Below are 144,179 nucleotides of genomic sequence, written 5' to 3' on the forward strand. Positions count from 1 at the left end.
CCTGGGCTAGATAGTGAAAACCTGTCTCAAAAATAGTAACAGCAACAAGCAAGGATGAGGCATGGACACCTCCCCATATGAGGGGGAAAAAACCATTTGAGGACAGGTTTGTTTTTTTTTTAAAGCTGACATGCTTTTGGAAAACCAATTCTAGCCTACACTTTTGGACTTGGTGACTCCTCAAGCATTCCCAAACTTACTAACATTAGTTCATTACTTTGACAACAACTTTTCCCATTGCTGCAGCAAAATATCTGATTGAAGCGACTCATGGGGGATATATTTTGGCTCACAATTTCAGAGGGGGCCGTCCATCATGGTAGAGGCTGGAGTAGCTTGGTCTGTGGTGGTGAGAGCTTTCATTGTGGCTTGTTCACACCTTGGAAGATCGGGAAAAAGAGGACCAAAATCAGAGGCAGATATGACCTTTAAGGTGTTCCTCCAGTGACCCCCACCTCCACTATCTAGGACACAGTCCCAAAGGTTCCACAGCTTCTCCAAACAGCAGGACCATCTGGGTGCTAAATATTTAAATACGCAATCCTGTGGGAGATGTTTGATGTTCATATCATAACAAACAACACTACTATGTACGTGTGTGTGTGTGTGTGTGTGTGTGTGTGTGTGTCTTTCTCTGATTTTAACATCATTTAAAATCTTTGTAGGAGGTTCTTTGCATTGGCATGGGCCTACAAAATGAATACTATCGAGATTCCGTTCTTAGCCACCTCCAAGGACAAGGATTTCATACAATGTAACTAGAACTACAGATTGATAGGTTCAATATATGCTGTCAGAGTACCTAAAGATACAATTACCAGAGAGAAGAAAACAACTGTTAACTCTATATCCCTGAATGATTGCTGGGAACATACATGCTGATAACTTACCTGCTGGTAACTTAGGTCAAAACTGAATTGCTACTTCGTAAGTTTTGTATATCATAGTCCCGTTATTGTTTGTCTCCTGCTATTATTTCCCTTTTGGTTTTTTTCTGTGATCCACTGTTCAGGATTATGTTCCTTGATTTGCACATACTTGTGGATTTTCCAAATTTCCTCCTGTCAATGACTATCAGTTTGATATGACTGTGGGAAAATAAAGAGACGAACATGATTTCAATTTTCTTAAATTTGATGAGATTTGTTCTGTGACTTATCTATTCTGAGGAATGTTCCTTGAGATTTGAGATGATTTTTGTCTTGTGCTGGCTAGGGTTTTGTAAATTTGACACAAGCTAGAGTCACATGAGAAGAGGGAACTTCAATTGAAAAAAATTAACTCCATAAAATTGGCCAATAAGAAAGTCTGTCATGCATTTTCCTGGTTAATGATTGATTGATGTTCATGATTCCAGTTTACTGTGGACAATGTCATCCCTGGGCATATGGTCCTGGGCAGTATAAGAAAGCCATCTGAGCAGGCCAGAGGGAGCAAGTCAGTAAGCAGCACTCCTCCATGGCCTATGTTTCACTTTCTGCCTCCAGGTTCCTGCCCTAACTTCCTTTGGTGATAGACTATAATGTGAACTGTAGGCTGAAATAAACATTTTCCTCTGTAAGTTGTTTTGGCCATTGTTTTTATCACAGCAACAGAAACCCCAACTAAGACATACTCTGCTGCTGATAGACTGCTTTGTATAATTCTGCTTGGTGCATTTGGGCTATTGTGTCCTTAAAGACTGCAGTTTTCTTAATGACTCTTCTGTCTGAATGGCCTGTCCATTGTTAAAAGCAGGGTACTAAGGCCCCTACTATGACTGTACCTTATTATTGGTGTTGTCCATTTCTCCCTTTAGTTCTGTGAATACTTAAGTAATTAAGTACCTCAGTGCTGGGTAAAATATACATTTTTCTATTATTATATTACTGGATGATCTGTTCCCTTTATCACTCCACATTGACTCTGTCACCTATCATATTTCGAGTGACAGTGGTTTTTTTCCTGATAAAACAGTCACCCTGTTCTGGTTTGGTTATCACTATCATCCTCAATGATTTGTTAATTTTTGTAGCTGTATGCTTTAACTCTGTTATCTTTTTTGCAGTTTCTTGAGACCTTTGGTTTTCTTTTTTCAAGACAGGGTTTCTCTGTGTAGCCTTATCTGTCCTGGAACTCACTCTGTAGATCAGGCTGTCCTCGAATTCACAGATATCCACCTGCCTCTGACTCCCAAGTGCTGGGATTAAGGCATGTACCACCACCTCCTCATGCTTCTTCAGATTTTTAATTTGTGGTTATCAAGGGTTTATATGTAAAATTTTATGAACATAATAGGCTACTTTACCCCAATAACTTCAACCATATAAAGTTTTCAATTTGCTTCTCACTATTGCGGATTCTCAATACTACCCTTTCCATCTTTCTGTGTGGTGTCGCCATTAAGAAATTGCTGTTGTATTGTTTGCTATGGTTATCTGTAGTGTCTATGCCGCTAAACGTTATTCTAAAATTAAAGGTGATTTATATGCCACCATTATAACAGCAGCATCAGCCTGGCATTTTGACAAACGCCTTCAATTTCAGCACTCAGGAGGCAGAGGCAGGCAGATCTGTGAGTTTGAGGCCAGCCTGGTTTCCATAGTGAGTTCAAGGACAGCCAGAGCTACAGAGAGAGATCCTGTCTCAAAAAATAAATACGCAAATAATCAATAACAGCAGAATCTTCTACATTTGCATATTTACTTTTAGCAATGGAGCTACCAGATTTGGTGTTTTTGAGACGGTGTCTACTATGTAGTCGCAGCTTTCCTGGGCATCACTAAGGATGCCCTTGTGTTTACTAGGATCCACCTGCCTCCGTGTATGTGGGATCCACTAGTCTGTGAGTGCTGGGATTGTGGCACCGCATCACACCATCCCCCCACCCCTCACCTGTCCCCCTCTGTCCACAGCATCTTGAAGCTTGCATTTCCCACGCGCTATCTCAAAATGAGTTTCTTTGGTTTGAGAGCCTAGCCTTTAACGGCTGGCCGAGAGCTTGGCAGCTAGTTCTTTGTTCTCGGGCAAAATATCTGAGCTACAGGACTAGACACAAAGGGTGGAGCTTCCCCTTTACTTTAGGGACAGGATATGGTGAGGCAGCGGCAGCGGTGGCAGCAGAGGACAGCCTCAGCAGCAGCAGCTTCTGGCCTTCTTTGCTTTCACAGTCCCAGATGGAACTTTTGCCTAATGAACCTACGGGGCAAGAATGACCAGGGCCCCGGTGGTCTTACCATGCTTGGGGTAGTCTTTAGGAAGAAGGGAGAGGAGAGCATAGTGGCGCATCTGCCAGGTTTAACTGTCTTTAAGTCAAAGCTGGGGTGTGGGCTGAGAAATGCTGGTTGCTTTCTTCTCATACGGGGTCTCCTGACTGGGAGCAGAGGAGCAGCCCCATCTTGGCCACATCCATCCAAGAGCGGAGGCCTTGTCTTAGACACTAGGGAAAGAGAGACGGTAGGAAGCATGTCATGGCTCATGTACCATAATCCCTTGATCTCATTCCCTGAATTTTGTTAAAAAAAAAAAAGCAAAAAAACAATTAGTAGGTTTTCATAAATAGATGTTTCTTTACTTTCCAGTGTTCTTAGTATAACTTCCAGATACTTAACGACAGCTGATTTTAAAAATAATACTCAGCAGTTATGGGAACCCCTGGAGAGTAGGACATGAACCAATTCATATCAATGGGCAGGAAGTGAGACACTAGATTTTGTCTTCTTTCTTTTTTTTTTTTTTTATAAAAAAGATTTATTTATTTATTATATATGAGTACACTATAGCTGTCTTCAGGCACACCAGGAGAGGGCATAAGATCCCATTACAGATGGTTGTGAGCCACCATGTGGTTGCTGGGAATTGAACTCGGGACCTCTGGAAGAGCAGTCAGTGCTCTTAACCACTGAGCCATCTTTCCAGCCAGAAAGTTTAGTTTTTAAAAGTAATTTGGGCAGATGATTGGCAAAGTTTGTTATATGTCAGATAGTAAACATTTTTTCTTTATGAGAAAAATGGCCGTTTGCACCCATTCAAATATGCCATTGTACCACAAAAGTAGCCACAGATAATAAATAAATAAAGGTCTGTGGCTGTGTCCTAATAAAATTTCCATTGTAAAACAGATTTGGTCCATAGGCCATAAGTTGCCAGCCCCTGCTATAAATCAAAGCATAACATAGGTGATTTGACCATGACAACATAATAATGATAAATTTTTCTTATAGAAAATGTGATGAGTCGCTCCTGAGAGACACAGCCAGAATACAGCAAATACAGAGGCGAATGCCAGCAGCAAACCACTGAACTGAGAATAGGACCCCCGTTGAAGGAATCAGAGAAAGAACTGGAAGAGCTTGAAGGGGCTCGAGACCCCATATGTACAACAATGCCAAGCAACCAGAGCTTCCAGGGACTAAGCCACTACCTAAAGACTATACATGGACTGACCCTGGACTCTGACCTCATAGGTAGCAATGAATATCCTAGTAAGAGCACCAGTGGAAGGGAAGCCTTGGGTCCTGCTAAGACTGAACCCCCAGTGAACTAGACTGTCGGGGGGAGGGCGGCAATGGGGGGAGGGTGGGGAGGGGAACACCCATAAGGAAAGGGGGGAGGGAAGGGGATGTTTGCCCGGAAACCGGGAAAGGGAATAACACTCGAAATGTATATAAGAAATATTCAAGTTAATAATAAAAAAAAAATCAGAAAAAAAAAGAAAATGTGATGAGGATATATATATATATATATATATATATATATATATGTCATACATATATGTGTGTGTGATCACAAAAACATCAGTGGTCCATGAACAGACATTTATACTAATTAAAATCAGTCATCTTGCTATTGTTTGCCAACTAAACAGAACTCACAGTTTCACCTGCTTTTCATTGTCCTGACAAAGGTATATTTATAAAGGTCAAAAGCCAGAACACATTATCTTTAATAGTATGAAGCATCTGCTCTTTGGTTGACCGTCTTCTTGAGCTCCGTGGTCTGTGGATTGTATTGGGTAATTCGAGCTTCTGTGCTAATATCCACTTATCAGTGAGTGCATATCTTGTGTGTGTGGTTTTTTTTTTTTTTTTTTTTTTGTTATTGGGTTAACTCACTCAGGATGATATTTTCTAGTTCCATCCACTTGCCTATGAATTTCATGAAGTCATTGTTTTTGATAGCTGAGTAGTACTCCATTGTGTAGATGTACCACATGTTCTGTATCCATTCCTCTGTTGAAGGACATCTGGGTTCTTTCCAGCTTCTGGCTATTATAAATAAGGCTGTTATAAACACTTGGAACATGTGTCTTTGTTGTATGTTGGTGCATCATTTGGGTATATGCCCAGGAGTGATATAGCTGGGTCCTCAGGTAGTGGAATGTCCAATTTTCTGAGGAACCTCCAGACTGATTTCCAGATTGGTTGTACCAGTCTGCAATCCCACCAACAATGGAGGAGTGTTCCTCTTTCTCCACATCCTCACCAGCATCTGCCGTCACCTGAGTTGTTGATCTCAGCCATTCTGAGTGGTGTGAGGTGGAATCTCAGAGTTGTTTTGATTTGCATTTCCCTGATGACTAAGGATGTTGGACATTTCTTTAGGTGCTTCTCAGCCATTCTATATTCCTCAGCTGAGAATTCTTTGTTTAGCTCTGTACCACATTTTTTAATAGGGTTATTTGGCTCTCTGGACTCTAACTTCCTGAGATCTTTGTATATTTTGGATATTAGCCCTCTATCAGATGAAGGATTGGTAAAGATCTTTTCCCAATCTGTTGGTTGCCGTTTTGTCCTAATGACAGTGTCCTTTGCCTTACAGAAGCTTGGCAGTTTTATGAGATCCCATTTGTCGATTCTTGATCTTAGAGCATAAGCCATTGGTGTTTTGTTCAGGAAATTTTCCCCAGTGCCCATGTGTTCAAGATTCTTCCCCACTTTTTCTTCTATTAGTTTGAGTGTATCTGGTTTTATGTGGCGGTCCTTAATCCACTTGGACTTAAGAGGGTGATAAGATCGATTTGCATTCTTCTACATGCTGACCTCCAGTTGAACCAGCACCATTTATTGGAAATGCTGGGTTCCCCCCCCCCCACTGGATGGTTTTAGATCCTTTGTCAAAGATCAAGTGACCAAAGATCAAGGGTTCATTTCTGGGTCTTCAATGCTATTCCATTGATCTACCTGTCTGTCTCAGTATCAATACCATACAGTTTTTAACACAATTGCTCTGTAATACTGCTTGAAGTCGGGGATGGTGATTCCCTCAGAAGTTCTTTTAATGTTCAGGATAGTTTTAGCAACCCTTGGTTTTTTGTTATTCCAAATGAATTTGCAAATTGCTCTTTCTAAGTCTATGAAGAATTGAGTTGGAATTTTGATGGGGATTGCATTGAATCTGTAGATTGCTTTTGGCAAAATGGCTGTCTTTACTATATTAATCCTGCCAATCCATGATCAAGGGAGGTCTTTCTATCTTCTGAGATCTTCTTAAATTTCTTTCTCCAGAGACTTGAAGCTCTTGTCAAACAGATCTTTCACTTGTTCAGTTAGAGTCACACCAAGGTATTTTATGTTATCTGTGACTATTGTGAAGGGTGTCCTTTCCCTAATTTCTTCCTCGGTCTGTTTATTCTTTGAGTAGAGGAAGGCTACTGATTTGTTTGAGTTAATTTTATACCCATTCACTTTGCTGAAGTTGTTTATCAGGCTTAGTAGTTCTCTGGTGGAACTTTTGGGGTTACTTAAGTACACTATCATATCATCTGCAAATGGTGATATTTTGACTTCTTTCTTTCCAGTTTGTATTCCTTTGACCTTCTTTTGTTGTCTGATTGCTCTGGTTAGGACTTTGAGCACTATATTAAATAAGTAGGGGGAGAGTGGGCAGCCTTGTCTAGTCCCTGATTTCAGTGGGATTGCTTCAATTCAGGATATTTTTAAAATAGAAGAGTAATACATCAGATTATCACACCAGAAATTAAAACTTTAACACTCTCAATGGTTTTATTTCAGAACTAAATCATCAGCAGAACAAGTAAAAAAATTAAGAGACATATATGTACATGAATTTAGCATATTTAATCATATGATAGTGACAGTTTTTAAAAAAAGGGTAAATTAATAGTTGAATGACATATTGTGTTATTCAACTATCAGAAGAGTAAATTATATGTAAAAACATTACTTTATAAGTATCTTTCACATCATACACACATGTGCAAACACACCCCTATAGTTTCTAAATGTAAAAGACAGAATAGTTAAAACAGAAGAAAATACACTGAACATTTAAACAATCTTTTGTATTGCCGTGGCTTTTCTAAACATAGCTCTTAAAGGAGAAACAGCAAAGGAGAGAATAAATTTTCCTCAGGAAATTGATAGAAAATGAAAAACTTACCCCCAACTTTCTAGCTACCTACTGTCTCTAAACAACATGACAAAACGTTTGTTAAAGGTGTGTTCTCAGGTGTATAATAGACACGCCAACACGTTGCTGCCTAAGACGTTTTATGAGGTGGGAGGGTTTGCTTTCCTTTTGGTGAATGAATGATCAAAGCTTCCCAGGAAGATGAGCCATAGCCTTGGAGTGCTCCTCTTTTCGTGACCAACGAACCTCTCACGATTCTCTATCTGCAATAATCTGTTCTGAACACACGTTTACTCACTGGCTCAAGGCTTACTCAGTAGCTACTGAGAGAGAGGTGTGTGCTAGGACATACGGTATAGGAGGATCCACACTCTGAAGTCACAGTAAGTGTCTCGTCACCTCCATTCTTAACCATAACAAAGCAGTCAAGGATATCTCGAAAGACACTAAGGTCTGGGAAGGAGAGAAAAAGAAATATATAGGTGTTCCATATTTGACAGATATGATATAGGATATTCTGGATATTTGAGGCATTTGTTATAACTTATTCTAGCTTAAGCTTCCAAGTTCAGGGACTTGAGAGATGGCTCAGCACTTGCTGTCCTTGAACAGGGCTAGGATTCAGTTCCGAAAACCCACATGGCAGCTCACAACTGTAACTACAGTTCTGGGGAATTGGATAACTTTTCCTGGCCTCCTTTGCATGTATGTAGTACACAGATATACCTGTAGGCAAAATACCCAAACACATAAACATAAATGTTCTAAAAATTCCAAGTTTCACCTGAGACGATTCTTGCTATTTCTTAAAAAATATTTTTAGATTTATTCTTTTTAATGTGTATGAGTGTCTTGCACACATTTATGTATGTGTACCACATGCACGCTTGTTACCTGTGGAAGTCAGAAGACCTTCCTTCATGCTTGTTGCCTGTTGGATCCCCTGGAAGTGGAGTTACAGTGACTGTGAGTCACCATGTGGCTGCTAGGGGCAGAATTCAGGTCCCCTGCAAGAAAAATAAATGTTCTTAACCGCCGAGCCATTGTCTATCTTTGAGATGGGGTCTTTGCAACATCACCCAGGGTGACCTTGAACTTGCAATCTTCCTCCCTCAGCTTCCTGAATGCTGGGATTACAGGCAGGTCACATTGCACTCAGCTAAATTTACAAATCTAGCTAGTGGTGGTGCACACCATTAATCCCATAGGAGAGAGACAGAGGTGGGCGGAGGCAGGCTATATAGCCCATTTCTGTATATCAAATCTCAGGACAGCCAAGCTACATAGAGAGGGAGCCTGCTTAAATAAGTAAGGAAGCAAGGGAATAAATACATAATGCACACATACAGATATACATACATAAATACATAAATAATATATAAGTCTAGCAATTCATTTTATTTATTTTTTTAAGCTGACTCACTTTTTATTTGGTTCATAGTCCTACTGTGATATGTTCTTTTGTGTTCTATGGCTAGATTTCCCAACAGTGTTGTTACTCTCATGCAACATTAGTTATAGATCAATTATTCTTTTGTATCTTTACAACTTATCTGTTGAAATAATAAGTCATTATTTCCTTGCTATACTTCCGCGGTCTTATGACACTAATTTCCTCAGGGAATGATTGCTTCTTATGTAAAGATGCTGGTTCCCTGAACACTTGACAGCCCTCACCAATTAGCATAGTTCCTTGCATATAATATGTGCTTAAAATAATTTACGAGGGCCGGGCAGACAGTTGAGTGAGTAAAGGCACTTGTTGCCAACCTGATGACCTGAGTTCAGTACTTGGGACCCAGAGAGTGGATGGAAAGAAAAGACTCCCTGCAGGTTATCTGCTCATCTCCTCACAAGTGCCCATACACACACCCATACATACCACTCACCAAATACATAAATAAATGCAGTAAAAATTGTTGATGAGTGAGTCTATGAGTGAACGATGATACCTTACTGGATAGAAGGCTTGTGTACTATACCTATGTAATTTTGGGAAGATCACTAATTTTGCTAGGCAATAAAATGTGAGACATTTTAGGGGAATATTACTCAAGGAAAGGTTAGATTGTCGTCTGCTTTCCCATCTGCCCCAAGGAAACAGTGATCCAATTATTTTATTTATTTCAGCCGATATGTCAGAATCTACCTACCTGAATTCTTCGGTGCACATAAAAGGTGCAGCATCTTTTACGTGAGATGGCTCATGGTCCAAAACCTGAGGAGTTGACCATGTGAGAGAGGCCATCATGCCCACAAAGTTGAATAACGAAAAAACAAACAAACAAACAAACAAACAAACAAACAACAGCAGGTTCCCTTGCTTCATTTCTGGTGTTTGCCAATGTGAAGCTTTAGCTTTCTCGTCTGCACCTGCAGAGTTTCCTTCATGCTAACGCCACTGCAGCCACAGCTGTCTTTCAGCGGTAATTATCTACTTTCATCATGCTGAATATGCTCTGCTAAAAAGTTCTTCCTGGTCCATTGATGCAAAGCAGTTCCTTCAGGAGGATCAAAAGATAGTGTAAGAAGCCACACCTATACATTAGTTCTCAGAGACAACAAACCCCTTGTGTAACACTGATGCAATGCCCTTTTCCTTCCATACGTCCAGAATTTCTGCACGATCTGGTTTGAGCTGATATGCAATTCCATCCCAAGAAGAATATTTGCCACATTCATGCCACGCTCCCTCAGCATGCCTGTGCTCGGGCCTGTGGGACACTTTATACACATCGCTATCCAGGCAAGAACACTGAAAGCCTGCATTTAACAGAAATGCAGGAATAGTTACTTTGAAAGGATTTTTAGAAGAAATGATTAGGTTTTTATTTCAGTGATTACCTTGAGTAAGGCATAAAGATAATTAAGGCATGGCACATAAACCATGATCTCAGGAAGACTATGGTCTGATAGGTAGACATGAGTCAAACAATTATTATTGTGTTGTTTTTTTTTTTTAAGTAAAGCACTGTTCAACAGCCTTGAGGGGAGGAAAATCTGAGAAATGATTTCAGACGTTATGCTGTAGGTGGTGAGCTCCGAGAGCTTGAGCATAGTGGTGAGACCCTCCATTAGTTAGGATAAAAATAGCATCCTGGCAACAATACTTAGATTTTTCCAAAGGAAAGTTTAGGAAAAAAAAAAACAAAAATCAACAGAGCCATGTCAGTCAAGGATTTGTGATTGTCCTTCTTAGCATCATCAGCATCTGAGGAAAAGTATGTTTTTATTAAACACAGGACATTTTCATCATGGCTACATGGCATGTGAAGGGAACAGTGATTACAATGGAGTTTCTCCTTCCCATGATGATTCGTGATCATAGTTTATATTCAAGTATGTGTCTGGGCTTGTTTTATTTACATTTAGATTTAAACTAACGATGGTGAAAAAATGATGAGATAGAATTTACAGAGAAATGTGATTGTTTAGACTGGAGAGGTGGTTCTTGATTAAAGTGACTCAGAAGACCTCATTCAATTCCCAGCATCCCGTCGGGCAGCTTGCAACGGCCTGTCCCTCTAACTAGAGGAGGATCATAAGATCTCTAACCTCTACAGGCACCTGCACACACACACACACACACACACACACACACACACACACACACACACACACACACACACGCATGCATACAAACACACTTAAAAGTTAAAGAAATAAAAGTAATTGCTAAAACGTTTCAAACTTTTAAAAATCATGATTGAGTCACATCGTGATTTGGGGAGGGTAAATTTTCCTGGATCTTGATAAGGAAAACCATCTGTAGTCACTTACGAAATGTACAGAGAAAGTATGAGGAAAGACACACAGCGGACTGAAAGCAAAACATTCTTTTTGGATGATGTGTAGCCTTATTAAGATGGTTGCTAAAGCCAAACGACCTGGGTTTAAAATTCAGTATCACACTTCCTAGCTAACTTTGGGTAAGATACTTAAGCATTCAATGCCTGTTGTGCTCATCATATATTATGTAGAACTGAGGTGTGGCCAAGTGTTTCAGATAAACCAAATTCTAAATAAAACTTGGCACTTAAAAGCTTCTTATTGGGGCTGGAGAGATGGCTCAGCGCTTAAGAGCACTGACTGATCTTCCAGAGGTCCTGAGTTCAATTCCCAGCAACCACATGGTGGCTCACAACCTCTGTAATGGGATCTGACACATCTTCTGGTGTGTCTGAAGACAGTGACAGTGTACTCATACACATCAAATAAATAATATTTTTTAAAGCTTTTTATTATTAGCATGGCAGAGATTGCTATATATTTCCCAACACCTGGTCTCTCCTCCTTATTTAAACAGAATCACCCACTTGTAACTAGGTATTTAACAGTCTGGCATGGACACTGTATATTCTAGTTTTTATTACAATCACATGTAACCGTGTGGCTAGGGCCTGATCAGTGACATGTACCATTAGTGCCATGGCGTAGCTGTTGAGAACCTTCCTCAAAAGACAACTGGACATCTACCAACCTCTCAAAAATTGTAAGAATGAAATTATTAAAATTTAGTGCAGATATAGGGTAACAAGAACTGACACTTTCTCAAAACATGTTGACATTTATAAGCAAGCTCAGAAAATTCTCTAAATGTAGTCTAGAGAAATGTACAAGCGTAATAGGGTATGCATACCAGGATATCAGTGGGAAGGAGCATAATCTGTAATAGCCCTGGGTTACACTAAATGTAGATGGCTGAGGCAGGAGAATCATGGGTTAAGGCCAGCCTGGGCTACATAGAAAAGCTTTATCCTAAAGGCAAGGGTAGTAGCAGAAAGAAAGAGGGAAAGGGGAAAAAGGAGAAAGAAGGGAGGGATAGGGGAGAGGACAAGAAGAAGGTGGGTTGGTTGGTCAGTTCTGGCTTTTGTCTTGAATGTTTCTGTCCAAGGCCAGTTGTCTTAGGCCTGTAATAAGCTGCATTTCACAGCAGGGAGTGTGTGACTAACGTTTTCCCTTTCACTGCTGGAAGAGGAAGGGCCTGGACTAGGTTCCAACATCCCTCCTGAGGTCATGACTCGGATTATCTAAGTCTTTCATCAGTGCCCATGTCTAAGAGATTGTGTCTATCACCTTCTAGTACTGCCAAGTGCTTGGGGGATCAAGCCTTTAACACATGGGCTTTCGAAGGACATTTTGGATCCCAACTATGGCATCAGCAGAAAAATGAATTGAGGCATATTTATAAAAAATATTCAGCAGTGAAAATTAAATCAACATTAAGCAATTCAATAATATCCACTGCACAGAAGAATTAGGACTAAAGGAACACAAAACGTAAAGATTTAAAAATAGGCAAACCATCATGACTTGGGCAGAACACTTTTGAAGAAACGCAAGACAATGATCAGTATAAGTCAGGATTATAGTAATTCCTAGGGAGAGAGAGAAGCATGCCCCGGGGAAGAGTTGTAATTTCAAGAGGAAATGCAGGGCTTCTGAACTTCCTACAAGGTTATGTTCCCTAAGTAGAGCAGAGGTTTCATGGATGTTTCTTAATACATTTTTAAAATTACACATTGTCTTGTATACGTTTACATATCAGTATCATATTTCACAATTTAAACTGCACACACACAAACACGGATCCTGTAGGCCATAGTTCATTCTTTCCTCCACCATGCTACCTTCTAAATACTGGTTCTCTAAGCCCATAAGAATAAAGGCCACAGTAGACCTATCAGGGTAATGAGACAGAGGAAAAGTAAGTCACCGGAGGACTTGATGGGAGAGCTGGGGGGACGGACTGACAGACAGGCAGACAGAATTTTCTATCAAATCTGAACCCCTTACCTTTTGGACTTATATTATTTTGAAATGTCCTGTTATTTCTACAGCTAGATTTTACTTTAACTAATATAGCTATCTAGGGATGCCCTTAGTAGAAATGGTAGGGCTCCAGTCCAATCCCTTCCTCTCCCAATGGTGGAATGAAGAACTTTGTCCTAATCACATGCTTCCTGATATGATATTCTGAGATTTTAAAAAAGACAGACAACCTGCCCAACAGAAACATGGATCTGATCTAATACAGACAAACATGCAAATATAATAGCCAGTTCGTGTAAGGAAAAAGCCCAAGGGTCTATAAATACCTAAAAAGTGTTTAATTATCAAATAAATATAAAGTACTTGATATGTTATATTGGCTAAATTTTCTAAAGAGCAATTTATTCAGTACTGCTGTGTAGTGTACTGCTGGGTATTCAGAAAAATTATCCCTCTTGACATTGTTAAGATAAATTGCTATAATTTTTAAAAGGTAAACAAGACATATCCATCAGTTTAAGTGCTCTCATGACTTGAGATAGCAAATCAAAAAAAATCCCATAGAAATTATTCAAGAGCAAATATCTAAGATTCTTTGTGTGACCTTCGTCGGATGAAATCCTGGAAGCAAACATTAGCTGTGGCATACTGAATAAATTATGGCAAACAGTTACCATGAGATACCCTATTATTCAGCTGGAGTTTTGGGTTTGTTTATTTATTTTTCCAAGACAAGGTTCCTTTGTGTAGCCCTGGCTGTCCTGGAACTCACTCTGTAGATCAGACTGGTCTTGAACTCACGAAGATTGGTCTGCCTCCGCCTCCTGAGTTGGGACTAAATGCATGTGCCACCATTGCCTCAACTGTTTTTGTATTAAAGATGTGTTAGATGGATGGATGCTGGCCTGAAAGGTTGCTCATTATTGCTTAGTAATGAAAGTGAAGTGCCATTTTATATTTCTGACCAACCAACTTTGTATTTATCTAGCTGAGAGGTTTGTAATGACATACAAAGTATCAAAAGACAGAATCTAGATTTTTTTAAAGTTATTTTGGGCATATGGGGAGGGGCATGCATGCCCCAGCCAGTATGTAGGGGACAAAGGACAACTTGTGGGAGTCAGGTCTCTCCTTCCACCTTGTGGGTGCCAGGGTTTGAACTTGGGTCGTCAGCCTTAGTGGCAAGCTCCTTAATTTGCTAACCATCCCACTGGCCCTGAAATAGAGGTTACCTTATCTGGGAGTCAGGACTGAAGTGAAGGTTACTTCTAAACATATCTTTGGATGATTTTACTGTTCCTAGTGAGTCTGTATTGTTTTTCTAATTAGCAAAATTCTATAATTTTAGTTTTAATAAAATGTGTGGAAGAATGCAAAATAATGTACTCCATTGGCAGGTGGGTCACAAAACCGTTGCTAAATGATAATCCATATTGCATAAACCTGTGCAAAATAGAATGAAGAAAGGGACTTAAGGCAATGAAGTGGCTTGTCCCACTGACGTTTCACAATATGCTTTTCAATATTAGCTAGAAAGAGATATGAATTATATAAAATAAATTAATACACATTACTTCCTGCAATCTCATGGGAAGAAGCTCAGTGCCAAGCTGTACCTTGAAAAAGAAAACAGAAGTTAGAAACACAAAGGAATGAGCTGTTCTTTATCAGGGGTGGCGTAGTTATTCTAAGTGAGAACGTGTGCGGGAGAGGCCATCAATCAAGATCTAAAATCCACACATTCCCATTCAAAGCCCTGCCTCAAATTTCCTTTCCGCCACACCTCAAATGTTCTTTCTCCAGTACTGTACGCCACCTGGCCACACACTTATATCTGTCTCCTCCCTTTTGCCCTCAGGATCTCTGAAGCCACTTGATTCCTGAACTCTTTCAAAATTACCCGTGAAGAGCTACCCGCCATGCATTGCTTCTGGGGACATCAGCTAATTAACATGGTAGCCAGATAAAAATAAGACCAGACTCGACTTTTACTGACTTCCGGTTGACAACGCCTCCGTCATACCTCACCCAGCCACACCTCACCCTCAGCGTCATACCTCACACCCAGCGCCACACCTCACCCAGCCTACCAAGGTGGGAACGAGGCAGGGGCAGGGACTCTGAGCCCGAACGGGCTGACTGCCCTAGACTGTCACATCCTGGCAACTGATCAATCAACCCAGAGGGCGGAGTCTGGCCTGGCCAATGGGAGTGTTGAGTTCAGCAGCCATCTGAGGTCACGTGTTCAGGGGGCGGGGAAATTGCCTCCTACTAAAGCCAAAGCCGCGGATTTTCTTTTTTACCTCAACGAGTGAGAAGCCGGCCAGAGGGAAAGGAAGGCCTCTCTAGCTGAGGGTAAGGAAAGATTTGAGGAGGCCAAAGTATAGCCGCTCAGAATTCTCTAGAAGGCAGATTTCTGAGGCGTGGTTTATGTAGCCGAGGAGGGATGAGCTCTCGAACCCACCTTCGGCCCACTTCGGCTAAGTCCGTAGGAGCAGGGAATTCGAACGGCCTGACAGGGGCCAGTGCGATTGCCAGCCAACTAGCTGCATGTGTTAGGGGAAAGAAACCAGAACGCACCTTCTCTACAATTTTACATGCTCCTCTGCCTCCCAACCTCACCCCATCCCCTCACCCCACCCCCCTACCTCCCACCCCCTCACCCCCGGTAGGAAACAAAGGTTGTTGTGATTTCTGTGAGGGTGTGTGGAAGGGAAGAAAATTCCAGGGTGCCTTCATGTAACGGGAGAAGATGCAGCTTAAACTCAGATTCACGCTCATCCTGAGTGTTAATATTGGTAAAACTGACTCCCCCAACTTGGTGTCCAAGAGCCTGACCTAATTGTTAAGTATTTTGACCCGCTATTCTGGTAGGGGGGAGTGGAAAGGAAGTATAAAATCTTTAGAAGTAGGTTTAAAACTAAATTTGGGTAATTGCTACAGTTTAAAAGTTAATCTTAAAAAAAATAGTCTTTGGCCAGTGTGGTGTCGCACACCTTTAATCCCAGCTCTCACGAGGCAGATTGTCTCTGGGTTCGAGGCCTACCATAGTACAACTTTGTCTCAGAAATCAACAAACAAACCAAAAGCTAATCTTGACCGTGAGTATGCTCGTCTATGTGTTTGATTGGCCTTTAAATATAAAGTGTCTTTTTATCCCATCTCCCTACCAAACGAAGGTGTGTTCAGACACCTGTTAATTCAATGCAATAGAGTTAGCATGTGAAATTCTGACAGGGAGTATAATGTACGGTATCCTAAGTAGTTCATAGCATGAATGTCAGTTATCGAAGCCGATACAAAAAAACCCAAAACCTTTCTTCCAAGTAGTCTGAGGGAGTCGCGACTCTAAAGCTGATAGAAACACAAGGCTTTACACGGAAGGATAGAAAGTTGAAAATAAATGCTAACCATAAATTGAGTTGTAGACCGAGTAGAATTGTGCTTGCTTTTAGTCTGTAAACCTATTTCTAGGATGATACACAGCCATAATTCCCTGAGAAAATGTAACTTTAAGGCAGGAAAATCTGGAGCTAGAACTATGGCTCGGTGGACTGCCTACTCTTTCAGAGGATCCGGGTTCGATTCCCAGCACCCAAATGACCGTTATCAACATCGGTAACCCCAGGAGCTCCAAGGGCACTAGGCACACACATGGTACACAGACACACACGCAGACAGAAGAACACTTATACATATAAATAAATTTTTGAAAAAGACATGGAAATTGTAGAATTCATTTGCTTCAAAGACTGCAATACAGTGTGTGGAAAGGCACAGAGGTGTAATGAGTCTAAATTTTCTCAGCTAGCCATCAGTAAAAGGATGCCATGTTGACATTAAGGGTGGGTGCAGCACACAGCTGGCACCATACTTAAGACAGTCAATATCAAAATTCATCTGGAGTGTGCATTTGCTCAGTTTAATTGAAAGACTGTAATATCTAAAAATTTCTGCTATTAATTAAAATAATCGTGTTATATATTATTTTAGAAGTCTATTTGCTTTTAAGACTCCAGCAAGTTGAATAATTAAGGTTATTCACTTTGGGCGGATGAAATGGGTAAAGGCATCTGCCAGTGGGCCTGAGGATCTGAGTTTGGTCCTTAGGACCTTCAGAATAGGAGAGAACAGAATTCCATGAGTTGTTTCTTCACACACACACACACACACACACACACACACACACACAGAGAGAGAGAGAGAGAGAGAGAGAGAGAGAGAGAGAGAGAGAAATTAACTAAATAAATGAATAGAGATGCAACAAAAGTTTTACAAAAAGAATATTTACCAGATGATGACTGAAAACGGGTTGACTATAGCCCTCTCCTGTGGATAATATCTTCAGGTCTTCCTTTTTTGTTGTGTTTTTGTTTTGTTTTCTTTTTGAGGACAGGGCTTTTCTCCATAGCCTTGGTTGTCCTAGAACTCACTTTGTAGACCAAGCTGGCCTCAAACTCAGGGATCCATCTGCCCCTTGCCTCCTGAGTGCTGGGATTAAAGGCCTGTGCCACCACCACCCAGCTGTGTCTTCCGGTCTTCAGACTTCAGTACACCACATTATATAGGACAAAGGATAAGCCTCAAAAAATGAAATAATAATAGCTCTAGGCAAAGGACATTTTATTAAACTATTTATTTGATTTAATAAAACATTATTGACACACTTTATGTAAGAACATCTGACATCTGAATTCCTTGAGACATTTTGGTTGTGTTTTGCAGGGGTAGGGATTGAGCCACAGCCTTGGGCATGCTAGTCAAGCCCTTGCCACTGAGCCTTCTCGCATCCCTCAGAGTTTATTGATTTAGAGAGCCCAGACTGGCCTGGAACTCTAAATCTACTTGCCTCCTCATTCTTAGTGCTTGGATTGCACACACACATCACAACATCCCAGTCTTCCCAGACATTTTAAATGGCAAAAATACCAAGAACTATTTGATAAATTTAGTAACTTCTAAGGTACTGTTCTCTGATTTCTAGGTGAGAACTACCTTGGCCTAACTCATTGTTCTAACCCTAGCCCCTTTGATTTTCTAAGTGAGAGAATGGATATAATTTCAAAACCTAACTATTTCGTTTTTAAAATGGGTTTTAAGAACTTTTAATGCCAAAGCACTATATTATCACTTTTTAAAGATTTTATTTATTTATTTATTAAAGATAGGTATTTTTCCTGCATGCCTGTCTCTGTTCCACATATGGTGCAGTACCTTTGAAGGTCAAAAGAAGGCTTTAGATCTCTTGGAAGTGGACATGCAGACAGTTGTAACATGTGGGTCTTGGTACTTGAACCTGGGTCCTTGACAATAGCAGCCAATGCTTTTAAGCGCTGAGCTATCTCTCCAGCCCTTAATTTCTTTATTATAGAGTTTTGGCCTTGGTTATTTAATTTTAAAATCACTGGAGAAACACAGTTTCCCTGGATAAAACAGTGTCCGTTCTTGCCACTCTGGCCTCTTTCAACAAAATTATATGTTAAACATATTTGAACTCACCAACTTGTACGGATTAAATGACAAGATAAAATTATATATATGTATATATATAATTATATATAACACACATATATTAATAACAATGTACTTATTTTCCATATTAGATTTTCTGTCACAAAAATAAATGTTGCTTTATACTTTTACCATTTAGGACCCTTTGAGAAAGAAGTGAACGAAAGGTTTGTGGTTAAGAGAGTTCTTTCCCCTCTTGGCTTTGCTGTTTTACCAACATTTAACTTTTATGTTTCTAGATACTTCTAGAACTTTGTATGGCTTTGAACGGAAGAGCTATGTTTTCAGCCTTCAAATATTATGCAATAGACTATTTATATGAGGTATGATTTTACTGGCTTGCTATCCACTTACTGTGAATTATTCTTAAAAACATGTTAGGTGTATTCAGTACATGATAGTTTTCAGTAATCCATAGGTTAATCTTCAGTTGTTTTCAGAGTAATTAAAATTACCTTATTTTTTATTTTAATTAAAACATTCATTTGTATGTGCAAGTGTGTGTGTATATATATATATGCATGCGTGTAAACATGTTTGTGTTTGTACATATATGTGTGGTACATACTCTTGCCACAGTGTGTATGTAGAGCTTAAGATGACAGCTTGTAAGAATTGGTTCCATCTTCCCACTGTGTGGGTCCTTGGGGCTTAAACTCAGGTTATCATTGGTGGTAAGCGCCTTCAACCTCTAAAGCCGTCTCACCAGCCCTAGTATCAACCTTTAGTATTTCTTTTAAAGACCACTTTTTGTAAGGGACTTTTAAATTAAAATAATTAAATAGCAAAATAAGTCTGAAAAAAAAAACTTTTGGCAAGTTTGAAAGGTGAAGAGACATGGGGAATGGTGGCTCATGGCTGTAATCCCAGTACTTGGAGAGCTAACACAGGCCACTGAGGGCTGTATTGTGATACTCCATCTCAGACAGAGAAAAGAATGCATAGGAGGAAAGAATAGCACAAAAGTAATCCTGGTCATTGTTCTTGTGACAATAGCACATGTCTCGATGAGCCAGATACTTTGTCCACATAGTGGATTATGTCATTTGATCCCTGTAAGTACTCATGTGTCAAATATTATTCTGTAGGTTTTACAGCTCCACAGTTAGCAAATAATGTCCACAGAAGCTAAGTAGCTTGTAAAGATGCCAGATGTGCATTTCAAGTCCGGGTAGATTGTTAATAAATGAGTCGTAGTAGAGGTCATGTAATAGTTCACTGTTCTGATAAACTTAATTGACAAGTTAAGATTTCATTTTTACTATTATATTAACCTGCCTCATCTACCAGCACAAAAATATTCCAGTCAACTAAAACTCCATTATGTTTTATAGGATTAAGACATACATATAGTCAGCTGAGCAGTGGTGGTGGGGCACAACTTTAATCCCAGCATTTGGGAGGCAGAGGCAGCAAGATCTCTTGAGTTCTAGGCCAGCCTGGTCTACAAAGTGATCTCCAGGATAGCCAGGGCTATGTGGAGAAATCCTGTCTTGTAAAAAACCAAACACAAACAACCAAAAAAATCAAACAAACAAGACATATTTTTTTCAGGTTCTATTTATTCTCTCATAACTGAGAGACACAATTATGTAGTTATATGCTTAGGTGGGAATCACAACTCAGTGTAACATTTATTTTTTTTTTTTTTTTTTGGTTCTTTTTTTCGGAGCTGGGGATCGAACCCAGGGCCTTGCGCTTCCTAGGCAAGCGCTCTACCACTGAGCTAAATCCCCAACCCCGTAACATTTATTAATGTGCTGATTACTTACAAAAATGAAGATACTCAAAAGTCCTTAAAGACTTGTCCTTACTCATGGTGCCTTAATTTCTTGCTAGCATACTGCATTCCTTGGTGATGCTGAGAAATGTCAAATCTTGTAGAAGATGTAGCACTTTAAAGAATCAATGAAGGAATAGTAAAAGCCATCCAAATAACAACTAAGGCTTTTATAAAGATCTTGCAAAGTAAGAATGCTTAACAGATGAGAGAAAGAAAATGATATGAATATCCAAGGACTCAGAGATATCTTGCTAATTTAAATTTTCCCATAACTGGGCTGAAGAGGTGGCTCGATGGTTAAGAGCACTGACTGCTCTTCCAGAGGTCCTGAGTTCAAATCCCAGCAACCACATGGTGGCTCACAATCATCTGTAATGGGATCTGATGCCCTCTTCTGGTGTGTCTGAAGACAGCTACAGTGTACTTTTATATAGTAAATAAATAAATCTTTAAAAAAAATTCCCACTAGGCTGGAGAGGTGGCTCAGCAGTTAAGAACACTTACTGCTCTTCCAGATGTCCTGAGTTCAAATCCCAGCAACCACATGGTGGCTCACAACCATCTATAATGGGATCTGATGCCGCCTTCTGGTGTGTCTGAAGACAGCGATAGTGTACTCACATACACTAACCTAAGGAATAAAATAAATAAATCTTTTTAAAAAAATTTTCCCACAACTTATCTTCTTTATAATCAAGGAAGAAAACAAATGCTACCTATATCATCAAGTATAATTTATGGGAAAATTATACCAAAAGCAATTATAAACAAAAAATTTTAGATGTAAGTTATTTCTTGTAACTTCCTTTTTTAGATGAAGTGCTAGTCAAGTTTTTTCCCTGTTTACATGTGTGTTTGGTCCTCATTTTACATAGGCCAGATTAAATGATCTTTTATACCACTTATTCTTGGATGATGGTAACCTCTTATTTAACATAACACCTTTGGCAACATAAAACATAAAGAAGAACACAGTCATTTTTGCCTGGTTGTGGAATAATGAATTCCATGGGAAGTCAAGGTCTCGGGAGAAGACTGAATAGAGGAGATACTGCCTCAGCTGAGAGAGACGGCTACAGAACAGCAATGCCTTCTCCGAAGAGTAGACTGCGGTACTGTGACTGACCACAGTGTGAAGGTGGGAGGTGGGATGGCTACAGGAGGGACTAGCCTATCGCCACAGCGTAATGGAAGTAAAGTTGGAAGTCAAGGCACAGCCTGGGTAGAACGTGAGCCAATCTGCAGATTCATCCAACTGATAACATCCTTTCTGTGCTGCTCACTCGAGCAGGATCTTGCTGTATAATCCTAGCTGGCTGATGCTCAGTATGTAGCCCACACTGACTTCAAACTAATAAGCCTCCTTCCTCAGCCGCCCAAGGGCTGAGATTAGAAGCAGCACCACCATGGCCATCTTAACATCTGTTTAAAGGAAGAGTTTTATTCCTTAGGTTTACTTTTGAAATCAGAAACTTGTTTTCAAGTTTTAGCATAGGAGACAAAATTTAAGAGAATGGCATGATACTAGTTAATGGAAGAAAAATCACATTACTAAGCAATACAATACTTATAATACTAATTTTTAGCTAAGCATGCATATATTTTAGCCTGTCATAGAAAATGCTGTTTGTAAGACAACTTGGTGATATTATTCTCTATTATGTGGTTCTTTAATTTGGCATTTTTATATCAAACATAGTGCCTTAAAATTTATATCAACTTATGACAATAATATTCTGAACATTGGTAAATAGTATATGTTAAAATTATTTTACCTTTTCATACAGAACACAGTTAAAGAAAGGCTTTACAGAGATGCTTTATTGCTTCAGATCCCTTCATGTTTGAATCAAGATAAAAAAATTATTGATGATAAATATAGGAGTCCATGGACAAGAGGTACGTTTGGTTTCATTTCTGGGAAATTATTCTGAGTTCGATCTAGTAAGTTAAGAAACTTAGGCCATAGGACTGGGTGAGAAGAAGGAGATCTGAGATGTGAACAAATTTTGTGTTATCAAAGGCTTTGTACAATGGCTTTGCTTGTCTATTTATATTTATAAAAACAATAGCCTGAATGTCTATGTGTCCTTGAAACCGTGTTCAAATTTAAGCCCCGCTGTGATTGTATTCAGAAGAGTGGTTATGAGGCTGGAGATTAACACTCTCCTACAAGAGATCCTGAAGAACCCCCCCCCCTTCTTTCTGTCCTGAGAACACAGCAGGATGAAGCAGAAGAGAAACTCCATCAGATACCATATCTGCCGAACTCTGGTTATTGGACTTTCTAATCTGTAGGACCATGAAAAATAAAGGTTCTTAGTTGAGTCACCTAGTCTGTAGTATTTGGGGTGTAGGAGCTCAAACTGGCTCATACAGTACAAATAGGAGAAACCATTGGGCAGTTTTAAGAAAAAGACTGAGAGAATCCTTCTAAAGTTGTCTAAAAAAGGGGAAGGGCATGGGTTGGGCATCAAAAGCAGAGACATGGGGACTAGTAAGACTGCTCAGTGGGTAAGGATGCTTGCTGCCAAATCTGACAGCCTGAATTTGAACCCTGGAACCCTTGGGACTGGAGGTGAGAACTGACTCTGACATATACACACACACACACATTGTAGCCTTGCAGTATAGTGGGCAGAGGATGGGAAGTGAACACAGTGGGTTTGGGCAGCACTTAAGAAATGTTTGTATGATGTAAAACATTATTTTTTTTAAAAAAGATTTGTTTATTGCGTATACACTGTTCTGCCTGCATGTATACCTGTAGGCCAGAAGAGAGCACTGGATTATAGTCTAGATGGTTATTAGTGGTTGCTGGGAGTTGAACTCATGACCTCTGGAAGAGCAGCTAATGCTCTTAACTTCTGAGCTATCTCTCCAGCCCCCAAACCTTTCTTTTTCTTTAAAGAAAAGTTTACTGAGTATCCTGCAAGGAGCAGTAGCATTTCCAGTTTGAAGTAAAATGAAGCAGTAGCTCAAAGGGAATGGTATAAACATTTTTCTTTTCTTCCTTCCTTCCTTCCTTCCTTCCTTCCTTCCTTCCTTCCTTCCTTCCTTTCTTTCTCTCTTGTTTTGTTTTGTTTTGTTTTGTTTTGTTTTGTTTTGAAACAGGCTCTCTATTATGTTGCTCTAGCTGTCCTGGAACTTGCTATGTAGACCAGGTTGTCCACCTCCCTCTTCCTCCTGAGTGGTTGGGTTAAAGGTGTATGTCACCATGCGACGCTAAGTGTTATTTTGTTAATGTGGTTTTCTTTTTTTTTTCAGTATTTGATAAAAAGACAACTTGGAGTGCTTGTTTGCAGAAAAGGGAAAAAGTAACTTAAAAATAAAGAGGAATAGAATCAAGAGCACCAAGAGCTTTTGGGGCTCAATAGGAGCCAGAAGTCTTTCCCCTGTCACAGACAGGGTGATAGGGATCCTAAGACCCACAACAGTAGGCTGGTAGGATTGGTGCTGGGAGATGATTAGTTCTATTTTATATTAATTTTGTATGTTTGCAGAGGAATTTAATCCAACAACATGGCTATTCTGGCCAGGGATCACATCTAAAGATCTTCTAGGTCTGTGTGATCTGGCTGGAATGACACATCTTTAATCCTTCTGGCTAGAATATAGTAATACCTTTAATCCTAAATTATGAAGATAATTTTGTAGAAGGATGCAACCATGCTTGAAAGTGATATCTCATTGAGGGGCAGACCAAGTAATGAATCAGAGAAAGATTTGACAGAATGAGTTAGAGAGAGGATACCACCAACTCTCATGAGAACAGCTCAGGAAAAGAATCGACTAAAAGAGCAGCAGAGAGATGAGGGGGGAGAGGGGAGGGAGGGGAAGGAAGGAAGGAGGAGGGAAGAAAGAGGAGGAGGAGGAGGAGGAGGAGGAGGAGGTGGTGGTGGAGGAGGAGGTAGTTTTACAGAGACAGGTTGCAGGGAAGACAAATCAAGCCAGAGAATCAGAAGGAGCCAGAAGATTAGAACAGATTGCCAGAGTTCAATTGAGGCAAAGCAGAGCAATTCAGTGAGAAGCTGAGAGAAGCCAGATCGAATCAGTCAGTTTAGACAAGACTGTAAGCCAGAACAGCTCAATTGAACCAGCCAGCCAGGGTTCAGAAAGAACTAAAAAGGATAATCTTACTCAGCAGTAAGCTGGGATGGCAATTATATCTGGTGAATAAAAGATACATTTACATGTGTAAAGGCAAAATTATAGACAGAGCAGCGGGGAGTACATATTGGACATTTGAGGGAAGAATGTGTGAAATAACTGTCATAAGCAGCAAGAAAACTGCTTTTAGTAGAGGATGTGTTATTCTTTGTCAACGTTGGATGACTGTTTGAAATATGATGTGCTCTGAAATAAGATAATTAAGCATGGGTAGATGATTTCCTCCATATACATAGAAAGTTGAGGATAGGGCTTTTCTAAATTAGTACAAGGGAAGGGAAGCAAGGGAATCAAGCCTTTCTAAGGCATTGATTATAGATAGGACTGACAGAGAAAACTGAATGAGGAAGAAACAAGAAACCATGATGAATATACAAATGGAGGGATTACTGGATTGTAGGTGATAATCATGTTGAAGATGTAGAAGAGTAGCTCTCTTTTTAATATATGTTTATTTTATTTTATATATATGAGATTTTGGCAGCATGCACAGATATGTGCACCACATGCATGCCTGGTAGGATGGATGTCCCGGAACTGGAACCACAGACAGTTGAGCTGCCATGTGGTTGCTGGGAATTGAACCTGAGTCCTCTGAAGGAGCAGCCAATGCTCTTAACCACTGAGCCATCTCTCTAGCCCTAGAGAGTAACTTTTATCAGGCTGTTGCTCTGAAAGTAAAGGAGAGAGCTAATCATTTCTTCCTCTTTAAAAAAAAAAAACAGAAAAAACTTAAATAACAGCTGCTAAATTTTACTGGGTATTTGCAATATGTCAGTCATCATTTTTATTGAGTATGTCATCATGTTAAATATCTATAGCACTACTATGAAATAGCTATTGTTCCCAATTCGTATTTAAGGAAACATATATAAAGGTTATGAGATTTACTCAAGATCATGAAGTTAATAAGTAGTAGCACAAGGATTACAGTCTAGGCCGAGTGATTCCCAGATGTGTTTTCTGAACCACTACCATGTTTTTCCACAAGGTATGCATAAAGACGTAATATAATCAAAGTAACAATCCTAGGCAGAAGTAACATCGAGGGACACTGACTATGATACTACTCAGGGTAGAATATGCAGCTGCATATTCTGGCACAATAATATAATGCCCCTCTTCTTAAGGAATCAAGGATCTAATTTGAAAAGTAATGTACAATGCATACATTTCAATACAAAGCTGTATATCATTAAGTTCCAGAGTTCTCCTGGTGATATTAGGGGCCTTTAAGGGGAGTGCATCAGAATGAACTGGAGTGCTTAAGGAAAGCCCTACGAGGCGGAGCACGAACTGTTGAACAGGATCTAGGATCCTACTAGCACTGTCTAAACATAGGGAAGCTGTGAAAAGGAGGGAGTTATTGATGCATTCAGATGATATTTTCTTGACTGTGTTTGAGTTTAGAGTAAGCAGATTACAATGATCACTTTGAAAAAGTAATTGTATTTGTGAATAAGTAAAGATAACTCCATAATGAAAATATGGATGTTTGGCTTTTTTCTCTTAAGTGTAAAAGGATATTTTAGAAGCTAATATTGACTGTTTCTTTTTTACCTCAGCTATTCCAGTTTTGGAAATAACAGATAATTCAATCTTGGATGAGTGGAGAGCAAGATTCTGTGTGGAAGATGTTCTTGAGAAGTATGTATCCTGAATCTCAAATTCTCTTTATCTGTAGAAGACAAACAGTAAGCTCCTCCGACTCCTGAAAATCCCTTTACTTCCCACACATTTTCTTCTTCAGTCTGGTAAAAGCTCTGATTTCAAGCACAAAGAAGAGGCTGATTGCCAGTTATTTATAGCCTCTTTTTATCCTCTCCCCATTTACCACAGTTTAATTATTACTCTCTTCGTTGATGTTACAAAAGATACTCAGAAATTAATGGTGGCATTATTCTTTTAGCTAATATGTCAATCTTCTGAACAAAGTTTATTAATCTATATTAATATTAAACTCCCTTTAATAAAAATGCAGACTTAACACCATTTTCTAATGTATTCTATCAACATTATGTATTATCCATTCTGTCATCCTTCAAATATTTGCATATTTATGTGTATATACAAACTAAGAAACAAGCAAAGATATAGCTGTGCATTCAAGAAACAGCTTAGGGGCTGGAGAGATGGCTCAGCAGTTAAGAGCACCGACTGCTCTTCCAGAGGTCCTGAGTTCAATTCCCAGCAACCACATGGTGGATCACAACCATCTGTAATGGGATCTGATGCCCTCTTCTGGTGTCTGAAGACAGCAACAGTGTACTTATATATAATAAATAAATAAATCTTTTAAAAAAAAAAGAAAATAGCTTAAGAACAGAGCATCACAATCACTGAGCAAAGCACACTGGCAGAGGAGGAGTGTGGAGCAATGAGAAGAAGAGGATGACTGTCCTCCTGTGCCTTGAATCCAGAAGCTACAGTTCTCAGTTCTAGTCCAAATAATGAATTGCTTCTCTTGATGCATAATGTGCATCAGACACAGGAGAGATGTTGTTATTATTCATATTTCTAAACATTTGTGATTTAAATATTTCTTTTTACATTTAATTTTGTTACTTATTCACTTTACATCCTGCTCACTGCCCCTTTCCAGTCACCCTTGCTCATAATCCTTCCCCCATCCTCTCACCTTCTCCTCTGAGTGCGTGGAGGCCTCTCTGGGTATTCTCCCACCTGGCACATCAAGTCTCTGTGAGGCTGGGTACTTCCTTTCCCACTGAGACCAGACAAGGCAGCCCAGCTAGAAGAACATATCCCATGTACAGGTAACAGCTTTTAGGATAGCTCCCATTCCAGTTGTTCAGGACCCACATGAAGGCCAAGCTGCACATTTGCTACATATGTGCAGGGAGGCCTAGGTCCAGCCTATGCATGTTCCTTGGTTGGTGGTTCAGACTCTGAGAGCCCCAAGGGTCCAGGTTACTCTGTTGGTCTTAATGTGGAGTTCCTCTCCCCTCAGGCCCTAATTTAAATATTTCTTAATTGCAATGAAAATAAATGACAAAAACCCCATCACATTTACTTCTATGGCTTATATCCAGATTTCATTTATTTTTATTCTAAATCATAGTCTGCTGTATGAACATACCACATTTTACTTTACCTGCTCATTAGGACAGACATTAAGGTTGTTTTTCCTTTTTTGCAATTGTAATTCTGCTGTTAACCTTCATATTCAAGTTTTTGTGTAAACAATTATCTAGGATTGGAATTACTGGGTTATACAGTAACAACTCTGAGGAACTGCCAGGTGTGATCCAGTCAACTGTACTATTTATATTTCTACAGGTATCATACAGCTTTTGATTTATTCTCATCCTTGCTAATACTTTATCATCTGTTCTTTGCCTTATAGCTGTACTAGTGAGTTAAGAGGACAACAGGAAAATAAACATAGGGTTAGTATCAACAGGAAGTTATCGCCTCCCACCCCCCACCTGTAAACACTCAACCTTTGTGGTCATGTATTATCGCTTCCAAACTGATCCAACAGAGATGGGTCCAGGAGGAGTAACAGTCAAACCTGTCCCTCTCCCACATTTGATTTCCTGATGGCTGATCCCAGCTATAAATCAGAGGATAAAAGCCTGCTTTTAAGTGTTTTGTGTGTATTCCACATACAAATCCTGAATCAGACCTGTGGTTTGCAAATGCTTTTGTCCTGTGGTTTGTCTTCTCACTTTCCTGATGGTGTCCTCTGACGCACATCTTAAAACTTTGATAGTTGAACTTGTGTAGCATCCCCTCTCAGAAGTTCGTTTAATATTATATATATAAGAAAAATTTACACACCCCAAGGTCAATGGAATTTACTCCTTTATTTTCTTTTAATTTATTTCTTCTAAGAAGAAAATAAAGAAATTCAAAGAAAAGGAGGCTATCAACTCGAGAGTTGGAGATGTGGGAGGTGCTGGACAGAGGAAATGTTATAATTCTATTTCAATTGAAGACATTTTTAAAGACATAAATTAGATCATGAAATACCTCTAACACACAAATCCCGTGAGGAAGAGAGCTGAACACCCAGAAGTGCAGACATACTGAAACCACAGGACAGACTGCCACTTATGCACACCTCTGACCCCATCCCTGGTCCAAGAGGAAACTGCATAGTGGGTCTGGACACAGGAATATAGGAACAGTCAGCCACCAGTACCTGTGGTTCTGGCCTACATCCAGGACTGAACTAAACCGGCCAAAAAGCTCCTTACACCCAAATCCCGTGGGGGAGAGAGCTGGACCCTCAGAAGGGTGGACACTCCTGAGAAGTTAGAGGAGACTACCCTCTGCCCACAGTCCAGATCCAAGAGGGAATAACTGAGTTGCAACTGTGCCCCCTGGGTGCAAGGAACTAGGAACAATCAGGGGCAGGACCCTTCTGATTCCTACCCATGCCTAGAGCTGAAAGACAGTCTCCAGCAGTGCCTACACGCCTGAAATCAGAGCACCTGTTCTCAGAAAAGGCTGAAAGAAAACAGGAAAACAGTTCTACAGGAGTGCTGACACAAAGGCCTACAGCAGGATCAAGTCACTCTCAGAAACAGCAAGACAAGCAAACACCAGAGACAACCCAATGGCTAGAGGCAAACGCAGGAACCTAAGCAACAGAAATCAAGAATACTTGGCATCATCTGAGCCCAGTTCTCCCACCAAAGAAAATACTGAATATCCAAACACATCAGAAAAGCAAGATTTAGATTGAAAATCACATTTTATGAAAATGATGGAGGACTTTAAGAAAGACATAAATGACTCCCTTAAAGAAACGCAGGAAAACACAAGTAAACAAGTAGAAGCTCTTAGAGAGGGAACACAAAAATCCCTGAAAGAATTACAGGAAAACACAACCAAACAGGTGAATGAATTGAACAAAACCATCCAAGATTTAAAAATGGAAATAAAAACAATAAAGAAAGCACAAAGGGAGATAACCTGGAGACAGAAAACCTAAGGAAGAGAAAAGGAGTCGTAGGTACAAGCATTACCAACAGAATACAAGAGATAGAAGAGAGAATCTCAGGGGCAGAAGATACCATAGAAAACATCAACAGAACTGTCAAAGATAATGTAAAATGAAAGAGCTTCTAGCCCAAAATATCCAGGACACAATGAGAAGATCAAACCTAAGGATAATAGGTATAGAAGAGAGTAAAGACTCCCAACTCAAAGGACCAGTAAATATAGTCAACAAAATTATAGAAGAAAACTTTCCTAACCTAAAGAAAGAGATGCCCATAAACATAGAGGAAGCCTACAGAACTTCAAATAGAATGAACCAGAAGAGAAATTCCTCCCATCACATAATAGTTAAAACACCAAATGCACAAAACAAAGGAAGAATATTAAAAGCAGTAAGGGAAAAAAGGTGAAGTGACATATAAAGGCAGACCTATAAGAATTATACCAGACTTCTCACCAGAGACTATGAAAGCCAGAAGATCCTGGACAGATATCATACAGACCCTAAGAGAACACAAATGCCAGCCCAAGCTACTGTATCCAGCAAAACTCTCTATTAACATAGATGGAGAAACCAAGATATTCCATAACAAAACAAAATTTACACAGTATCTTTCTACAAATCCAGCCCTACAAAGGATAATAGATGGAAAACTCCAACACAAGGAGAGAAACTACACTGTACAGAAAGCAATCTTGCAATGAAACCAAAAGAGAGACACAAGCATAATTCCACCTCTAACAACAAAAATAACAGGAAGGAACAATCAGTATTCCTTAATATCTCTCAACATCAAAAGACATAGACTAACAGACTGGATACATAAAGAGGATAGCATTTTGCTGCATGCAGGAACACACCTCAGAGACAAAGACAGACACTACTTCAGAGTAAATGGCTGGAAAACAGCTTTCGAAGCAAATGGCCTGAAGAAACAAGCTGGAGTTGCCATTCTAATATCAAATAAAATCAACTTGCAGCCAAAAATCATTAAAAAATATAAGGAAGGACTCTTCATATCCATCAAAGGAAAAATCCACCAAGATGAACTTTTAATCCTAAATATGTATGCTCCAAATACAAGGGCACCTACATTCATAAAAGAAACCTTACTAAGCTCAAAGCACACATTGTACCTCACACAATAATAGTAGGAGATTTCAATGAACAGAGCATGGAAACAGAAATTAAACAGAGACATATAGAAACTAGCAGAAGTTATGAACCAAATAGATTTAACAGATATGTATAGAACATTCCATCCTTAAAGAAAAGGATATACCTTCTTCTCAGTACCTCATGGTACCTTCTCCAAAATAGACGCATAATCGGTCACAAAGCAGGCCTCAACAGATACAAGAAGATTGAGATAATCCCTTGCATCCTATCAGATCACCATGGACTAAGACTGGTCTTCAATAACAATAAAAACGACAGAGAGCCCACATATACAAGGAAATTGAACAATGCTCTACTCAGTGATAGCTTGGTCAAGGAAGAAATAAAGAAAGAAATTAAAGACTTCTTAGAATTTAATGAAAATGAAGATACAACATACCCAAACTTATGGGACACAATGAAAGCAGTGCTAAGAGGAAAACTCATAACTCTGAGTGTCTGCAAAATAGAAACAGGAGAGAGCATATATCAACAGCTTGACAGCACACCTAAAAACTCTAAAACAAAAATAAACAAATAAACCCAAGAGGAGTAGAAGTCAGGAAATAATCAAACTCAGGGCTGAAATCAACCAAGTAAAACAAAAAGGACTCTGCAAAGAATCAACAAAACCAGGAGCTGGTTCTTTGAGAAAATCAACCAGATAGATAAACCCTTAGCCAGATTAACCAGAGGTCACAGAGAGTGTGTCAAAATTAACAAAATCAGAAATGAAAAGGAAAACATAACAACAGAATCTGAAGAAATTAAAAAAAAATCATCAGGTCCTACTACAAAAGCCTATATTCAACCAAACTGGAAAATCTGGAGGAAAAGGACAATTTTCTAGATAGATACCAGGTACCAAAGTTAAATCAGGAACAAATAAATCATCTAAACAACCCCATAAGTCCTAAAGAAATAGAAGCAGTTATTAAAAGTCTCCCAACCAAAAAGAGCCCAGGACCATATGGGTTCAGTGCAGAATTCTATCAGACCTTCATAGAAGTCCTGAAACCAATACTGTCCAAACTATTCCAGAAAATAGAAACAGACAGAGCACTACCAAATTCCTTCTATGAAGCCACAATTATTCCTGTATCAAAACCACAGAAAGATCCAACAAAGAAAGAGAACTTCAGATTAATTTCCCTTATGAATATCGACGCAAAAATATTCAATAAAATTCTTGCAAACTGAATCCAAGAACACATCAAAACGATCATCCATCATGATAAAGTAGGCTTCATCCCAGGGATACAGGGATGGTTTAATATATGGAAATCCATCAACATAATCCACTCTGCAAACAAACTCAAAGTTAAGAACCACATGATCATTTCATTAGATGTTGAGAAAGCATTTCATAAAATTCAACACCCCTTCATGATAAAAGTCCTGGAAATCTCAGGAATTCAAGGCCCATACCTAAACATAGTAAAAAGCAATATACAGCAAACCAGTAGCTAACATCAAACTAAATGGAGAGAAACTTGAAGCAATCCCACTAAAGTCAGGGACTAAACAAGGCTGCCTACTCTCTCCCTACTTATTCAATATAGTTCTCGAAGTCCTAGCCAGAGCAATCAGACAATGAAAGGAGGTCAAAGGGATACAAATTGAAAGGGAAGAAGTAAAAATACCACTATTTGCAGATGATATTATAGTATACTTAAGTGACCTCAAAAGTTTCACCAGAGAACTCCTAAACCTGATAAGGAGCTTCAACAAAGTGTCTGGCTATAAAATTAACTCAAACAAATCAGTAGCCTTTCTCTACTCAAAGGATAAACAGGCTGAGAAAGAAATTAGGGAAATGACACCCTTCACAACAGGCCCAAATAATATAAAATATCTTGGTGTGACTTTAACCAAGCAAATGAAAGATCTGTATGACAAGTACTTCAAGTCTCTGAAGAAAGAAATTGAAGGTCTCAGAAGATGGAAAGATCTTCCATGTTCATGGATTGACAGGATTAATATAGTAAAGATGGCCATTTTGCCAAAAGCAATCTACAGAGTCAATCCAATCCCCATCAAAATTCCTACTCAATTCTTTATAGAGATAGAAAGAGCAATTTTCAAGTTCATTTGGAATAACAAAAATCCCAGGGTATCAAAAACTATCCTCAACAATAAAAGAACTTCTAGGGGAATCACCATCCCTGGCCTCAAGCAGTATTACAGAGCAATAGCCATAAAAATTGTATGGTATTGGTACAGAGACAGGCAGGTAGATCAGTGGAACAGAATTGAAGACCCAGAAATGAATCCACACACCTATGGTCACTTGATCTTTGACAAAGGAGCTAAAACCATCCAATGGAAAAAAGATAGCATGTTCAACAAATGGTGCTGGTTCAACTGGAGGTCAGCTTGTAGAAGAATGCAAATCTATCCATTCTTATCACCCTGTACAAAGCTTAAGTCCAAGTGGATCAAGGACTTCCACATCAAACCAGAACTGGGGAGAGGATAGGGGACTTATGGACAGGAAACCAGAAAAGGGAATAACGTTTGAAATGTAAATAAAGAAATATATCTTATTAAAAACAACTTGAGGGAAGGTCACCCAGTGTTACTTGGGTCTAACCACATATTCTCTTGGCCCTGGAACAACCAGGTCTTGAGGGCTCAATGTTAGCATTGAAATACAAGCAGCATCAGACCTACTTACTTAAATGTCCTGTTAGTGGATTTTTCCTTTGATGAGTATGTCGTGTCCTTCCCCATCTCTGCTGATTAGGTTTGAAGTCTGTTTTGTCAGATACTAAGATGGCTACACCAGCTCGCTTTAAAGGTTCATTTTCTTGAAATATCTTTTCTACCGTTTTACCACCTTTTACCGTTCATCTTTTTACCCTTTTGTCAAGGATGACTATCCTTGGTGTAAAGGTATGTTTCTGGGTGCAGCAGAAGGATCTGTCCTGTTTTCCATCCATACAGTTAGTCACTCTGTTGGGAAGCTGAGACCATTTGTGTTGAGATAGAGCAGTAAGCAGTGCTTGCTGATTCCTGTTACTGTGCTCTTGAGTTGTGTGTGTGTGTGTGTGTGTGTGTGTGTGTGTGTGTTTCCCCACTTTTAGTTTGCTGGTCTAGGATTACTTTTTCATTGTGCTTTTGTTAGGTGTAGTTAACCTCTTTAGGCTGAAGTTTGCTTTCTAGCACCTATGGGGCTGTATTTGTTTTTATCAAGGAATGTCTTATTATCACCATATATTGTGATTGAGGGTTTGCTGGGAAGAGTAGTCCAGGCTGGCATCTGTGGTCTCTGAAAGTCTGTAGCACATCTGTTTAGGCCCTTCTGGCTGCTAGAGTCTCTATTGAGAAGTCACCTATTATTTTTATAGGTCTACCTTTATTTATTTCTTGGTCTTTTACCCTTGCAACTTTTAATATTTTCTTTCTTTTCTGTATGTTTAGAGTTTTGATTATTATGTACCAAGGGGAATTTCTTTTCTGGTCCAGTCAATTTGGTGGTCTTTATACTTCTTCTGCTTTGATAGACATTCTCTTTCTGTAGGTTAGGAAATTTTTCTTCTATGATTTTGCTAAAAGTATTTTCAGTGCCCTTCACCTGGGTTTCTTCTCCTTCTATTTCTATTATTCTTAGATTTGTTTGTTTGTTTGTTTTTCTATAGTGCCCCAGATTTCCTGGATGTCTTGTAAGAGAATTTTTCTTTTTTTTCTTTCTTTTAGATTTAACATTTTCTTTAACAAGGTATCTATTTTTTTTTTAGTGTGTCTTCCATACCTGAGATTTTTCCCTTCCATATCTTGTATTCTGTTGATGAGGTTTACCCCTTGAGGTTCCTGTTCGAGGTCCTAAATTTTTCATTTCCAAATTTCCTTCAGATTATGTTTTCTTTATTGATTCTGTTTCCACTTTCAGGTTTTGAACTGTTTTGTTGATTTATTTCTACTGTTGGCGTTTTTATAAATTTCTTTAAGGGATTCATTCATTTCCTCTTTAAGGAGCTCTATCATATTCATAAAGGCTCTTTTAAGGTCTTTCCCTGGTGTTTCGGGTATGGTGCAATACTCAAGGCATACTATGATAGGGTTGCTAGGCACTAATGGAGACAAGTGACCTGACTCTTAGTGATTGTATTTTTATGCTGTTGTCTAGGCATCGTAATTTTGGGAAGATCTTAATTCTAGGTACTGATATCTGGTCTTGTCTATGGTGAGTGGGTGTTTTATTCCTGTGTTTCAATTGCTGTCTCTGGTACTTAGGAGAGTGCATTTGGTGTCTCTGTGTTTCCTGGTAGGAAATTCTTCTAGGATCCTGATAGGTATGTTCCCAAGGGATTCTGGGTAAAATATGTTTCTATGTATTGAGAGGTGACGGGGTCTGCAGGAGGGAAGGAAGCAGAGTGTTCCACAGAATGTGTTTAGTTCCCTGGAATGGGGATGGGAGAGGCCACAGCAGTTAGTCTACAGAACTAGGGATGAGACTGAGGGATTGGACTTGGAGGAATGGAGGGAGAGGTGAGGATCTGCAGTTAGCCGTCTTGCTCCCCTGGCCTGAGTGGCTTGAGGGTTCTCAGAGAGTGCCTGCTGGAGTTGGAGGCTGGGTACAGCAGGTGGTCTGCTACAGGGCTGGGGATAAAACTGGGGCACTGGATTTGGGGAAGAGGGAGAGGTGAAGATATGGAGTTTTGGAGTGGCCTGTGGGTTTCCAGAGGGTTCCTGCTTGGGCTTGGGGGCTGGGATAAAGCAATGGGGAGAGGAGGTTAGGAGGGGAAGATCTGTGTGATATTGAAGAACAAGCATTGATTATAAAATATAATGGAAGTCTGCCAATGAGTGGCAAAAGTTGCAAATAAGTAAGTAAAAATAATCAGTGTAACTTATACAAAACTACTTCTGTTTTTAGGAGATGTGTTGTTAGGAAATTATTAAATAAGCACATATAAATAAATGATGCTTGCATTGTTGCTCGTAGTAACAGTCCCAAAAATATACAAATGTCCAGTAGAAAAGCTGGTTAAATCAATGACCGTTCATTTCATATAGTAGCTTTCAATCAGCTTAGCAGGATGCTTGAAGTAATTAAGTGAAAAAAGATTTATTTTGGTCTGCAGTTTTGGAGTCCGTGAGCATAACCAATTGATTTGGGCCTGTAGTGAGCTGGCGCACCATGGCAAGGCCACACGGGGGAGCAAAAGTGCTCATATCATGAACCCACATAGAAGAGGAAAGAAAGGGGCAGAGCCCCACTATCCCATTTAAGGACATACTCTCAGAGGCCCAAACACCTCCCAGGCAACCCTGTCTTTCCTAAGCTCTGCTGCCTCCCACTAGTGCCACTCGGGAAGTTATGAAAGATCCAAAATATAGCAGTGATATGTGGAATTCTGGTGTTCCGCCACAAATTGAACGTCAATGGTGAACATGTGAATAGACCCACTCTCCGCAGCTCGGTAGGAGAAGCATCATGGGATACTGTGTGTGTGAACAATGTGCGATTCTGTTTAAGATCCTTGATGACTTTGAATAGTCTTGCATTTCTTTCAAGTGGTGGGGACTACAGATTGTTTTTCTTAGTGTCCACTGGAATTTGGCAGTTTCCAGGATGAACACATACTGTTTATTAATACAAATGTTTTAGAATACATACAGATAAAGTCAATACTTTTGTATCGCAGAAAGACAGTTACAGGAAGGATGATTAATGGCACATTTGAGGAAATTGTTCCAAGTTCCAATCCAAACTCTCCACCTGGGGTAGAGGACGACAAGTCGGAGCCCTGGAAGGGCTACGTGGAAGACTTTACTCCTGTCAAGTGCTCCCCAGCCTACCCAGGAGTGAAAGTGGAGCACCAAGGTAGCAATGTTAAGTTGTTTCCCACCAATCCTACTGATAGACGTAACTCCATTTCTGCTTCTCAGTTATGTTCTAAATGTCTTTATTTTATTAGGCATGTCTACCTCCATGACTGTTAAGTCTGGCTTTTGCCATGCTAACAGTATTTTCTCTTTCACATTAATATACTTTTCACAGATGGATTTCTAAGTTTAAGTTTGCCAAAACTCAAACTCTGGTATGTTCCGGCATGGTCTGCAATATAATCGTCTCTGGGTTCAGATCCTGTGACAGCAGAAGTATTGTGGGACAGTAAGTTTTAGGTTCTAAAGTTATTCCTGTCTGCTGCTTCTCAAAACAACCCAACGGTACTCAGTCTTATCTAATGTACGTGAAATCGAACCTCAAATCAGAGATGGAGAAATGCACCAAGTTTTAAAGAGTTATTGTCAGCATTAACTAATTTATGTTTTATCCAAACTGTTTTCTAAATCTCCTTCCTCTCTAACTGGCCGAGTTCTTAAAATGTTGCTGAGAACTGGCTTCTTGTATTGTGATGGCCAATTCTCTGTTTAGTGGCAAACTTGAAGGTTCATTATATAATCATTCCTGCTATTTAAGAAATGCTATAGCTGGGAGTGCTGTAATCCTTAAATTCGGCACCTTTAATTCCAGAGACAGGTGGATCTCTGTGAGTTCAAGGCTAATCTGGTCCACAGAGTGAGTTCCAGGATAACCAGGGCTGTATAGACAAACCCTGACTCAAAAAAGAAAAAAATTACTGTAGCTAAGTTACTTTACTGTTGTTTTGTGTGATGTAGTTTAGGGAAAATTGTCATTGAGGCTTGAGGGTAGATTATGGTTTTAGTTTTCTTTTATAATTTCTTTATCTTGATTTATTATCAAAACTTCTTATAAAATTTTGTGGGATGAAAAATATATTTATATTACTTTATATATGTATGTAGGGATATTTATAAAAAACTAACAGGCTACACACATGGAGCTGTTATTATTCTGTGGCAACTACAAGCCATTGTTGGATAAGATCAATTAACTAAGATAAAATAATGCTTATTGGGCTGGAGAGATGGCTCAGCTGTTAAAGGCTAGGCTCACAACCACAATAATGCTTATTTTCCATTTGTGTCTTGTATCATATATATCATTTTATTATCTTTGTAATCTATTTTTTGTAGTTATATATTGTCTTAGTTTGGGTTCCATTTGTGTGAAGAGACATCATGGCCAAGGGAACTCTAATAAAGGAAAATATTTAATTGGGGCTGACTTACAGGTTCAGTCCATTATCACCATGTCAGGAAGCATGGCGGTGTGCAGGCAGACTTGGTACTGGAGGAGCCGAGAGTTCTACATCTTGATCCAAAAGCAGTGGCAGGACACTATCTTCTGCAGGCACCCAGGAGGAGGGTGTCTTCCGCACTGGGCGGAACGTTTCTCGTTATTTCACTGAGGATAACCTTGGAGATAGAAACATTTCACTGACTTTGTCCTTAGCTTTAGCAAGCACCACTGGCATAGTGAGAATGGCTTATTCCCGGCAGCCTTGTCCTCACTGGGTTCATCACTGCTGATACTGTGAACACGTAAGCCAGCGTGGTGGGGAGAATGTATGTTTTACTTGCATCTTTCAAAGCTACTGGCGTGTAGTGGCTATCTGTATCTTTTTCTTTTGTAAAGTGAGTCTTATTTTCTACTGGCATGCATTTTTATATGTAAAGACACCAATAATCCAAATGCATTTAACTCTAATCTGATTAGTTCTGCCGATGTTTCCCCTTGTCGATTCTAGCACTGCATTTGTGCTTAGAAAAATGTTTCTCTATTATATAACTTTTTCATTAAGGATTTGTTTGATTTGAGACAGGGTCTCTCTGTGTAGCCATGGCTGGTTTAGAACTCACTTTGTAGACCAGGCTGGCTTTAAACTCAGAGAAATCTGCCTCCTGAGTATTGGGATTTTAAGTGTGTGCCATGACACCCCACTAAGATTTTTAATGTTTTATGTAATTTTATTTCAGCTTTTTTATGTTTTTATGTTTAGGGACATTTGAAAAAATGTTTAAACATTTTGGTATTTGTTCCAATATCATTTAGCTAAGAGTCTTTCCCTATTAGAGATGATGCTTCTATTAAACGCGAAGTTCTTACCACTCCAGCTGAATTCTGGACTGTCTATGGCTTTGTCTATTGTGTCGGTGTCATAATTTGCACTCTTGTATACCTGTGACGTATGTTAACTGTTGGTTTTTCCCTCGACTTGGTGTATTTATTTGTCTAGATTTACTTTACAGTCACTTTCCTAGAAATAACAACTGTTGGAAAGTCAGGGTCAGATCCTTTAAAGTGTTTTGGTTAGCTTTCAAGGCTGTTTTCATCTGCTTGACTTGGGTCTCCTAAGTAGAGTTCCCTGTCACCAAGCCTCTTGTTCCTGCTTCTTTCATAACTAACCCCGTTGCATTCCTGCTTATCATTTGTCTATAATAGAGTCATACCATGCTTGCTGTGGAGTGAGAACTCCGGGCATACAGCTCCCTGTATTTGCATAAGGAAGCAACCACCCCTTGTGAAAACAGCCTTTGTCTAGCAGCATTGGTTGTGGAGACTTGCTGACCTCTAGTGGCTGCATGGAAAATGATAGTCGAATTGAAGGGACTGAAAGGGTATAGGTATGCTGCTAAGTGCGGCAGACATATCAGGATGTGGTTTTATTTGGGATGCCAGGCTCAGAGCTTGTGTTTTAAAGAGTTACAAGGAGATGGGGGATATAAACCAATGTTGTTTCACTCTTAACATGACTCCATTGGTATTTGCAGAATGGGTGGGTGACACAAATAAACCACCTTTAATTTTCTCAGATAAAACCTGAGATTGGCAGGAACTTAAATGATTTGGATGGTCACTGGGTTTTGTTGTTGTTATTGTTTTGTTTTGTTTTTCCATTCACTGATGTCTCTTTTTCTTTTTTTTAAATTGGATATTTTTTATTTACATTTCAAATGTTATTCCCTTTCCCGGTTTCACATCCACAAGCCCCCTATCCCTTCCCTCTCCCCTTCTTCTATAAAGGTTTTCCCTACCCATCCATTCCCCCTTTGTGCCCCCCTCCCGACATTCCCTTATACTTGGGGGTCCAACCTTGGCAGGACCAAGGGCTTCTCCTCCCATTGGTGCCCAACAAGGCTATCCTCTGCTACATACGCAGGTGGAGCCATGGATCTGTCCCATGTGCACTCTTTGGGTAGTGGTTTAGTTTCTGGAACCTCTGGTTGGTTGGCATTGCTGTTCTTATGGGGTTGCAAGCCCCTTTAACTTCTTCAGTCCTTTCTCTGATTCCTCCAACAGTGGTCCAGTTCTCAGTTCAGTGGTTTGCTGTTGGCATTCGCCTCTGTAGTTGACATGCTCTGGCTGTGTCTCTCAGGAGACATCTATATCGGGTTCCTGTCAGCCTGCACTTCTTAGCTTCATTGGATGGCCACTTAAGAGGCTGGTTCATATCTCAAGTTCTTCTTTGATACATGATTTGGCACAGGCAAGGGATGCTCCCAGCTGCTTGTCAGATATTGATTAGGTGCATGCATATCACTTATGTAGTCAGCCATGAGAGACATCACTACCTGAAAACTACATGCTGTTCCTCTCTGAAACTGGCTGCCCCACTTAACCGAAAGACTTCTGTTCAGAACAAGAGACCTGTCCACTCTCCATACTCAAGGAGGCTTTTATGTTGGAGACATTGACTTTCTGAGCATTTCTTTCTCTAAGTGTCCATTTTCTTCTCTCTTTTCACTAAGAAATTTATTGAACCTGGGCAGGTTTAATGTTCCCATCCAAGACTTAGAAACTCATGCAAGTAGCCAAGAGTCTAACCCAAACATAGAAGGTTAGGAGAGAAAGGAAATTTTACGTTCCCGGTTAATATTACCAGCAGTGTTTTTAATATGTAAAGTCTATCATAGTTTCTAAGTAGCTGTTCCAGTATACAGTTTTCACTGCAGTTAGCTGTGTGTCAGCCTTGTATGAACAGCTTTATAATGATGGAGTCAGTGGTTTCATGTGTGCTTTCTAGATCAGATCCAGGCACTATGTGTCCTTACAGATGCAGAGAACAGAAAACCAGACTCAGCCAGAGCCCAGGATTCTTATTTCTTTGAACCTTCTGGTGCGGTTTTAAAGATGATTGATTCAGCCGTCTTTGTTGCTAAAGCACCTATCACACAGTGCATCTCTTTCAGAACGTTTGCCTTGTTCCCATGTGCTCAATAACACTACGTTCTATTGAGATTTTCCTTTTGCTGGGCACCACAGTCTGTGTTTTATATACATAGTATAATGGAGAACTTAACGATTCAGTGTGCTTGAAGAATCTGTTAATATTTAATGTTTAGACATCTGGTCTAACTGTTAGATTTTTAATTCCTTATTTCTTTTCAGGATTACTTATTGATGAGGAAATGATTTTCATGAACAAAGCAATGGATAATCATCTGCCGACTGTGAATACTCTCTTGGGCAGACTAAAGCTCTATCTGGTGAAGGATCCGCTCTTAGAGTTCAAAGAAGGGCCCTGTGGAAAGGATAATTTCATGTATGTAACTCCCAGTCTATATTTGCTCTAACACCGGAGAACATCCTCTGTACAGCCACAGGTTTAGATGCTGTGGGGAGAGTTCTGCTGCTTCATCTCAACCTACATGAGAGTCTTTGTGTGTTTAATTGACAATGTTTGTTAAATGTTTTTAGTATTAATTAATCTTGTTTTATTTTTGATTTAAGGGAGTGCTTCTCTGTTCAAGAACGTTCGGAACCTTTTGTGAGAGATTTCCATATGGCTGAGGAGACCTTTTATAAGGAGAAACTAGTATGTTTCAATAGAATCATAACACTTGCTTTCAGTAATGTATTTATAGAAGTAAGGGAACATACCTTTATAAGTTTTAGTAATTTACTTTAACTGTTTACAACTATCATGTGAAAATATTTTAATACTAAGTTGACTATGTATCAATTATGGAGTCAAATTTACTTCTAAATAATGAGTCTCAGCCATAGCTGAGGTTGAAGTTGGATCCTACCCAGTTACATCCTGAGTTAATTGGTCTAGTGGGCAGTCCAGGTACAGAGAACTTTCAAACCTCTTTTAGCAACTTTAATCACTATATTTGGTATAGAAATGTAAGTAGTAACATTTAAAAATTATAGCTGAATTCTATTATTATCATTCTAATTTAAGTACACATAATGTTTTGTGGACAACTGAAACATTTTAAATACTGAGACTTTTCTTAATACTTTCAGAGGATATACACACAAGGCAGTAAAGGTACTTCAAGGGTTTCCTTACAGATAAGATGTGAACAACTTGGTAAAGATATTAACTTGCTTATGAATTCCTGACTCCATTTAATTTCCCTTCTCTTGTTAGTTCTGAGTGGTGCAGTCTCACATGTTGAGAAATATTATCTATGAGGGTGAGAGAAAAATACAGCCCCTGGGGCGTGGTAGAGATGAGCTCTAGTCACAGCCATCTTTTCAGTTTGTGCTACTTTTCTATCTCTCATTTTCTGTGGTAATTCCTTTTTTTTTTTCTTTTTGGTTCTTTTTTTTTTTTTTTTTTTTTTTTTTTTCGGAGCTGGGGACCGAACCCAGGGCCTTGTGCTTCCTAGGTAAGGGCTCTACCACTGAGCTAAATCCCCAACCCTGGTAATTCCTTTTAATTTATAATTTCTAAAATTTATTTTACTAGTGAAAATGAAGATACAAACACATTTAGAGATACTGTATGTCACTAAGGTGATGGAAATTATAAAAAGATTATTCAACAAAGGCATTGCTTGTAAAAGAAACCTGTTTTTGATTTCTAAACCTCTATTTCTTGAAAGTCTGTATGGCATTCAAGACAGAGTACAACTTGTTTAAATTTTAGTTGCCACTAAACAAACATATCCATTTAAGAACTAAATGTATTTCCTTGGAACTATTCTGTAAATTTTTTAAATGTTATATTATTTCAGCCATCAGTTTTTCCTTTTGAGCTTAAATCCTTGATGTCTACAAATTCCAAACAAGAAATGCTGGTTCTACCACCATCAAAACTGAAGGAATTATTAGACTCAATACCGAAAACAGTGGACTCTGTAGATGAAAATGAACATTTCAACAGAGGTGAGAGTGCACTTAGAAATGTGTTCCTTGTGAAAACTCCTTGTTGTTGGAGTTGTTATTGACTAAAATACTTTACAGAGGTGCTCTGAGTTACCTGATGAATGCTCGGGGGCATCGCCGTTAGACTCTTCTCCCACTGTCCCTTTTTCTCTGGTGCTGGATTTGAGTCCGGGCCTTTGTGGCTAGCAGGCACTCTACCACTGAGTTCTGTCTCTGAGATCCGACTTAGATTTGGTTATTCTGCAATTCAGTAAAATGTAACCATACATGTGATCTTCCTGTGGCTGGTCTCTTTCACTTACCATAATTTTTTCAAACTTATGTATGTTACAGGATGTATCAGTGCTTCGTTGATTTTTATAACCAAATAATATCCCATTGTAGAGATGTTTTCTCACATTTTATTTACCCATGATGCATCTGTTGACAGACATTTGAATTATTTATATGCTTTAATGTTATAAACTTGCTAAATATTTATTTAGAAGTTTGTGTGTTATTTATATCATTTTGGTTTAACTTTTTAATGGGTTTTGTCCTATGCTTTTCCTACTTCCGTAGTTTTGTTGGTCTTCCCTCGTACTTCCAATGCTCTGCCCTTCTCCTGCTAGTCCCCTTCCTTCCCTTTCTCCATGTCGCATGGATTCTCTTACCTTTTAACATCCTCTTCCTCTAACTGCACTTTAATTTTAAATTTTTGTAATTATACTTATGTACAGAGAACTTAGCAGGGTACATTTAGCCCAGTTTAGTGGCAAGTTCTTTAGTCTTTACCTTTTTCCAGCTTGGCAGTTTGAGCCACAGACTTAGGGCCTGGGGTGTTGCCTTCCCATAGGCAGCAGATGTCACTATATCTGTCATTCTAATTGGTTCTAATAGATTCCACCAGCTTAAGCAGAGCACCCTTGTCTTCCAAGTTACCCTGTGTGAAGGCAGCAGTGGTGCATGTCCTCCTGTGGACCAGGCGCCCCAGCCTGGCCTTTCCCTTGATGATGCGATAAGGCACCCCATTTTTTGACACAAGGCAGGCAGGAAAACCACCAGCTCAGTGGGGTCTGTCTACATCATGTGCAGTTACCACCAGCTGAGCATTCTTGTTCTCCACCAAGGTGGTGACCATATTGACCCCTGCTCGGAGGACAGGTGGCCTCTTAGTTGGGATGTCCCCTTTGTCAGCAGCTTTCTTCTCAGCACGGGCCAGCAGCCTTTGCTGCTTCTGCTTTGTCTCTGGGCTGTACTTGTGGGCAAGCTTAAGCAGCTGGGTAACTGTCTACTGGTCTAGGGCCTGGGGAACTGGTTAATGGCAGGAAGCACTTTGAGCAGCTTATAGAGGATGGCGCTTTACCTCTGAAGCCGATATTACCAGAGCCATTTTATGAAGTGGGTGAGATCTCTTTGGAGCTCAAAGACCTGTCAAATGCCAAAGTTCTTAAATGTTTTCTCAAACTGGGATCACTTTTTGGCTTCTCTTCAGTCTTCTTTCCTTTGGGTACCTTGCTTGGCTAGAGGAGATGAAAGAAAATTGGCTCCAGTTATATAATTCAGCACTTGGTCTATTGCCAGTTGACTTTTATGCTGAGTGAGAGAGATGGGCCTTGTGTCACTCTTGTGCTTGTGGATATCCAGATTTCCCAGCACCAATTTTAAAGAGGCTGGGTTTTCTGTTTGTTTTTGTTTGTTTGTTTTTAATGTCTGTTTCTATGCGTTTGTCAAATAATGCAGTGACTGTAGCTGTGTTGGTTTATTTCTAGTTCCCTGTCTCTTCTGCTGGCTGACATGTCCACATACACGTGTTTCGTTTCCTCTCAGGATGTGTGTGAGGGCAGAGCTGCTGCATCATGAGAACCCCACCTCGTAACTTCCTGAGGAGCTGCCAGAAGGTGTGCCTGAGTGCTTGCAGTGGTTTCAGGGTTCTGATGACTGGCCTCCTCTTTTAAACTTGTTATCAGGCGTTGAAATACCTGGCCTAGTGGGCGTGAATTGGTAGCACATGGTAGTGGGCTTTGACATTCCTGGGTAGCTTTTCATGTGCTAACAGCCATGTATGTACTGTCCTTGGCTGCTTTTCATGTGCTAACAGCCATGTATGTACTGTCCTTGGCTGCTTTTCATGTGCTAACAGCCATGTATGTACTGTCCTTGGCTGCTTGGTTTAGATACTTTGTCTGCTTTTAATCTGGTTGTCCTCCTGTGTGTGAGTCAGGGTGTTTCCACGCTGCTGTCTTAGTGAATGGTGCTGCGTGTACACCCGTGTGTGGCTATTGCTCTGAGATACTGTTTGTGCTCATTCTGGATGGCTGTCCCAGCAGCAGGCTTGCCAGACTGTGTATATACCAGCTCTATTTTTAGTTGTACTAATTCACATTTCTAGTCACAGTATATGAAGATTTTTGGATTGTATATAAAATAAGGGTATGACCACTCCAAGGTATGGCTGAGGAGAACATTTTTATTGTGGATATGAAGGAGAGAACAGCCAGAGGCATCTGCAGAGTAGGGAAAGAAAATAGTAGACTAAACATGGCAGCAGGCTGAGCTGGGTCATGGGGGGAGGGGGATGGAGAGTGAGAAAGAGGAGAGAAGGGGAAGGGCAAAGACAGAGAGGACCCAGAGGCCAAAATGGCAGCTTCTATAGGAATGAGAACCTGGAGGAAAAGAGGCCCTGGAGTGATGTTCAGGGTAGGGGGTAGGGGGCAGGGTGAGAAGAGCCAGCAGAGACTCTGTAACAGGTACTCATGATGCTCAGAGATCGGGAGGCCAGCAGGAATCTCGACATGCTAGTAGGCACCACAGTTAGCCATCTGTCCTCTTTCTTTTGGACCTGACAGACGGTTCATCAGTAGCATATCAAAGCACAGCAGACTGTTAGGATTTTTTTATCCTGAAAATTTATTGAATTTCTTTATTCCAGATTTTATAATTGCACTTATGTATAATATCACAATATCTGCAAACAGACATAATTTGACTACCTCCTTTTCAGTTTGGATACCTTTTATTTCTCTTTATTGCCTCATTGTTCTGTTGGGACTTTTAGTGCTGTGGTGAACAGTGATGGAGAAAGCGGACATCTGACTCTTTCTTTCTTAAGAAGCCTTCACATTTGAGGATCAGCTAGCTGTGTTTTCCTGTTTTTCTTCTGTGGCTGTTGTTTAAATTCTGTTATCTCCCACTAATGAGAGTTGATTCTTGTTTATTTCACAGTAAGTTGTCGGTTTGGCTCAAAATTTATAAACTCTCCCCCACATGAGGAGTAAGTTGAAGTCTCTGTTAAGTGTTTTCAGTCTTAAGAGTCCTTCATGGACTCCACAGCAAACATAGTTCAGGAGTTAAGGATTTACACAGAGTATGTTTGTAGAGAGTTTGGGGCCTCTCTGTTGCTCTCTCCTTTCTCGAATCCACTTTCCTGCTGCTTTGTTAAACCCAGACTCCAGCAAAGATAGATTTGTCTTCAAAAATGTCATGACGAGGAGACTCATATTGTTATCCAAGTTCAGGTAAAGAGCTGTAAATGGGACCCAGGGTCGGTTACTCCCAGTTGTCTAGGTGCTTTCTCCTTCTGACCGTCATTTTACATATTTGTGATTCTAAAATCCCACCAACTATATGACTCATTATCAACTTAATAAAAATGTAGGGGAAAGAAGCCTTCTAAATATACATACTGATTATAAGATAAATAATAATTTTATAAACAAAATAGAAAAATCTGTGTTACACCCAAGGAATTAATGTGTATTTAAGAGTTGTTTATAAGAGCTGTGTGTTAGGGCTGGAGAGATGGTTCAGCCACTAAGAGCACTGACTGCTCTTCCAGAGGTCCTGAGTTCAATTGCCAGCAACCACATGGTGGCTCACAACCATCTGTAATGAGATCTGATTGACCTCTTCTGGTGTGTCTGAAGATAACTGCAGCATACTCAGATAAATAAAAAACAAATCTAAAAAAATTAAAAACAACAACAAAAACCACAATAACAAACAAACAAACAAACAAACAAACAAAAAAACAAAAAACAGTTGTGTGTTAGAAAGGATAGCAAGTAATGAGGCTGGGAGAGGACCAGGGCAGTACGGAGCTCAGCACAGGCAGGAAGACCTGAGTTTGACCCCTCAGCACTCACTGAGAGCCAAGCATGCATCTACCTGCCTGTGGTCCTAGAGCTGGGAAGAGTGAGTTGGGAGGATGCCTGCTTGTCTGTCTGCCTAAGTCAGATCAGTAAGCTGGGGGTTCAGTGAGAGACTGTGTCTGGAATAGAATGTGGGAAGTGACCGAGGAAGATCCCCAACATAGACTGCTAGCTTCTACGTGCACATATATGCAGCCACATGCACGTACAGATACAGAAACACGTGCACACAATAACAACAATAAAGTCATAGCAGAATATGCCAGGCAACTGGAAAAGGAAATAACCATTAACACAGACCAGTGCCAGGAGGTATGATTGAGTGGCAGAGTGCCCAGCACACCCAACGCTTGGTTTTAACTTTAGAACCACAAGTAGAATTCCAGCTCAATAAAGTTTAGCAAGTCAGCATTTGTGGCTGGAAGACTAGGTTTTTGAAAGAGTCCGTGTTCTTACTTACCCCATCTTACCTTTCAATTGTTTTGCAGATTTTTGCATTTTTATATTTTTTGGTGGTTTTAATTGATAGATGGGGAATGAAGGGAATATGTATCAGAGAATAGGCATTACCTATTATGTCAACATTTTTTTCAGAATATGACTTTAGTGGCACTTTGCTGATAGTTTCTTCCATTTCCTTTCAGATCTTACTTCCAAGCATGGATTTGATACTGAGGATATAAACTGCAGCTCCACAGAAAACTTAACTTGTGCAAGACTTTGTGAACCAGAGTGCGACGAGCCAGGTAGAGATTTTGCCTGTCATTGACTTCACAGGGGTTACCTATAGGATGCAGAAGTACACTGCGTTTGCACTTACAGTCTATTGTGAATCGGGTTTTGTGTTCAAAACTCAGTGCTTATGATCCTCCTTGTCATCTTTCTCTTTTTCCACCCCTTTATATTTGCTCTGTCAGCAACAAAGGTGGGCATGTACACAGCAGAGTTATGTTTGATCGGATGAGTGGAGAAAATAATACTAAAATTAAAATGCTAATCAGTAAAGTGTGTGGCACAGAAGCATGGCTACCTAGCTGCTGTCCCCAGTACCCAACCACTGATAGATCTGGCACCAAAATATGGCAGAGTCAGGGTGTAAGACACCCTGCATTGACCTTGTGTGTATATACACCTTATACACAGAATCTTAAAGTATACCTGACTATTTTTCAGGCCCATTCTATTAATTTATAATTCTGACAAGGACATCTAGAGTCATGACTCACTGAGGTAAAGAGTTACTCCTCCATTTCCCTAACATCACCAGTATTTACTATGGAAATAAAATAGTGCTGTTTCCTAAATGCTAACAACATAAGCCTGCAGGATGAAACTCTCCTTATACACAAAGCCCTTGGGATTTATCCTATATAGCAAGCTCAGGAAAGTTCAGCCAACACAGTAGTTTTTAAAGTCACAGCTGTCCCATTGAAATACCAAGTGATAAATTTGTAATTCTTTATATAGATACAAATTTAGGACTGGTATTTTGTATCTCAAGGAATCTGAATTTCTTGTGTTGTGTGTATGTGTGCACCCATATATGTGAGTGGGAGCCTGAGGTCAACCTCAAGTACTGTTCCGCAGAAGCCCTCCAGGTTGTTTTCTGAGATAGGCGCTCTCCTGGAACGTTGGGCTCATGGAGAAAGGATAGTCTGGGATTTCAAGGGCCTGCGTGCCCTCATGCCCAGCTTTTTACACAGGTGCTGGGATTGAACTAAGGTTCTGCTGCTTTACCAACTGAGCTGTCGCCCTAGCCCCACCCCAAATCTCACTGTCATCTTTTCTCTTCTTACTGACATATTTTGTTGCCACAGCAAAAGCTATATAAGCAGCACAAATTGAATTTGGTGACAAAAAAAGAGGGAGGGGGCATGAAGTTGGGATAGGGGTGTGGATCTGGGAGGAATTGGGAAAAGGGTGGATATGATAAAATACTATACTAAATTCTTTTAAAAATTAATACAAAAATTTTTGCAATAAATTGACCAAGCCAAATATTATTTGCAAGAGTTCTAAATCTTATCTTATACAGTATTATATATCTTTAATTTCCATATATCTCAGGAGAACTAGAAATGCCACCATCCCATCTGAGCTTACCAAGGCAGCATTCTTCAGTGAATTCGTTATACGCAGGATTTCAGACATTTCCGTTTTCTGCTGCATGTAAAATGTAAGTAAAGATTACATCTAGAACCGAAGCTGCAGTTCAGGACAAGCAGTTTTTAATGAAATATCTCCATGTAAAGGCAACTTCCAAGACATTCTTATGAAAACATATGAGACTGTATAGTGTGTATGGAGAGAGCACAGGACTATATGTGCACATGTCTGTGGTTCCCACAGACTGTTTATTGTTAGATAGTGGTGCAAGAAACGCACAAGTCTGACTTTGCTTTTTCACAGTATAATCTTTTAGAGTAACTTTCAGAATTTTGAATGTGATGTTACTATTAAAAGTATCACTACTAATATTATAGTAATATTGCTATTAAAAGTAAATAAATCGAAAGTTGTAAGGTCCTGACAGAAATAAAATGATTAAGAAATTGCCTCTGAACAGTTGCCCGTGGCACTCACTGCCACGTAAGGCACACTGTGTGGATTAGTTCCATAATAGATACCATACACTGCATGGCATGAACAATAAAGTCTTATTTTCTCACAGTCCCAGAAGCTACTGAATTTGTTGCATTGGTTTTGACTGTGTAGGATTAAAAGGTACTCTAGTGACTTCCTTTACCTAAATATCTCCAAACACAGTCATCCTCTGCTATTCTGACATTGAGGTTTTGAGATATGGATTTGGGAGGTCACAGTGCACCCCAGCATAAGCGTCTTAAAGCTCTGCATTAAGGTTACCAGGTTCCCCCACTTGCTCTTAGTTGCTCTGTGCCTCAGACTTTCTGCAGTGCTGAGTGTCTACTTAAAGACTCTACAGGGTCTTCAAAAATATGACATGAATATATGTGTGCATACATATTCATCTGTGGGGAGGATGAGGTAAGGGTTCCAGAATAGTGTGCTCATCAGTGTATTTCCCAGAGGAGCACCAGGCCATCCTAATGCATCTCTATCAGAGCTGTCCTCTGACCTTGCTGACCGTTGTTGCCTCAGTATTGAAAATACCAGAAGTAGGGGTTGATCCATAAATCTGTTCGGCACCCAGGGTTATTGCACAGAATTGTCTGTGGTCCTAGAATTGATACTACAAGGCTTTCAAATCATCATATTCTAGTTAGACCATGTTATATATCTTTTGTTTTGTTTGTTGCTTTGATTTTTGAGACAAAGCTTCTGTGTGTAGATTAGGCTAACCTCAAACTCAGAGAGCCACCTGCCTCTGCCTCCCAAGTGCTGGGATTAAAGACCAAATGGCCTATCTTAGCAGGCCAGCATGCAGGGCTGCTGACAGAGTCTGAGATAGCTTTGGTGTTGTCTTTTATTATGTAGCAAACATAAATGTGGTGCTTCCAAGGTAAGCTGGTCTATTATCTTGGAATAAAGCCACTCAATTTTGCTTCTTATTCAAGTCACTAGGAACTTAGTACAGTCTTCGTTCCCACAAAAACTGGAACTTAATGAGACCTACACCCCACCCGTCCAGGAGAATTACAGGCATGCCTGGAGGTCCTTATGACTGGTTCCTGGCTGCTCTTGCTGAGTGGCTGCTGTAGGATAGCTGCAGGGAGTCGCAGCCAAGGACCCAGACGTCATCACTGGTTCTGCACACATCTTTAATGGTCTGTCTGATGTCTAATGAGACAAGGAGGATCCGGCACTGGGTGCCTTGAGTATATCTTCATTCTGTCTAGGAATCACTTGCATTTGTGTATGCTGTGTGTGTAAAACTCAGCCATGAGCTAAGCCTATGTGTAGCATGAATGAGCTCTGGAAAAGCATGGCATACACATGCAGTCATGTATGCTCTAATACTGTAGTCTCTTTGCTAGAGAGGAAGCTTTCTATCTGCAGGGCACAGCCTTTATTGAGCCCTTTTACTCTATTTTGTTTATCATAAAGTATCTGGGGAGACAGGTTGGCAAGACAGTTTGGGGGCTGTCTTTTATTATGTGGCAGACATAAATGTTCTGTTCAGAATCAGGAGTCAATATACATTTGCATAATCTTAAATTTCAGTTAGCATTCAAATATTAACCATAATAACTCTTTTTAATTATTTTATTTTTGTTTTATGAGCATTGGTGTTTGGTTTTTTGTTTTTGTTTTTGTTTTTTTGCTTACATGTAAGTCTGTGTGAGGGTGTTGGATCCTGGATTTATAGACAGTTGTGAGCTGCCATGTGGGTGTTAGGAATTGAACCCCGGTCCTCTGGAAGAACAGTCAGTGCTCCGAACCCATAGGCCCTCTCTCCATCCCATACAGTAACTCTTTAATCTATTTTCTATTTATTGTTGTAACTCAAATGGCTAATGAGACTTTAGGAAACAAGTCTTGCCTGATGCATTGTGATTTGGCAGCTAGAACAAAATGGCTTTTAAAACAGTTAATGGATCTAGAATCACTCGAAACAACTGAAAGTTACACACCACTTCGAGAGATAAGTCACTTCCATCTGGTTTCCATGACTAGAACCTTTAAAATTCCCGTTTAAAAAATATTTTAAGTCTAAGCGTTGAGATTATTGATGTAATTCCAGCATTTGGCAGTCTGAGCAGTAGAGTCACAAATTTCAGACCACCTGGGCTACATGGGTTACCTGTATTTTTAAAAAAGTGTGCCTTAATTATAAAGCCAAGAGAATGTTAATTTTTTGTGGGGGTGGGGAAGGAAAGGAGGGAAAGGTCACTTAACTCACAGTTTCATATAACAGAGCATCATCAGAAGCAGTGAGGGCAGGGCCTGGGGTCAGGAGCCAGTGCAGAGGCCATGAAGCAGCGCCGATTGTTGGCCTGTGCACATCTTGCTCAGCCTGCTTTCCTATAGAACCCAGGCCCTTCCCCATCAGTCACTAATTTTAAAAAGTGCCCTACAGGCTTGTCTGTATCAGGGAGGCAGTTTCTCACTGAGGTTCTCTCCTTTCAGATAACTTTAGTTTGTGTCAGGTTGACATGAAAGTAACTGGCCAGCACACCTTTGTGAGAACTTTAGCTTGTCTTGTGCTCTGCTGTGAGTAACTAAAGATTCTAAGAACTCTCCCCATACCTGTGTGCAAAGTGAGGCTTTTGCAAAACCTCAGAAACCTATCTAGAACTCTGTGTGCTGAGCAGTGTGGCCTGCAGCAAAGCAGCTTTAGCCAGAGGAAAGGTACCTCATCCAACCTCATCTGCCTCGTTGTAAGTCCAATGGCCATGTTACAGAAACTGTGTTGATGGGAAGACAACAAATCCCAGAGCATCATGGGAGATGGGTGAACGCCTGCTGTGACTTTTCACAGAGCATCATGGGAGATGGGTGAGTGCCTGCTGTGACTTTTCACAGTGGCACAGGCGGGCCAGTTCTCCTGACAGGGCAAGGCACTGAATCTTGGTGGTTTTGCTTGGTTTTCAGGCTGTTTTCAGCTTGGGACCATGACACAGTAGGGAAGAGAAGAGATCAAATGGGCACCAGCATTCCCTGCCTCTGCTTTCTGCTGAGCCATGAAGTACACAGCTGTCTGCTGCCCAGTGCTCCTACCACCATGATGTTTACCCAAGCTCATGGGGCTACGCTCTTGGACTGAACCCTCGGAAACCAAGAACCAAATTAAATTCATTTGCCCTTAATTTATTCCTTCAGTCATTAGGTTACAGTGATGGAAAGTTAACTAATACAGAAAATGTTCTACGCACAGTCAACTTTACACCCAGACACTTCGCTTTAAACACAGCACCCCATCCCATGTCTCCAAAGGCTCTAGTCCAAATGTATTCAGTCTGTCTCTTTGCTTAACTTTTCACATGGTTTGAGAGTCCAAATTCAGAGTCTCAATGGAGACTCAAGGCAACCTCTTACTTGAACCTCTATAAAATTAAAAGGAAAATTATATTCTGCTGATTACAGCAGGAGTAAATGTCCCCTTCTGAAATGGAGGAAGAGGAGCATAGAAAGGAAGGATGAAAGTAGAGCCAAGCCCCTCAGGACAAACACCAAGGCCTGCAGTTTCACGTCCAGCCTCTGAAGCACTCAGTCTCCTGACGTCTGCTCCAAGGGGACCCCTCGCTTTTTAAATTATGGTTTTTTTTTTATTGCTGTGATGAAACACTGTGGCCAAAAATAACCTGGGAAAAAAGAGTTTGTTTGTTTGTTTGTTTTCTTACACTGTCGAATCACATGGAAGGCAGTCAGGACAGGAACTTAAGCATGGCAGGAACCTGCAGACAGGAGCTGATGCAGAGACCAAGGAGGGGTGCCGATTACTGCTCAAGTCTCATGGCTTGCTCAGCCTGCTTTTTATAGAACCCTGGACCACCATCCCAGGGATGGCAGCACCCACGATGGGCTGCCCTCCACCCCCATCAATCATTAATTTTACAGTGTCCTACGGACTTGCCTAAAGCCCCATCTTTTTTTTTTTTATTCATTTATTATATATAAGTACACTGTAGCTGTCTTCAGACACACCAGAAGAGGGCACCAGATCTCTTTACAGATGGTTGTGAGCCACCATGTGGTTGCTGGGAATTGAACTCATGACCTCTGGAAGAGCAGTCGGTGCTCTTAACTGCTGAGCCATCTCTCCAGCCCCTAAAGCCCCATCTTAAGGAGACATTCTCCTCATTGAGGTTAGGGATGTCTTTAACTTGTGTCAAGTTGACATCAAAATAGCTCTCTTGGGTTTGCCCCTCTCATTGCCTGTGATCTTCCTTGGTAGACGTTCGTATGTTGGCGACTCCAGCCTCCAGGCTTTCACTGCAGCTTCACCTTCACCAATCAGCTCCTCCACTATCCAGTGCTCAGAGCTCCATGAAGGAGTGTGTTTGTTACACACACCTGTCCTTCCAGGTCTTCTTTTTAAAATGTGGGTTGAAGTCTACATGAAGCCATACGTTTTCTATTCTGTATGCCTGGAGATCCAGCATCGTGTAAAGATGCCAGTGTCTTCTGCCAGTTACAACATAGTGGGCCACCCCACAGCATGGCTAGAGCTGTGTCTGAGGAGCTAGGAACTTGAACTAATGAAACCACTTCCCTTGATGGCCCTGTGGGAGCAAGGTGTCCCACCACTCACTTCTCAGGAAAGCATGTCAGATGAGTTACACCTCAGAGCCTGTCGTGTGGAGCCAATTCCCGAGATGCCCACACATACCTTCCTTATGGGAACGGTGCACTGCTTAGCTCCTCTTTAGTGGTGCTGATCCCTTTATCAGACCATCTTCATTATCTAGAAATTTAAACACCCTTTTCTAGCCAAATTGCATGTTTTCCCCATCCTCCCACTCTGTTTTTTAGTCCCAAATTTCACTGTAAACTTGTTACAAGTAGACACCAGTAATCAACCATTGTCATGGCTACAGCCAGATATCTGCCTGAAGCAGCTTAAGTGAGGAAGGGTTTGCCTTGTTTCAGGTTTCAGGGGTTTAGTCCATACTGGCTTGGCCTGTGTGCTTGGGCAGTGCATCATTATAGCGGTAGGAGCTTATGGCGGAGAGCACTGTTCACTCCATGGTTGGCAAGGAAGCAGAGACAGGGAGGCTAACGCTCCTTTGCTTTCTCATTCTCTCCTTTTGTCCTTTCCTTTCATCCTGGCCATGGGCTGGCACCACCCACGCAGCCCTCAGTTGATGGAAATGCCCTGACTGATATACCCGGGCAGACACACATCACTGTGCCTCGCCAGTCTCTCTGGTGGTTCTGAATCCAGCCACGTTAATGAGAAGATTGAGTGTCACAATCATGTTTGTGCCCACAGGACTGACTGAGGAATTTATTAATACCAAGTCTTTTTTCCTTTGGTTTTCCAAGGTTTCTCTGTGTAGCCCTGGCTGTCCTGGAACTCACTCTGTAGACTAGGCTGACCTTGAACTAGGAGATCCGCCTGCCTCTGCCTCCCGAGTGGTGGGGTCAAAGGTGAGCGCCACTATTGCCAGCTTGTGCCAAGTCTTTAAGAGAAGGAAAAGGTAATTCGCAATTTGGTTTATTCAGCTCTATTTCAGCTTAAGCATTTACAAAATAAAGTTTATTTTTACTTGCATTTACATGTAAAAAACTTAGAAAAGTACTTTTCTTAAAATATGGTTGAATAAAACAGCCAATACTATTGATGAATTAGACTTTGATTCTTCCTTACAGTAATTTGCTGAGCGCTGGAGAGTCAGCTAACGCGTATTGTATGCTGTGGCAGCTGGGGAGCTGCAGAAACTCTTGGGTCTCGTTCTTGCTCACAGGTACAGAGTGCTTGCTACTGAACGGCAAATAGAATGAAAAGAGTACGATGTGACCGTTTCCTATCGTGGAACGCGTCACAGCACACCAAGTCCAGGTGTCCTCTAGAGGCTCACTGTATAAAGTCAGTCTTGCTGATTTTCTCATAGTTCTTATCTAAGAAATAAAGAGAAAACAGACAATCTAACCTATACTTATAGATGTATATGTATAATTCTTTGTATTTCTTAGTCTGTTCTAATGTGAAAAGTAATGTTAAATTTTTCATTTCCATTTTTCAAATTTTCTAAGAAGGATGGTTTAAAACCTTTAGCAAACTCCATTTGTAATTTAATAGAATAATTTTGAGTTGAATAAGCCCCTCCAAGACTGTCTATATACAATGAGAACAATGAGAAACTGTATTTTCTAAAACATGTATCTATAAAAGACACATACAAGCCGGGTGGTGGAGGCTCACGCCTTTAATCCCAGCTCTTGGGAGGTAGACATAGGCTAATCTCTGTGAGTTTGAGGCCAGCCTGGTCTACACAGCAAGTTCCAGGACAAACATCTGGCTATGTAGAAAGACCCTGTCTCAAAAAAGAAGTGAAAATAATGTGAAAGTCCTTGTGAACCATGAAAGTGAATCACACAGATAGTTCTTTCTTTCTTTCTTTTTTTAAAGACTCTGACTCCTGTAGGCTAGGCTGTGCGGCTCAGAATGATCCTGAACTGTTAATCCTCCTGCCTCCAGGATCAGATACTCATTTTCTCGTCTGTGATAATGAATCAGTGATTAAATTTTCCTTCTAAATATATTCAGTTCTTTGCTGACTAAGTCAATAAAACTGAAAATAATATCTACCTCATAGGATTCTTCTATGTATAGCTTAGAAATGATACTTGGAAAATATTTAGTACAATGACATGCTTTTGGTAATTGCTAAAATTAATGCTGGTACTTATCTGTTTTAGTTATTAGTGTTAAAAAAAATCATCCCAAAATTATAATTTCAGAATTTCTGATGTTAATTTTGGGTGGGTGCTTATAGCGCAGACTGTATATCAGGTGGTTGTGCTCCTCCATTTCTTCTGTATGCTATGATTCCACCAGCTGGGCTAAAAGTGCCCACATAGTAATGTTTGTATCATAATGCCCAAAATGACATCACCCTGAAATCTGGGCAAGTGTGTCTTATTTAAGCTTGCTATAATGAGTTAGAATTCATGACTTAATAAATCTTCTGCTCTTCCAAATCTTATCAAGCACATTAGGTTAGTAATTTTCTTAAAGATTTATTTATTTATTTATTTATTATATATAAATACACTGTAGCTGTCTTCAGACACACCAGAAGAGAGCATCTGACCTCATTACAGATGGTTGTGAGCCACCATGTGGTTGCTGGGATTTGAACTCAGGACCTCTGGAAGAGCAGTCAGTGCTCTTAACCACTGAGCCACCTCTCTAGCCCTAGGTTAGTAATTTTTAAACAATCAAAATGCAGTTCTTTTACTACTAAATTTGGAGGGATTTTAACTTCTTGATAGTCCAAAGATTGAATAAATCCTCTGAGGGCTGGGGAAGTACCTTGGTTGATAGAGCTGGGTTCAGTCCCCAGCGCTGCATGGACTGGGTCTGTTACCACATGCCTGTGGATACCAGAGCTCTGGAGGGGGAGGCAGGAGGTCAGTGCTTAGTCATTCTCAACCACACTGAAAGTTCAGGACCGCCTGTGCTGTAGGAAACTACCTCAAAGGGAAAAAAAGGAGAAGAAGAAAAAATTATTTGTGTGATTTCTATTGTTAAACTGTTAAACTAATGTGGATTTGTACAAATATTAAAACTTTGAGAACAATAAACCAGATATAACTTGGAGTTTTGCTATTTCCTGCTGTCTGAAATACATTTTATGAGAAAGCCCAGTATGAGTCAGTTTACTGTTTTTCATTAATTTTTCCCTGTGTTTGTTTTCAAGTTCCAAGATTTCAAGAAACCAGCAGTCAATATTCACTTGCAGATATGAGGAACATTTTTTCTGTCAAAGGAGACAGCCTTGTGATTCACCCTGCAAAAGCAAAGGGGTGGAGACAAGCAAGACTAAATCCAGTAATGGCCGAAACGTTGGAGCATCTGCAGGCGTATCTGCGTCATAATGGTCTGTCTGCTCAGGAGACTAAGCTGGAGATCTTTCTGCCTACAAAAGTACTTGAGCTGGAGTGTAAGTGTAGAATAGTACATGACGTGTGTGAGCCCTCCTGTGAGATGTACAGCACTCGGTCTGTCCTCAGTGACTAGGGAATGGTGGCTGAGGCTTAGCATTCCCAGTATACCTCTGTTCTGCCATCTTACGACCTTTGGCCTTCCTGGGCTCTGCTTTCTTCTTGGGAAAAATATGGGAGTTTCATCAGCTAACCCTAAAATCCTACTCTGCCTAACATTTTACACTTTAAAAATTTCTAGCCATTTCAATAATAAATATGTATGCGTACTTTCAAAAATTAGTTTCTACAATAAGTAGTAAGTTTCAGTTGTAAAGGATTTGAGAAGCATAGTTTGAGAAAAAGTTTGTTATAGACAATAAATAAAAGTGAGCTTTAGGTATTAACATCAATTGGAAACTGGCCTAAGGAGATAAGGAATTGGGACACAAATTAGCACGGTGTTCTGGAAGAATGAAGGCTCCGAGTTCTTATGGGAGGAAGGAGGACAGAGTACAGCAAGGGTGTGGGAGTCTGTCCCAGTCCTAAAGGATTCATGGGGCAATAAGGGCATTGGAGGATCAGCCCTCATCAAAGAAAGTCTTCCTGACCATTACAGAACCCCACTGCTGAGCAAAGAGGACAGGTTACTGACTGCACGATGGGTGCCCAGTCCCAACTGACTCACCTAAGACATCTGAACCTCAGGGAGCATAGTGGGAGGGAATGGGACATGGCAGAGATTGGATAAGAACCGGAGGAACAAGAAGTTTGCTGTGAGACTGTCTCCAAGAAACTCGGGAGAAACTGTGTCCATGAAGTATTTTCAACATGGCTGCTTAGCAAGACCTGAAGAAGAATGTCAGCAGTAGCACGCTAACACTGATGGGGATCTTCTGGGGCCTCAGCCCTGCACAAAGAACTCAGGAACTAAGGAATGCTGGAGAAAGTCTTCTTCAGGGAAGAGCTTCCACCCCGAGCTGGTTCTAGAATACCAGGTGCTCAGCCATGTGGTCATAAACTCAGAAGCATGTATGGACTGAGCAGGTGTATCTGTGTACTGGGGGTGTGATGATGTAATCACATTTTAATTTCAAAAATAAAAATATTAGAAGAGTTTAGGACTACTGTAAGAAAATTGAGCAGAAGAAAACTTTATGGGGTCTTCAAATATCCAACATATCTAAAACTGTATGGAATATCAGAAGCAACAAATTTGAGGTTAAAGGAAACCATTCTTACTCCACTAGAATTGTTACAGTAGTTTAATCGTGAAGTTTAAGAAGCAGTAACCAGCCAGGCAGTGATGGTGCATGCCTTTAATCCCAGCACATAGCAGGCAGAGGCAGGTGGATCTCTGTGAGTTGGAGGCCAGCCTGATCTACAGAGCAAGTTCCAGGACACCAGGGCTGCATAGAGAAACCCTGTCTCAAAACAACAACAAAAAGAAGCAATAACTGTTTGTAGACCCCATAGCCAAATCAGAGTAAGGGTGTCTAGAAAAATAATTGTGGATGAGAATAGTCAGCAAAGTAAAATAATCAGCAGTTTCTAATCATTTGATAACCAGATTATCTCATCAAAAGCTTCAGGGTTAGCGAATGGCAGCTTCTGTGTTCATTCTTGACCCCGGGGAGCTTCCGGTTCGTTCTTACAATGCTAACTGTGGACGACTTCCGGTTTGTTCTTACAATGCTAACTGTGGACGACTTCGGATGCTTACTGTTGGTGTTGCACAGACTGGCCTCACGGTCTCACATGGCAGTAATGCGCCCGGACTCTAGCTAGTTTCCACTTTGAACAGACAGACCATGCGCTCGAAGCTAACTCAGACCTTAGCGCTCACAGGCCAAGGCAGGTGCGAGCTGTCCTTAAGTATTACTCTCACGCTTGTCTCCTAAATGTGGTAGAATGAGAGAAAAGAAAACCGTCTCTTGTCTCAGTGTTTCTAAGAAAAGCAAAGACGAGGGGGCTAAGGATGAGCTCAGTTGAACAGTATCTGCCTGGGTTTCACAAAGGCCTGCATTGGATCGCCAAATCTCATAAAACTGGAGATGGAGGCTCATCTTACAGTCATAGCACTTAGGAAATAGAGGCAGTGGATAAAAAGTTCAAGACTGGGCCGGAGAGATGGCTCAGTGGTTAAGAGCACTGACTGCTCTTCCAGAGGTCCTGAGTTCAATTCCCGGTGGCTCACAACCGTCTGCAATGGTATCTGATGCCCTCTTCTAGTGTATCTGAAAACAGCAACTTGTTCATATACTTAGGTAAATAAATCTTTTTTTTAAAAAAAAAGTTCAAGACTATCCTCAATTATATAGCAAATCTGAGGCCATCTTGGGCAATGTGAAACCCTGTCTCAAAACAACCACAAAAGCCTGCATAGACCATTTTGAAGGAAGAAGGCACATTTTTTTTTTCTTTTTAAGGATTATTGTTAAACACTAGCCATATACTTCATGTGGTTAGATTATTTAGTTGCTCCAAATCAACCTTATGATATAATTTATGTACACAACTGTACCCATTCCCTCTATGCAGCTGCAGGAAAGCCTCGGTGGTGTTTGGTTGTGGAGGAGTGCCCACACCCCACTAAGTAACCCTCACCTACACGCTGTAAAAAAGCCTCACAAATGTGCTGGGCTCAACTGAACTTTGGTGTAATCATGCCTCTGTTGGGACCTCAGGAGGAGGGGCAGACATTGCTTTATGTCTCCTTCGGGGAGCGGGGAGAATTTTAGCTATAATTGTATAACTTGGTGCATCATGACAAATGTATGTACCTGTAAGACCACCACAACTAAAAGAATATTTCCATCCCAGAAAGTTCTCTTTCAGTCATTCTCCCTCTACCTTATTACTTTCTGCAGCTTTTCCCCTCAGTCCTCAGCAAGCCCTGAGGTTAGTAGCCCCTGTTCATTATAGAGTAAGGTAGTGTGGACTCTTTAGTGCCTGGACTCTTCAACCCACCACAGCATTTGTGAAATTCATTCACATGTGTATGTGTGACGCTAATTCAGCAACACTTCTATGAGTGTTCTTGTGCAAATCTTCTTTTTTTTAAATTTTTATATTTTTGGATATTTTATGTATTTACATTTCAAATGTTATCCCCTTTCCCTTCTCTCCCATACCCCCTCCTCCCTCTCCCCTTCCCCCTCCTCCTGCTTCTATGAGGATGCTCCCACTCCCACCCACCCACTCCTACCTCAATGCCCTTGCACTCCTGAATATTGGGGAAACAAGCCTTCACAGGACCAAGGGCTTTTCCTCCTATTGGTGCTGGACAACGCCATCATCTGCTACAAATGTGGCTGAAACCATGGGTCCCTCAATGTGTACTCATTGGTTGGTGATTTAGTCCCTGGGAGCTCTGGTGGGGTCTGGTTGGTTAATATTGTTGTTCTTCCTGTGGGTTTGCAAACCACATTAGCTCCTTCAGTCTTCTCTAATTCCTCCATTGGGGTCCCCTTGTTTAGTCCTATGGTTAGCTGCAAGCATCCTCTTCTGTATCAGTAGGACTATGGCAGAGCCTCTCAGGAGACACTTATATCTGGCTCCTGTCAGCAAGCAGTTCTTGGCATCAGCAATAGTGACTGAGTTTGGTGGCTGCATATCGGATGGATTCCCAGTCTCTGGATGACCTTTTCTTCAGTCCCTGCTCTATTCTTTGTCCCTGTATTTCCTCCCGTGAGTATTTCGTTCTCCCTTCTAAGAAGGAATGAATTATCCACATATAATAATTTGGTCTTCCTTCTTCTTGGGCTTCATATGATCTATGATTTTTTTCCAAGCTTTTAGGCTAATATCCACTTATCAGTGAGTGCATACCATGTGTGTTTTCCTGTGATTGGTTTACTTCACACAGGATGATATTTTTCCAGTTCCCTCCATTTGCCTATGAATTTCATGAAGTCATTGTTTTTGATAGCTGAGTAATATTCCATTGTGTAGATGTACCACATTTTCTGTATCCATTCCTCTGTTGAAGGGCATCTGGGTTCTTTCCAGCTTCTGGCTATTATAAATAAGGCTGCTATGAACATAGTGGATTGTGTGTCTTTGTTATATATTGGAGCATCTTTTGGGTATATGCCCAAGAGAGGTATAGCTGGGTCCTCACGTAGTGTAATGTCCAATTTTCTGAGGAACCTCCAGAGTGATTTCCAGAATGGTTGTACCAGTTTGCAATCCCACCAACAATGGAGGAGTGTTCCCCTTTCTCCACATCCTCACCAGCATCTACTGTCAATTGAGTTTTTGTTAGCCATTCTGACTGGTAGGAGGTGGAATCTCAGGGTTCTTTTGTTTTGCATTTCCCTGATGACTAAGGATGTTGAACATTTCTTTAGGTGCTTCTCAGTCATTCATTATTCCTCAGTTGAGAATTCTTTGTTTAGCTCTGTATCCCATTTAATAGGGTTATTTGATTTTCTGGAGTCTAACTTCTTGAGGTCTTTGTATATATTAGATATTAGTCCTTTATCAGATGTAGGATTGGTAAAGATCTTTTCCCAATCTGTTGGTTGCCATTTTGTCCTATTAACAGTGTCCTTTGCCTTACAGAAGCTTTGCATTTTATGAGGTCCCATTTGTCAATTCCTGATGTTACAGCATAAGCCATTGGTGTTCTGTTCAGGAAATTTTCCCCTGGGCTTATATGTTCAAGGCTCTTCCTCACTTTCTCTTTTATTAGTTTGAGTGTATCTGGTTTTATGTGGAGGTCTTTGATCCACTTGGACTTGAGCTTTGTACAAGGAGATAAGAGTGGGTCAATTTGCATTTTTCTCCATGCTGTCTTCTTATGGACATGGTAGTATTTTTCTCGAGAGAATATACAGAAGTAAAATTGTTTATTGTTGCTGTAGGTGCTTTAGGTTTATATTTGATTTTATAAGAAATTATTAAATTGTTTTCCAAAATTCTTTCATCATTATGCATGCCCACCAGCAATGTGTGAATTTCAGTTACTCTGTGTCCTTGTCAACATAGCAGCTATTCTATGGGCATGTGCAATGTTTATTATGGCTTTATTTCCCCAATGCCTAATAGTGATGAGTATCTTTACATACTTGGTGACCAGATTTATTGTAATAGAATTTACTGTGCAAGTTAAATCTAAATTACACACACAATTTCAGAACACTTATTAACCCTTTCTTTCAAATCCCATAGCAGTCACTCTCTGTTCTACCCAGCTGTAGAATAACTAATTTGTACTCTGTCTCTATGAAGTTGCTTCTCCTAAATATTCTTTATAAATGAAAGCTGTCAAATATTGGTCTGTTGTGACCTACTTTATTTACCATCATGATTCATCTATTGTAGGGTGTGTGTGTGTGTGTGTGTGTGTGTGTGTGTGTGATGTTCAAATCTTTTGCCAACTTTTTAATTAGGTTTCTTTTAAAATGTTAATTTATAAGAATTTAAAAATATATTTTATATTTAGCCCTTTCTCCAAGGATACGTATGACTCATTGTAACCAGTCAGCAACAGCGCTTTACTAGAATTGCTTCATCATCTGGCAACTGGTATTAAGAAAAAGAGATGGACTGGAGAGATGGCTCAGTGGTTAAGAGCACTGGCTGCTCTTTCAGAGGATCTGGGTTCAATTCCCGGCACACACATGTCTGTTCAAAATTGTCTGTAACTCCAGTTGCAGGGGATCTGACACCCTCACACAGACATGCTTACAGGCAAAACACCAATGCACATGAAATAATAAATAATTTTTAAAAAGAAAATGCGTATTACTGATTTTAAAAGAAAAAGAAAGCCCCAAATATCTTGTGTTTAAACGTTTCTCCTTACAAAGCAACTTGGGAATAATTTAGGGCTAAATAAATGCTGCCTCAAACCAGGCAGATAAAACATAAATCAGTGTGTTCAAACCTCTAGCACGTCTATCTGCTTCTGAACCGACCGGGAGAGGAGCACAGTCTCATTTAAGAAGGCCAGCGGACCGTTCTGCATTTTGTATAGCTGTTGTCGGAAGCAGTTCATCCAGAGATCAAATAGACTGACAGATAAGACAAGCAGGGATCCCCATGCCTTCAGGCAGCCCAAAGCCTGGACCACTTCCCAGTGTTGGCACCGATACTGAGTCTAGTCGGTGCCATGTCTCTTCCCTCCTCTGCTAGCTACATGCACTAGAAAAGGAGCTTAATTAATTTAATCAAAACGAAAGAAAATAGCATTTCTTACATTTTCCATACTTTTATAATATATATATACATATCAAACCTTGAAAGTTTTAATCATGTTATGCACGTTTTTGCTTATACTTTATTTTCATGCTTTACTTTCCCCTCCTATTTCTCTCTTTATTTCCTCTCTGCCCACCCTCTCTTGACCTCCTTCTCTCTGCCCTCATCTCTCTAATCTGGGGATTGAATTTACAGTGGAGCATAAAGCAGTGTATTTAGTGTTCGTCACTGAGCATCATCCTCAGCCCAGAAAACTTTCTCATTAAGGAGATGGGAACATTGTTCATGGCATAGGAGACCTTTTGTGATTTTGTACAAAATGTAAATTATTTAACTTTCATATGCTATAAATAAAATTACTTAAGACATACTGAAGGATGAAGCTGCATAATTCAATTGAACTAGATTTCAATTTCATTGCAGAATTATCTTTGTGATGTGTGCATAAACTATGGGTCAACTATTATAAAATGCCTTTTAGATAAAATAACCAATTTAAACAAAATTAAAAATAAGCAATAAAAAACAAAAAATTAGATAATTTTTAAAAAAGAAAAAGAGATGGCCCAGTGGTAGTGGTGTGCGCCTTTAATCCCAGCACCCAGGAGGCAGATGCAGGCTGATCTCTGAGTTCAAGACCAGCCTGGTCTACATAGTGAGGCCCTATTTGGGGGATAGTGGGGGTGGGGGAGGTTGTTAGGTGGTGGTCATTCGTGCCTTTAATCCTAGCATTTAGGAGGCAAGGACAGGCTGAGCTTAAACAGAGTAAAAGAGTTCCAGGATAGATAGATAGATAGATAGATAGATAGATAGATAGATAGATAGATAGATAGATAGATAGAAAGAAACAGCAAAGGAAGGAAGGAAGGAGGGAAAGAAATGGTAAGCCTATGCCTTTTTTTTAAAGCTTATTTTATTTAGAACCAAAAATGGATTTTCCAAACAGTAAACAAACTACCTCTAAAGATCAAATTATGTTAAAAGAAAATTACAAGTAAAAGTATTCATTTAGGTGTAGAAGTCATTTTGGAATCTTATTTTCTTATTTCCAGCGTGGCTAGAACCTAAGAGTAGTCCCTCGCTCCTCCTGCCAGTCAGTGAGAAATCTGGAGACGCTCACCAATTACATCCCCAGAAGAGGCCGTCTTCAGAACGGGAAGGGCCACGCCTTCGTTTGTCTGCTGAACAACGTGCCTCTGTTAAAAATTCAAACATGGAAGCAAATGCAAAGAGTGGCCAAGAACTAGCTGCTCAAATGATGCAGAAGACAGAGAATGGCTGTGTTGGACTTGGTAATCCTGTACCGTCTGTTGAGTCAGCTTCCTCTTCACAGATCAAGACATCTTATGATAAAAACCGAGATGATTTGGACCTTTTGAGCGAGTTTATTATTCTGAGAAGTAAACACCAGACTTTCCCGTCAGAAGCTGAAGTCAAAAGCTATGACCAAAACAATGGTGGGTAACGCAGTAAGATTTGGCATAGACATGTAACAGCTTGGACTGGGCACTGTCCATTACACAGTGCAAGAAAAAGGCTCTTTCAGAGAAATCGTACAGTTTCTCATAGTGACGGAGAGCACCACTGATACTTATTATAGATAGAGATAGGTGTGTACATATACATTTAGGTATGGATAGAAATATGCTTTCAAAGATTAAAGGCAAATTTCATTTGTAACAAAGCTATCACTTATAAAACCTGCTTTCTATAACTTAGATATATAAATTTAGTATTCCTAACTTGATCTTTCTTATTCACTTACAATCCTATCTCAGTACTTTTAAAAAGTTTTATTAATTCTTCAAAAATTTCAAACATTGTCCTTTTAACATTATCATTTCCCCTTCCCCTCATCCTCCCACATCTTCTCTCCAATTCACATTTATCCAACTTCATGTCCTCATTCTTTAAAAGATTGTTGTATTTTATGTGCATGGGCATTTTGCTTGCATGTACGTGTGCACTGTGCGTGCCTGGTGCCCATGGAAGCCAGAAGAGGATGTTGGAGCCCTGGAGCTGGAGATGCAGACAGTTGTGAGCTGCCATGTGTGTACTGGCAAATGAACTTGGGTCCTCTGGAAGAGCAGTAACCGATCTTAATCTCAGAGCCGTCTCGTCAGATCTACTCCTTTTTTAACCCATCAAATCTCATTAGTCTATTGTGGCCAGCCATTGGAGCATGTTAGAGGCTGTACCCTTAAAGGAAACTAACAGTCCCTCTCCCAGCAACTCTCAGTTACCAATAGTTCCTTAGCTAGGGGGTTGTCTTAGTATTTAAGCATACTTTATAATATGAGTTTAGACATTTTTCTCATTTAATTGCTTATTAATCTTTATAATATTATCAAAGAGTTTCCATTTATACTGTAATAATTATATTTTCCCTCTTGTAACCACATCAAAAGTAGTACAGTGAGCCCCAGACCAGTCTCAAAAGAAAAAAGTAAATAGCAACCAAAGACACCAAAGATTGTCCTCTATACCTACACACATGCACCACGCACGTGTGCACACTCAAACACACACATGCTCACACACACACTCACACACTCACACTCACACACTCATACACACACACTCACACACTCACACTCACACTCACACACACTCTCACACACTCATACACACACTCACACTCATACACACTCACACACACACTCACACACTCACACACTCACACACTCACACACACTCATATACACACACACTCACACACTCACACTCACACACACACACACTCACACATACTCACACATACACGCACGCTCGAGGGAAAGAAAATTTGTTGTTTTTAGGTTTGTTTCCAGATTCTACTCCTATTTGGGTTGAAAAGGAATCCCATGTTAGTTAACACTGGCACCCTCTTCTGCTTGTTATACTTGTGAGAAGAGCTTATAGGGACGCATTAGCATCATAAATAAGGGCCCACAGCAAACATGTTGAAAGAGATAAGAAGGATACTTTCTTATTTAAAAAAAAAGCTAACTTACTAAACCTTTAAGAGAGTGCTGCTATTAAGAGGGACTGTGTCCCTGACATTCTCTCCGTTAGTGTGATGCTCCTGGCCTTTTCGTTCCCGTATATATTCCTCCCTGGTCAGGTGCAGAAAGAAGTGTGTAAGTTGTACGTTGGGGGTGAAATGGGTGTACACTTAAGAGAATGCATCCCCAAAGAAAGAAGTGTTGTGAGCCTCTCCCATGTCGCGACTCTGTCCTGGTGAGAGTCCCTGGCCAGCTTAAGCAAGGACTGAGTGGGTCGGTACCTCCGTCAGACATTTAGTCACAAAGCCCACTTGTCTCTCAAGCCCTGTTCTCCACCTCACTTTATTAGCAATAAAGGTCATACTTCTTTCTTGCCTTATTTCACGGTTAATTGGGAATGAGAAATGTATGACTTTAGCCCTCTCAAAAATCTCAATAATTAACATCACTTAAGTGAACCTATTCAGAGTACTTAAAATTAACTGGCAGTATTAACTTGAAGTAACAATCTGGTTTTGTGTGTTTTTCATCGTTTTACTTGGGTCACTTTTATTTTACTAAGGTGGGATCTTTCTGTGTAGCCATAGCTGGCCTTGACTCTGTGGTCCTCCTGCCTTAGTGTCCTAAGTGCTGGGATTATAGGCAGCACAGGCCCCCATGTCCCACTCCGTCAGCAGACTTTTCACCTCACACGAAAGTATCCCAGGCTAGTGGCACAGTTCAAAAGCATCTTATGTTATTAGTGGATGACATGAGTAGTTAAAATAGCTGTACATACACATGTACATATACACGAAGTCTCTAAAATACGTAGAAATACTTAGAAAATAAGAAACCCAACATGCATTGAAGACTGTATCAAATACCACATTGCATATTAAAGGAGGAGTGGTTTTTGGCCTGGAAGTAAGGAGGGCAGTTACCTAAGATTTCATGTAGAAAATGGCTGAACTGAAGATTGTATAGTAAAACTGGTGTGCCTGGGACAGAAGGGAGACTCTGGAAAGCCACAGAGGGGTAAGGGACAGTGCCGCTGTCTTTTACGTGTTAATGACTGGTGTTGGTGTTTGGTCCTTGTAGTTCGGGTAGGCATCCGAAATCATACTTTTCCTATGAGGAACCTAGGGCTGCTTCAGGACTGAGGTAGAATTTGGAGCAGATGCCAGAGTTTATCCCATTTCCCTCACCCACCTTGCTTCTCAGCACAGTGTTAGGTCCACTGATCTGGGTAATTCATTTAACTCAGTCTCAATGGACTTCCATGAAGATTTAACCACTATGATTTTAAATACAGTGTTAAAATAAAGCAGCAGCATTTCTCCTGAACAATTTAATGTTTTTGCTAGAATTTCAAGATAAAGAAAAATATTCTTTGACTCTTCAAGAAGAAAGTCCTGTTGTTTCTAATAATAAAGCTCCAGAGGAAAGATGTCAGGAAAGAGCAGATGATGTCATCAGGATCCCCGCATCAGGTATGCAGTGTGCTTTCAAGATCACTGGGAAGTCTCTCCCGGATTTCTAGAGCATGCCGTTTTTTCCATGTAATTGTCTTTGCCTGTGTCAGAAACTTTTTTTCTTTTCTTTTTTCCTTTTTTGGTTTTTCTGGACAGGGTTTCTCTGTCTCCCCGGCTGTCCTGGAACTCACTGTGTACACCAGCCTGGCCTCCAACTGAGAGATCTGCTTGCCTCTGCCTCCCAAGTGCTGGGATACAGACATTTCTTAATTCTATTTCTGTTTTCAAGTTATTTCCAGACCTGGGATGTCCTGTACTCTGCTTCTGCCTTTCTCCTGTTGCCACACTCCAGATCACCAATTGTCACTCCTTCCTTCACTAAAACTGAAGCCACTTTCCTGTGTTCCTGTGAGAAGGAACTGCAAGAGCCTCCAGTCTGTCTCTTCGCCCATGGTTGGGCCCCTCCGTGCCTCACCACAGGCAGGAGGTGTGAGTTGGGTATCAGAAGCAGCACACCGTGCTTTTCACTGATTTCAGTGCTGTTGGTTTTCAGACACCCAGTGCCAAGCATACTGTCTCCTAGAAGCCACAGCGATCCCTATCTTACAGAAGCTCGTTTGCCTTTGTGCCTACCCTGCTGCTAACTGGAAGTTCGCCACTGTCAATTTTGACCAAACAAGATTCTTCTTAAAGGAACAGGAGAAAATAATAAATGATGCTATTCACCAAGGTGAGTACAGATCAGATCCCTGCCACCGAAAGGATACATTTTTAGACAGTTGTAGCAATGCAGACCTCAGACCTGAAAGAAACCTTGACTGTAATTTAGCATGTAGTACTCACATCTGGCCAAGCCCAGAAGATTCTCAGTGAATCTCCTAACACATGTGTTATTTAATAGATCTGCACTGCAAAACCAAAGTTAACCCTATAACCACTCACAGTGGAGCTAGTACTTGGCCCTGCTCTACCTAAACAAAACCACAGAAAGATATAAAGGATGATTTCCAGTGAACTTAACTGCATCTTATAATGAAATATAAGGTGTATAAACACAAAATATCCAGCACCCAACAACGTAAAACTGAGGATGTCTAATGTAAAGTCATGTTACCAAACACACACAAATACAGGAACCACAACCTGAAATGAGAATAATCTACTGAGACAAACCTAAATCAAGGGGACAGGAATTATCAGAGGCTGCTAGCTCATTATAACTGTTTCTGCATAGGCAGAGGGGTTTAGACTCCTGACAGAGAGCCAGATCCAGGACTTACTGCTGTCATTGCTGACCTCTAACAGTGTGGTTCTGGGGAAGGAAAGAACAGAGAAAAAGATTTTAAAACAAGACAGTGGCTTTCTACTCTTCCTTACCCACATGAGCCCTTTCCCATCTGCTCAGACCATGGATTGAGGCCTTCTCTTAGAGTTATTTCTGTCCTTGCTGTAGCTTGCCCTTTGGGGTTTGCAGTTGCCTGTAGTACAAGCCAAGGCACACTGATAGAAAACAGTAGGACACTTACCATTTTGAGCTCTTAGCCCCTTGGCCAGTCTGCCTGCTGCCACTCACTTTAAGGTCTGGATGGTGGCCATGTACTCTGCTTCATGCTTAGAGTTAAATCAGGGCACCAGACACGTGCACTGTGCTCACCACATGTTATCTGGACCTAGTCTGTTGGTGAAGTCTAACTTTCTAAGTCATTAAATTACACAGATAGTAACAAATTTGTAACTTCTTTAAAAAAAATAATGTAGGTGGGCTGGAAAGATAGCTCAGTTTTTTAAAGAGCGTTTGCTTCTCTACCGAGGACCTAGATTCAGTTATCACGTGACGGTTCATAGTACCTGTAACTTTAGGTTCTAGGTGTCTGTAACCTTCATCTGTCCTCTGCCTGTACATGGCATACATGAACTCACGCAGACACATACATACACTTAAATATAAAAATAAATAAATCTTTGCTGGACATGATGGTTCATGCCTTGAATCATACAACTTCAGGAAGCAGAGGCATGTGGATCTCTGAATTTGAGGCCATCCAGAGCTACTTAGTGAGACCCTGCAACAAACCAGCAGCAACAAAAATGAAATAAAATAGAACCATCGAGATGGCTTTGCACATAAAGGCACTTGCTGCCAACTCTGATGACCTGACTCCTAGAGCCCACATGGAAGGAGACAGTCTTGCAGGTTGCCTCCTGACCTCACACACATGTATGGCACATGACACACACATGTGTGTGGCACATGCATGCCCTCTACTCCTCACCTCACACTTTCACATGCAGAGGAATCCAAGCATTCATCTCCAGGGTGTTCTGGAAGTGCATAGAACACGTTAAGGAGGCAATTGGCTCGCCCCTCATGAGTCTTAGTTCTGAGCTAATAACACTTTCAGATATCTATCTCCATTTCAAAGTACTTCTTCATTTACAAGTCTCTAATCTATCTTAAACAACTAGCAAGTTACTGATTTAATTTTCTTCTTGGTTGGAGCTGCTATTTTCCCCCAACAATAGTAAACATAATGTAACAGTCATTACCACTAGGGGTGAGCTCTGCAGTTAGTTGTCAGGGTTCAGGGCTATCCTGAACATCACTTATCCTCACTAAGGCTGAGTCCTCATCTGTAAATGAGGATTACAGTCATCCTGAGAGGATTATGGAGAGCCCATGAGGTAACCTGCTTATATACAGCCTAGCAATTGTAAGCACTTGCTAACAGATATTAGCTGTTATTGGTAATCAGAACTGATATATTCTAAAACTCTAATGGATTCATCTTTTTGCTTATATAGATAAAAATGATGACAGAAAAATGACATTCAAGCATGCTGCTCTCTTACATCTGCTGGTGACAATTAGAGACGTCCTTTTAACATGCGGCTTGGATGAAGCATTAGGTTGGTGGAGAAATTTTTATTATTTTCTTCTTGTTGAATATTTCATATGATATAACTTACTGTTCTGAAAAAGATGACACTTCTGGAAAAGTTATATAGCCTTCTCTCCTATTACACTGATCACTTTGTCATAATTATTAATGGGATATATACATATATAGTACATATTATATGTATTTCAATGCTAGGGATCAAACTCAAGACCTCTTAATACTTTAATACCAAATAAGCAGTCTATCACTGAGCCACACTCCCAGCACAGAATGGAACTATATATATTCTGATTATGTCCTTTGTTCTAGGTCTGAATTGCTGAGTTCTGATGGCCTTATAGATTTAAATGTATAACTGTTATTATGCACTGAGTTTGACATTTCGTCATATACATTTTAGGCCCTTAGTGCACGTTTGGAACTTTGCCTTAAAATGTATGAACTAGCTACTGTTGTACAAAATAGTGTCACACTTACTGTACAGGATAGGGAGCCATTGGAAAGATACCATTTGCTTTTAAAGTTAATTCTGGGGCTGGAGAGATGGCTCAGTGGTCAAGAGTGCTCTTGTAGTGGACCCCAGCTCAGTTCCCAGCACTCATGCTGAGCTGCTGCCTCTGGGATTATTGCCTCTGACCCCCACAGCACCTGCACTCATGTGAATTTACCCCCAACACATGCATACAGATAAGTAAAGATACAATAATTTTGGGGGCTGAGGTCAGAGTATCCCTGGCTGTCCTGGAACTCACTGTGAAGACCAGGCTGGCCTCAAACTCAAGAGTTCTGCCTATCTCTGCAGTGATAGGATTAAAGGCGTGTGCTCCCATGCCTGGCCCACACTAAATCTTTTTAAAAAGTTAAAAGTCAGACAACAGTCTTGAGGATCAGGTCTGAAAACCTTAGGAAGTAAAACATTAGTCAGTCTCTCAGTTTCCTGACAGCCTAGCAGCACTAATGTAAGTCTTAACATGCATGGAGAACATATGGAATGAACTAAATACCCTAAGCCAACATTCACTAATTACTCAAATCTAGATCTACTAAATAAGACCCTTCAAGGACAAGATTTAGGATCTTTCGTGTTTAAATCGCCCTTAGTGGACAGCTATGGTTGTGTAATCTTGTCGCTCCAGCTTTGGGTAGGCCAACAGGGCCTCTGGAATTTAAGACCATCCTGCAGATTATAGCAAGACCCTGTCTTATGTGATGATTTAGATCCCAATGTTGGAACAGAGGCACATATTAATTATGAGTAAATATTATTTTTACCCTGAGTTTATATTCTAATGAGGTTGTCATATACACTATATAAAAAAATTCAGGTACAAAGTTATGTAAATTAAATACTAAGGAAATTCCAGTGAAACAAGTTTTCAAAAGGGTTTCCATTAAGTGTAGATTCTAAGATTTACAGGAAGAGTGAATTAATGTTCAGGAAGCAGGAAAGAATAGGATATATTCTTTTCTGTGTTTGGGTGTTTTGCATTGCCTGTAGAGATCAGAAGAAGGTATCAGATCCTCTGGAACTAAGTTTACAGGCAATTGTCTATCATGTGGGTGTTGGAAACTGAACCCCAGTCCTCTGGGAAAAGGCCAGTGCCTTTAACCACTGAGCCATCCTTCCATTCCTGTTAATTGTCACTTAAGCTTTATTTCTAGCCAGGCACGGTGGCACATGCATTTAATCCCAGCACTCAGTAGGCGGGGGCAAAGGCAGGAGGATCTCTGTGAATTTGGGGCTAGCCTGGTCTGCATAGGGAGTTCCAGGACAGCCTGGGCTACGTAGTAAAAAACAGAACACAAAAAGATTTCTTTTATAGTGAGTTATATTCAGAAACATTAAGACTTAACATTTCCCTAATTTTTCTTTAACAGGATATTTGTCAAATGCAAAAGATATCTACAAAAGTGTGTTAGACTCCTATTTGGATAACATTTGGAGACAGCTGAAAATTTTACAGTTCATTAAGGAAAAAAGGCCTAAAACCAACTATAAGGTCCAAGAATTGCAATGTCAGATACTAAGTAGGCTACAGAGTCAACAACAAATGAAGGTTGAGTATTGGGCTGAAGCAGATAAAATAATTAGTATAAAGAAGGGGGTGTGGCACAGTGCCTTTAACTTTGAGGTTATAAAACAGGCCGTTTGGCCCTTGACAGTTTTCTTCTTAAGTAACATAAGAGTAGCCTCAGACCCAGAGAAAGGGTGTGTGTGTCATTGTCCACTGCCTTCACATTTAAATGCTTTAATTCCTGCTGTAAGCTGTTGTCTCAGATTGTGGACATTTACATCATAACATAACTGTCATGATTTACTTTTATGTAATGGGGCAGAATCTCATCTGACGTGATACTGTAAAAATACTTATGTCTTGGATTGTATTAGAAATTATTTTCTCACCCATCCTCCATCAATTATATGAAAGCTGAATTAATGAAGTTTTAAGACAAAATGCCTCTTCAAACCTAATCTAGCAGGAAAACATCACACATGGTCATACTCAATCTGAATATAAAGTTATATGAATTTTTCCCTTCCCCCCTCTGCTGCTCCTTTATCCTCAACTTTATAGTCTCTTGAATGACTTTCCTAAGTTGTTCAATTAAACCTTAAACCTTAAGTTTGCCATTAAACCTGACTCACTGCTCCCTTCAGAAAGAAACCACATGATAAGTAGGAGAGTACAAGTTACTCCTCCATCCAGTGATGTTAGACATGGGGTTGAAGTTAACAGTGACGAAGCAGGCCGAGACAATTTGTCCAAATGTTCTAGACATGTGCTAAGACTGCCCCAGAATACTTCCCTCACTGATATTTGGTGTTTCCAGAGTTGAGAACAGGATTGTTTGCTGTGTAACCTGTGTGCTCCGCTTTTGTTTTTAAGACAGGCTTGGTTCTCTGTGCAGCAGAAGCTGGCCTTGGCCTTCAGGTCCTCCTGCCCAGGCCTTCTGATCGCTGGGATCACAGGCTACCACACCTGGCAGCTCTGTGCTCACTGATGTCACCTTTATCTGACCAGCTCATTTTGCTAGGTTTATCACTGTAGCAAAACTATGGGAAGGAAAAAAAATACAGAAGAGAAGATTGATCATTCAGCAATACATGTGGGATTCTTACTTTTGACTAGGTACTGATTATAATAAGAATGAACTCAGATGGAGAAAAGCATTTGCTTATTAAAACCCTTAAGAAAATAGAAGGTAGGGGCGTTTATCTTGTATTTCATTTAGTAAATGTTTTAAGTTATAAAAATATACTCATCTAACAGGCATTGACATTAAAATACTATAAATTTGTCTTCTCAAAATCTAGGACTCACTGGGGTTTCTCCAATGGTTTGATTCTCAGTTGCTCAAACTTTCATCAGTATTTAACTGACAATCTTTAAATCAATTTTGACTATAAGTCTACAATATATTTATAATTATTTATATGTATTATTATTAAGAATATAATTTCATTAAGACATGTTTTTAGATTACTCTATAGTTGCTATATTAGTACTACCCGCTTAAAACTCAGTTTTGTAAACAAAAAATTTCATGAAGACGTAGCCTAGTAGGTCTTATAAGCAGTAATTGAGGAGATGGACTCTAACCCAGTTTTCTTAGGTCACTGCATTCCTCAGCTCTGATCACTGCCTATGTCGGCCCTTTCTACTTTTTGGCTTTGGCCATCACTTGGGTGCCGTCTCCATCACACTATAATGGGAATGTTGCTTTCTCCCACAAGAGTTTGCCTCCTCTGTAGCCTTGTGTGTGGGCAGTAGTGGACAGTAGTGAATGGTGGTGGACAAGAGTAGTGAACAATAGTGGACACTGGTGGACAGTGGTCGACAACAGTAGTGGAGAGTGGTGAACAGTGGTGGACAACAGTAATGGACAGCGGTGGACAGTAATGGACAGTTGTGGACAGTGGTGGACAACAGTGGACAATAGTGGACAGTGGTGGACAATAGTGGACAGTTGTGGACAATAGTGGACAGTTGTGGAAGTAGTGGACAACAGTGGACAGTGGTGGACATTAGTGGACAGTGGTGGACAATAGTGGACAGTAGTGGACAATGGTGGACAGTTGTGAGCTATAGTGGACAGTGGTGGACAATAGTGGACAGTGGTGGACATTAGTGGACAACAGTGGACAGTGGTGGACAACAGTGGACAGTGGTGGACAATAGTGGACAGTGGTGAGCAACAGTGGACAGTGGTGGACAACAGTGGACAGTGGTGAACAATAGTGGACAGTGGTGGACAATTGTGGACAATAGTGGACAGTTGTGGACAGTAGTGGACAACAGTGGATGGTTGTGGACAGTGGTGGACAACAGTAGTATACATGGACAATGGTGCATGTATGGGGTCCTGATGATAGGGGAAATCTAGTTTCGTCTTCCACATGTTTACAGCACATCTAGTAAAGCCCCTAATTTTTCTTTAGGACCAGATCTAATATGCACTTACTTAGACTTCAGATGATGCGAATTACCATAAGGAAATAAGAAAAATCCTATTGTCACCAAAGCTGTGTGCCATCAAGAAATACTACACATAATGGTTAACATCACTATGTGTAATTGCTTTGTGAAATTTACAGTTGACTGAAGTACACTAGAGTGCAGTATAATTTAGACTTGGCTTAATTGTTCTTTAATTAGTTATGTCAACCAGAAATAAGCTGATGGCTGTATGGATACAGTATTTGAGATTTATATTTTGTTTATAAATGCTAGTAAGAAATTTAGATTAAAATTAAAAATCATGAACGGCTGTCGTCCAGTAGGTCTTGTGTTCCTTATACAGTCAATAGACAAATGCACACATTCACGTCACATTAACAGATTTGCTGATTTCGTTATGTACTTACGTTTTTGGCTAGAGAAAAGGTAATAATCTACTATGATTTAGGGCAAAATAAGATTAAATGCACAAGTAATGAGTATTTCATATGGCTGTTTTAAAATTAAATGTTTGACCGAAATTGTATGGCATAAAAAGTTTAAATTGGGGGTTGGGGAATTAGCTCAGTGGTAGAGCGCTTGCCTAGCAAACGCAAGGCCCTGGGTTCGGTCCCCAGCTCCGAAGAAAAAGAAAAAGGAAGAAAAAAAAAGTTTAAATTGTTATGATCTCTGTGTATACACACCAGAAATATGTAACCTTATGTTTTAAGCTTTCCGATAAGTAGACTTAGAAATATAACCTGGACAATCATATTTCAAATAATTTCCTTGTTTACAAACTTTTAGATCATTTTAATGAGTGACACTGGGAAAAAATTATGAACAAAACTGAAAAAGAAGAATCTTATTGAAAGAAAACTCCCCTTTTTTCCAAACAGGTTTAACAGTGACTGTTTTACGTTCAATTGCGAGAAAAGATTTTCTGGAAACTACTGGTGTTTTAAAAGGGTAAAGTTGTATTTCTTTAATGTGCAGCGTAGTTCCCCAGGAAAGGGGAAATTCCTCCTGCAGTCTGGCTGAGGCCACTGGAGTAGTCAGTAGCTCTAGGGTGATGCTTCCAGAGTTCAGGGTAAGGAAACCTGAGACCCACAGCTTTACTCTCCTCGTGAAAAATGCCTCACACCAAACATTTTAACTCAACATAGCCGTGTATATTTAGTAAAGTAAGCATCTAGGGATTTAATTCAATATTATTTTAATATCCCAAAATTATCATTATCGTTGTTAGAATAGAAACAAAACCAGCACTCAGCACGCAGGAGGCAGAGGCAGAGCTCCACAGAAAGCCCTGTGGGTGGGGAGGGCGAAGGGAAGAGGAGGGAAAGGAAGGGAGAGAAAGGGAGGAGGGGGAGGGAAGGGGAGGGAGGGAGGGGAGGGGAGAAGGGGGAGGAGAGGAGAGGAGAGGAGAGGAGAGGAGAGGAGAGGGAGGAGAGGAGAGGAGAGGAGAGAGAGGAGAGGAGAGGAGAGGAGGAGAAAAAAAAAACTTTTAAAACAGCCTAGTTTCTCTTCCGTCTCTTGGCCTGGCTTGTCCTATCTCCCTTTGTCCTCCGGAGGGCCTATTAATTAATAATAGGCCTAGCATTGTGTTTTTAAATGTCTTTATCTTGCCTTATTTCACGTAGAAATTATTTCTAATATTGGGATACAAGTAATGAAAAGAAATATAAATAAAATAGAAGCCCACAAAAACTAGACAGAAACACATTTTAATTTTTATTTATGTACATAGAGTATTCTTTGTGTATATATGGTGCATACCAGAAAAGGGCATCAGATCCCATTATAGATGGTGGTGAGCCACTGTGTGGTTGCTGGAAATTGAACTCAGGACCAATGGAAAAGCATCCAGTGCTCCTAACCACTGAGCCATCTTTCCAGCCCCAGCATCCACACTTTTAACTTCTAGATTGAGCTGGATAGAAAGAAGTAGTAGGCGGTTAGTTACAGTGGGCACTGTGTCACGTGAAGGTGGTAAGAAGACGACGCTTACACTACTGTGTCCATCGTCTTTGTCTTCATGAAACACTCACGAGGCTGGTGGAGAACAAACAAATCTGTCTGGCAGTTGACACAGAATGCCCTAGTATGGAGATTTTCAGCAGTAAGACATTGGTGAGGTGAGACAGATTTCTCCTCTTGACACCCATTATCGATAATACTCGGGTAAAAAATTCAGAGTTACATTTAGGATATGAGCATATGAAAGATTGTATGTTCTGGCATTTTTTAAAGTATGATCATTAGAGAAAAAGATAAAATAGTGGTGTATGCATTTAATCCTAACACTCTGGAGGCAGAGGCAGGCTGATCTGTGAGTTTGAGGCCAGCCTGGTAGCAAGTTCCAGACAAGCAGAGCTATGTAGAGAGACCCTGTCTAAAAATCGCAAAGGAAACTGACAACAACAAAAGGATACAATGAGATGAATACAGTTAAAAGAAGTGAGCAGCAAGTGTGCTGATGCTTTTCCAGTTGAGTGGGCAGAGGTCAGGCGAGCACAGGAGCCATCTTTACTGCTCAAGCTAAGGGGTAGCACGTGTGTAATTCCCTTGTCTTGGCGTCTTTTGTCTCCAGCACACATTCCTGTGTGGTCGTGCACAATTACAGTATCAGAGAGGATTTCCCCTGGAGCAGCTTCTCTCTCGTGGTGGAGTACAACCACGTGGGCCACTCCTGCTGGGCCCAGCACTGCCAACAGTTGGATATACCTTTCCTGGCCTTTAAAGTTGCTGTTCCAGACACGGCTCTGCAGAGTAAGGAGACAGGCCAGCATCCTGCCCCACTAGAGCAGGGCTGTCCTGTTCACAGAAAGACTTTTCCTTGTTCTGATTGCTAGTCATAAAGTAAACATCGTGATTATATAACGTCTCTAACGTGCACCCGCATCACTGCTCTTTAATAAAAAAGAGAAAGGTGTGGCAGAAGAAAAAGTAAACATTTCATCCTCTTACTTAGCAGATGCCCTGCTGGATCGATTTGGTGGGTTTCTGTTGAAAATTCCGATTCCATATGTATTTTTTGCATCTGAAGGACTTCTTAATACTCCAGGAATACTCCAGCTGCTGGAGTCTAAGTAAGGCACTGCGTTTGAGTTGTTGGTCTTATGTGTGTATGTTCTGATAAGCTAAATACTATGCCTCTCATGTTGGATTCTGGCTTACTATATTCTTGAATATTCTAGTCGTTCTGACCCGGGACTAGAATATATAAGAACGGCCTTCCAAAGAGTTTATCAGTTTATATTTCTAATCCCTAAACCATAACATTGAACACCTTGTTAGGATATGTACTAACTTTATGAGCAAAGTAAAATCTAATTTTTCTTTAAATTTGCATTTTGCTTAAGTTTCTCTTTTTACCAGCACATATAGACATCTTCTGTGTTTTCTATATACTACATGTTCAAAGATTTGAGTCATTTGCAAAATTGAGAATGAGAATTTTTGCTTAAAAACAGCATGGAAAACAGGATTATGAAGGTCTGAATGGATGGTTGAGTCTTTAGGTCATTAGTTTTGAGGTTATACTAACACTGAGTGCTTTAAATTAAAAAATAGTGAACCACAGCGCACAGGAATATTGAAGTGCATGTCAATGAAGGATAATTGAATTATTGCTTCAGATAAACTCCAAATCAGCATTCTGTACTTTTGTTTTCACTTGAAAGGCTACCAGGCATTCATCAAAAAACTGTTAGCTGAGTGTACACAGGGAGTAGGGTTGCCGCTCAGTTGTAGAGTGTACTTTGTATGTGTCTGTGAGGCCCTGAATTTAACCTCCAGCAACAGCTTGACCTCCAATATGAGGTCAATTTAAAAAGAGAGAAGAAAATTCTGATGAATGGGACCCTGTAGTCTTTTGATGAGGTATCTGTGCTTCATGAGGAGGATAAATTGGTCAAGATGTTTGTAATGGAGAAGACAGAGTAATAATCAGCACAATTACCAAGACAGCATGTACTTCTTAAAAGGGTTGTCACTGTAAAAAGAAAAGAAGAGAAGAGAAAAGAAAAGAAATTAGCAGGGGTTGTAGAGAAGACTCAGCTAATTAGCAACAGTACCTGCAGAGGACCAGAGTTGGGTTCCAGAACCCAGGTTGGGCAAGCTCATAAACACCTGGAACTGCAGCTCAAGGTGATTCCAGGGAGTGTGATGCCCTGTTCCGGCCTCAACTGGCACTGCAATGCACATGAATTCACACATGCATGCACACATACAAATAAACACACATAAAAACTAAAGTACAATTTATAATAAATAAGTAAAATGAATAAAGAAAAATGTTTATCTTGAGATGAACACAACTCAAGATAAAACCAGTAGAAAATGCACCGGAGTCTTTCCGTGTGAGCAGCTATAGAGTAGAGGAGAAAGGTTTGTAGGTTCTTTTATATACTGAATAAATCACAATTTTCTTCCCAAAACTCAGAGTAGGTTGAATTATGAAAGAAAACCAATACCCCACATAATTTAATACTCAGAAGGGCAGCTCAATTCTCAGAAGAGCATTCTTGGCATTATTTTCACTGAAGAATCCTGTCTTTTGCAGCTATAACATCACACTCGTGGAGAGATGCTGCTGCGAGTCACTGAAACTCTTTGGAAGTACAGAGCGTTACGTAGTGGTGACAGTCGACGAGCATACGGCTGTAGTTGTGCAGGTAAAATGGTAATAAAAAAATAGAAATTCAGGCTGGAGAGATGGCTCAGCGGTTAAGAGCACAGACTGTTCTTCCAGAGGTCCTGAGTTCAATTCCCAGCAACCACATGGTGGCTCACAACCATCTGTAATGGGATCTGATGCCCTCTTCTGGTGTGCCTGAAGACAGCTACAGTGTACTCACATGCATAAAATAAATCTTTTAAAAAATAAAAATTCAGGTGGGAAGTGGATCTGGGAGAGATTAGCATAAGGACTGGGAATAAATATGCTCAAAGGTATGAAATATCACATTCAAAAAAAAAAAAAAAAAAAAAAAAAAAAAAAATATATTAAAATGGAACTCACACATTAAATACATACAACTCAGCAGTCAATTCTCTGCCAGATTAGGTGCATCCTCTCCCACTGAGAATTGATGTACGGCAGTGTGTGTGTTGCGGGGGGTTGGATACCTGGGCCGCTCCACCCTCTCAGAGGAGAATGGGAGAGGAGATAGGGGAGGGACTGTGTGGAAGGGGGGCAGCATTTGGGATGTAAATAAGTAATACCTACAACTATGTGGGACTTAAGATGTATATCAATTCTTGGAAGAATCTTTTTATGTTTGTTCAATTGAAGTGCCGGTTGCAAAGAAGTGGAGATTGGAAATCAGGTTTGATGAGGTAGAGAGTATAAGTTACTGGTAAATGTGACAGAGTACACTCTGATTTGATGAGCAAACATTACAATATAAGAAACTATAATGGGAAAGTTCAAACCCTGGATCTCTTTCTTTCTTTCTTTCTTTCTTCCTTCCTTCCTTCCTTCCTTCCTTCCTTCCTTCCTTCCTTCCTTTCTTTCTTTCTTTCTTTCTTTCTTTTTTTCCGGAGCTGAGGACCGAACCCAGGGCCTTGCGCTTTCTAGGCAAGGGCTCTACCACTGAGCTAAATCCCCAACCCAAGCCCTTTAAAGACACCATGAGTCTTGATTATTTAAAGTTCCTAATTGTTTGTTGACTTGGAAGAAATTACTTAATCCCTAGTTATAGAACTTACTGTTGGAAGAAGGGCGTGTCATGGATCCCACACTTTATCAATATGTCTTACTACAGGACAAGACAGTCCAAAGGTGAAGAGACCCAGAAGTCTCCTCAGCCTGCCCTTTAACTGTGCAGGGCAGGCTCCAGGGCTTACCTCAGGCCACCATGCTTGCACGGCAAATGCTCTTTCCCATTGTCATTCCATAGGCTTTAAAATATACTTTCTGCTCCCTAGAGCAGCCGTATCCCAGTCCACAAAGAGCGTTACCATTACAGGAGCGCTAACTCAGCGATATAGTCATATCCTGGGCTCCGGAAGACTCACAAGGCTCCCTACTGACACTGTTCTTTGTTTTATGTCTACTGCAACTCTCCCCATTTCCATGAGACTTTAATTTTTCCACGAAATAGAAAACCATACCTATGCCTCTAAAGTTATCATTTATATGCCACAGACTGTTGAAGTTTTTAAACAGTAGTCAACCTAATGCATCTTTTGTTTTCTCTATTTTTATAGGACCTAGAAGAATTACATTATGAGAAGGCATCAGACAATATCATTATGAGATTAATGGCATTGTCGTTCCAGTACAGCTGTTGCTGGATAATACTATATTCCAAGGAAACATTAAATTCACAGTAGGTAAACGTTTCTTTATCCATAGTCATAGCCTCCTTAGTCAGTCCTCTCTGCACACAGATGCTCATGTCATGTTATCCATCTAGTGCACTAATGTTAAAACGGAGGGATTCTGGGGATAGAGGCATGACTCTGGAGACAGACGCTGCCTGGACATTCTGTTCAGATCATCTCCTCCCACCCCATCTCATTAAGCATTAGTGTTTTAAGTGTTTTATTTCTTTGTAATTTTGGGCTTCTTTGCTAAATGATAAATCACTTTTAAACCTCATCTAAAATCACGTTAATAAGTCTAACAACTCCTTCCTGTACTTTGATAACCAAAACATTAGAAAATACCATGTCCAGACAATGCCTTGAGTCATATCCTTTACTGATAGGCAGAATGAAACGTTTCTCCTTTATCCTCTGCAAACTGCCCTCTGTTCCCACGCCTCTGTGCCAGTCTTTGCTCCTGGAGAGCACTGTCTCAGGAATGCCAGTACTGTCCTTTCACCGCTCTGAAGCATGTGTCTGTTGTCAGTTGTGTGTCACTCCAGACTCTTCAGTTCTGTGCCCCTCCCGGGCCTTTGATTGTCCACCTCTCTAAGAACTTTCCCCTGTCTATATCTTCTTTGTGTCAGTCTCTAAATATATTTGTTATGAGTTCTTTCTCTTTTGTTCTATTCACTATACATTGTATCTACTACAGCTTTGTCAGTGCCTGTTGGTATAGAATTACTACACCTGTAGTCTTTCCAGGGAATGAATTCTTTCTCTCTCCTCCTCTCCTCTCCTTCTCTCTCTCTCTCTCTCCTCTCTCTCCTCTCTCTCTCTCTCTCTCTCTCTCTCTCTCTCTCTCTCTCTGGCTGTCCTGGAATTTACTCTGTAGACCAGGCTAGATCTGCCTCCCAAGAACTGGGATTAAAGCCATGTGCCACCATGCTCCATAAAATCTCTAATTCCTTTTTAAAAACTATTAATTTATTTTATGTATGTGAGTGACTGTGTAGTCACTGTCTTCAGACACCAGAAGAGGGCATCAGCTCTCACAGATGGTTGTGAGGCACCATGTGGTTGCTGGGATTTGAACTCAGGACCTCTGGAAGAGCAAGCATTCAGTGCTCTTAACCACTGAGCCAGCCAACTCTCCAGCCCAAATCCCTAATTCTTTACTAAATATTTCTACCCTCATATTCCACAAACTCCCAAAGTTAGCATGTTCAGATATGAGCTGATTGTGTAATCCCTGCCCTTCACACCTTTGTTTCTTCTTATCTGTCCTTTAGCAATTTGACATTGCCTCCCATCCATTGTCCTGTAGTCATAGCCCCAGGACCTTAGCGTAGATCCTATTTCATGTTGATTGTTACACTACTAGTTGTCTTTCTGTCTCCACATAACCTCAGTGTTCCTTTATGTGGTATGTTATATACTCCGATGATGTCCCTAAAGCCCAGATCTTATGAAAAGCCTTTACTGAGGGGCTGGAAGGCACCTGAGTCAGTAAAGTGCTTGGCACAAGGAACTGACTTCACTTCCCAGGGCCTAGTTAAAGACAAAAGTCAAGCATGGTGGTCTGAATTTTAATCCCAATGTTAGGGAGGCAAAAGCAGGTGGGTCCCTATTGCTCACTGGCCACCAGCCTAGCCTAGTTGACAAGTACCAGGACAATTACAGAGCCTGTAATTACAAAGCAGTAGACAGCACCTGAGAAGTGGCATGTGTGATGTTGACTTGTGGCTCAGGCACAGCTGAGAACACTGAACCCCAGGCAGAAGCAGGCAGTTCTCTGTGAATTCAAGGCCAGCCTGATCTACATAGAAAGTTCCAGACTAACCAGGGCTACATAATGAGACCCTGTCTCCAAACACATGAAGGAGGAGGAGGAAAAGAAAAGAAAGGTCATTAACTTCTGGCTCCAAATGCATATGCTCCTAGTTACCTACACACTGGCCGGTGTGTGAGGTGCTGGGGACATGACCCAGCTGGATGGGGGCTGCTTCCCTGCCTTCAGTTAGCCAGCCTCTCTACTTCTGCAACTGTTTCCCAGAGAGAAACTGCACCCAGTCCCTTAGGACCTGCCCCAGGCGCTTACTGTGTTTCCTCCTCCGTCTCCTTAGGGTCCCTCATGGACCCTTCGCATCCTGTGAACTGCTTAGCTCTGTGTCTTCTCTGTTGGTTCTTTGGAGTACTTGTTCTAAAGCTCGCCGCTTCTGTGTGTTAGACGCTCGGAAGTTGTTTGCTGAATTAGTCGTCTTTCCCACCGAATTGCTACCCAGTTTCACACTTTTATCCCTATGGTACCACAGCCCACCTAACTCACAGTGGCTTTGAGTTCTTTAACGTGGTTGGTAAAGAAGGTATCATGTATTTGACATTGCCCGTGACTTTCTTCTCACTTTCTGGATGCTATTTTTTTTTTACTGTTGTTTGTTTGTTTTCGAGACAGGGTTTCTCTGTGTAGCCCTGGCTGTCCTGGAACTCACTTTGTAGACCAGGCTGTCCTCGAACTCACAGAGATCCTCCTGCCTCTGCCTCCCAAGTGCTGGGATTAAAGGCAGACACCACCACCACTTTTTTTTTTCTTGATGCTATTCTTATTTCCTAGTTTATCAAACTCTCTCTGAATAATTGTTGTGAGAACAGATACATACCCTTGGCTCTTAACTCCTTTTCCGTTAACACGCGGCCCCAGCAAGTCATTTATCCCTTTCCACATGAACTACAAAATAAGGGCTATGGTCTGTGCTTTAACGCTGTCACTTGGAAGATTAATAAGACCTGTGAAACACTTTATAAATCACTTTAAGCTTCATCCAAAGCATAGTAATTTCTTAGATGAATTGCTCATCTGGACGTTTTCTAAGGTTGCTGTTAGATTGCTGCTGTTTACATTTCATTCTGTGGTTCAGTTGCAAAACAGGGAGAAGCAAAAGGTCCCAACCTGTCTTTACCTATCATGTAAATATTCTTAAATAGCTTTATTTTTATCTGCATATACAGTATAATTTATTTATGCTATCATAAAATGCAATTTTTTCAGAATTGTAAGTTTCACAGTTCTATATCACTAGTGATTGTATCCTCAGCTGACCAGATGAGAGGAATTGAGAAAGCAGAAGAAATGATTTGAACTAGCTGAGTTGTTGAGGCTGATAGTTTCTGTACAAGGAAGAGCTCAGCGACCTTTAAGATAGCCTTTGGCTTGATGTTTGCCGGAAAGAGGCATCATGTAGTCGTACTCGAGGCTATAATTTATTATAGTCCAAGGTAAACAACCTATAATGCAAAATTAACAGGAGAGGAAGCTCACTGGACAAAGTCCGGAGAAAGCCTCCAAGAGTCTTTTCCTAGTTTACTTAGAGTGCTTAATTTTCTCAGCAACAAGTCTGACAGCAGTTATAAACCTTTGTCCAGCCAGGAGGTTTAATAGAGACACATGACCGGGGTTAAGGGCTTAGCACAAGTTAGAGTTTTCAGTGTTCAGAAGGTAAAAAGTGTTCAACAGCATTCATATTATTTGTACAAACAGCTTGGGTAAAGTAAGTTACTCTATCAGTCTTTTACTCTGTGGAAAAACTTTGTCTGGGTGTTGTGACAGCATTTGTGGGGAAATGCAAACATGTCTACTTCCCCTAGGTAGGAAGCCAATGTCCAAATAAGGCTACCACCACAACCCAGCTCAGTGACCAGAGTTTATTAAGTTACTTACAGGAGTGTGGGCGAAGGGTTAACTGGAGGAGCAGAAATGAATCCACATCACCAAAAACCCACCCCAGGGTGGGGATGGCTCACCAAAGCTGCAAACCTATAACTCAGTTCATGGGCAGCTTGACAGGTTGCAGGGTCTTTCCAGGCAGCTCAGCTGGAGGCAGCTCAGACCACCCAAGCCGCCTGGAAGAGACAAATCAGCCAAGCAGAGGCCAGCCGAGATGCCTGAGGAGGCTCAGACCAACCGGACTGACTGGAGAAAACATGCTCCACAATATTGAGCTGCCTGCAGCCTATGCAGTGAGCTCCAGGTTCCCAGCTTTTCTGAGTTGTTAGCCATGCTGGGGTGGGCTTGGGTGACACGGCTGTCTTTGAGTCATTCCTGCCCCTACCCCTCACCCATAGTCCTGTGTGTAACCACAATAAAGCACATGGTTCACCAGGCTGGAGTCTAGTGGTCTCCCTACCTTGTCTGTCACTGACTCCCTATGTGGGATGGATACACGGTTGCTCACATCTCCCCAGGAACACTGTTAGACAGCACAGAGGAAGAAGCCTAGACTGAGTACTTGCCTTGGAGTTCTTAGTGATAAGCTGTCCATCTCCTCACTGCTGCTTAGACTATCTGCAGGGAGTGGGTAAAGAGAGAGCCATGTCTCACAGGACAGCAGTCGCCGTGGCCCTGGTTGGTAACCATTGAAGGGAAGGTGCGTGGGGTACCCTGCTCTTCCACCCAGAGGTGGAGTATTCTGTGTGTCTAACTTTAGTTGGTGCAGTCGTCCCTGGAGCTAAGAACAGAATGGGTCGGATCTCGCCTTACCCCTCATCTCGCTCCATACACAGCCTCACAACCCTAGCTTTAATAGCATGGTTAAAGACAGGAGGTAGAAATGTCTTTTCCAGAGGGTGGAGTAAGTGCAAAGAGAGGTGGACATGCTTGCGATAAAATGTCCAATGAATAAACATACAAAAATAAAATTCTTCTTAGGTACCACCTCACAGAAAAGGCACTTCATCACCTCGCACAGATTTATGCAGCTCTGGTGTCCTCCGGTCTTAAATCTGAAGAACTGGATGTAAAGGTACCACTTCCCTATACAGTCAACTGTTAGGTTCATAAACAAGGAACACTTGGACGCAGGCGCCCAGTGAAAAGCACTATTAAACAGACATAGCTCCTTAAGAGCCAATAAAGAACGGGGTCAAATTATGAGATATATTACCTTTGAGCTTGTTTAAAAGTGCTTATGTGTGTTTGTTTATGTACACACATAAATACATACAAGCAAATAAATAAGTGGCAAAAACTTTAAGCCTGGTATGGTGCACACGCCTGTAATCTCAGCTCTCAGGAGACTGAGGCAGCTGATGGTGAGTTCAAAGCCAGCTAGGGAGCTATATAGTGAGACAATCACAAAAACCAAAACAATAGTGGTGCTTCTGCTTCACTTAAAATCAAGCCATAGTTAGAACTTTAAAAAACCAAGTCAGGATATAAAGAAAAATAAATGTCCTTTGACCAAAACAAGTTATTTATGAAAGCTATACCAAGTTCTATCTGCTACAGACACTTTGATAGGGCAGTGTGCCTGGTGAGCTCCTCATCTGGCCTTTTCTTATTATCCCACTGTAAAATGTGGGCATTTGCTGAGTTCAGGGTTCATTATCTTTCTGCTATCATTTCCACTTCCCTCATTTAAGGACTCAGATATTCTCACAGCCTTGCTCTAGTTTCCTTCTTTTTTTTTTTTTTTCGGAGCTGGGGACCAAAACCAGGGCCTTTGCACTTGCTAGGCAAGCGCTCTACCATTGAGCTAAATCCCCAACCCCATGTAGTTTCCTTCTTAAAATCCTTCTGATGTTTCCAATCTGCACCTATATTCTGTCAACCAGTTGGAAGTCTCCACATGAGCATCCTGGAAATACCTCAGACTCTGTGTGTCCATATGCAACTTCTCTTCTTCCCCAAAGCTTGATTGGCAATGTCACTGTTGAGTGGTGTGGCCCTCTTTGTGTGGCTGTGGTATCTCTGGAGTGAGTCTTCCACTCCCACCTCTGCTTCTCTACGTTCAGGCATCCATTGCTCTCATGCAGATTTTTAAAATGCCTTCCTAAACAATCACCCTTTTACCTTCTCTTACTCCATCACATGCAGACACCAGTTCATTGCTAAGATGCAGCTGTGGGAATCCACGCCCTAGACAGTAGGTCCTGAAGGTGAGGGCGCTTGTCTGTTTGCTCCTTTATCCTGGGCACTTCTGTATCCCAGCACAGCGCCAAGTAGCAGGCTATTGATAAGGACTCACAGTTAAGTCCTCTTGCTCACATACCCTCCATGTCTTCCTGCCTCATTCAGGGTAGAGTCAAATTTAGGTGGATTCAAAGTTTAGTCCCTAGGTAATCATTTGCGCCTTAAACCCCATCCAGTCGTGTCCAACCAGTGAAGAAGTGTCATCTGGCCTTTCCTCCCCAGGAGTCCTGCTGCCTGTCTCATAGAGCTAGGTTTCAAACACCGCCTCTGTGAGGAACCCTGTCCCAGTCAACAATCTCATGGCCCTGCCCCATTACTCCTTACACCTTTATTGCAGTGTGATATGTTTGTTGCTGGTATTTTCTTTTGTTCTGTTCTTGATTTTGAGGCAATGTAGTTCTGGCTGGCCTAGAACTCAAAGATCTACCCACTGACCAAGCCAGCTCAGTCAACCAGGTCTCAAGGGAGGGATTGAAAAGAAAAAAACAATTAGACAACACTATAACATGATTCCAACCAGTGCTGAGGCTGAAGCAGCTTTATTTTTTTTCCAGTCTGCTTTTATGTCATTCTAGGTACATACAAAGAATATGGTCAGTCCTGAGGGATAAACAAAGCAGTCAAGGAACAAACAAGGCATAGACAGAGTAGGTGAGGAACAAACAAAGCATAGACAAAAGTCCCTGATTACGGTACTCAGGGCCTTAACAGGCCCACCAAGATACAGAGAACACATTCCTCAGCTGTACTCATCTTGACTCTTCGTCCGAGTCCTAGCCCAATGTCAAACTCCAGCCAGATTCCTAAAAAGTAGCCCCCAACACTCTCCACAATCTACTTCTCAAGTGCTGGGATTAAGGTGTGCACAAATCTGAAAGGTAAGAACTAAGTCCTTTGTAGAGCTGTGGCATCTTGTGCTGTGTGTCATACAAAGACAATATATTCAACAAGCATGTACTAAATAGAGTTAAATCAAGTCATAACCTGTGAAGAACATCAACAAAGATCTTTGTGAAAATTTCAATCTCATGAGGGATACTAAACACAAAAGTAAATTCCTAGAAAAGTTATCTTTAAATAAATAATGAGGATTTAAATACAATTAAATATTCAAAGGAGGATCTTCTGCTTGGTTACCCTTTTCCCAGCAGGTGGTAAATAATTATATGTAAAATTTGATATCAGTAAAGTGGCACTGTGTTCAGACACAGGGACACAGTCCAGAGAAGGTATCCCCCGAAGAAGGCACTTGAGGGTAAAATGGAGTGCCACACCGGCCATCCATTCCAAACAAAAGTCTGCTTCCACCAGATAAACTACTCCAGAGGCTTTTCAGGCTCATCCTAAGAGTAGTCCACTTTGTTTGTTCATTCGTTTTTTATAAACTTTAAGATGTGATCAAGGCCAATTTGTTATTAGTTTGTTAGTATGTCATTATATGTGTAGGCATCTCATCATTCTGACTTGATGTCATTACTAAAATAAGTTTGAGAAAGCCGGGGATAGCTTGGTGGGTAGAGTATTTGCCCGCGTGCACAAAGCCATGGGCTCAGCCTCCAGTGCCACATGAACTAGAACGGTGCATACTGTAATGGTGGAGGCAGGAGGGTCACAAGGTCAGGGTTACCTTTGGCTACATACGGAGTTCAAGGATAGCTTGGGCTATATGAGACCCTGACCCAAAACCAAAAACAGCCAGGGGCTCCTAAGCCCAGATGTATTATGTACGTGTTACTTTAGTGTATGAATTGTCACTTTAGTTACCATAGCTTTTGTCTCTTAGAGAACATCCGTATAAATTATCAGCATAATTTTTGTTCCCAGGCATCTTAGCCATAAAAGAAGTACCAGAAAGTCTAAGGACATTCTCTTAAAATAGAAAAAGGTACTGGTGGTGTTATCTAAATTTTATTCTTGTTTTCATTTGTTAATCTTTTGTTTGTGTGGTACTGATAATCAAATTCAAAGTCCTGTGTGTGATAGGCAAGCAAGCATAAAGCAGTTATAATCTTAACCCTCTAATTTTAAAAAAGCTCTATGAATTTCCTATAAGCTCCCTTTGTAGATGATACATAAATATATAAATATACAACTTCAGAAATAGACTTCTCGAACCCTTAGTGTGGGCATGAGCCGCAGAATTCTTATTCTGATCAATGACTGCAATATCCATCGCTACCGCAGTAGAGTTCAACTTAAATGAAGCTGTTTATCACCCTGAGAACATCTAAAACTAACAATGACATAACCATAACCGTGTGCCCAACAGTACATTTCTTTTCTTTCTTTTTTTTGGAGCTGGGGACCGAACCCAGGGCCTTGTGCTTCCTAGGCAAGCGCTCTACCACTGAGCTAAATCCCCAACCCCCCAACAGTACATTTCTATACACTGTGTATATGTTTTGTATAAAGTTAGGAAAAGTTTCTTTTACAATATATGCACTCCAAAAAAAGTATGCACTGACAATTTTGGCTTAATATTCTGAAAGACACTAGCTGATATTTATTTTGTAAAACTGTACCCATTCTTGTGTGTAAGACTCAACCTTAAAGTGTCATGTACCGAGGCGCAGAGCTCGTCAGTTAGCTGTGTCTCCAGTCCTTGTGCAGTCTCTGGAATCGACATTATTTTATTTCCCCTTGGGCTCTGGCTCTGTTGCTAGGCTACTGCTGGCCTAACAAACGCAGGTGCTGGGTTTCAGTTGGTTATAAGCTGATGCGTACGTGCTGGGAGTGCACCTGGTCTTCTGCTCCAAACAACCGAGCCATCCCTCCAGCACTCACTGTCTGTCTGTCAGTCTCTCACACACAGTTGTGGCAAGAATATTTTAGAATCAAATAAGCTAAGCTAAGGTTAAATGAAAAACGAACTAAAATGAACACTCAAAATCAAAACATTTTAAATTTTATTTTAGTTACTACATTTTGAGCAAATTTTATATAAGCAAAGAATGCATTTTGATCATATTCATTCCAGTTCTTCCCACTAAGTTCTTAGATTCCCTTTCCTCTCCCCTCCCAACTTCATGCCCTCTTTTTTCTGTTTGTTTTTTTGTGTTCTGTTTTTTATTTTTATAGCTCACTCAGTCTTATTTGTGCTGTTTACATATTCATGTGTGGTCACTGGGAGCATGGTTGACCTAGTGGGGACTGCATTCGTACAGAAAACTGATTCCCGGACTGGAGAGATGGCTCAGTGGTTAAGAGCACTGACTGCTCTTCCAGAGGTCCTGAGTTCAAATCCCAGCAACCACATGGTGGCTCACAACCATCTGTAATGGGATCTGGTGCCCTCTTCTGGTGTCTGAAGACAGCTACAGTGTACTCATATACATTAAAAATAAACATTAAAAAAAGAAGAAGAAGAAAACTGATTCCCCCTTCCTGAGAAGCATCAGTTATCAGTAGCTCCTGTCTTAGTTAGGGTTTCATTGCTGTGAAGAAACACCATGATCAAGGCAACCGTTTAACTGGGGCTGGGTTACAGTTTCAGAGGTTTAGTCCATCATCATCAGAACAGAAAGCATGGCAGCCTCCAGACAGACATGGTGCTGGAGGAGCTAAGAGTTCTACATCTTGATGTGAAGTCAGTCAGGAGACTGAAATTCCATACTGGGTGGAGTTTGAGCATGTATATATGCTCAAATACATATAGTCTCAAAACCCCCACCCAAGTGACACACTTCCTACAACAAAACCACACCTACTCCAACAAGGCCACACCTCCTAATAGTGCCACTCCTGTGGGCCACACATTCAAATACAAGAGTCTGTGGAGGGGGTGTGTATATGGGGGAAACCTATCCAAACTGCCACAGCCCTCAGCTGGGGTGGGAGGTTGTGAGCCTCTCTCTGACCCATGTTGAATGTTCATGGGCCTGACAGCTGCCCCTCTCCTGGTGTGAACCCTGAGCCTTTTGGTGGAGGTGTGACCCAGATGTCGCACTGTGGCTGGGCACCACAGACTTCTCTTCTCTGCAGTTGTGTTTCTGCATTAGCAGTGCACGGTCCACTGCACAGAGGTTTCTCTGATGAGGCCTGAGCTGCAGTAATCTCTGGGCATAGAGGGTATTAATTTAGACCTGAGTCTGCTACTACCTCTACACAACAACAACAGCAGGCTTACTCCTGGAGCCCGGGACTCTCCCGCTATTACCTCCACACAACAGCAGGCCTACTCCTGGAGCCCGGGACTCTCCCGCCCACAGACCCTTGTCCACATCCAGAGCACTAGGTGAGCTCCTGCAAGCAGAGCTCACGTTTTATTTTAACACAATTTTAACCAAATTAATTTGTAAGTATCTTTATCTTCCATGCCTAAGATGGTTTTTAAAAACTATTACACTGTATTTTTATTCTTATTTTCAATTAACTACTAGCAAATGTGAAATATTAGATATTTTCAAATCATTCTTCTATAAATGAAAATGATGCTAAATAAATTTTAAAAAACTTTATAAGTAAATGCCAAATGAAAATAAGAAAAAATGAATTCCAGAAATTAAACAATAGGATCCAATATTGAAAGAAAGAAGGGGTTGGAGTGGTGGCACGTGCCTTTAATCCTAGCACTTAAGAGGCAGAGGAAGGCAGATTTTTGTAGGTTTGAATCTGTCATGGTCAACATAGTTTGAGTCCATCCTGGTCTACATAGCAAGTTCTAGGACAGTAAAGGCTATGTAAAGAGACTTTCTCTAGTCACCAGGTAGTGGTGTACACCTTTAATCTCAGCACTTGGGAGGCAGAGGCAGGAGAATCTCTGTGAGTTCTAGGCCAGCCTGGTTTGCAGAGTGAGTCCCAGGACAGCCAGGGCTACATAAAGAAACCCTGTTGCAAAAAAACAAAAAAACAACCAAACAAAAACAAAAAGAGACCTTCTCTTGGAAAAGAAAAAAAAGAAAATTGATTTGGTTATTCTCATAAATAAAAGATCTTGGATTTGACATGCACACAGTAATAAATTACATATAAGATGATAAATAAAGGGGGCTGGAGAGATGGCTCAGTGGTTAAGAGCACCGACTGCTCTTCCAGAGGTCCTGAGTTCAATTCCCAGCAACCACATGGAGGCTCACAACCATCTGTAATGGGATCTGATGCCCTCTTCTGGTGTGTCTGTGGATGGCTACAGTGTACTCATACAACTAAATAAATCTTAAAAAAAATAAGAAAAGAAAAATGTAAATAATATTTGAGCTTTTTAAAAGAAATGATGAGTAAAAATTCACTACTTAGGTTTTTTCCCTTTATCTCAAACTATTTCTGAATGCTACATCTTGCTTCCTAATATTCTCCTGCAATCTAACTTATGAAAATTATATTTTAGGTTATAATTGCCCCTGGAGTAGAAGAGACTGCTTTAATAATTCGACAAATTGCAGACCACAATTTAATGACGTCAAAGAGAGATCCTCATGAATGGTTGGATAAATCCTGGGTGGAAGTCTCACCTTCTAAGGTTACTTCTTCTAAATGTATAATCTAAACATTTGTGAAGCGGACAGCTATGAACCCCAACTCCCTCACTCATAGCTTATTTTTTTCCACACTCTCCAAATCGAGTTCTAAACCCAATGACAGCTGCTTTAATCTGCAGTCTAAAGTAGGTCACTCTCAAAAGACCCTGACTGAGGAGGCGCCGTACTGTTTTCCAGGAGGAAATGAACCTGCTAGACTTCCCCTGCATTAACCCTCTGGTGGCCCAGCTCATGCTACACGGAGCACCTTCCCTGCACTGGCTCCTGAGAGCAGCTCCTGCTGAGCTCCAGGAACTCCTGCCCCAGGTTCCAGGCAAAGTGCTGAAGGTGGGTCTGCGGCCCCTCCTCCTATTTGTACCACATGCGTTTCTGAATGACAGCCTCTGGCTTTGTTCTGGATCTCACACAGGAAAGAAATCATTTACTTGAACTAACTTTCAGACAGAATGGTCATTAGCTGCCATCTATGACATATGTTTTAAAGCTACCGTAGATAATTCAGCACAGTTTATCACATTATAAGGCATTTTGAAATATCATTGTGTTCATAAATATTCAATTAACACATTCATATTTCCCCTACCAAGAAGTTCTACCGCTCTCTTCCAGGGGTTCTGAGTTCAATTCCCAGCAACCGCACGGTGGCTCACAACCATCTGTAATGGTATCTGATGCCCCCTTCTGGTATGTCTGAGGACAGCAGCAGTGCACTTATATACATAAAATAAATACTTCTTTAAAAATAAAAGAACTTCTACCATAGTAGGGAAGAGAGCTTTAGAGTTACTGGTGATATTTTAAAATTCTTAGCATGGAATAGTATTCATATATAATTTGAATAACTAAAATAAAATCCATTGTATTTTTTGTGAAACTAAAACTTCTCTTAAAAAGTATAAAATTCCACTGCAAGCTGCTAAAAAAAATAGATCACAATGTTCTCTTTTAATGGCATTTAATTATTTCTTCTGTTAGTACACGGCACAATGTAGTCTCTATGAATTTAGCTAGGTATCGTCTTTGTTTTCTAGATTTATTACATTTTTTTTTTAATTTTCAGCATTTTTGTAGCATCACTTCCTTGTTCAAGATTAGTTCTTCCTCCATGACAACGTCTTGTCAGATTTCATCACTTCAGGAAGATATGAATCAAACCGATCTCTTTATTTCTCAGAGGTCAGCTCCTATCATTCAAGAACATGATGACTATTATTCCTATGACATCTCGGAAGAGACGGTGCGGAGAGACACAAGCTCTCCTAGGGAGCTGAGAGAAAGGCTGCCGCCATGCTTGTTGCCGGCTGCAGCACCGCACAGCCAGAGGAGCCGCTGGGAGGGCTCGGGCTGGGAGGGCTCCGGTTGTGGCCCTAACCCAGTGCAGAGGAACCCCTTCCTAATGAACACGGAATCAAAGAAAGACACGAGGCCTGCCCTTCCTGGCCCGAGGCATTCACAGTCAGATGTCTTTTCTCTGGGCCTAACGCAAGTAAGTTGTGAACCCAAAATGCCACCAACTGATTCTCAAAGAAGAGGCTCTCAAGATTTTGTAAATTATCCTGAAACTAAAGGACCCAGAAACATGCAAGTGTCCACCCTTGTCTTTTTACCAGAGGGCTCCCACCTTCACTGGGACTTTAAGAAAAACAGTTGTAGAAAACAGAGTTCTTCATTCCCTCCAAGCTGTGGAGCCGAACAGAGCACCTACAGCAAACGGTACTCTCAAAAGGACGACTTCTCCAGAGATCCGCCAGGGCGCGCGTTGGATGAGCTGGAAGACGTCACCTGTAGAAATGCGAATGCTGGGACTAAGGAGACTTTTTGGAGAGAACCTGTTCCCAGTTGGGATTCATTCTGTGCCACTGATTCTAATGTAAACCAAAGAGGATTCAAGGGCCTGAATTTCTGCCAAAGAGCCGGAAACTACCTCAGACAAAGAAGGCTCCCTGGATCTTCCTCTAACTGGGGAGATTACGAAACACCAACAGGTAACAGTAACAGTAACAGTTGACACACCTACTTCCCGTTATAACATTAAAGCCAAAAGTAGGGGCTGAAGAGATGGCACAGTGGCCAACAGCGCTTGCAGAGGACCCACGTGGCTCCCAGCAGCCACTCTGGGCAGCTCACACTACCTGAAACTCCAGCTCCAGCGGATCCCGACACCTGTGGGCTCCTGGACATACCCACATGCAGATGTGAACACATACACATAACTAAAATAATAAAAATATTTCACACCTGATAGCTCTATAATCAAACCTCAATGAATGTTTTGTTTAATTGATACACTTAATGTTCTCCATTAACTTTGGGCTTAAAAGAAAATCAAACTTAGTGGTAGAACAAAACATTTCAAATTCTTGTAGTATCAAAGGAACCACACAGTAACTTAAGTTTAAAATAGCACTCAGGAGGCAGAGGCTGGAGGATCTCTATGAGTTCAAGGCCAGCCTGATCTACATAGTGAGTTCCGGGACAACAAGGACTACATAGGAAAACCTGTTACAAAACAAACAGACAAACAAACAAATGAGAATAGAAAGAAGAAATTTAAAATAAAAGTAGCAAACTTACGTAGAGCAGAAGATGACCATGATTACAGAGAAGAGTCAGACTCTCTAAGAACACGTGTTTATTTGGCTAAGATATTAGGGCTGACGATGGCTCAGTCACTAAGGTGCTTACTGTGCAATCATGAGGACCTAAGTTTGATACCCAGAACCCACGTATAGGAGCCCAGCATTGCGGCCATGGCTCTAAATCCAGCACTTGCGAGGTAGAAACAGGTGGATCCATAGGGCTCGATGTCAGCCAGCGTATTTGATAAGCTCTAGGCCAGTAAGAGATTCTGTCTAAAAAATCAAATTAGGATTAATGGTATCTGAGCGCTCTCTCTCTCTCTCTCTCTCTCTCTCTCTCTCTCACACACACACACACACACACACACACACACACACACACACACACAGTTGCTTAACTCTATTAGGTAAGAACCCCTATTATCTTCTCTTTGATGGATATTTTAGACTTGGCTGATCATTTTATCATATTGCCTTTTAAAAAAAGATTTATTTTTTCTATGTGAGTACACTGTCACTGTCTTCAGACACACCAGAAGAGGGCATCAGATCCCATTACAGATGGTTGTGAGCCACAATTGAACTCAGGACCTCTGGAAGAGCAGTCAATGCTCTTAACCACTGAGCCATCTCTCCAGCCAAGGACAATTTTGTTTTCTCATTTCTACTCATTATGTCTTTATTTTATATATAAATATAATATATAAATATATAATTTCTTATGGCATTGACCTGAACATCTAGAACAAAATGTAAAGATCTCATAAGGCATATGAACTTAGCTTTGTCATGAAAGGTAGTCGGAGAAGAGAAATTTAAGTTTCAAAACTTCTTTCATAGTCTTCTTCATAAGATCAGAGGGGGCTCAGAAAAAAAAGACCTTAGGTTCTATGTTTTGTTAAAAGAGGGCTTCCTAATTCTCACTGTTTTCACCCTGCCCCGCCCCCTGCCTGCCCCGCCCCCTGCCTGCCCCGCCCCCTGCCTGCCCTCGCCTCCTCCTATGGCTCTGTCTGTTGTCTCCTGTCAGTAGACTTCCTTCTGCTCTCATATCCCACGTCTCCTGTATCGTTTTATCCCGGCTCCCGTGAAGGCCTCCCTCCTAGTTTGATGACCTATAGTAACCCCGTACGCACATGTACAAATCACAATCCAAGAACCTCCTGAAAGAAAAATATTCACGGCTGTTTCTCATCACCTGCTGTTCACTTAAAGCACTTTCAGTTCTGCCCCGTGTTCTGCAAATGTCACTTCAGTTTTAAAGCTGCATAAAATCCTGTTGTTTATAGGTACAGGGGTGCTATTAATTTGGTTCCTGATGTTTAGTTCTGATTTTTCATAATAAGAGTCATGATGGTGTTGTTTGTGCTTTATTATGTAGCTGTTTCATAAATGACCCAGATCAAACCCCACCCTTGGACTCTAGAACAAATTACACAGTGAACTCTATAGACTCTTGAACATGGACCACTTCCCTATATAATTCTCCCATTTTCTCCACGAGGAAGTTTCTAATTCTGACATTTAAGCTTTTGGACATATAGATGGGATACTCAAGGTATCTATGTACATTTTAATTCATTTACTTTTGAATAATTTTATTTTGCATGTGTATGTGTGTGGCATGTTTGCATGTGTGTATGAATGTTCATGTGTGGGTGCACATTTCCTGATGCATGTGCACATGTGTGTGCACATGAGGAAGATGCTGTCTGGAGCTGTGCACATACACATGCACACACAAGTATACATTCACACATGCACATGCCCCCCACACACACACACGCACAATTCACTTGCATAAATGAATTAGAATTTTTAAATAAAGACGTTGGAGTAGAGGCTGGACAGTTAATAAAATGTAAACATATAGAACACAGTATGAACAGTTCTGGTGGTTTACAGAGCCAAGGAGCAAAGCAGGTGTGAGTTCAAAGTCAGAGTGAGCACTGGACTTATTCTAGTCTGAAGATGTGTTGGAAACCTTCAGGGATTAGGAAGCCTGCCTGAGTTGTTTATTTCTAATGGCTTTATTTAAAGATATTAGAGCCAGGAGAGACTTTGGAGATCAAAGAACCTCGCAGAAGAGGATAATGGAGTCTGGGGATAATGAATGACTCACACAGTCTATGGGTGCACTGATCTTAAACAGCCACTGGGGACAGGTGCATTCATGTTAAAAACAAACCATGTTTCATATCTGCTTACCCCAATAAATGGTTTTCTTTTCTCCCTTTGACAGACTTAATGTACTCACAAGCACCACAACCTAAGAAACGCCGTCTAATGTATGAGAAAGTCCCCGGAAGAGTGGATGGGCAAACCCGGCTGAGGTTTCTGTGAAAAACAGAAGGGACAGTGCCACGTGCCAGATTCTACTTCCTCATGACAGTGCAGGAACAGTCAGTCAAGCTTGACGCCGCGTCACAGAAAATGCTATTGCTTTGCAGGTCCTCAGTGTTTCTGTCTAAGTCTGCTTGTCTGACTTATCAGTCAGTACACTATGCACAAGGCCCCAGAAGTACTCAGATTCATGTCTACTTCACAAGGCTTTTGTCTTTTTAAAGGTTTGTGCTTGCACTTATGTGTATGCATGTGGAATGTGTGCACTCTGGAGGCCAGAGGCCCCATCATAGTCTTTTTTTTTTAAGGTTTATTTTTTTGTTATTAAATTGTGTACATGCATGTTGGAATGTGCATATGGAGTGCAGCCCCTGTGGAGTCCAACCAGCAGAGGGCATCTAAGCCCTGGAGCCTTAGTTACTGGTGTTTGTGAGCCGTGTGATGCGGTGCTAGGAACCACCGTCCAGTCCTCCCCAGAAGCAGCAAGCACTTATAACCACTGAGCTCTCCTGAGCTCCCCACCCAGCACAGTCTGACAGTTGGAGTCAGGAAGTGAGGAGCACCACACAAGGGCAAAACTGCAGCCAGAGAAGCTCTGAGCAGTTCCCCCAGCCCAATGAGAAAGAGTGGGAAGAAATGCTTGCAACCTCAGCTGTGGGAAGGGCTCACATTCTGTTGTTTGTTGACTGACTGACTGACTGACTGACTGACTGACTGACTGATTGATTGATTGATTTTTGAGCTATCCTGGAACTCACTCTGTAAACCAGGCTGTCTCAAACTCAGAGGTCCTCCTGCCTCTGTCTCCCGAGGACTGGGACTAAAGGTGTGAGCCGCCACCACCACCACTACCCAGCGAGAGTTCCCGTTCTTAATACACAAACAACCCTTTCAAACTGGAGGGAAAAGGAAGCCTAGTAGAGTAAGTAAAATATCTAAACATATTCTCAGAACAAGACAACTCTGTAAGTATTTAGGATAAGCAACCTCATGGTTTGTTTCAGAGGTGTTGGCTACTAAATAAATCACTGGTTCCACCTCTCACATTGACAGGAGGTTGGAAATACAGACTCCTAGTCAGCCAGTCAGAGAAGACCGCTTTCCTTCTGTATTGTCTGTCTGTCCTTTCAGAGCTCCCTCTAGACAACAGCTAATAAATGTAAGATGACTTGACTCAGGAATTATATTACTAAGAATTTATCTTAAATAAATATTACCTATAACATGAAACCTATTGTAAGTACAGCTTGTAATAGGTAAAAATTGTATACTTGCTACCAGAGGACAAAGCAAACATTTAGAGTATAGAATACCGTAAACGTATGAAGAAACTAATGTGCTCTGACCATAGTGAAAATGGACCGTTCCAATTTGCTCAAAATGATTTTATACATATGGGGGTGTTTGAGCAAGTGTGGATCCCACTGATCCTTCTGATGCATGGGAAACTGCTGGGGAGTTAAGCTCAGTGGTGTGATTCCCCACAGAGCTCTGGGATTGGTTCCCAGCAGTTCATAAACTGGGTCTGCCAAAGTCAACGATCACTATCATTGGCTACACAACTGGTTTGACACCATCCCTGGAATAGATGAAGCTATTCAGAGGGGGAGGAAAGGCTAAGAAGACTGGAGTGAAGCCACTAAAACGTGCTTCAGAGAAAGGCACGGAGCAGGGCCTGAGGCTTCATAAGCTCACAAGGTGCCGAGCAGCCTCGTTCTGCTCCTTTCCTCCAAGTTTTCTTCCATAACCTCTGTTGTTGTTTTTCTTTTCTGTCTTTTTTCCATTTTTTTCCTCACACAGAAAATGCTGTGCTTAGCAGTTCCCCGGCCTGGCCAGGGGGCTGCAAGTCCAGAAGCAAGCGTGGGTCTTCTTTCACCCTACTGTGCTCTCCTCAGCCAGCTTAAGGTGCAGGACGCTGTGCTCTCACTTGCTTTGTCTTATAATGTTGTCCCTGATTAAACTTTCTAGTGTTAAACTCCTAACCCCATTTTCCTATTGCTTATTTTTAATGAGTAGATAATTTAAGGCTGTTTAAACTTTTCCATAGCAGTGCCAAGACACTTCCAGTTCGTGTTTTGTAATGAATATAACAAGTATCAAAATCTAACACTGCCAAAAAGGTAATTACAGCATGCCATTTTTTTCTTTTTTTTTTTTTTCTCCATCTTTATTAAATTGGGTATTTCGTACTTACATTTCAATTGTTATTACCTTTCCCGGTTCCCAGGCAAACATCCCCCTAACCCCTCCCCCTTCCCTTCTATATGGGTGTTCCCCTCCCCATTCTCCCCCCATTACCACCCTCCCCCCAACAATCACGTTCACTGGGGATCCAGCCTTGGCAGGACCAAGGGCTTCCCCTTCCACTGGTGCTCTTACTAGGATATTCATTGCTACCTATGCGGTTGGAGCCCAGGGTCAGTCCATGTATAGTCTTTGGGTAGTGGCTTAGTCCCTGGAAGCTCTGGTTTGTTGGCATTGTTGTTCATATGGGGCCTCAAGCCCCTTTAAGCTCTTTCAGTCCTTTCTAAGATTCCTTCAATGGGGGTCCCATTCTCAGTTCAGTGGTTTACAGCACGCCATTTTATCAGTCTGAACACTCTAATGCAGTATTTCCAGACCAAATGGAAACGAGCAACACTTCAAATCAATCAAACCCACCTGAGTATAGAGACTGATCCATGACAAGGCATGCATTAATATAATTCTTCATTAAGGAAGCGTTATAAGCATTATCTAATTTCCCCTAAGATACTTTACAAAGTTCTGCATGTTTGTTTGTTTTTTTTAATTTGCATGCAGGTGGGTTTCAGTGTGGCATTTTCATCATTTGTTTTCAATTTTTAAAAATTATATTGTTTAATTCAGCAGCTTCCAAGGCAATCTCACTGACCCATGAAGTAGTTTTTGTCCTCCATGTTTGAAAGAGAGATACAGAACAAGTATTGAATTTCCTCAGATAACTGTCAGGCTGAGGGTCCCTTCTTTCACTGGAGATTTCCTATGTCAAATCAGCTCCTGAGCAGGCGTCAGTCCCTCCTGACGCTGCTGGACCTGACCCTCCTGCCGCTGCTGGACCTGACTTGCCTCCACTTAGAACAGTTAGAGCTGTAGAACGCCCACGGCTCCCCTGAACTCCCTTCTGCAGTGCTGCTGAAGGAGACAGTGCATCCAAAGAGGGTTTAGTGTGGGGTGGAAACTTGGAACGCTCACTGAAATCCTCCTAACCAAGACGCAGGACACACATACAATGCTAATGGTAGGAGGCAAGAGTTTGAAAGAACAAACAACAAAAATGATAGCATAAAACTGCAGACAAGACTAAACAAAAAATAGAAACATCAAAAGGACACCCAAATTATGATTAATTTACTGATATCTGAGTGATGCCTGGAGTTAGAGAGGCCCAGCCCATGGCTTCATTTTCTCCACTTTGTATTCCTACGACTTCTCTGTGGTGAATGCCACGCCGGGCGACGTCAGAGAGCAGCTGTGGCTGGGAATTGAGGGTTTTTCATGTTATGCTCACATCTGTATTTGGAGGCACTGATGGAGTTCTACAGGGGTTCCAACCCCAATCTCACCTTCTGCACTCACACTCACCAGCAAACAGAGATCCATGGGGCCCAAAAGACCACACCAAACACAAACTACTGTTGTCATGGAAAATGATGAATTAGGCAAAAATTTTATTTCCAAGCTCTTCAAAGATTATCACAAACACAAACTTTCCTTCTAAAAGTGTCCCCAATTAAATCAAAGGCACATCACCCCCAATAAAATATGTGTGACATGAGTTCTTTTAGGTTATAATATCTTCATATTTTGTTTTTAACCAATTGCAACGTTCTAAGTGTAGATCACATTTAAACATTTTTAAAGGCATGAGCACACTTTTCAAAGCATCAGACACAATTATAAGTTGTAGAGTACAGGAACTAAAGAAAGTTCTAATGGCTTCACACGGGAGGGCCACCTAACAACATATCCATGCTCTGTGTGCTGAGGAGCGGCTCCCCAGCTTCCTGTCCAGGTCAGACCGTTTGCTCACTGGGACTGGAAAGGCCTCCTTTACAAAGCCAGCATATCAATCATTCCCCAATTTATACTTTGTCTAATTTAGTAACTGTAAATTTTATGAAAATTTTTATTACAGTATAAAAATGTTAGGAAAATTACAAATACTCAGTTTTTGGAAATACAACATTTCCATCCAGAAATGCAAATACCAGTAAACAAAACGTGCCTCCATCCCAGGCAGGGCCGCACAGGCTTGACTGAGAGATGCACCCAGTGAGTCTGGTAATGAGGTTAAAAAATAAGACAAAACATTGATTTCTGTAGAATTTTGACCTAGGACCAGGCCACAGAGAAAATGATTTGGCTCTTGAAATCTGTTTTCTTGGGACTTGGCAGCAGTCATCCATCACCATGCACACACAGGTTCCTCAGAGAGCTTCTTCCCTGTTGAAGAGAGTTCCATTGGTTTTCAATTTAGTGAGATTTACTTGTAAAGGAACCTTATCATTTCACAGGACCCCAAAAATGCACAACACAGAAAACGTCTCGTGAATGCAATAGACAGTGTGAGCACGCCCTCGGACAGACAGCACTCAGGCCGGGGCTTCATGGAGCCGCCATGCCATGGAGCAGTTAATTACCTTGGCACCAAGTGTGCCGCTCCCTTGACTGCGTAACTCCTTTCTCATAGCGGAACTGAACGTGAACAGTTTCCTTTTACAAACGTGAAAAGGATGATCACTTACTGTGTAAATACAGAATTTGAAATATGTTGGTCCCAGGACTGATAACCTAGAAATACGGGAATGTCCGGGGTGAGGGCCTTGCACATGCTGGGCAGCTGGGCTACACCGCTTTTGAGACAGTCGTCATAAGTTAGCCAGGTCACTCTTGAACTCACCCAGTTTTAGTTTCTTTATAGTTTTTAAGGTTGGTGGGTAGGCAAAAGTGGAGACTGCTGGATTCATACTGGTTTCACCATATCTTACACAAGAGCCAAGCAGGAAGTAGGTCTAGTGGGAAGGGCTGCTTCCTCTTGACACAGAGCAGCCTGGGGGAGAAGTAGGGAGTCCACAACCAGGGCATGCACACTACTGGCTTACCCTACCTCTCCTGCACTCTCGTTGAGAGTGGACAGGATCTATACTTTTAAAATGTTTTTTTTTTTTTTTTTTTTTTTCGGAGCTGGGGACCGAACCTATGGCCTTGCGCTTGCTAGGCAAGTACTCTACCACTGAGCTAAATCCCCAACCCCTTAAAATGGTTTTAATGAAGAGGATTCTTTCATAAATCTCCCCAAAAATTAAAGTGTTTGGAGCCCTACAGCCGCTGATTGTTATTATGAGCCAAACAGGGCATCCTGACAGTCACTGGGTAGAACTGGCTTCCTCAGAGCGCCAGGCTCTGAATCATTTCAAGATCTACTTAACAAGAAAGCCTGAGGTTCTGTTCTGCTGATCACTGAAAATAAACCTTTTGTAAATCTCCTATGACATACTAGTTTTTCACGTCAACGGGTATGTCAACAAAATATTTTCCTGATGCTGGCTTTCCTGAGTGAACAGTTGTAAAAGTCTGCATTAGCCATGCCTGTGTGACTTACCCTTCCTTCTGAATCTGTTGGGGATGGGGTACCATCCGGATTTAGCCATTTAAGATCTTGGAATGTGGGTTCATAGTTTCCGTGTTCGTTCTGGTGTCTTTATTCTGACTCTGAGTTGCTTCTGGACATCCTGAGTCTCATTCATGGTCAGCTTTGTGTCTGTTCCTTGCTGTGAGTTCTTGGTTCTAAAAATGCCTTAGAGGGTTCCTGTTTCATTTCTTGCCTTGGCCCCTCTCTCTTACTTTTTTCCTTTTCCCTACTGTTACAATTTCTGTTAGATCCAAATGCTGACTTGTTATGTAGTTGGTTTATGTTAAATTTTTAACTCTTAAGGTTGTACTTTTTTCTATAGAAATGTTTGTAATTTTCATTTTTATCTAGTGGATTAAACTTTATTCTTATCTATAAATCATTAAAAATATAGAAATGTAAAACCTCAATGCAAAACACTCAAATTCATGTCATCCTAATTAATAAATCACCAGAAATGTGTCTTCAGTTATCGGGCTACTAAAACTTGTTAGCCCTTTACACACACACACACACACACACACACACACACACACACACACACACACACACAGCAGTAGACCATCAGCTACATTTGATCTTCCATGAAAACAGAGATATGACCCAGGCATTGGGGTCACATGTCTTTAATCCCAGCCCTGAGGAGGCAGAGACAGGCAGATCTCTGTGAATTCAAGGCCACCCCACAGACCAAGTCTGCGTTGCACAGACCATAACAAACAAAACAGGGCTATTTAGGAAGCTGCTACAGAGAAACAATAGCCCAAGGCAGGCTTGAGTTAGCTCACTTGCTCCTCAGTCAAGTCCTTTGTCCCAGCAGCTGCTGTCAGTTGGTAACACGGAACAGCAGACCACAACTCTGGGATGCTGTCAGGGCAGAGAGGGAATTAAGGTCAAGAAATATTGCTGGTCAGCTCAGTTAAAGAGCTCATGTGTGTAAGGCGACAGCATATCACAGACAGTGCCAAGAGAACAGGCTTCTCTCAGCCAGACAGACCTCTTCCACGTGCAGGGAAGCTACAGCCCAGAAGCACCCATCGGGCAAGGCAGCATTCTGACAATCTTTTTCAACCTCTGTTGCCCAAATCCTTTGGGAAGCTCCCTGAAGACACTACGGCCCCAAGATGACACAGCGCACCCCAACTCACCAGTCTTCAGAGTAAAGCACAGGACCTGGGCTCCCGGAAGGGGTTGCTTCCAGCCGGAACACCAAGCAGCAGGGCGTCCTTGCATGCATTCTGTATGCAGTACTGCTGAAGCTCTGCAGCTGCCTGAGAGACCTGAGACAAACAAAGCAAGCACAGTGTGTGACCGTCGCTCACCGCCCCGCCGCTCACCGCCCCGCTCACAGCCAGGCGCAGCAGCAGGCCCCACACAGCCTGAGGTGGGACACCACTGCTGTCATCCAAGGCTCTCTGCTAATTGCAGCCACTCATCCCCACAATGGAAGACTATACAGTCTACGATTGAGTATGGGATACTTTCGAATTGCTTTAACAAGGGAAATGTAACTTTAATCCATTTAGAATTCTAGTTTAAGACCAAATTGGTAAGGAAATGGCTCGTTCTCAAGTTCCCAGTACAAATATGTAAAACACGAACTGATAATCTAAAGTTGCCGTGTGAACGAGGTTGGTTGGGGCTTTGTCCAGTCTGTGCGGAACAAGTGACAGAATTATTCTGTGCGGTTCAGAAGTACAGCTTGCTGGTTAGGAATGTGGTCTCTGGGGCTGAGGGTGGGGCTCAGTGATTGAATGCTGCCTAGCACAAGGGAGGCCGGGGGGGTCAGTCCCTAGGACAAAACACAAAAACAACAGAATTCCAGATAATCATCATCATCGTCATAATAAATAAAACAGGACCGTTATGTGTTAGCCACGGTCTGCGTTTATATGTTGAAATTTAATCTCCATTATGAAGGGTGGAAACTTGTTTATGTATTTTTTATATATGGGTGTTTTATCTGCATGTACATCTGTATCCCAAAAGAGGACACTGGATTCTATTAGACTACATTACAGATGGTTGTGAGTCACTTGGTGGGTGCTGGGAATTGAACTCAAGACCTCAGGAAGAATAGCCAATGCTCTTAATCACCGAGCCATTTCTCCAGCTCCAAGACCTTGGACCCTCTAGAACCATAAACTAAAGTAAACTTTTTAAAAATCTTACTCTGTCTGTGGTACTTGGCTATTGGCAACAGAAAACTGACTAATACATGTTTCATGTATGTTCCATATGTTACATGTATGTTATAGCTGCTTACCATATGTTTACAGTTGCCACCAAGCTTCTGAAAGGCCTTAGGGATTTGCTTTTAGAGCTAGAATTTTTAAAATACAATATAACCAGACTAACATTTAAGCTAATTTTTCCATCAATTGAAACTCAATGTTTTCACACTAATTATAACTAGAGCTAATAATGGTTTTATGTTAAGTTACTGATTTTCAAAGAAATGCAGAACCAATCATGCCCAGGGACCGTGTGTCAGGGAACTGGGTGAACTCTACATGTGGGGAGTAGGAGACTCTCTCAGGACCCCTGGGGAAAGGAGCCCAACCAGACCCTAGCATAAAGGACTTGGTGATAAAGGTAAAGTGGGGGTGAGCAAAGAAACAAGCTGAGGTCGGTCAGGACCCTCAGCAGCAGCAAGGGAGAGACTCTGGGAGGCAGAAAACCAACCTCGAACCCTGCAAGCCGCCTCCTGCCATGGAGGATGGCTTGTCCCACCTGGGTTATTTGACTCTCAACTCCGGGGAGGATTCCTCCGGACAGCAATCTGCAGTCCCTGGGAAGGGCCTGGCCGATCTCTCTCAGCAGGCCAAGAGCATCCAAGACTGAGCCCTGAAATGAAGCTGACTAGTTCTGGAACATGACTCCCTTGAAATACTGCCCAATTTCACCCGTGTGTGTGTGTGTGGGGGGGTGATCATCCACAATCCTTTTTCAAGTGCAGGTAAGAGTCTCTTCCCTCTATAGTGTCCATAGGGTGAGCAGGCATTTGATTCAGTTTTCCTTCCAGGTCTGATGCCCAATGGTACCGAACACTTTCAACAACTCTTTTTCGTTCCCTATTTTCTCTCCTGGGCAGCTCTGTTCTCTGCTAGGAGCTCCAGCCAGCACCCGTAACTGCTCCCTTTGCAAAATGAGGGAAGAGGGAACACAGCTTCAATCACCCCCCACAAGAACCTTTTACTCTCTTCCGCCAAGCTCGCAATGACCACTAGTTATCGCTGTTCCCTGTATGTCTTCATCACCAGAAGCTGACTTTGCTCCCTCTTTCTTATCTGGGTCCAGCCACACCTTGGTCTCTGACTTCACCCCTACTTTCTAGCACACTTCCTGCTCACCTCCTACCTGGATCAAACTCCTTTAGCTTTCTGCCCTCAAAATCCTTGGTGGTCAGATGCTAGCAAGGAAAAAGGAACCACAAGCGGTACAGGCCCCCTATCTCAGTGTCCAGGTTGCGACTGCCCAGGCCGGTGAGCTCCATGGTGGACAGTAAGCACTTCCTTCACCCTTTGCTAACGCCCAGTCCACTGTCCCTGTTTCACAACTTCCCACAGCTTGTCCCACAGCTTCCTGTTTCACAAGACTGCCATCGCCAAGACCTGTAATCCGTTACCAGGCACTCTATACACATCTTCACCTTTTTTCCTGACCCAAAGATGTCACCCCAAACCCTTGTCCCTTCTACATTCACCTTGTCTCCATTTTCTTTGACAAAACGACAAAATAAAATAAATAAATCTTTCCTATCAACCCCAAACTCTTTTATTTTGGGAGTAATTTTTTAACCTGCCCGGCCTCTTACAAAAGTCCACTACACCTTCCACTACACCTTATGGCGAGTCTCTGTACCCCGCGCTTCTGTCCCTTTATCTTGTAAACCTGGGTATCTGAAATCATTTTGTTTATTTATTAGTTTGTTTACCGCATCCACCTGCATCCCCTGGAGTAGCACCGGGTCAAGGGTTAAGAAACTGACTAGCACAATGGTGTGCTCAACCAATCCACACAGAGAATTACACTAGCTGCCAACCAATCACACGTTCAGCCAACAGAGTGGTAAACACTGGCTGTATTTGCAGGCCTTTAATTTAATTTTATCTCAGGGGTGTTTTGCCAGCATGTCTGTGCACCACGCGCATGCCTAGTGCCTGAGGAGGCTAGAAGAGGGCATCGGGTCCCCCAAAACTGACATTACAGATGGTTGTGGGCCTCTCTCTCTCTCTCTCTCTCTCTCTCTCTCTATCTCTCTCTCTATCTCTCTCTTTCCCCACCCCACCCCGTGTGTGTGTGTGTGTGTGTGTGTGTGTGTGTGTGTGTGTGTGTGTGTGCGCGCGCGCGCGGTGGGAATTGAACCCGGGTCCTCCAGAAGAGCAGCCAGTGAGCTGAGCCATCTCTCTGGCCTCCGCACCCCTCTTCTGACAATCCTCTCTCTCATCTTTCTCTTCTGAACTGTCCCTGGCAGCACGTTACAAGTGCTGCTCTTTGTCTATTTCACACTCCTATATTTTAAGGACCTCTTTCGGCCTCTGTCCATGCAGCGAAATCTCCCCTGGATATCTCTGTAAAATCTATAGATCCAAAACCTAACTCATTTCCCCAACTCTCCCTTCCGATGCCCCAGCTGAGGAAGGCCGAGCATCCTTCTGTCTCGCTCACATCAGTTCAGTCGGTGGCCTCCCTCCCCATCTCTAAGCAGCATCCTCCAGCAGCCCGGCTGGCAGAGTCCAGGCCGCCAGCGTGTCGCCAGCGGGCTGTGGACACGCCCACGGAGCCCTCAGATCTGGTCCCTGGGACAGTTTGAGTCGCCGGAAGCACCCGTGGAGCCTCCAGAGCTGGCTCGGGAATCCGGCCTGGAGCCATCCCGCACCCACGCGCGGCTCGCGAGCACCCGAGGCCCCGGCGCGCGCCCGGCCCGGTAGCCGCCACTTCCGCCCGGCCGCGGCCTCCCGCTTGCCCCTCGGTCGGTGGCGGGGCTGGCGCCGGGGTCCGGCTGGGCAGACGCTCACCTTGATCCTCTCCACGCCGGCCTCCAGCTTCAGCTGCTCCACCAGGCGCTGCAGGGCGCTCACGCTGGCCCCGGAAGACATGGCGGCTAAGGCTGCGTGCAGCGGGCTCGGCTGGGCGGAACCGCAGCCGATCGGGGTGCCGCCCCGGGGCGGGGAAGCCGCCGCGCCCGCCCTGCTGTCCCCTGCGCTGGGTTCGCGAGCTGCCCGGCCCGGGTCGCCGCTGCCTCGGAACAAACCTAGGTGGCGCCTGTGCTGCGAAGGGGAGGGCACTGTAGGACTTCCATGGAAGAGCAAGTCTAACCTTCAAGGAAATCCTACTTGTTGGTCTGATACCGAATAAAATTACACCAGCTCTCTCACCTCCTATGGCCTTTGTTAACAGTCTTCTCCTGAGTGTTTGTTTTTAGTGTGCACATTACAAAACTGAGATCATTGTGCAAAAACTTGAGGTTTGTTTTGTTTTTTTTGTTTTTGTTTTTTACATTACTATGTAATGATTCTATCGCCATCTTTGCACACCATCGTATCTGTCAATATTCGCTAACCTGGGTAATGCATAAAGACAATATCGGTGGACTTGCTAAACGTCAAGGCCCAGAGACTTTAAAACATTGGTTTAATTACTTAAAAATAGCTTCAAGGCTCAAATTCTCATCTCCTGATTCAACTCTGAGGGTTGGTCTTGTCCTCAAGGTGGATAGACTCGGTAGTGCTGTGGGGGGAAAAACTCCATGCTTTCCTTTAGGCCTGTCTAAACATATGGGGGAGGGAGTGGGATCCTCGAATGGGTTTCCCTGGCTCATAGTGAATACCGCCTTCCCTTAAACCAATTGCTACTTTGATTGCTGAAGTACACAATTTCCCGGCTGCTGAGTTTTCTCTGGACCTAAGAACTATCCAGGACAAAGTCATCCACAAAACACCCCCACAGCCAGTCTCCATCCAGTGAGCTTTTTTTCCCACCGTCAACCCCCTCAAATTGAGGCAGTCGGATTGATCATCCTAACTCTGGAGTTCCATCTGGGCTCATCTGAGGTCTTCTTCATGGCCGCTACATCGCTACAACTGCAGGTCAGCTTCTCCTTCTGCAGGTCAGCTTCTCCTTCTGCAGGTCAGCTTCTCCTTCTGCTGGTCAGCTTCTCTTTCTGCAGGTCAGCTTCTCCTTTCTGGGTCAGCTTCTCCTTTCTGGGTCAGCTTCTCCTTCATGGTCAGCTTCTCCTTCATGGTCAGCTTCTCCTTCTGGTCAGCTTCTTCTCAGGTCAGCTTCTCCTTCAAGGGTCAGCTTCTCCTTCTGCACAATCCCTGTTTACGGGATTCCATAACAAATACTAATTAGAAGGGCCAGTCCCGATGAACTTCCAGCATGAAAACCTCCATCTCAGAGTCTGTTTTCCTGAAGAACTCAAAACAAAAACACCCAGTCATATAACAGAGTGGAAAATGATTTTTTAATTTTATTTATTTTTACACTCCAGATTTTATTCCCCTCCCTGCCCACCCTCCGACTGTTCCACATCCCATACCTCCTCCCACCCCCACCCCCCCCCTTGAGGATGCCCCCCACACCCCACCAGACTTCTAAATTTCCTGGGGCCTCCAGTCTCTTGAGGGTTAGGTACATCTTGAGAAATGATTTTTATAAAGAAAAACTGAGGAGTTGGGGATTTAGCTCAGTGGTAGAGCGCTTGCCTAGCAAGCGCAAGGCCCTGGGTTTGGTCCCCAGCTCCGAAAAAAAGAAAAAAGAAAAAAAAGAAAAAAAGAAAAACTGAGATGTTGTAAAAAGTGACAGAAGAGAGTATGAACTCCTAACGCTAAGCCCCTAAAGCAAATATTGTTAGCCATAGCATTGCACAACTGAATCATAGTTCATCAACTTACCCTATCACTTAATACAACAGTAAGTACACAACTTGTGCTTTCTGCTCTGCTTCCTAGACACCATGCTAACAGTAGATAGGATGGGTCAGCCTGCCAATATCTATGCCAAACATGGTAGCACATGCTTGTGATCCCATGGCTTCAGTGGCTGAGGCAGGAGAGGCTGAGTTCAAAGACAATGGGGATTAGAAGATTCTCGTGTGTGTGTGTGTGTGTGTGTGTGTGTGTGTGTGTGTGTGTGTGTGTGTTTTCTTCCTTTATTTTTTTTTTTTTTTCAAGAAAATTTCTCTGTGTAGCCCTGGCTGTGCTGGAACTTACTCTGTAGACCAGGCTGACAGTAAACACAGAGATCTTCCTGCCTCTGCTGGAATTAAGGTCAGCAGTGATCTTTCATTTAAAAAGATCAACCGGATGTAAACTTTTGAAGTTTTCCTGGTCTGTCTCCTGGTGTGCAGTGACAGTTTTTTGAAGGATGGCCGTCTGTCTTCATGCTCTTATTGTACAGCCTGCGCTGCTGTTCTTTGTCCCCGGCAGTGGCTCTCGGCCTTCCTAACACTGCGATCCTGTAATACGTACGGTTCCTCAAGTTGTGCTGACCCCAACCAGTTGTTTTCATTGCTATTTCATAACTGTAATTTTGCTAGTGTTATGAATCAGTGTAAATATCTGTTTTCTGATGGTCTTAGGAGATCCTTATGAAAGGGTCATTTGACCACCAAAGGGGTCATGACCCACAGGTTGAGAACCTCAGATCTAAAAGATAAAAAATGGTATCTTGCATCTTTTGGTACCCTGATAATGAAATTTCCTATATTCTTTACAGTGTATATTCTTTATAGTGTATATTCTTTATAGTGTATATTCTCTATAGTGTATATTCTTTATAGTGTATATTCTCTATAGTGTATGTGTATGATCTCCTGTGCTTCTGCTTGTGTGTATGAGTGCTTGAAGCCAGAAAAGGGCAAAGGATTCCCCAGAGCAAGAATTACAGGCTGCTGGGAGCCACTTGATGTGGATCTGGGAAGCACACTTGGAAACTCAGTTCTCTTCCATGCTAATCTGTCTCTCCAGCCCCATCCTGTATTCATTTTGTGAGCTATGTGTCCACAGTAAGGAATAATGTGGAATTCTGTTCAGGAGAAGCAAGGTGATATTTCTTTTTTTTTAATTATGTATTTCTTTTTATTTCACGTGCATTGGTGTTTTGCCTGCATGTATGTCTGAGTGAGGGTGTCAAATCTTGGAGTTATAGTTGTGAGCCACCATGTGGTTGCTGGGATTTGAACTCAGGACCTCTGGAAGAGCAGCCAGTGATCTTAACTGCTGAGCCGTCTCTCCAGCCGAGGGGTGATATTTCCATGTGTGGTCTTCTAAGCCACTGAAGGTGTTTAACACTAAGATGCTTGTGTGATCTATCTGTGCGGCACTCACCACTGAAGCGATGGTATTGAGGTGAAGGCTTTGAACTTGCCAGGGTACACGATGCCTGTACAGTGTGCAGTCTGGAACCCGGGATGGCCCGTCTGGGCCCCTCTATCATGCCTGCACACACTTGCTGCTCCAGCCCGCCTCAGTGTTGTTCCCTGCTCTTCTTCAACAGCAATGTCTAATGTTGAGGAAAGCAGCTGATTGGGATAAAGCCCTGTAGCAGTAAAAAAATAAATCGGCAAGACCAGTTCCCGGATGGTCGCCCTCTCTCTGTAATTCCCGCTCCAATGGGCCATAGGAACTAGTGCTAATTTATCTCAGCAGCTCTTTGCTGCCCCATGGTACTCTCTAACCCAGGCGGCCCGTGAGTCGAATGCTTTCACTCACAGTCCCCTTGGCAGGTAGTTACCACTCCAGACACAAACATCCCAATTCCATGGCGGGCTTGGTGCTTCCGGCCACTGCACCTTCTCTTGAACTCAATTAAGTTGCCACATGAAAGAACACACTTGGGCTGGAGAGATGGCTCAGCGGCTAAGAGCACTGACTGCTCCCAGAGGTCCTGAGTTCAATTCCCAGCAACCACGTGGTGGCTCACAACCATCTGTAATGGGATCTGATGCCCTCTTCTGGTGTGTCTGAAGGCAGCTACAGCATACTTATATATAATAAATAAATAAATCTTAAAAAAAAAAAGAAAAAACACACTACACAATAACCTCTGATCCAATTGATAGGATATCATTTGCCCATCCAGACAGCACAAAATCCTGTGCACACCCATCCCTTAAGAACAGTCATAACGACCTGTAACTATCACAGAGAGGAATCTTAACATCTGCCACCATGCCATGTTCTCTCACTCTCTCTCTCTCTCTCTCTCTCTCTCTCTCTCTCTCTCTCTCTCTCTCTCTCTCTGCTCCCTCTCCTCTTTCTAAAACTCTTCTCACACCCATCCTTCCTTCTCGTCCAATGACAGGCCTCGTTCTATCCTGTACCTGCCTTCCTGCATAAAGACATCAACCTGCAAAGCCCCGCACCCCCCCAACATGACCCACAGTCAAGAGGGCTGTCCCCTAGAGAAAGACACAACATCTGTGGGCCTATGCGGTGCTTGTACTGCACCAGAGAGACTTCTCACCCCGAATTAGGTACATGGTGGCACACACTGCACACCTGGGACGTTGAGGCAGAAGGATTGCTGCGAGTTTGTGGCCCGCTGGGAATACGCAATGAAGGGTTCACAAAACCCAAACAAAGCATCTTCATTCTCGGCTCCGAGAACAGCAGCTTGGTTTTGAAATGTCAGTGTCCTAAAACATCTCCTTTGTCCCCGGCCCAGCCCAGGATCCACAGGCCTCTAATCCTCTATCCTGTACTCTCCATTCTACTAATAAAGTCTGCAAAAGGACAAATCCCTCCATCTCCTAACCAACCAAGAAGAAACCTAGAGCGGCACGACATCACACTGACCTAAGACCATACAATTGCTGAAGAGATCCTAAATCCTTTTTTTTTTTTTTTTTTTTTTTTTTCTTTTTTTTTTTTTGGGGCTGGGGACCGAACCCAGGGCCTTTTTTTTGCTTGGCCAGCGCTCTACCCCTGAGCTAAACCCCCAGCCCCCCTAAATCCTTTTAAAACCAAGGTGCTGGGGCTGGAGAGATGGCTCAGTGGTTAAGAACGCTGATTGTTCTTCCAGAGGTCCTGAGTTCAATTCCTAGCAACCACATGGTGGCTCACAACCATCTGCAATGGGATCCGATGCCCTCTTCTGGTGTGTCTGAAGACAGGGACAGTGTACTCAAATACATAAAATAAATAAATCTTTAAAACCAAGGTGCTGGTTAAAACTCAACTGTGTATACTTTAAAAATAGCCATGACTTTGCTCACGTGCAAGCAATCTATCTACTTCAGACCCATGTAAATTATGCATGCTTACTTACATTAGAGCTATATGAATTCAGTATTTATATCATAGAACCTTAAATCCTGGTTATTTAAAATATCCCATTGTACAGATGAGGAAACCAGAAGAGTAAATAACTTGGTTATTAATAACTAGGTTATCAATAACTAGGTTAATAACTAGGCTATCAATAACTAGGTTACTAATAACTAGGTTACTAATAACTAGGTTATCAATAACTAGGTTACAATAACTAGGTTACTAATAACTAGGTTATCAATAACTAGGTTACTAATAACTAGGTTATCAATAACTAGGTTATCAATAACTAGGTTACTAATAACTAGGTTCTAGTTCGGTTTTGTTGTAAACACATAACAGAAGTTGTCACATTTTTCCAATCAGACTATTATTCACCCAGACATGGCTTATCCCAGTGTCTCAGTCACAGGGAGACCATACTTAATTCAATATTCTATAGTTGCTAGATCTGAGGTTCATATAGAATTTCCATAGACCTCTGTGTCTAGTTTACCGTACTTGGTTTGGTTTTGACAGAGTCTATGTAGCTCTGGCAACCCTGGAACTTGATATTTGGACAAGGTTGGCCTCAAAGTCAGAGATCTGCCTGACCCTGCCTACGCAGTGCTGGAATCGGTGGCACCTGCCACCACACCTGGCCCCAGCAGTCCCATTTGCAATATGGGCCGCTTGTTAGCAAAGCAGGCTTCCATTCAAACAGTATTTCCAAGGTTTAAGTGTTAAACATTTGCTGTCCTTCACACCCCTCCCCCCAAAATAAACCCAGAGGATACAAAAACATTTCTAAATATAAGTGCAATAGAACTGAACTAGATAGTTCCCTAAGCTTTTTCCCATGTAATGTTTAAAGAATCCTTTGTGCCAACCAGTGTTAGATTCCAGGCAGGAGGCTGATGCATGTTAAAAGGCTGTAACTTTTTTTTTTTATTCTTTTCTTATACATTGCATCCCAACCACAGCTGTCCCTCCATCCATTACCCCCAGGCTCACCTCCCCACCTCCCTTCCCTCCCAGATCAACTGCTCCTCCATTTCCCTTCAGAAAAGTTCAGTCCTCCCAGGGATATTGGCCAAACATAGCTTAACAAGTTGCAATGAGACTAGGTACAAACTCATATCAAGGCTGGATGAAGCAACACAGTAGGACGAAAGGATCCCAAGAGTAGGCAGAAGGGTCAGAGACACTGGGATCTGTCAGGAATTCCACAAACTATTAACATATACACAGAGGACACAGCCCAGACCCATGCAGGCTCCACTATGCTCCAAGAGGAGAAACCCAATGAAGATCTCCATTTTCTTTTCTTTTCTTTTTGGTTCTCATCAGCTGCTGGAAGGAACCTCTCTGGTGACAAGCTGGCTAGGCACTGATCAATAAATATAGCAGAATATTATTAAAAATCATTTTATTGTTTTTTCTATCCTAGGTTTCTGGGCTACCCAGCTTCAGGTCCTGGTCATCTAGCAGTGTCAGGCATGGGCCAGAAATTAGACCAGTCATTGGTTGGCCACTCCTATAGTTCTGCCCCCCCTTTGCCCCCACACATCTTGCAGGCAAGTATAGGATTGTAGGTTGCAGGTTTTGTAGCTGAGTGTCCCATTCCCACCACTGGAAGTTGCCTGGTTACAAAGTTGGCCATCGTTTCAGGTTCCACATCCTCCATTAGTAGAAGTCCTCAATGGGGTCACCCTTGTAGAATGCTGGGAATTTCCACTCCACGGTTTCCACATCGCACCCCCATCCCGCCTCCCAAATGCCCTCCAATTCCAGTTGTCTCTCCCCATCACGATCCTCCTGTTACCATTCCCACCTGCAAAACCTATTCTAATTCCCTTTTCCGGGGAGATTCATGTGCCCCCCTTGAGCCCTTCTTGTTACTTAGCCTTCCTGGGCCTGTGGACTGTAGCATATCATGTACTTAACAGCTAATCCCCACTTAGAAGTACATGTCTGTCTTTTGAGGTCTGGGTTCCCTCACTCAGGATGACTTTTTTTTCTAGCTCCATTCATTTGCCTACAAATTCACGGCCCTGTTTGTTTTTGCACAACTGAGTAGATGAGTCACATCTCTACCCGCCCTTCAGGTGAGGGGCATTGAGGCCATTTCTACTTCTGCCTACTATGAATAAAGCTGCTATGAACGTAGCTGAGCAAGTCTCTTTGTAGTAGGATGAAACATCCTCTGGGTATATGCCCGAGAGTGGGCACTGTGTCTTAAGGTAGCTCAGTTCCCAATATTCTGTGGAGTCACCATATTGATTCCCATAGTGGCTGAGTTTGCACTCCCACCAACAATGGAGAAGTGTTCCCCTTGTTCCACATCTTTTCAACATGAGCTGTCACTTTGTGTTTTGATCTTTGCCTTCTGCAGATCTAAGATGGGACCGGAGTCCTTTTGATTTGCATTTCCCTGATGCCTAAAGATGTTAAGTGCTTCTCAGCCATTTGCGATTCCTCTGTTGAGGAGTCTGTGTCTTGAGGTAGCTCAATTCCAATAATCTGAAGAACCACACCATATTGACCCCACAGTGGTTGTATAGGTTTTCAATTGGATTGTTTGGTTTGCTGTTGTCTGGTTTCTGGAGTTAATATAGTTTGGGTATCAGTCGTATTTAAGATGTAAGGTTGGCACAGTTCTGTCCTATTGACAGTGTCCTTTGCCTTACAGAAGCTTGTCAGTTCCATAAGGTGCCATTTATCAATTGTTGACCTTAGTGCCTGCACCTTTGATGTTCTGTTCAGGAAGCTGTCTCCTGTGAGAATATGCGTTCCTCATTTTCTCTTCTATCAGTTCAATATGTCTTGTTTTATGTTGAGGTCTTGGATCCACTTGGACTTCGGTTTTATGCAAGGTGATAAGTAGGGACCTATTTGCATTTTTCTACATGCAGACATCCAGTTGGACCAGCACCATTTGTTGAAGGTGCCTTCACCACTCCCACTATCTCTTTCTGGCTTCTTTACCAAAAATAATGAGTCCATAACATGTGGATTTATGCCTAGGTCTTCAATCTGATCCCATTGACCAATGTGTCTGTTTGTCAGTCTGCGATTCCATGCAGTGTTTATTACTACAGCTCTGTACTGGAGCCTGAAGTCAGGGATGGTGATTCCTCTAGAGTTGTTACTGCTTGGGATTGTTTTAGCTATCCTGGGTTTTCTGTTTTTCCATATGAAGTGGAGTATTGTCTTTCAAGGTCTGTAAAGAATTGTGTGGGAATTTTAATGGGGACTGCACTGAATCTGTGGACTGCTTTTGGTAGGGTGGCCATTTTTACTATGCGGATCTTACTGATCCATGAAGGGATACAATAGGATGAAATTGGGGAATTCATAACACACCAATGAAGAAAGGACTAATGGCAGATCTGTTAGGAAGACATTTATACGAATAAAACCCACAGCGTAATTTTGAAGACTTCAATTACATGAAGCGATGAGACACAGGTGGCAATAAACAGCCACGCTCTGACAGCCCACCCCTCCTCCCTGCACTGATGGGGCTGGAAGGGCCTGAGTCCTCTTGGAGATTTTGTTTCCGTGGACAAGTGCAGTGAAGTACAGTGATTACTGCCAGCAATGGCCTTTCCTTATCCTGAGAATTTGAAGCACAGTGAACAGAGGGAAGGGGAAAACACCACCATCTTTCTTTAAGAGTCCACTTTGATTCATGCAATGACTCTGACCAAGTTCCCACATAAACAGCCTTCAGTGGACAATTCTAGAAATAGAATACAGAAATAAAAAAGACAGACAAAAGAGTACCCAAAGATACATAGAGTCCTCATTAGCTGAACATCTTTCTCTTCTCCTTACAGAGGTGTGCTAGTCAGTCTTTGCAGTCAACCTGATGACTTCAAATTAACTTCGAACAGAACAGAGCCTCATTGAGGGTGGTCTGTGAGTATGTGTTTGGGGGGGGGGAATCATATGATAATTAAGTGCTGTAGGAAGCCCTAGCCAACTGTAGGCAGCACCATTCCCTAGCAAGGAAATACTCAACATGAGAGGCAAAGATGCATATATTTTCTCCTTGCTCTCGTGGTATGACTGTCACCTGGAACTGTAAGCCACAGAGACCCTTTCTTCCCTCTACTGCTTTCTGTCAGGGTGTACCAGAAATGAACGTAGAAAAATACAGGCAATTAGAGACTTTTGGAAATGTTGAGGTACAGTAGTAGTGATATTTCTTTCTGGTCCTTATATGACATAAATTTATTCTTAGATAATAATGAGCAACAGGTGCTAACTATATGATTCTCCACAACCATAAAGAATAACAAATGCACAAACATTTCCAACTAATGTTTACAGAACTCTAAATAATTATTCCAGAAGCCCAGAGCTTCAAAGAGCCCTTCTGACAGCCTAGTCAAATTCTGTTCTTGTAACCGGCAACTGAAGTTCATGCACATTAAAATAGCTGACTTTAATCTTTTGGCTAATTGGCGAGGATGGACTCATGCATGTAATTTGGACTGAACTTTGTGTGCCTGTGTGCATGCAGATACACAAGTGTATGGGTATATGTGGGGCCAGAGGACAGGCTTGGTTTTCATTTTCAGGCCTCTCTACCTTGTTTTCTGAGACAGGTTGTGTCAGAGTATGCCACCACTGCCTAGCATATTTTACATGAGATGGTGTGTGTGTGTTGCTCAGAGTCAGTCACCATTGTTTGCAAAGTAGTGCTTCACCAACCAAGCTATCCAGTCCTTGGGCTGAGCTTTTAAAAGGATCAATTTACTTCACTTAGAAATCAATCCTGCATACCTACTATGCTACATTAATCTTTTAAAAGTATATGCTACAAAGGCAGTATGCTAATCTTTACATATCTTCCCAGGCAGCATGATGTATGACAACCATTTTATTAACATGAAGCAGTAGGCAGATCTTGAACAGGAGCATTGTGTATGAGTGTATATGGTACTTCGGTAGAGATCAGGTTTGACTCAGTCTTTCTGCCATTTACTTTCACTTCCCTAAGTATAGACACAGAGGGCGAGAGCAGCTCAGCCATGCCTGTCTTGTTTCTAGCTTAAATGCACGTAAGAGTCCGCATGTGCATTACAGTTTAACCACAAGTAATTCAGGGACGGAGGGAGGGAAGGAAGAAAAAAGGAAGAGAAAGAAAGAAAGAAAGAAAGAAAGAAAGAAAGAAAGAAAGAAAGAAAGAAAGAAAGAAAGAAAGGAAGAAAGAAGGAAGGGAGGGAGGGAGGGAGGGAGGGAGGGAAGGAAGAAGGCGAGACAGAGAGAAAAGAGGGAGGAAGGCAGGAAGATGTGGTATAAAAGACCTTTTTACAAGGTCCCCTCTGCAGAAAGGTTTGAGAAACAGTCCTATGAGACTGTAACTGAGGACATCCCACAAGGACGTGATGTAACCCACTCTCCTGGAGAGTTTCGATCTTATCAAGAGTAGGATCACTGGGTGGGACTGTGGGTGGGGCTGCAGAGGTTCTAGAATGCTCTCCTAGAGAATACATGAACGTGCTCGAATCTGTAAGGACTACAGTAAGGACAACATGGCACTGAATGATTCTCCTGGAGAAACTGTGTCCAGAAAGACACAATAATCTGACCGAATGCTGATGTCATTTTGTTGTTGTTTTGTAAAAATAGAGACCAGGAAAGGAGGAAAACGTAGTATTATGAAAACATAAGGAAACACTCTTGAAGAAGAAACACTTCACACAGAAGTTTTAAATGGTATCTAATAAATTTCATGTCAAATTTAACTAAACATATAAAAATTTTAAATGGCAACTAATAAGTCCCATGTCAAATTTTTTTAAACAAAACCCACAAATAGATTATAAAAATTGAGCCGTCATAAATGTCTTCTGTATAAAGTTTTAAGGGAAAGCTGAAATGTCTACATTATTCTGTTTAATCATGTACTTGTGAGCGTTAGTCACCGCTGAGAGCAGCAGGCACATTTCCAAGTAACCACTATGCAAGTGACGTCACATTCAGAGTCCGGCATAGCAGTGCCCCATCGCCCTCAGTCGTCCACAAAGGTCAACCGCCCAGGCCCCTCGTTCTTCATCCACCTGCGGTATCGCTTCCACCGAGGGTCGTTGGCCAGCTTTTTCTTTAACTCTTCCTCCTGTTCCTGCTTGTAGACCTAGGAGCACACACAGCACTAAATGACTGTATGGTACAGAGACCTGTCCTGCTTTTATGGCATTCTAGTTTACAAAAAGAAACTTAGGTGAGCATGTTCATCTGCTTCCTGGAGACTGACTCAAACACTGAGGGCCGCACTTGAATGTCCAGAGTGAGAAAAACAAGAGCTACAATGTCGCTCTTTTGTTTTTGTGATGGGGTGTTGCAATGTAGCCCAGGCTGGCCTGGACCTTGCTGAAGTAATTCAGACTAACTGAATTGACACTCCTGTCTCAGCCTTCCAAGGTCTAGGAATTATACCGGACAAACACCATTCTTGGACCTGGCTTCAGTTAGTATTTTCCCTGACCAAGGAACAAATTGGTCATATATATAATATATGCAATTGCCTCCAAATTGAATTTAAATCTACTTTTCAAAGATATTAGCTATTTTTTCTCTAGAGTTACCAAGGAAGGTTGTATGAATGACATAGATTAAGAATCAAGAATCTCTAGTATTTCTTTAAGCTCTAGTCACCAAAGCTAAATGAAAAACTTCTTATAGCGAGTTTTATAGCGGCATTAATTTTTAAAAAATGCTTTCAAATAGTTCATTTTTTAAATAAAGCCTCATAATATAATAATTCAGCCAATACAATAATCTGAAAAGACAGGGTTTAAAGCAAAAATCTTTCAAAAAGCTGTACTTGCGTGTGCGTGTGTGGATGGTGGTGTGGTGTGTGCTTATAAATACGGCTGCACACGCGTGAAGCAGGCAGAGGCTGATGGACATGCCTTTTCTCCACCACGCCCAGCTTTGAACCCAGATCCTGCATTGGTCGGCTGGCTGGCTGGCCAGTGAGCCTCTGGGATCCATCTGTTTCCACAATACCTAGGTTTTCATGTGGGTCTTAGAGCCCAAACTGAAGCACTCATGTGTGTGAAGCAGGGGCCTGACCACAGATCCTACCCAGTTCCTCAAATAGTTTTAAGAGATAAATAATTGTACATTATCTCCTATTTTTAGGTAATTTATACAAAGGAATATATTTGCTTGCCAAACATCTGGTAACTCCTAATTTTACTCCCATTAAAAATCTATTTTGGGGGAATAGAGATGGCTCAGTGCCTAAGAGCACTGACTGCTCTTCCAGAGGTCCTGAGTTCAAATCCCACCAACCACATGGTGGCTCACGGCCATCTGTAAGTGGATCTGATGCCCTCTTATGTTGTGTCTGAAGAGACAGTGTACTCACATACATAAAATAAAATCTTTTTTAAAAATCTACTTTGAACATTACAAAGTGAAGTTAACTACAAAAGAATGTACCATCTAACGCATCTTAAATTTCTTTAGACTCTTTCTTGTGCTCGAAGCTTATATTCTTACATTAGCAGATCACTGTCTCCAGGACGCAGGGCAGGGAGATGGCTGGCGCCGTCAGCATTGTGGTTAGATAGCTGAGCACCTCTAAATAACTCTTGTAGTGTAATGGTGAAAAGTAACACTTAATAATAAAATGTCCCAGGTTTAAAGGCTTTGCAATGTTGATTTAAATAAAAAGGAAGTAACATTCCAAAGTGTGACAGAATCTTCAGAAAATTCTATGATTAATTATTTTGAAATAAACAATTATTTTAACAAAATTTCTTTTCTTTTTTCTCTTTTGCTTTTTTGGAAAGGAAAAATTGATTAGTGCAAAACCCAGAAATCATCGAAACCACCCATGCACAGTCTGACTACTCCATCTTCACCAGGACTAGCTGATTAGAGTGCTTTAAATACAGCTTTAAAAAAGAAAAACCCAAAAAACAAATGTAAGTTAAATACCCTTTGTCCCACTACAATATAGAGCCACATTTTCAAGAAAATTAGGAGCTGCGCTCATCTTTTTCCTCTTGGACTTCTGAAGTGACTCCATGGACCTGCGTGTGGCAAGAGACCATTTGAGGGCAGCCGCTGGTACTCACCTCGTAATTCTCTTTTATCCAAAGCTCCCGCTTGAGAAACATTTCTTTCTGATGGTCCTCCAGGCTGTCGAACTGAGACTGGGACATCTTCATGGACTTGCGTATGATGTAAAGCCTCTCCTCCTCCCCGTACTCCTTGCCTTTGATGTTAAAGTTATAGACCCACCGGCAATACCAGGCTATGTAGGAGCACAGGTGGACAGGGGCGAGGAGGACTTGGAACAAGAGGAGGTCCCGAACTTGAGGTTTCTGGTAGCCCCCCTTTATGTCTATCTTACTTTTTATAATATTCTTTATGATGTTCTCCTCCTCGTCACGGATTTCTTCTTTGGACTTCTTGTTTTTCCCCTTTTCTTTGGCTTTTTTGAGCAGTCCCTGCTCCTTGGCGATCTCTGTGGCCTGGATGCGGTACTTGGGCACTGTGGCTAAGTAGCTGATTGCTTTGTTGTAGCTGTTCCACCAGCTGAAATACTGGGACAGAAAACAAATAAGTCAATTTATTAGAAAACGCCACCAAAAGAAAGCAACAGCAGAAATCCCCATGAATGCCCCCCAAGAAACCCAGCCAAATGAAACTGAGGATCTTGGCCAGGTAGGTTGACTCTTTGTTGTAGCCCCAGCACTGGGCAGGGGGAGGCAGAAGGATCAGGAGCTGGAGACCAACCAGGGCAAAGTAGAACCTATCCCAGAAAAACAGTAACAACAGTGACTCGAAGACTTCATTAGTAACACACTCCCTTCCCTTTGCTCACCAGAGTAAGATTAACTGCACAATGGCTAGCAAGACATTTGTTCTAAAATTAGACAGTTGTGACCTCAAGTCTATTCCCTTTTCTCTTTCCAATAGGAATGCTTACCACATCTGGATAACAAAGACTCAAGTATATTTGAATTCTATCATTGGGCTCTCATACGGCACACACATGGGTCAGTTCTACAGGATAACACCCTGAGATCTTACAGAACCAGAAGGAAGAAGGGGAGGGCAATACTCCTATAAATGCTAGTAAGTCGAAATACACCACTTTGGTGTTTAATAAGAATTTTTCTTATATCAACTGAATGTTGTTTCTAGGAATTAACGTAGAGAAGAAATCTCTCGGGCTAGAGAGAAAGTTCAAAGGTTAAGAACACAGGATCTCCTTGCAGAGCACCTCGGTTTCTTTTCCAGCTCACACAACTGTAGGGATGTCTTGTGCATTGTGTGGACGAATCACCTGTCAATAAAAAGCTGATGGCCTATCAGCAAAAGGCAGGAAGTAGAAGGTGGAGTTCCAAGAGAGAGACTGGGACGCTGAGAGATAGAATCAGAGGATTCAAAACCAAGACTCAGAGAAAGTTGGACATATGAAACTGAGGAACAGTCATGTGGCAGACACAATGGTATAAATGGGTTAATTGAGCTAGGAGCTAGCTAGTTAGGGAGCAAGCCTAGACATTAATAATAAGTCTCCATGTCATTAATCCAGAACTGAGGCAGACATAGAAAAAGCCCAGCCTATAACATACAGCCACCTGTAACTCCAGTTGCAGGAAATATGACGCCCTATTCTGGCTCCACAGACACGAGGCACACCGGTGGTTACACATACATCCATGCAGGCAAACACAAATACACATAAAATAAAAATAAACCCTTTTTTAAAATTGAAAGTAATTCTCAAACTTGCTGACTGTCGTCTCCTGAGGAGCTCTTTTCCTCCAGGTGAGTACACGATAGCGTGGTTAGTTTAAGAGGAACAGGGAAGAACCACTCCAGGCTGAACTGGATTCCTGTGGTGGTTTAAAACCACACAGAGTTCATGTACCTCTCTGAATCTGAGCAGTTTATGAGAAATCACTGAAAGCCCTATAAAGTGCATGACATGATCTGGCTGCCATGTGGTAGCCAAATACCCTAGGAGGGAGAGGAGGAGAAGTGGACTTTGCTTGTGGGTGTGCAATGATATCTGAGGTGGACTGACTGACTGACACTTGTCCTGTGACCTCAGGTGTTCGGTGTTACTGTTGGGAGGGTTAGAAGCGTCTAGGGTAGGGAGCTTTGCTAGGGAAGTACAAGCCTTGGGTGGGCTTTGGGAGTGGACAGTCTCTCCACTTCCCACATGACGAACTGTGGTGAACGTCGTCAGCTGGCGTGCTCCTCGGGCCACCTGCTACCATGCCTTCCTTACTGTGATGGACTCCCTGTGGAACTGTAAGCCGCAGTAAATGCTTCCCTCTTTTTTTTTTTTTTTTTTTGTTTTTTTTTCAGAGCTGGGACCAACAGGGCCTTTGCTTCCTAGGCAAGCGCTCTACCACTGAGCTAAACTCCCCAACCCTGCTTCCCCTCTTTAAGTTATTTTCGTCATGGTAAAAATTTTACCACAGCAATAGAAAAACAACTGGTAGACTGGTCATCACTAGTTCCTTAGACGCCCTGATGACAAAGATTCCCCTGCTAGGGGACTGGGAGAAGATGTGCTCATGTATAATATATATTTGTATGAAAAGACCCATCACATAATATAGCATCGTGTGTAATGAATATATACAATGGAAAAATCCTATTATTACTCGGTGTTAGAATAAATGAGTATTTTTCAAGTGTAAAAAAATGAATCTCAACTGGAAAACAATTTACAAGATCTATAATAATTATATTATAATATGTTTAATATTATATACATTATATATAATATATAAGATTATTTTATAGTATTATAATAGATTTAATGGCAGTAGGAAACAAACATATATTTATATGCAGAACTATATATATTCATGAATACACACCTGAAACACTGAAATGGCACACACACTGACCAGAATCACCACCCTGACGTCCACTTTAGGGGCTAGGCGCCTGCTGTAGTAGTGGTAGTAATGGCTGTAGTACTCTTCTGGGTGGTCCAGCATGTAGTCATAGTCCTTCCGTGTTTCTTCATCCTGTGAAGTGAAGGGTATTCGACTTTAAGAGCCTTGGTTTGTAATCTGTTAACGCTGAACTTCATAATTACGAGAGAGATAAATATCAAATTGAAAAACTTCTAAAAACTTTTCAACACTCTTAGAGGCATGTATACTAACTTTATGTTATAAAGACAGAATAAAAACATTCCCCAAATTCATTAGCAGTGCTAGTATTCTAGGAAAGCCCAACACTGACAACAGCTAACCGTCAGCTCTATATGCTATAATACAACACAGAGTCCCTGTGACTTGAGGGCGCTCTGGCGTTGTTCATAGACCACAGAAAGGACAAAGGGCTCAGCTCCCATTTATATTCACAGTTGGGGCCAGCTTTGTCTACAAAGGTTTCTGCCAAAAGCAATGATTAAGGTAGCAACAAGCAGGTAAAGCCAGTCTGTGTCTAACCATCTCTAGGAACACTGAGACATCTCCGAGACAACACAAAAGGTAAAGTCTAGATTTGTGACCTTGGGAAAATAATAAGTTTTTCTGAGCTTCATTCTTTGTAAAACTCGATACTACCTGTCCTAATCTTTTCCATGGCTGTTCTGAACTCAGATGACACTGCACAGTCCCCTTACAGATGTGCAGTGCTTTACCATTATAAAACAGGGACACAGCTGCTTCACAGATAAAGTAGCCTGTCTTCCTGATCACACAGCCTCTGTTCAAAGGATTCTGAAACGCTTTAGGATGTGTGCACTTGGTGTTTTGTTTGTTTATGATGTGTGGGTATATATGCACACGCACTTATGCATGTGAGTACAGGACGTGAATGCCACAGCACAGGTGTGGCGGTCAGAGGACAGCTCCCAATGGCAGTCCTTACTTGCCACCTCATCTGAGACAGACTCTTCTCGTTTGCTGCTGTCATCAAGCTCGATGACCTGCATGCTTGCAGGGACTCTTCTGTCTGTCCCTCCCACCTCACTGTAGAAGCCTGGGCTTACAGATGCCCAGTACCACACCTGCTTAAGTGGGTTCTGGGGATCTGAACTCAAGACCCTCAGGCTCACACATAGCAAGCACTTTTAACTCCTCCCTCGGCATCTCCCCACTACAGTAAACACTTCCTTAAGTTATCTTTTATTTTCTTATGTAGTCAATATCTAACAGATAAACATTTTATTGAGCTACCTAGGAGCATATAAAATTTAATTTTGTCTCAAAAGAAACCTAATTTTCAACTTGTTCCATTTTACAAAATGGTAAAGACTAAGACCGAGTCACAGTTTTTGTTTAGTATGGTGTGCAATAGAAGCATTGCAAAACTAACGATAATGACCTGAGAGGTGCCCTTCCAGTTTAAACTGCTCACCCACCTAGCTGTGCCTTCTGAGTAACAGACTTCAGATTTAACCTAGGGCCTGTCACTGTGGAGACACCACGGTCTGTTTAGGGCTTGCCTCCTCTTGAGTCCTGCAATACGTATCTTCTTATAATTAAAATAACAAAATGACTAATGATAAAATCTTCCCTGTGTTTACTAAAATCATCATGTGTTAATTTCTATTAAAAACTCTGAACCTGGAGCCAGAGAAATGAATGGCTCAGTAGTTAAGAGCGCTCACTGCCTGCTCTTCCAGGGGTCCTGAGTTCAATTCCCAGCAACCACATGGTGGCTCACAACCATCTGTAATGGGGTCTGATGCTCTCTTCTGGCATGCAGACAGAGCACTCATATATAATAAATAAATCAAAATAAATCTTTTAAGAAGCCTCTGAACTTTAGTAAGAGTGCTCAATAAAAGTTATCCCACATTTATCACACTTAAAATATTTTAAGTCTCACTAGCATAAGAACGCTAGTGTCGAGTATCACGGTACCTTTCAACGCTGTACAGCACCATGTGGAGGGCCAGGATAACTGTTACACATAACCAAGAGACGGCTCGGGCTGACACTGCCTTCAAATTCACGTGTGTACGTTCTCGTGTCAAAGGGTTTTCTCATGGAAGTCTCTGCTGTCAATGACCATTCCTTACCCAGCCAGCACCAGAGTCCAGAGCTTCTAACTGAGGGGCCATCTCTACAGTAGTCACACAGGTAGCTCTAAGCACTAAAGCCCTCATCTCTTGAAGTGTCTCACTTGATACTTTAAGATATCCCTCTTCTTCCACCATGTTTTTGGTCCTGGTGGCTAATTTTATAGAAACGTCCTCATTAGGCCTGAAACTTGATTTTAACCCAAGCTTCTAATCTTGACAGATACTTTATGAACTGTATTCAAGCAAGATTCTTTGTGCTCCAACTACGCATGTAATTTTGAAGCTAAATGCCACACTGAACTCAGACTCTGGCCACCCTCTGCCAGCAGTCAGCAGAACCCTCTGTCGGGCTGTTGGTTGCACTCCTGGTGTATGGATACCAACGTGTGTGGCTGTTCACTGTTCTTTCTCCCTTCCTCTTAGTGAAGTCCACACTCCATGGGACACAGATGCCACTCCTGCTAGAGCATCATCACATGCAGACCTTCCCCGGGCCACCACCTTCTTCTGACTTCAGGCACTGCACCCCTCTGAGAGCATGGTGGCAAAGTTCCAGCAGCTCCACGCTCGCCTGTGTCCACCTCTCCTCAAAGAACTCTTCCAGGCCTGTTCCCAGCTTCCTAGGTCCTGACACTGGACAACACTGTAATCTAATCCCACTTCTCTTAGGATGGTTTCTTTTCCTAAGGGGCTCCATAACTGCATGAGCCTGTTCTGGTTTTCAGAGAGTAAAGCCTCAGCCACCTCTGTGCTGTATCATTTACTCATTTTAACTCTCACTGTAAAACCTTTTTGTTCTACAACACAAAAATGATCTTCGAGCAAAAGCATTCATGTAATTTAAAAAAATATTGGAAGTTGGTACAAAGTTCTCTCAATGGACAGAAGTAAAAATCCTATTTTTCAGTAACCTACAAAGTTTAAGACACACAGCTACCAAGAACAAGCAGGCAAAGACAGAACAGGAAGGCTTATGTCTCTTTAGGGGGCCGTACTAGAGAACTGAGGTGCATTATTAATGTGATAGCTTTCCTCCAGAAAACATCTCAGAAACGAGGCTCCTAGGTTTCTCACATCAATGCTTCCTTATGCTCAGATTTAAATTTCCTTGGCATGCAACAAGGCTCCACACCAACTGAAACTCACCTACCCAGTTCTTTCCACAGCAGACAGCAACTTCTGGTTTTGTTTTCTCGTGTCTTTGAACATGTAACCCTCTCTAAATTGAAGCCTTTTTTCTGCTGCTTCAAACAGCTTTTTGAGGTGATGAGGACTGAACCCAGGCCCTTAAGCAAGCTAGGCAAGTGCTCTACCACTGAGCTACACTCCCTTAGCCCCGGAACACTCTTACTACACCGAGTACCTAGTCATTATAGCACTTATCACACTGTAGTCACTAGGGGTTTCTTCATCCTCGAATGACAATTTCTCAGGAGGGAAGTGGTAGGGTGTTCATTAATCTCTGTGGTCCCAGGACCTTGCTCAGTGCCTGGCAGTCAGTGTGTCACTTCAAAACTGAGTGAGCTATTTTCAGTTCTCCTTCCTTTCCACCTTTCTCCAGCCACACAGGTCTGCAGCTCACCAGCAAGGCTGGGTGAGTGTTCTATCACAAAAATGTCAGTTTGACAGAAACGACTGCTTGACTTTACAGCTCATGAAAATATGCTACTGTGGCTAAAACATGTCGAACAGTTTAATATCTTACCTTTTAATAAGGTAGTACTTTTTCTTTCAGCAATATTGTGGATCTTAAGGTCCCAGGGTCAGGAGATTCCAACTTCTTTCCAAAATCAAAACCTTTATACTTGTTTCTTCCTGTCCTGAGCCTCGACAAGCAGGGCCATACACTCCTTGTTCCTAATGTCTACAGAGGTAAGTGGTGCTTCTGCTGGTGTCCATCCATCCCAATCCTCTTGGGCATATGCAGGAGGACTGGAATATACAACCACCAATATCTAGATCAAAGGTGAGCAAAGGAAACCCACACGCAAAGCAGCACCGAGCCCTGCTTCTCTCATGAAAATGACCGCCCCCACCCCAGAGAAAACTAGTACATCCTTGGCTTAAAATAAGGTATGCACTGCTTACTTTTAATAAACATGAATTGCAATGTAAGATACTGCAGACGGTTTTACATCAAAATGTTCTATTATACAGAATGGGGAAAGCATTTTCTGATGGTAAAGGCCAGGAATTAAGAATATATGAAAATGTACTTTTTGTTCATTTTTAAAAATACATATTAATCTTATTAACACAGCATATGTGCGCTCTCTCTCTCACACACACACACACACAAACACACACACACACACACACACACACACACGATGATGCTTCAAAAATAAAATGTGTTCCCTTACATTTTTTCCCAGGTCTTTACATCCTGCTAAGAAGCAGAAAATTAAATGCTATGAGTTGTACGTTCTTTCTTGTTCCCTGTCCCCTAGTCAGTCACAAGTGCAACTCCCTTACCTGTCTTCTCATGCTAACGTCTCTACAAAGTGTATGATTCAACCACCTATGCTTTTGTGACACATCTACTGTCCCTGGCTTCTCCTACTCTCAGCCATCTTGAACTTATTCTAACTGTAACACAAACAACCCCACTTCAACAAGCTCAAACACAAGTCTGTGCTTTCTGTCTCAGCTAATGCTTCCAGCGTGTAGGCCACCTGACCTTTTACTCTTCCTCCTCAGCATCAGAGCACGGGATCAGTACTAGGTTAATCACAGGGGATGAAGACACCAGCAAGACACAGCCTTAGCCTTAAGAACCCTCCTTTTTAGAAGAATCTAGCAAACAAAAAGCACAATTTCACGCGCTACCAAACAAAGGACTGAGGAACTCTGCCCAGGTCCACAGGTAATGAGGTTCAGCAAATGAAGTGAGGTGGGAACTGGGTCTTGAAAGTGGGTCTTGAAAGTCCTGCTGCAAGATCAGAACCAGAGCTAAGGTACTGAGGCTCTGAACAGCAGACAGGCACAGCCTAAGCAATGGGGATATTTAAGAAGCAGTCGCAAAGAACCAGAAAGTACGACTAGAGTCAGTTATTGTCTCTGATGTTCAAAAGTGAAATGCTTCGAATATGAGGACAACTGCATGAAGTATAATTGTTCATTTTCAAGACATTTCTGTTGCATTATTTTGAAAAAGTGCAAAAAATAAAGAAAAAAGTCGATAAGGAATAGCTTTTAGTGATTAAACAGAATATGGAGGACTTATAATTAGAAGGAAATACAACAATCAAAGAAGCCCAGCATAGTAGCACACACTTTAATCCCAGCACTCAGGAGGCAGAGGCAGGTGGATCTCTGTGAGCTCAAGGCCAGCCTCAACTACACAGTGAGTTCCTGGACAGCAAAGCCATGTAGAGAGAAAGCCAGTTAAAAAAACAAACAAACAAACAAACAAACAAAACAAAAAACAATGAAGACAAACCAGAAAAAAAAAATCAAAGGAGAAACTGGATATGGTATTGAAGTTTCTAGTTATATGTAATATGTGAGCTGGGTAAGAATGAGGGACTAGGAAGCATGTCTGGAGCCGAGGAGAAACGGGAAGGAAAAATGACGGTACACTTGTATCTCCAGGGATCGGTCATTTACAACCTTGGAGAGATGTGCTTTGTTTGCAAATTCCCTCCTTTAAGTGTCAAGACAGAAGTAAGCTGTGAAAAGCTGGTAATAATGCTAATACGTGTGTTATCAGTAAGGAAAACTACCCAGTGAGAGGCAACTGATTACTACCTTATCAGCACATCAGCAATCCCTGTCAGACTTAAAATGTGCAGCAACAACTTTTCTCTTTTGAATGATATCAGTATTTCAGAGGTTTTCTTATCAATTAGTGCGTTAGACTACAGTCTCTGACACTCACTCTTTTTGTACCTGTATGAAAAGCATCATTTCTTTTAAAGTTTAGTCTTTAACAACGATAGCAAAAGTACTTGTGCTCAGATAAGAGGCTGTTGAAAACCCAAGCTGGCAAAACAGGCAGGGGTTGGAGCCAAGAGCTTAAAAGTCAAGTCAGCCACACAGCTGAGTCTTCTAAGAAGGAGCTTAGAAGGAGCCGGTTCAGTGAACAGAGCACGTGCTGAACAAGCCTGAGGACCTCAACCACAAAAGGTGTAGGTAGGCGGAGCCTCTGTAGCCCCTGCCGTTCAGGATGCTCAGACAAAGGAGGGGCTCCAGCAGGCTGGCTAGACTGACTGGCTTAGATCAGCTTCCTTCTGGTTCAGTAAGAGACCGTGTCTCAGTCAGTAAGGTAAAGGTGGTGGTAGCACACTCCTTTAATCCTGCCACTCAGGAAGCAAAAGAAGCAGATCTCTGTGAGTTCAAGATCAGCCTGGTCTACAGAGCAAGTTCCAGGAGGACAGCCAGGGCCACACAGAGAGACCCTGTCTTGAAAAACAACAACAAAAAATGCAAAGTGATTAAGGAAGTAACCTAATATCAACATCAACCCTTGGCTTCCACATCACTCAGACACTTACGCACACGAAACACACGAGGGCATCCACACGTTACTACTCATGCATCTATCACATGCACACACACCCCGAAACCCAAAGGGTTTAAAAACAGAAAAGAATACACAAAGACTAAAGCCTAAAAAAGTAAAGCTCACAGCGTACGGATGGAAAAAGACTTGAAAGTTACTAAGACGGTTCCACAGTAGTCCTTGCCTATCATATCCAAAGCCTTTAGCTTAATTTCCAGCACCAAAAATAATTAATAATAAAACAACAAATTGGAAAACACTAAGTAGTGATATAAGAAAAGATGGCTACAAAGTGCAGAGGGGCAGCAGCATGTGTAATCCCAGAGACTCTGAAGACTGAGACAGGAGGATTATAGATGTGAAGCCAGGTGCAGGTTTTTTGGCAAGACTCTTTGAAAAGAAGACTGAGATGGAATATATTTACTGAGCATTGCAAGAAATTAGGAGCTTAGGACTAAGCCAGCCTCCGTTGTAAATATTCTTTCTAATTTTGTTAACACACAAAGAGATACAAAATGATGCTCAACTCGGAGACCATTTCCCCTGACAACAAAAGTCACAAGCCAAGGATCAGAAGATTAGAGCCAAGGATCAGAAGATTAGAGCCTTGTGCAGTAGTTACAGAGAAGCTGGACAGTTAATCCCAGTGCTTTGATCCCACAGTGTGCTATGCTGCTGGCTCCAGTCACAGCTCATGAGAGCTGCTTCCAGAAGAAATGGCCTGGTCACAAAGCGAGTCTGCCTTTGCCTCAGGTCCCTAACACATCTCAGCACTTTCCCTTGGGCTGCTCTCTGAAATCAACATAAGATGGTGTTATTTTCCCATCTTAACATCTGCTGTAACTACTCAAAATATCAAGTTCAAACTTTTGGATGAAGCTTAAAGAGTTGAGCTGAGGGCACAGCTCCACTGGCCGAGTGCTTGCCCCGAATGCTCAACACACAGGGTTTGATCCCTAGCACTGCACAGAGCTGAGCCTGGGGAGATGGCTCTCGGTGGGTGAGAGCAAACCACAAACACCATACACACAACACCAACAACAGCTCTAAGAAGAAACAGGCACACAAGTGCAGCACTACAGTACTAGTACTTCTGAGGAAGAAGCAGGAGGCTCAGAAACAAGTTCAAGGCCATCCTCCTCAGCTACATAATGACTATCTCAAAATGAGGAGAGGGGAGCAGGCCGGCCATCATCTAACCCCAAATGAGTCTGAATCTTCTGAAGTAGTTTCCCTCCCATGTATATTCTACAGGTCTAGAATCTAGAAGTAGAGCTAGGAAAAGACGTTTATAAAAAAGTAAAGGTCTTTACACTCTTCTTTTATCCCAGAACTTCCTCATGAAAAATCTGCATGAGCTATGTTAAATGCCAACTGCTGGGGCCAGGAGTAAAGATCAGTGGTGGATACTTGCCTAGTGCACACCAGGTCCTGGGTTCAGCCTGAGCAACTGGGGTTAGTTTGTCAAGTAGTCAGCTCTAGTCAAGACTAGAATTATTTCACATTAGAAATTTGGGGTTGATCAAGTGTTTTGATTAGCTGCTAACAACATCACATAATCATAGCATCAGAATTAAGCATATGGTATACAGATCAGCCTCTGACAGAGTAGGTAATAACAACCCGAATTAAGGGATTAATTAGAGAAGTTCTTTTCAGTAAATACAAGTAGTACGAATGCTATCACGTCTTTCTGAACTTGTGGGAAGTCACCAACCACATCACACCTTGCAACTAACCACATCACACCTTGCAACTAACCACATCACACCTTGCAACTAACCACATCACACCTTGTGACTAACCACAGGCAGGGCCTCACAGTCCCTACAAGCATTGCAGGTACTCATGTGCCATCAAAGCAGGCAGGGAAACTAAAAGCACCTTCAGTCTATGATCTATAGCAGTGGTTCTCAACCTGTGGGTCTCAACCCTGCTGGGGTCGCATATCATATATCCTTCATATCAGATATTTACATTATAATTCATAACAGTAACAAAATTACAGTTATGAAGTAGCAAAGAAATAATTCTATGGTTGGGGACAGCACAATAGGAAGAAGGCACTAAAGGGTAGAAGCTTAGGAGGACTGTGAAGCCCTTCTCTGTAAGAGTCACTTAATGTGACTGCTCCTTACTATCTAACTTCCATGTTTCATGACAGCCACGCTTTAGTACAGTAGATACCCACATCCCGAGATGCTCAATGCCTTACATAAAACACACTTATATAACCTATCCCTCATTTAACAACACCGAGTACAATGGAGTGCTAAGCAGTAACTATCACACTGGACTGTCTAGAAAATAAAGAAAAGGTGTGTCCATGGGCAGTACATTTATTTTGAGGCAGGGTCTCAAGCAGCCCAGGCTAGCCTGAAAGTTCTTGTGTAATCAAGGATGGCCTTGAACTGCAGACCTTCCTGTCTCTTAACTTCCCAGGAGTGTGCTACCACACCAAGTTTTTGCTGGGCTAGAGATCGAACCCAAGGGCCTCATGCATGTATGCATGCAGGCTGTGTACAACTGAGCTGCATCTCAGACCCCAGACACTTCCCCACCCCTCCAGATATTTTGCATCTGAATTTGGCTGAATCCCTGAAAGAAGAATCCATGGGCACAGACAGCTAACTGTACCAATCCCATGAACCGCTGATTAAAACCTCCATGCCTGTAAAGAGCTGGAGTGTTGAAAAGTGCACTTAATTTTTTCTCCCTCAAGCAGTCTGCGGGTGGGGGGGACCTCACTCCTGTAACTGTGAACACTTGATCTACACTTCTGTTACTCCTCAAGTTTTCCGTCTGTCAGGAATGCCCTCCACTGTCAACCACGGTGACGCACTTTCAGATCTAGCAAAAGGGTACGCTTATTTGTCTTTAATCCCCGAGAATAATTGCTTCCTTCTCATACTGAAATGTGAACCGTAGTGCATAACGTAAGTAAAGTATGACCACACAGAAAGTATCTGTCTCCCTATTTTTAATCAAAGCTTAAAGTCAAGCTGACCCTGGAGCCTCAAACCTGTAATCTCAGCTACTTGGAAGACTAAGAAAGATTGATTATAATGTTGAAGATCTGTCTGCTATCCAGTGAGTTCAAGGCCAGCCTGCGTAACTTAGACGGATGATGCATCAAAATTAACTTTTTTAAAAAGTTAAAATTGAAAAACAGAGGCGGGTGTGTGTCATGGAACAGCCTGTGAACCCAACTCTTGGGAGGCTGAGCCCTGAGGATAAGGAGTTCAAGGTCACTCTCAGCTACAAAGAGTTTGGGGTTAGCAGCCCAGGCCATATAAAACCCTGACTCCAAACCAAGTCAAGCCAAGCCAAACCAAAATAAATAAATAAACGAACAAATAATAGTCTCGACCAGCACAGTGGCACGGCCTTTAATCAGAGAGCAGATGTAGTAGAACCTCTGAGTTCAAAGCCAGTTTGATCTGCAGAGTTCCAGGACAGCCAAGCAACACAGTGAGACCTGACCTTGAGGGAAAGAAAAAGGAGAAAGTTCTGGGTATACAGCTCAGTGATAGAGTTCCTGCCTCACATATGGAAAAGTCAACTCTTGGTTTAAAAACAAAACAAAAACAGGGAGAGAGCTGTACCTCTCGTGGCCTTGGCTCCCCCCAGCACCTTTTGTCAGCTCAGGAAGGGATGGAGTCAGAAATCTCGGTAAGAAACCAGCATAAGTCAAAGCACAGGGCAGGGAGCACAAAATCCTCTCTAAGTGCTAGGAGTTCTGCCACCCCAGGCACTGACAAAAGGAAAACCACGCATTGTTCTTATGACGCCTCGCTTCCAAGACAGATCTAATCTCTTTACACGGCTCCGACTTCTCAGATAACCTTCACACCAGCAATATTCCTATGACCTTTCCTATGTTCTTGTGACGTTTCAAACACCGTCAAAGGCTACTTTTTCACTTCTTACCTCATCACTGTTCTGACTGAATCTTTTCTGGTTGCTCCTGCATTTGCTCACTCTGTGCTACTTCCTGTTTTTATCCAATTTTTACCTACATCCACAGTTAATTTTGCTCTCATTTTAAAGCCCTAAAGACATTACAGGTAGAAAGTACAGGTTTCCTCTCATGCAGGATACTTCACTCACAGCTGTTCGGTTCCTATTATTTGTACCATTCTAAAATCACGGTTTGAGTGAAACAGCAAAGTGGTCACACGTAACCTTGTCAAAATGCCAGAAACGCAGTTCCAATTTCCATCCTATCTGAACTGTCTCCAAGTGAGTTTAATTAATAGTCACTATCTGATGTGCCAGACATTGTGCTAGGTCCTATGGATACACATGGCAGACGGGTACGTTTAGTGCAAGAGAAGGGCTCCTTGGGTTCACGCTCAGTGTGATAAGTGCTATAGCCACAGAGGACACATGGCCAGACTGGAGTGTTCCACCTCAGGAGACTCAGTGCTGACTGAGCCAGTGAGGCCACTTACTTCCAAAGTCTAGGAGTTCTCTCAACCCCCAACAGCCAGAAAAGCACGACACGCTGCATTAGCTTTACTCAAACAGCAGTGTGTGAAATCACAACTGTAAAGTGCTTGCTACCAGGACCAAGTGGATCTTTGCGGTAGCCTCTGCACTCGGTCTTTGCCCTCCATCACCCACCCCTTCCCTGGGTTTTCGTCTAACTCCTCATGCACAGGTGGAATCATTTGAAGCTAAATTAGTAATGACCAGGTGTCTTACCTTCTTGTCTCATTAATTGTACTTAAATCCCGTTGCTGTACTTAATTTTTAATACAAAAAAAAAAAACAAAAAAACAACCCAGGAAAAAAACCCAAAGCTCACCTTGCTCTCAAAGGGGCATTTATATGAACAAACCACCCCAGAATCACAAACTCACTGACATCTGAACACAAATGTAGGTCCCATGTTGAAGATGCACTTATGCTCAACATTTAGGGACAGGCTTCTGTGTACTGTTTTCATCCTAGAGCCCAGAGCCCATGGAACTTAATTTCCCCTACCAGTCTACCTGACCAGTTCCTAGCAATGTTCATCTAGATTTCTTACCCCCCACAAATCCTTGCTCCGTACTGAGGATATAACACAAACAAAACAGCGATTACGTCTGCACTGCCTCAGTGGGACAATGGGGAGATAAGCCGGTCCTCCAAACTGGGTAGCATCTTTCTTAAATCTTTGCATTACTCAGAAATGGTATTCTCAGGCAACGTTTTCGGTTCTCCATTATGGTGGAAATATACATCGGGTAACCTGTCTGCCTTCCACACCACGGCTTTTCGAGTCCTTTTGCAGGTGAAGGCGATGTAATGAGCAGAGGATGCGTTCAGCGCTCCATCCAGAAGCTGAAGCTGTGTTGTCTCTACATTCTAAATAGGTATTTCCAGAGTCCTGCTGTGCCTTGTGGGTAGTGCAGCTAGGAAGCTGGAGCTAGGACTCTCCCCAGGGCCTTTCTGCCGGCAGCTGTTAGGAGCTACTACAAGTACAACCAGAGTCAAGTAAAATGTTACTTTCTCTAGATACTCTGGTTTGTTTTGGGGGATAGGGTGGAGTGGTGGTGGTGGTGGTGGTATTTATTAATTTGGAGACAGGGTTTCTCTGTGTAGCCCAGCTATCCAGGAACTGGCTTTGTTGAACAGGCTGGCGTCAAACTCAGAGATCACTGTCTCTGGCTCCCAAGTGCTAGGATTAAAGGTGTGTACCACCAGGCCGGCCCACACACTAGCTTTATACCTGCCCAGAAGCCCCTTGTTCTTGAGTGGACATTGTTTTACCTCGATTTTCACTTGCTGATAAATCAGTTCTAAACTTTAGGGTAGAGACCTTTAGAAGCAAGCATACAGAACAACCAGATTAAGCCTTGGAAATAGTATCTCCAAGAAAATGGCAAAACTATTTTGAGCCCCAGGAGTCCTTCCACTGAGAATGTCATCAACTGTCACTACACTTTAGTCCTGGCACTATTTCTTAAAGTTCTTAAGAACAGGGTTCACGGGGTTGGGGATTTAGCTCAGTGGTAGAGCGCTTGCAAGGCCCTGGGTCGGTCCCCAGCTCCGAAAAAAAAAGAAAAAAAAAAAAAATCTTAACGAACAGGGTTCACGTTCCCATGTCACCCCTGCCCACCCATCTCCTACCCCACAAAACCTAGGAGAAGGCAACAGGGCTTCTGCTCTCTCAGCAAAGCCCCTAGTGCACCAAGACCACACATTCCTCAGCAAACAGCTTGGGGTTCCTGTGCTGGGTTATTCTGGGTGGAGCCAGTTCTTTTTGGTTTTTCTGAAACCTCTTCTCCCAATCACTCTTTCCTCTAATTTCAGTCCCTTTCTAACTGCTCCCCTGTCCCTCAATGGAGTGTGGATAAAACTGTAACCTCACTGGCTGGTGAGAGGTTAGTAAGTGAAGCCCACTCTTAATAGCTCCAGGTGTCAAACTGCTCTAAGCCTGAAAGAACAGGAACTTGACTCAGAATTTTCAATTCTGTAAAGCTAATCTGAGGACTAATCCGCCGTTAACCATAATACAGCTATTCAAAGTAGTCATTACAAGCAGACAGGAAAACGAAACAAAACAGCTGTGATGGAAACGCTGCTCTGTGCTGCTCAGTCTCCTGATGGGGAAACAGAAATACCACCATCAAGCATGGCTTAGAACAGGTGATTTCTTACATATAAGGTAGTAATCAAAAAAAAAAAAAGGGGGGGGGTGCGCCAGGCTAAATCTGCCTACCTCCACAGCACGCAATAAAACCTTTGTCAAATCACTAAAAAAAAATTTCCCCTACTAATTCTCAATCTTCTACCCCAAGTCATTAAATGGATATTAAGAAACAACTATCCAAGGTCACTCGGGGGATGTCAGAGTCAAAAGTCATAGTCTAGTCTTTGGACTTAAAGTTCACTGGTTTGTGTGTGTGTGTGTGTTTTTCTAGTTCTTTAGACCTAAGTTAAATATCATTGACATCATCCCAGAGGCCAAACTTCTGCCCTATCAAGTTGACACGATCAGTTAATAGTATTTCACTGTCCTATCCCAGATCCTAGCACCGACAATCGCCCTGTTTCCCGAGCATGCACCTCAAGTTATCAGGATGCCTTTTACACCAAAAATAAAATAAGTGCAAAGCTCTGCAGAACAAGTGTCCAAAAAGAGAACTGGCTGCCCTCCAAAACTGTCCACGAGGAGGTGGCCATGCTGGCTAATGGGCCGAGGTGGCTCTTTCTCATAGCCACGTGGGAAACGTGGACGTCCTAAAGGTCCAGGCGGCGGCAGTGTGCCGGGGTCATAGAGGACCTGATCACCAGGCTGGGAGACCCAAATCCCCGGCCATCCAACTGCGCTCGTGAGCCTCACCTTGAGCGTCTCGTAGGCGGTCGCCACTAGCAGGAAAGCCTCAGCGCTCGGCGGCGCGCCCCCAGGGCCGTCTCCGGGCTCGGGCCGGTAGCGATCCGGGTGGTAGCGCCGGGCCAGCTGCCGGTAGGCCCGCGCGATCTCCGCCTTGCTGGCCGAGCGGCTCACGCCTAGCACCTCGTAGCAGTCGCGCGTGCCGCAGTACAGCCCTTCCACCAGGGCCTCAGCGGGCCGCACCAGCAGCGGGACCAGCAGCAGCGGTGCCAGCAGCAGCCACGGGCGCTGGCCCGCAGCCCCGGGTCCCCTGCGCGAAGCGAGCCGCGCCGCCATCCCACCTCGCTCGCCGCTCTGCCAGCACAGCGGCCACTGCAGCTCTCCTCAGCGCCGGGCTCGGCCCCGCTACCCGGTCCACGTCAGCAGGCCGCGCCTGTGCGCAGGCGCAGGGGGCGTGGCACTGCAGCCACTTCCGTCCCCGCGCGTTGCTAGGGGAGAAGGACGCCTTAGCCTCCCGCGGCTTCCCGAGTGTTACCGAGCCGGGTATCCTTGGTAGCTCAGTAGTCTATTCTGAGGCGGAGGTAGGTGTCTGACCGTCGGAGTCGGTCTTAGCCACACGTGCGGCACAGTCCACATGCAGGAATAGCCACACACCACTTTCTGGACCTCGGGACTTCATCCGCTGCCGTAGGAACTCTGGGCTCTGGCATCCTGTCTCCAGGCCCTGGACACCATCTTCCCTCTAACTCGAACTGAAGATGAACTTAGACAATTGCACTGCCTCTCTCCCAGGAACCCTGAAAGTCGGTGGCCTTTTAGTTCCCTGTTTCTCTGCTTATTTATATATTGGGGCAAACAATTAGTTGCCTGGAGGATGTAAAACGTTTAGTAGTATCCCTGTACTGTTCACAAAAGTGTAACACCAATCACCCAAATTTTGGCAATCAAAATACAGCTTAAGATCTTGCAAATGCCTCCAGGGAAATGAGGTGGTGTGGGAGAGGAGATGCTCCACTAAGTTTGAATTTCTGATAAACAACAGTTTCTAAATGTATAATTTATTTGTTGCTGTGACCAAATACCTGCAAACAGCAACATAAAAGAGGGTTTATCTGGGCTTAATGTTCTAGGGAATACAGCCCTCACAGCCTGGAAGGCTAGGCAACAAAGTAACTGGTTACATGTTATCTGCAATAAAGAAATGAAAAGGGTGCCCAACTTATTTTCTCCTTTTTATTTGAGCCAACACCTCACTGCATACGATGGTGGTGTCCATATTCTCCTTACCCCAGTTAAACCCCTCTGGAAAGCAGCCTCACACACGCTCCGAGATGTGTTTCCATGGTGATTCTAAATCCACGTTAACTATGACCAGTATATCCCACACGACTGACTGTACTTTTCCAGGTCTATGACTGGGAACTGGTCTTTGGAACCTATTGATTGGGATTGATCTGTACACCAAGTGAAGATTTGATAGACAAGGTTAGATAGTCAGAAGGAATACGATTAAAATTTTCTAGTATCAACATGGACTTTAGTCCAATATAATACACCTCAATTATTTCATTTCAAATCAATTCAAAGTGAACCAAGTACAAATACCTTTCCCAAAACGGGAAGTTTCTATTAATAGTCACATTTTCGGATTTGAAGAACACTCACACTGTGGTGATTTGAATAAGAATGGTTGCCTTAGGCTCAAATTTGAAAGCTTAGTTGCTAGGGAGTCGACTCTGGATAAGATTAGAAGACTTGAGAGGTATAGTCTTTGTTGGAGGAAGTGTGTCATTAAAGGTAGGCTTTGAATCTCTCTCTCTCTCTCAATCAATCAATCTCTCTCTCTCTCTCTCTCTCTCTCTCTCTCTCTCTCTCTCTCTCTCTCTCTCTCTCTCTCTCTCTGCCTGTGGGTGCTCAGCTACTTCCCTGCCTGCCGTGCCTGCTGCCATGATGACAAGAAACTAAGCCCTGTGATACTGTAAGCGAGACTCAGCCAACGACCTTCATTTCTAAGAGCTGCCTTGGTCATGGTATCTCTTCACAGCAATAGGACAGTGACTAAGACACACAGGTAATTCAGACCACCACAGGAAGTCTCAGAATTAAAATTTTTCAAAGTGTAACCAGAGGGTGCTGTCACACCCCACTTTTGATTTCAGCACTCCAGGAGGCAGAGGTAGGCAGGGCTGAGTTTGACTACACAGTGATCTGCAGAGTGAGTTTCAGGACAGCCAGGACTACACAGAGAAATCCTGTCTCAAAAAAAAAAAAAAAAAAAGTAGAGAAAAGAGTTTCAAAGTGTGTATAGTGTGTGTGTGTGTGTGTGTGTGTGTTTACTGTTCGGGTGTGCTTTTAGCTTTTTCTCACTGTGTGGCCCTGGCTGATCTACAGTTACTGTTGTACACCAAGATGGCCCTAAATGTGTAACAATCTTACCACCCCTGCCTCCTGAGCCCTAAGGTTAAAGCATGAGTTACCACGCCTGGCTCTTTTTTTTTTTTTTTTTTTTTTTTTTTCATGTGTGAGTGCATTGTTGCTGTCTTCAGACACACCAGAAGAGGGCACCAGATCCTGTTCAGATCGTTGTGAGCCGCCATGTGTGGTGGCTGGGAAGTGAACTCAGGTCCTCTGGAAGAGCAGTCAGTCTTCTTAATTGCTGAGCCATCTCTCCAGCCCCCTTATTATTATTTTTGAACTGTATTTTTAAAAGCTGATTTGAACACTGTTTTGGACTTCTTCTTGATATTTATCATATGTACCTCACTGCAAGTAGACTGATGACTGTCCTAATGATGTAGAGACGTGGTTGACAGTATGGAAATTATCAATTTCATGGTTAGCCCTATTATTTAATTTAACCAGACTTGTATGAACGAAATCTCTTTTGGCCTTCTCAACCTATGCCAACTTTTTGTGAAGAGGGAAATCCTAAGAGTTGTGAACGATTTGCATCCCTGTAGTCCTGGCATTCAAGATATAGAGGATCAAGATAGTGAAGCTAGCCTGGGCTACATGGTACACTCTTTTCAGAAAAAGGAGAAAGAGAAAGAGAAAGAAAGGGAAAGGTTAATATGTATTTCCCCCATTGTTCCTGAAACCCATCCACTTCAGAAGGAGAAAATTATCCCCGTGTTAAATACAATTTTCCTCAGATCCACTATTTAGTACCACTTAACTCACTAATCACCACATTAAGAAAGTGGTTTTCCTGATTCCCCAGCTCTTCTCGAATTCATATTTGGAATAAGCAGAAAAATAATTGTCCACACAACCCATCCCTATTGTGTCTATATCTTGTATAGATACAAGAATATGACTTCTTGCTTGTTGCCACTAGAAAGTCACAGAAAAATATGGCTGGGCAGAAATTTTGGAAGAGGAGTCTCCTGGTTGTTTCCCCTAGCTTGTTCAATGCACCCAATAGACAGCATGCTGGTTTCCAAACTTTCCACCAGAGGGTGCTATCACTCCCACATGATCTTACACCTGTTTTACGCCTAAAATCCGTAGCTTTAATGGTCTATATTAGCCCTTACCCTCCTCAGAATTTATGAATGAAATACTTTTCTTTTTTTTTTTCCGGAGCTGGGGACCGAACCCAGGGCCTTGCGCTTGCTAGGCAAGCGCTCTACCACTGAGCTAAATCCCCAACACCATGAAATACTTTTCTAATGCAAACAGAGTTAAATGGATTAAAGGCGGTTTAAAATCAACCCTAAGCTTACTCCTAGAAATGTTTCTATCGAGTTGAAAGCATTGATTTTTTTTTTTTTGCTTGTTTTTAGCTAACTGTACTATTTAAACTCTGGCAGGTATCAAAAGAAAAGATATTGGAAAAAGATCTCCTAATCTCAAGTCAGATTTGGTGCAGTTTCCTGAAATCTGCCCTGGCTGTGAACCACTATACCCTTCTGAAACAAAACAACCTCTGGACGTGAAAAGAGATGTGAATCCTTAAAAAAGATAGACAAAAGATACCAAGAGGGTTGTCATATAATAAGTTACGTGATTTTTTTTTTTAAAAAAACTGATTACAAAAGAGTTAAGAATATGTGATAAAGATCCCCAGGTCACTGAACAACAGATGAGTCTGCTTTCAGTCACAGTCTGCCCCATCCTTGCCAGGTCCCTTGCTTATCAAGAAAATTTTACTGGGCTGGTGAGAGAGGGGGTTCAGTGAGTATCGGCACTTGCTACCAAGCCTAACAACTTCTTTGATCCCTGAGACCCACAATGCTGTGGAATACACATGTACATGTACATGCACACGCGCGCGCGCACACACACACACACACACACACACACACACACACACTATGAAAAAATTTAAAGAATTTTTTTCTCTCCTGGAAGTCCCTGTGCCCTCAAAGTCTTTGGCTCTGATCCCATGTCTAATTGAACGTAAGCAACCTGGACATTGACGTGAGGTATAAACTGTCACCATTGTCATGATAAACATGTCAGTGACACAAGGGTGTTTCCAGGGATGGAAATGTGAGCAGGAGGCTGTGCCAGCCAGGCTCGGTGCCACCCAGCTTAAGCTGGAGGAGAAGCACCGTGGGAACCGCCTAGAGCACTGTGTGACTAATCAAAGCAAAGTAAGGGAGGGTAAAGTGGGGACCACCAGAAATGACCAGTGAAATGTCAGCACAAAGTGAAACGTCGCCATCTGAGGTGAAGGTATCCGAAAGGACCATGTGCCTGAAAACACTGACTGGAAAGACCCAGGATTAGGAGCAGTTTAAAGCCCAGGAGGACAAGCAGTTCAAGGTAGCTGGGAAGACTGGGGATGGATCTTGGTGCCCAGACACCCAGTGTGAGGGAGGAGGCCCAGAAGAGGGCATCAGCCCTCGGTGAAGCTGAAGTGGCAGGCAGTTATGAGCCATTCCACATGGTGCTGAACTCATTTGCTCTCAAGAGCAAGTGCTCTTAACTGATGAACAATTCATTTAAGAAAGTTAATCCAACCAATGACCTGACTCCTGGAGCGCAAGTCGCAAAGTAAAATAACACAAAAAAGAAAACCAAGGTAACACAGCTGCCCCGAAAGTTACTAATTCCGCAGTCACAGCCAGCCCCTGTGCAGGACTTCCTACCTGAAGGATATGCAGATAAAATTGTATTCATGGAGTAATCATAGTACAAAAGTCCTTATTTGTTTTCTACGTAAGAGACTAAATTAAATTAGTCTTTTGTTGTTGTCCTTTTGAGACAGGGTCTTTCTATGTTTCCCTGGTTGGTCTGGAACTTGTTATATAGACCAGGCTGGCCTTAAGCTCACACAAATCTTCCTGCCTCTACCGCCCCAGTGCTGGGATTAAAGGCATGTGCCATCACCCCCAGCTAATTTGTCTTCTTTAAGTGGTGTGGAAAAAAAATTCTAAAAT

At 41.9% G+C, this 144,179-nt stretch overlaps 3 protein-coding genes and 1 long non-coding RNA gene across 4 annotated transcripts; 1 reads left to right on the plus strand and 3 right to left on the minus strand.

Moving 5' to 3' along the window:
- The first annotated feature begins 15,406 nt into the window (after window positions 1-15,406).
- Window positions 15,407-98,065, plus strand: Shoc1 (shortage in chiasmata 1). Its single transcript, XM_032889733.1, has 28 exons — window positions 15,407-15,477; window positions 18,873-18,956; window positions 22,204-22,315; window positions 26,152-26,233; window positions 36,365-36,543; window positions 40,978-41,131; window positions 41,320-41,404; window positions 42,558-42,708; window positions 47,483-47,584; window positions 48,906-49,014; window positions 55,074-55,168; window positions 57,128-57,370; window positions 64,610-65,014; window positions 67,888-68,013; window positions 68,549-68,725; window positions 70,798-70,902; window positions 72,774-72,952; window positions 74,027-74,099; window positions 76,234-76,303; window positions 77,928-78,106; window positions 78,309-78,426; window positions 79,902-80,013; window positions 81,551-81,672; window positions 86,355-86,448; window positions 92,944-93,075; window positions 93,272-93,421; window positions 94,155-95,079; window positions 97,913-98,065. The coding sequence occupies exons 2-28, from the start codon at window positions 18,891-18,893 to the stop codon at window positions 98,011-98,013; spliced, it is 4,446 nt and encodes a 1,481-aa protein (XP_032745624.1). The 5' UTR covers window positions 15,407-15,477; window positions 18,873-18,890; the 3' UTR covers window positions 98,014-98,065.
- On the minus strand, window positions 45,580-49,024 carry LOC116888461. The gene is made up of 3 exons (XR_004386313.1): window positions 48,942-49,024; window positions 47,409-47,622; window positions 45,580-46,213 (listed from the first exon to the last, which is right to left on the minus strand). It is a non-coding gene; the product is annotated as an uncharacterized LOC116888461 (long non-coding RNA).
- Window positions 98,066-101,667: 3,602 nt separating the features above from the next.
- Gng10 (G protein subunit gamma 10) lies at window positions 101,668-108,826 on the minus strand. Its single transcript, XM_032903559.1, has 3 exons — window positions 108,688-108,826; window positions 104,815-104,946; window positions 101,668-102,477 (listed from the first exon to the last, which is right to left on the minus strand). The coding sequence occupies exons 1-2, from the start codon at window positions 108,766-108,768 to the stop codon at window positions 104,821-104,823; spliced, it is 207 nt and encodes a 68-aa protein (XP_032759450.1). The 5' UTR covers window positions 108,769-108,826; the 3' UTR covers window positions 101,668-102,477; window positions 104,815-104,820.
- A 10,813-nt stretch (window positions 108,827-119,639) lies between these two features.
- Window positions 119,640-139,200, minus strand: Dnajc25 (DnaJ heat shock protein family (Hsp40) member C25). The gene is made up of 4 exons (XM_032903548.1): window positions 138,802-139,200; window positions 124,797-124,949; window positions 122,025-122,495; window positions 119,640-120,070 (listed from the first exon to the last, which is right to left on the minus strand). Exons 1-4 carry the CDS (start codon window positions 139,126-139,128, stop codon window positions 119,948-119,950), a joined length of 1,074 nt encoding a protein of 357 aa, XP_032759439.1. The 5' UTR covers window positions 139,129-139,200; the 3' UTR covers window positions 119,640-119,947.
- Between the last annotated feature and the right edge of the window lie 4,979 nt (window positions 139,201-144,179).

Source organism: Rattus rattus, chromosome 1 (genome assembly GCF_011064425.1).
Source record: "Rattus rattus isolate New Zealand chromosome 1, Rrattus_CSIRO_v1, whole genome shotgun sequence".
NCBI lineage: Eukaryota > Metazoa > Chordata > Mammalia > Rodentia > Muridae > Rattus > Rattus rattus.

What these genes read in the sequence shown, in the direction of transcription:
- Gng10 (XM_032903559.1), bottom strand. Translation starts at nt 108,768, where the DNA reads ATGTCTTCCGGGGCCAGCGTGAGCGCCCTGCAGCGCCTGGTGGAGCAG. An exon ending in CCGGCGTGGAGAGGATCAAG is followed by an intron (nt 104,947 to 108,687) that starts GTGAGCGTCTGC and finishes TGTTTGTCTCAG; the next exon opens with GTCTCTCAGGCAGCTGCAGA.
- Dnajc25 (XM_032903548.1), bottom strand. Translation starts at nt 139,128, where the DNA reads ATGGCGGCGCGGCTCGCTTCGCGCAGGGGACCCGGGGCTGCGGGCCAG. An exon ending in CCGCCTACGAGACGCTCAAG is followed by an intron (nt 124,950 to 138,801) that starts GTGAGGCTCACG and finishes TTCACTTCACAG; the next exon opens with GATGAAGAAACACGGAAGGA. An exon ending in GGATAAAAGAGAATTACGAG is followed by an intron (nt 120,071 to 122,024) that starts GTGAGTACCAGC and finishes GTGTGCTCCTAG; the next exon opens with GTCTACAAGCAGGAACAGGA.
- Shoc1 (XM_032889733.1), top strand. Translation starts at nt 18,891, where the DNA reads ATGGCTTTGAACGGAAGAGCTATGTTTTCAGCCTTCAAATATTATGCA. An exon ending in TCCAGACACGGCTCTGCAGA is followed by an intron (nt 78,107 to 78,308) that starts GTAAGGAGACAG and finishes CCTCTTACTTAG; the next exon opens with CAGATGCCCTGCTGGATCGA. An exon ending in ATACGGCTGTAGTTGTGCAG is followed by an intron (nt 80,014 to 81,550) that starts GTAAAATGGTAA and finishes CTATTTTTATAG; the next exon opens with GACCTAGAAGAATTACATTA.